The sequence below is a fragment of the Ischnura elegans genome, chromosome 13, assembly GCF_921293095.1.
Source record: "Ischnura elegans chromosome 13, ioIscEleg1.1, whole genome shotgun sequence".
Taxonomy (NCBI): Eukaryota; Metazoa; Arthropoda; class Insecta; order Odonata; family Coenagrionidae; genus Ischnura; species Ischnura elegans.
Genome location: NC_060258.1, coordinates 4,568,294 through 4,712,472, shown reverse-complemented (window position 1 = coordinate 4,712,472; position 144,179 = coordinate 4,568,294). Strand labels below are relative to the sequence as shown.

The window sequence follows — 144,179 nt, the reverse complement described above, 5'->3', positions numbered from 1 at the left end:
CTCACACGCCGCGAATGCAGCAAAATTCATCCCGCCTGTGCTGCTAGGAGGGCGTTCATCTTTGATTATACAAATCGGAAGATGGTAGAAGGTAAAAAAAGAATGCGTAGTGAGACGTCTTGTCCCTTATTTGGAACTCGTCGACGTTAAATCGATGTTACCAACTATTAGAGAAGTGATGAAATACTACTCCAGATTACAAAAACCCGTGATAAAAATGCCTACCATATCCTGAATGTTATGCACTACAGCCTTTCCTACGAAATTAGAGGTGTTGCGTTTTATAAGGATGACCACTCATGGCTGGAAAATGCTGGCCTGTTTGTTCATGCATTATTTTCCAATAAAATGTTTCACATCGAATATTTGACCCCTCAACGCTGTGATGCGCACCGACAACGCTTACTGATCCTCTTCATGAAAAAAGTTTTCTTCCTCAAATATTTTATTTTAAATTATAACAAATACAGTGTTTTTTGAAAGAATGTTTTTTTCTATACGGTTTCATCGTGATTTTATTTCTTCAATTTTTTTGTAATGTTTCGATGAAATTCTGTTTCATGCCGGCGATTTGACTAATTTCGTCCCAAAATTAAGGGCCTTTCTTCAACTTTACTACCTTGAAAACTGCCGCCTACACTGCTTGTGAGACGTCAAGAAGGGTCAGCTCCTCTAGCATGAGACACTATATCTTCCTCATTAGCTCACTGTCCTCGCTTTGTCCCTCTCTTGTGTGTCATCACCTCAAGGCCCTTGTGTGTTGGGTTCGCTTCGTTATTCCTTAAGCGAAGGGGCCACGTGGTTCGATCTGCATTTCTTCTTTCACCAACAGTAATCAACGAGAATTTCTTAACAGTCAGCATGTACTACGGGTTCTTCGAGATATTTTCTCTTCTGTAAGATTTACGACCGCTACTGGTCCGTCAGAGGAAGTCCAGGAAAAAGAATTGAAAGATTTTGAGGGATTAAGACCATTCTTTTATTGATCCCCAAGTAGATGTTGCTCTCTCTACATCCCGCGATCGACTCTCCGCTGCCAAGCTGCTTACTCTCTCAAGTCCACCTTAGGCGTCCCCACGTGATCGGCATTCACCTCTCCGATTCGTTGCCATCGCCGTGGCGTGTGAGGCTCGGAGGTCGCTGATGTTGCAGTACCTATTGGTGGGAGAGGAGCGACCGGAAACCAGAGGGATGTGCAGGTAAGGTGCAAGCAGAGGGAAAGAACGGAGAGAGCGTGCGATGCTTAGGCAGGTGCTTTCGAACATGACGAGCCAGCATCCGGTCTCTTACACTTCTCTCGATGGAGTTCGAAACCACGCTTTTCGGTCCTCCAAACCATTCCTGATGTGTGGTTCTCTTTCAGGCTGTGTTGTAATTCTCGTCGGGTTTACTTCCTCTGCGTGGTTATTTTTAAAATATGGACACAGAGGCCTTAACTGGCTTTGACTGACTTTGACTGAGCTTAACAGAGGACACAATGGCTTCAGAGGCCTTAAAATTTTACAATTTCCAACTCACATCGAACTATTGAAGAATTATTAGCAATTGATACAGAGGAGAGTGAAAGTTTGAAAAAATGATGAAGAAAGAAAGCTGAATGAACGAATCAATGAACGCTCTGAAATAGACCCACTACGACTGAAGCGTCTATTTACCAGTATATCAACGTTTTGATAGGATTAATGGCGTCACTCGCTAAGATGACTCATTACATGTTTTTTTCCCTTGGTTCTAACCTGGCATGGATTTGCAATAGAAAATACTAACCCTTGTTAAGTTTTGAAGGATCTAAGGTTTTCCCGGCGAATAGACTGGAGGAAGAGGTCTGGGGTTTCTAGCTGGGCCCTAGGGTTCCAAAAAAACCTATGACCCGGCTGGAAACCCGAGACTTACTCCTCAATGGTAAGTTTTGTTTGCATGAACATGCATGTATACTTTGCTAGCATGCGTAATATCTCTACGACCGTGTGGTGTACATGCGGCGGTCCTCTTGCATGCTGCATGTTGGCGATTGTACACCCCCTGCCAAACACCCTAGAGGTGACTCGCAGGGTATTATGTAGATGTAGAAGTTTTATATCCGCTAGGAGCTTTACTTTCAAATTGTAATCCTTGTGTTTATGCAATGAAAACAACATTGAGCCATTGAGGTTACACAAACATTAGGATACGTCTGTGAACATTTCATAGTAGGTAGTGGGTACTTCCATAAACATTGGTTGTCTTTTTTGCGAAAATTGTTCAACCTTGACCTCATGCAGTTACGCCTGAGATGAAACTACAATACATATGCTCCTAAAAATTATTAGCCCGGTCAAAATAAACATCGACCCTTGCATAAATTCCCAACAAGCTAAAAATTCACAGAAACGCTAGGAATAGTATTCTAATAAAATCCTGAAAAGAACCCATCGATCCCGTGTGTGCAAAGAATTTTATTCAAGGTCAAAGGTCACGAAAATGAGTTGTTTGCATTTTTTGGCCAAACAGTTAGTTTTTCAATAAAAACTGCTCAGATCAAAATTGTAGACCCGGTATATACGAAATTGTTTGTGTAATTTTTTCTTTAACATTTACCATTTATGATTGATTTTTTGTTGTGATTGTTTGATTTATGTAAATTATGAAAATACAAGAAATTTTAGTGAAAGTTTGTATTATCCGTGTTTTCCGATTATTCGTGTCACTCATCCTCATCATTAGCCCGGATAATCGGGAGTTGCTGCATAAAAAATAAATAAAAATAAGTGTGTAACTTTATCTTTCGATAAGGCGAGAACCGAATGACTTTATGAAAGGATTATTCGACAAGGTTATTTTTTTAGGCTTTTAGATTCCTGTGCAATTTCAAGGAAAAAATTCACCAAACTATAGACAATAGAAACACAATGCAAAATTATATTGTATAAGATGAGAAATTACATTTATAATGTGATGTAACCTTTCATAGCATTTTTATTAGCAATTGGAACCGTCCAATAATGTTCGGGGAGCGGAGAAAATACACTCGCAGCTAAATTTCGAATGGCTTTTTCTCGGAAATGGTAAATCTAAGAGAAGATATAAAAATTATAATTTTTCAGATAATTTCCTGATCTGAAATTAAAAAGGGGTGATTTCCTATTTTATTTTTTATTGCCTAAATCGAAATAGTACTCCTTGAGAACGTATTTAACGCTTTTAGCTTTTTAAATGACGATATCTATTTTTAGCGATCAAATGAAATGTGAAAATTTTCAAACCCGCGAGAACGCGACGGCCAAGTATGAATGCTGTGAAAAGCCCTTGAGACGTCATTCTGATTCCTGACGCCGCGGTGTGAGGCCATCTTGGTGTGAGGCAATAAGCACCGCTGTTAGCAGGTAGCGCTTGGCTAAAAGAAGGATTATAAATACTCTATCAATCGAAGGAAACTTTCCGACCATAGGCAATATTAATTTTAATTAATTGTTTCAATTAATTAATTAATTAAAATTTACATCAAAATATTTGCATCAAAATTTGATACAACTGACGCGCACCCTGTCCCACGGTCAAAATTTCATCCAATTGGCTTTTGGTCCTATCGTTTGTACAAATGGATAGGACAGGTTCTAAAGGGCCTTTGACAAAAAAGCATCGCCAAGCGCTGACACACAGGCCTCATAGGTTAAACCTATTTATCATCTGCACGAGCATTTTAATTAATAAATATATGAATTATGGACAAAAAATTAACTTTGTTGTATTCCACACAGTATGCATTGAACACCCAACCGGTTTCCACCTTTTCAGGTCATTATCATTATCGTAAACCTCTAGATAAAGACCTGAAAAGATCGAAACAAGCCGAGTTTTTTCATTAGTACTGCATGGAATACTAAAAGGTTGTTTTAAATTTATAATATCACCATACCACGAAGTGAATTCACTAAACATTGTTTCAAATATATATATATATGTTCGTGATCGTCTATTCCATCGCCTGGTGTGGCCCTAAAAGTAAATATGAGCAAAAATTGGTCTTTGTGCTAGGCGATGGAAGCTCTCAACTAGGAAATTCGTAATAATTAGTTGATCTGTAATAGAAAGGAAGCGATCTTTAGAATCGCAATAGAAGGAGGGATTTTTGGAAATAATAAAAGATTTACGTAAGGTATCGAGGCCAAATTTTACAGGTTATCTTTGTTGAAGGCATATATTGCGAGCGAGCAGCTGGAGAAATGACTAATATAGACCGACGATTAACCTGTGAAACACAGCAGCTGCCCATTTCTATCACTATTGTTATATGATGAGAATCTTATTTTAGCAACTGCTAGATAAGGAGAGAAAAATGTGATCTAAATGCACGTTTATTGTACTATCCATAACATCTTCTCAACCAAAATGACCATCATTTATTAATAACATTTTCGTCGCAAGAATAAACTGCCTCACGTTTGTATCCTGCCGTTTTATACTGCCCTCATCCTTTGCTGATAAGGGACATGAAAATATCCTCAATTATTGTCAATTCTATCGATAACATCGGCGACCAACTCCTTCTCCAACATGTTTAGCATGCTTACCCCAACGCTTTCATACCCCCTTTCCAGCAAAGGCTTAGTTCAGCATTCCTTCTGTTTTCCTTTTTTCGCCTCTTTTATGTTCAAGAGACCTGTTCAGACAATTTCCCCCCTAAAAAGGGCAAGAATCATTCACTTCCACAAGCTTCCAAATTTGTTTACATAAATATCGTCTTTAGTTTTCTTTATCGAAATGAGATGCATCGTGGGACACCCCAGTCCCGTAGTATCAAAATGTTTATGCTAATTTGACCGTGGGACACCGGATTTAGTTCGCACGGTGGCAAATACATTTTGAGGGAAAAGGGACGCTTGCCCCCTCTAGCGGGGCCGCCGGCATTGCCGAACATTGCACAACCACAATGTAAGTTTTTTTAAGATTGTTGTAAGTTGTATAATAAGATAGCATATTCGTATAATGAGGGTAAATACTCTCTTAAATTTTGCGTTTAACTTGTTTTTTATTACGATAAAGTGTACGTAACTAAAAATGTCACTTGCGCCCCCCCCCCTTGACTCTTGTCTGTATCTGTTACTATTTCCGCGATGGTCAGGTGTGATGATTAGCTCCAAGGTAACTCTAGCGGAGCTGAAGAAACGTATCCACTGGTTACCAATGAGGTAGTGAAAGCCTGAAGTAGCTCTGGTGCGAATTGACTGCATGACCAAAAGTTTATTCACCCTGCACGCGTCTTTTTAAGATTGTTTTAAGGCAAGACAAATCAAAAGCATCCAATAGGAAGATGACAAGGCAATTGCTACGCAATACCCATTGCTACGCAATAACCATTGCTACGCAATACCCATTGCTACTGTAATTGCCTTACAGATGGGAAAAAATCTGTCGATTCAATGGACAATTTCAATTGAATATGCCGCTATTAAAAATGGTTTTCTTTAAATGTTCAGCATGTTTAAAACGTTAAATTTGTGGTTCTTTTAATCATGACAAAGATTTTACTTTCAGTTGACCATTCAAGATTGTTAGGACTAATAAAAGATGCGGCTGTGGCAAATTTGTCCCGATAATCATAGCAAAATTGTTAGAGGCGATGTAGGAATTGGAAATACCTATAACTAATGATCTTATGACGCTGCTTCAAGAAATATTTCAATTGTCATGTCTATTTACATATATAACTTATTTAGAAATATGGATTCGTGAAATTTTAAGCATATCCTACCTTATAAATTTACTGTACTGGATGAATTTATTTGTAATTTTTTTTCCATTAACAGGGTGCAGTCCAAAAACGCTACTAATGCTTTGGAGCGCCAACAACAAGCTCCCAAGCAATCCGTTATTCACTACGGAGTGCTACGGCCCTATTTTTTGCTTTACCAGGGTAATGAGTTTTATTTGGAAGGGATATGCAGGAGTAGGTGTAAAAGATACATTTCAAAGCGTCTTGCTTTACTTCATGCAACCTCGATATTGCAAAATAAAATACATTTTTTGATATTCCAACACAATCATTAATATCCGATGACCATAATTGCCTCAATTTGCCATTAAAACAATCTATTCAATCTTGAAATCCCAGTTACACCACCCTCGTTCATTTATATAATTTTGACTCCAAGGAGAAATTCTCGTAGCCATCCCTCAGTCTATTGACCAGTGCTCCCGAGAACTTAGGTCTGTAGCATCTCGTAGCGCTCTTTGGACGTTACCAATAGCTTCACCACCGATTTATTCACTTACTGCCATTTTGCATTAGTATGAAGTGATATATTCATCTTTCTAAAAGTAATTAAGGCTTTGGAAATTTTCAACTTTTTTGTGAATGGTTTTATTAACTTATCATGAGCAGACACCAATATTTTTCCTTCATTGTCAATGAAATAATATTAACACCACTATATCACACACTACGAGAAATGATAGCTTAAGGGGGAGATGTACCTCCATGTGATAAATACCTGAAAAATTCGTAAATTTCAATCTTTGTATTGCACCAGATAATGTAACAACATTTAAAAATAAATAAGGCCAATTTTCTCCCCATATTAAATTTACAGGCGCCTACACAACCTATGTGTACCACCAATCCACTATAAGATGCGAACCCTCAACCATTAAAAATGAGTTCAATCCTTGGATTAGGAGGACATCCTTTTTAACTAAACCTATTTATGTGTTAAATCAAATTATTATTATTTCCAATCTCAATTCATACCTCAGGTTTACAAAATTGAAAAATATTGTCTCAGCTTTCATCAGCGATAGAATAATTTTTCTACAGAATCTGACGTACTAAAAATGATACTAATTTCTAGGCTAAAAAATTACTGACACTGAGCTTGCAAAATATTATTCTATCTGATGAATGATTTGCTAAATTGGATAAAACTTAACAACAATTAGCTGCACACATTAATAAATTCCAAGTTAAACGATATCACATTCAATATAATGCAATTTATTGAATGTGCTACGCTAGATATTGCATCCATCTACAGAGATAGGGCCATAAATATCAGAAGGAATAATTCATCGATGCATAGTTATTTTCATAGATACCTAATCACTATCCTGCATTAGCAATTGCAAATCATAAATTGCTATTAAAATGCAAAATGTGTAACTTTGGACATGACTATGAAGTCACTATAGAAATCCAGAAATTATAACATCACTTGAGATTATTTAATGAATAAAATATATTACACTCACATCACTTCGAACAATTTTACAAAATGTTAATGGTTAGTCTGGCTATGCCAACTGCTATTTTGTAACACAGGTATTACTATAAAGATCAATCTGTGAATATCTTTTTTTTAAATCCAATTATTAAGAGGACAACATAAAAATATCAAACACATGATATGAACAACAAAACTAACTTTTCTTCGCAAAACAAACAAAATGTCATTTGTACCACATTTCTGATACTTCCAGGTAGCAGAAGGAAGATATATATAGCTTAACAAAAGTTAATATTACAGAAGGAACTGATTGAGCAACATAATAAGGCTGAAAATGAAAAAAAAAAAATAAAGTAAAATTGTGCAGAATATGAAAAAATAAAGAAACCAAATGCATTCATTCAATGAAAGATTTGACAAATAAATAGCCATTATAAACAATAGACCCTGCAATTGCAATGACTCCCAAAGGATGATGGTATCACAAAGGCAAAAAAAAGAAACAGCAAAATTTAATGTATAAAGAATAGGAACCAAGTTAAACCATCAGATTTGCTCTACTCCTTAAAAACCACAGTAGCACTTGTGAGGTTTAGGATACATTTACTATTGCTCCTTAAATAGCAGAGCATCTCTTCCAGTAAACTGATTATTATTATGTCGAAAATTTATAAGTGCATGAATGAAGGTAATGCTCCTCTGTAACATCATTGAATATTTAAAAAGCAGACAGGAAATTAGATAAAAATGGACAATGTATACTAATGTAAAGGAATTAAATAAGATAAATTTTTAAATTACTTAACGAAGACATTTCTTAAGTGTCTTCCAACATAAAAAACATCTACATTTAAAGAACATCTACATCAAAACCTTGGTGAAAGTATGTATGAGGAATGCAGTATTAAATTCTGTGTCAAGGATTGCATTATAAACAAGGCCTTTGAAGTTAATATTTGACGAATACATTGCCCTACATAATATTATGCTCACAGCATCAGAGTTGCAAACTACACGGAAATGTCTTGCAAATGCATGGGCCAAGCAATGTCACAGAAATCAACCAACACAAATAAATATTCACTGAAGGGTTATACAAACATGAGTACATCAGGCAAAATATAATCTTGACAATTAGAAAAGAGCAGCATTTGTTGCAAATTGATTTGTGTGTATGATGGCTTTCAGCGACATAATGAGTAAGATTACATTGCTAAGCCAAATGGTGCATACCTTCCAAAAACACCTTGCGTACATGAGATGTAAAGTGAAATTTTATCAAAATATAAATGTCCCAAAACTAAGACTAGACTGATTAAAAGATATGTCTACATACAAGATTATAACAAATATGAAGACAATAAAAACAAGTGACTTTTAACATAAGATTGCTGTATCTTTTGCTGGAAACACAATACTAATTAACTACTGCTAACTGCTCAAAGACTGAGAGGTTAGATGAAAATGTTATTGATATACACAAAATTCTCTTTTCAGGACTGGCTTCATCATGTCCTCACCATGACCAAGTCATGTCCAAATATATCAGGCCAAATTCATCTCTGAAAGAAAAGAGTAGAAATTAAGTGATGCAAAAATGAAAAACTTACACAATCACAATCAAAATACAATGTTAATAATAGGTCCAAATTCGTAGTGAGATAAGATATTACCCCCTTACACAAAACTGAAATGGCAATAATAAAACCAAGACCCAGTCAGCACAGATTTGAACTTATCCTTAGAGAAATCAGATATTGTGGGGATAAGCTTATCCTCCATGTGTAATATCCCTTTTTTCCACGATTTCAAGCGTTTGGGGAGGGGATGTCATGGTACCATATTGCCAAAATTGGCCGCATAGCAGCGCTGTAGTCCTCCATTACCGTTAAAGCGGTTAAAGCCATTATAGTGGCTTCGTGTTTACATTTTTGGTGTTGTGTATAGTGGTGTTTGTGAGTAAAAATCGTTGATTATTTTGTGAATACAATAATAGTTAAAGTGATAATGCGACCTAAGCATCGTTTTTGTGTGCCTGAGTTCGATGTGGGCTACGCCGGTACGTACAGTTGTGGCGACACATCAAAACATCCCGGATTGTCGTGGATATTAATGAAGGAATCATCGACAGTGCTGTGATTTGTTAACAAATGCGAGGTATTAGTGATTGTAATTGCCAAATTCTAGGGTATAACGGTAATGGATTTCGAATTTGTGCTTTTAGAAACCATACGTAAGGTAATTCACCAGTCTCCTCTATAATGTGATGTAAGGAATTGAACAGTAAGATTTATGGTTTACCGCTGAAGGTGTAAACACTGCTCCGTGTTCTAGTGTATTGTACATCGTTTCAAGATGAATCATTCATTAAATATATCGTTTTTAGAGCAATAATTTTGTTTATATTCCACCTTCTTCTAATGGATTTTTTGGTATGTTCCTAAACTTGCGTGAATGTGTAACATAGTGAAAAAAACCTCATTGTGGAGACTAATGCGGTATTGGCTTTCGATGGTGAATGATTCAGTGCATTATATTTCATCGTGTATGTTATTATACAGTATTGTATTGCAGTATCCCATGTAGCATCAAATATCTCAGAGGAATCTCACGAGATATGATCTCATAGGCATACAGACCTCATAGACAGAGTGGTCATATATGCCTTGTGAGATGTCTCTGGCATATTTGATGCTATATGGGATACCATAATATAATAAAATACAATGATGAAAAATAATGCATTGAATCTTCCCTCATCGAAAGCCAATTTATGTTAATATGGTTATTACATTATTTTCACGTAGTTCTCATGAATCTCGCGTGGCAGCGCAGCGATCGTACGCGAAACAGCTGCCACCTATCGGCAATTATACGGCGTAAGGATAGGCATATCTCCAAAAATGCGGAAGTGCATCTCCGATTTATCCCAAAAAACCGCGTGGATTATTCATACTTTATCTCTGCTTTCAGATAGGTTTCGTCACGGCATATATGTATAATATCCTCGTATTTAGGGATAAGGCAAAATCTGTGCTAGTTGGGGAGTCGCACAATATCTTCAAACTAACCTCCGTACTAAAATAATCTTTTATTTTACGAGTCAAATATATGGGAAGACTTTCACAACTATTTGGAATTAACATGTGTATCACTAGATTGATGTTGCACGGATTCAATGCTCAAAAATCTTCCACTTCCTTAAATTATATTAACTTCAACTTCAATATATATCCATTACATTGGAGTTTTTGGTTTGAAGTCACCATTTAACACTTATGATATCTAAGAACATACAATTGCTACATATCATCTTATGACAAGAAATCTGCAACTCGGAATATGGAGTGGTAGAATGTTTTACTTAATTGCTATTTAACATGATAAAACTGCAATACTTTTATACCTTTTAAACAAACTTTAAAGTACACATAAAACACAGGACGAAATTGAATTATGTGCCACAGGTTCAAGGTCACCACCACATCCCAAACACCTCCAATAAAATATGAGGCATTCTTTCCATCATTCAATACAGTGGTGACATTTAAATTTAAGCGCAAATATGCTACATTTGGATATTAGTTTTTAATCTCTTTTACCCATAGCAATGAATAAAAAGACTCCAGAGTAATGTAACGGCATGTATTTACTCCATTTCTTAACATTGTTTATGTTAAAACAGGGAATAAAGGAAGGCAAACTGATAATTGAGGAAATAATTGGTGTTGATGGAATATACTGAAAGGGGAAGTATATGTATGAGAAATTGAAGTAGGACTCACCTTCACCTCGGCTAGCAATGTTGGCATCACATTGTTAGAATACAAAGGGAGGAGGATAGGGGCTTGCAGCTGCAGAATAGCTCTTCCTTCTGTGGATCCATAAAAAGTGATAATACGAGGGACAGCAGCTGCGAGGTAATTAACTCTCGCTAACTGTGTCCTCCGTCTCAATGCATCCCTGATTAGCCAATCTAATTCCTCACCCCTATTCCTCCCCTCCTCCTCTACCTCCTCCAGAGCCCTTATCCACTCATGCTCCCGTTTGGCATCTCCCTTGCTATAAGGCCTCCACTCGTTATCAAACACTAATTTCAGAGATAATTGTGAGAGGGCCCCGGCTAACCTAGCACTTACGTATTTCTCACCATCACCGGAACAATCCTTTGCACCCAAATATACAATCTCACTCTCAAAATCACAAAAGGAATACCATTGACTCCAGTTGCTTCCATCTAAATCTACAAGTTCCTCCTTCATCCGTCCAATGTACTCAGATTGCACATCCACCATCACCTTCACCCGATCATCCCCACTCAAAAACTTAATAATGCAAGCAGTACATTCATCACCATCATACAGTCTCTCATACAATCTACGCATCTCTTCAACTCCATCTCCATAAAATATCGTAGTCCTACGCAACATTCCGTCCACACACTCCTGCCTAGCTTTGGCTGGATCAGGTTGAGGGGTTTCCACGACAGACTCCCCTCCTAGTCCAAATTTAATTGATGTCACATCCCCTGCAGTTGACGTCATGGCCTCCCCCAGGCAACGCAGTTGTGTGTCACATCCACAAACTTGCGCCTTTAGTTCCTCCAAGGATGAGCTCAGCTGACACACAAGGGATTTCATCTCCTGTCTCAATGTGTCCACAGAGGACATCAGAGATTCAATATCAAACTCAGGGCTTGCCATGGGTGTGACATTGTCAGTGCTCCTACTCGAAGATGCTTTCAGGCGACGCATTGTCACTTGGTCCCTCCTGTGAACCAATGTTACCAACTTTAAAACCAGGGAACGGTCCACATCTTCAGGGAAACGTCGCACCATCTCCTCAGCAGAGGAAAGTGCATTCCATTGAGTGTCATCCACGAGGTCTGGATCAGCCCCTCTTGCCAGCAGCTCCTCGACCCAATCAGCCTTCCCAAGTGTCACTCCGACATGCAAGAGAGTTTTTTTCCACATGTATTGTACATCCACATCTTCCAGCATGTCCAGTAGCTCTTTATTCTGGAGAAATGAACCAGTCACTAGTCCTGCAATGAGCCTCTCCTCGACTAATTCCTCCCAGTTGCTAGCAGAAATGTTGTTCGCCATTATTTGAAACAATGAAGTAATTATTTAAGGGTTTGTTGGACTTCGCAGACAGGAATTTGCTGATAGAAAAGAGTTATGGTGGCAATAGTCAGCCAGGAGTAACACACTCAGTGTTGGCACGAAAGGATGAAATATAGACTGAAAGGAAACAGAATGAATATGAAATAATTAATTTAGCAGTTGTCAATAGCAGTGTTGGAACAATAAAACTTAACATTATTTTGACAAAAGAAACAACAAAAATACCTGTTCCTTACATAACCTAGAGTAATATATAAATTGGCATCACACACAATCATTGTTTCCAAGGCAAAATAAGAATTCTGCTAGAGACCAAAACATATTGGGCTATGAAAAAGACTTCCACAAAATTTTGAACATGCAAAAGAGAGGGAGTACCCAATACCTTCTCAAGATTAAGAGCCTTTCTATTGAATTTGGTATCACCGCGTATGCGGAGGCCTATCTATTCTACGGTGGTTTGATTCTCTTCCCGCCAAAAATTATCAATTAATCCAGTGTAAGTGAGGAACTGTTTACCATTCCAGTTCTTTCATCCAGCGAACAAGTCTGGCCATGCTGCATGCCCATCTATATCTTTACGTCACAATTGAGTTAATGCACGATTGTGACGCGGAATTGCATTCTGCAGGATAACATCTCTCCAAGATGCATTGCTCAAGTAACTTACGAGCAAGGTCTCAGAATGCCTCTTCTTTGAATATCGAGGAATTAAGCATAATTTAATCACGTATATTGAACATTTGATTCTAAAGCAATTTTGCATTGGGATTATACGTATGGGAGATTGAAGAAACAAGAAATTTTGACAAAGTATTTTTTGCACATGAATCCTAAAAGAAACATTCATACCAACTTCATTCTACAAACCTCTGGCTTTTCGGTACTCTGAACTTTGTTATCCCAAGAGTCTACTGAAACTGTTTCACCAACTGGGCATAGAATATTGAGGAAAGCATTGCAATACTGAACTGAAAACAGACTACTTATTTCTTGGAAGTGGCACAAAAAGTGCTTTCATTCTGCTGTGAGGAACTCTATAGGAGTGTTTCCTTAAAGGGGAGAAGAAGCATAGTCCGTGACACATCGCACATGCAGCTAAAGGTTTGGGGCCTTGAAGCTGGGTTGGGCGACGCGGAAATGGTAGTCAAAATTAACTCCACAGTCAACTACCCAAATGGTTATGCAATATAGTAGTTGAATTTCAAGAAATAAATAAGTGTGCAGGTATTCAATAGCCATGCCACATCCTATGAACCTAGTGTTAGGTATTGCAAAGTTTTAAGATCAGAAAAATGTTTAAAGTGTGTGTGTGCAGCTTCTAGTCATCCGTCACTGGGACTTGATCCATGGAACCTCCAATTTGTAGCATGATACTTCACCCACTACACTACCAGAACGATTGGGTTACAAGGTAGTTTCAATACCCGATATGTCGGCTGTGTCAACTGATGACCGGACAAGAGTAGATTCATTCTAGGTGAGACGAGGGCAAAGCATCGGAGAATATTGTGAAGAATTTGTAGCTGGATCTTTTGCACCTTGTCATGATGCGAAGGGCATGATTATTTCCTCGGTATACAGGATATATTGCTTTTAAAACTCCCGGTTGTATGAGAGCATTACGAGGGCAAAATTTTGGAAGACAAGTAGTTACTGAACTGGTCGCTCTCAGATGCCAAAGAGCTTTGCGTTAATTTTTTCCGCCACTGTACCTGGGTAGAGCAGTTCTCCTTCCAGTCATGGTATGGGCTGCATCGCACAGCAAGTTTCTTCAGAAACCATCCCTTATATAGGTAGCAAAACGTTAACGGCTAATTTTGAATTGACACCAAAAAAAATTTGAAAAGAAATTGAGTTTTTCTGAGAAGAGTGAGGTCATTTTCTTCCACATATTTCAGTAGGCTACTTACACCAATCTACTCTTGGATATGCCAGATGGAGGGATAAATGTTTTTCCAAGAAAACAATGTGCTTATGTGTTCCGAGGGAAGCCAGTGTTGTTCACAGGGCAGACCACCTTAATGTAACCTCACCAGAGAATCAAGATAAGAGGGTAATTACCCCGGTAGAGCAGTTCTCTTTCCAGCAATGGTATGGACTGCTTCCCACAAGATGTGTCTACGTAAAACATTCCTTTTTTGTACATTAAATTCACAAATTTTTAGGATATGCATTAATTAGCATTTATAGCGAAATTCATTTGTAATAAGCTTGTATACAAAGGTTGATAAAAAGTTGCTTTAATTTTGGCTCGCACCAAAGAACTGAGAGAATCATATTTTATTACATTACAAGGGCTTTTTTCATAGGAGTTAAATCGGATATTTCATCGAATTTCACCGCAAATGTATATTTTGAAAGTGGCTAACAGAGTAACGTATATCTTTAGCTGTAAATCAGTACAATATTGCTCATATAAATTTGCAAGTCAGTTTTAAAAATAACGATTAAACATCTAACATTAGGGTCTCCAAAATGTATTCTAGGTCATGATAAACTCGATTAATATGAACACTAGAGTTCCGTTTAAAATTTGGAATTGATCCACAGAACATCCAGAATGTAATTCTTCTAAATGCAACATGCACGTTTTTTTTACTTGCAAACAAATAAGTGACCATGAGCACCTTCTTTGAGAGAGACATCAAGTGCGGGAATGGGCCCAGATAGTCTCCACACGGACAATAAGAAAGGGTCGGACCTCTCGCACCTAGGGACCCTAATGGCACTTGACCGCAAAACCGTGAGAACATGGTCTCCACCCTTTTACGTGGAAAAATTCAAGCCGTGGAAACACGGCCTTCTTAAGGAAAGGGTTTAAGTTTAAAGCTGTGAAACTCTCCCTCCTAACAATTTTTTCGATTAAAAAGATGACATTTTTCATAAACTGTAATTTGGTAATTACAAGACAGAATATCATCAAAATCCATTCCTGGGAATGATATTTCCTAAAATTTTCCAAAGAGGGTCCCACTCCTGAGTCACCAGACCATCTTATCTTCCTTGAACACTCCTGTTAACTTCTTATCTCCCCCTAATATCCTATTTATTCATCCTGGAAATTTTCCATCCCTTCTTGTGATTGAATTTAGCGTATATGACCACATACACCTGAGTCCCACTGCCCGCACAGACAAACAGAAATTATTCAAACAGATAACATCACTGTAAAATTTCAGTTATCTGGTTAACAGGACATAAATTGTGATATTAATTCTTCAAGGTAGTGTCCTGACTCATGTAGACAATCTTTTTGAGTTTCCAAAAAGAGAATGCAGACGAGACACATATTGGAGTAGGCATCACATTTTAATTTAATTTTCAAGACAAAAAATACTAATTAAACAAAGTAGAAATGTGTTACTCACAAACATGCAGAATGCCAATGCAGAGTATTGAATAATACATTGCCTCAGGCGTAACTTTATGGAATAAAATCAGCATAAAAAGTAAAAAAACCTTGGTAATTCCAGATAAAAATCTTGGATTCCACATTTTTTACTTGTTATTCATCTACGTACTACCCTGCAAGCCATCTAAAAAATGTTTGGTAGGGGGTGTTATGACAACAGCCATTTGCACATAAAAAGGATATGCTCAAACAAAATTACAACTAGCATTTTATCAAGTTCTTAATGATTTGGGAGAAAAAGGAATATCCATACCTATCTGTTCAGCTAAATATCTCTCTTAATTTATCGCTTCTCTCAGACCTGCAAATGTAGAGGTCTAATACAATAAATTCCGGTTAATGGGTCCACCAGTTCCTTGAGGCAGCAGCTAAATTGGGCCAAATCTTGAAGAACAGAACCCAATGGCTGAATATCCTAGAGTTTTTCCCACTTAAATGGGACAGCATGCTGCTTTATTGGGCAAAGAGTTGGAAACTTTGACTATATTCATGATGAAATTAATTTTTCTACCGGAATAGTTTTTCACATTCTCCTCCTTTAATGTGGTCTTAATTCTCACAAGGAAACCTATAATTACCTTATTCTTAAAGCTCTTGCTGTTTTAATACCCGTTAGAGGATTTGGATTCTGTTTCCCAACCATGATGATGATAGAATGAGCCCAGGATGGCGAGAAAGAAGTAGCAACATCAGTGGTGAGGGTTTAAGAGCAGGTACGGGCTAATTTCTCAGGATTACAGGATGATGTTAAGTGGAGGAGACTGGTCGAGATGAACAATGTTGCATACGAAGAGCTTTTTGTCTGCAATATCTTGCACAAAATTCAACAGATTACCCAACTTTACAACTGAGCTATTGCCATTAGAAAAAGTTTTGAGAGCAGAGGAGTGGAAATTGAAGTAACTGCCCAATACTAGAGAATTTTTGTGCTGATGATATTTAAAACACAGATGAAACGGAACTGAATTACTGAACAAAACCAAATGGCTCTCTTAGTTGATGTTACGTAAGACTAACAGGCTTCAAAAAAGTGAAGGATCATAAGTTTAGTGTTTTTCAAATGGTTCGGGAACTGATTAACAACTTTCATGCTTTCATAATTTCTCCTTGTTGGGAAAAGTGCTTAACCTCGTTACTTTAAAGGGTTAAGAATTAGCAGTTAACCAGTACAGTACCAAGCCAATATCAATGTATGGGTGACTGCGAGCCTCTTTTTGCAATAGTTGACCAGTTAGGATAAAAAATTAGCACAAAAACAAAGAAAGGTTCCCTTCGTACTTGATTACTGTGCAAAAGCTCAAGTGATTAAAAAATATTCGGTTGGAATTCTGCCTCCAAAATCAATATCTTTAGCGCAACCGATGGAAAGGGGATAACTAAAAATTTCTCAACACTTTGCTGTGGGAAGTTAGTAGATTGTATTCTAGAATCTTGAGAAGATAACCTAACGTAGCCATCCACCATCTACGAAGTAAGTGCAAAAGCAAATATTCTGCAGGTGATAATGTTTCTGGCTAACAGCTGGCAATATGTCACCTGCCAAACATTCAAAAAAATTTTTATTGCAGTTTCAAACACTCCAACGCAGTTTACAACATTCTAGCAGAATCTGATAGTGAATTCAAATCGAAATGGTACCAAATAACAAGTCATGAAGAGTTTGATAATAAAGTCTGCAGTTTGAGCAAATAAAAATTGTGAAGTTGATATTGCTGAAACCATTCCATACAGGCAACAAGGTGAAGCTAAAGGTGAGAATAATGATGGAGATGAAATCGCACCTGAACGTAGCGGAGCTACATCTCAGAATGCAAGGTTTATTGAGGATAAAGGCCATATCTTGATTACATCGTCTTGTCTATGTAATTGTTTTTATTTAATAATTTAGTACATGGCATTCATACAGCATCGTCTGAGGTTGTGACAAACAGTTTAAACTAAATTTACATAATTCTCAAAAGTTTTAAATATTTCACTATGCTTGATATGCGGAGGAAGTTTTTGGATAATTTCGCGATAACTATGCCTACAATGTAAGCTTTTCGAATGTGTAATCAATACATCTGCCAGTTGAGAAAATTGGCTTAAAAGTTCACTGATATATGGCATGATTCGGTGGTTGAAGATATTTCTCCCAATTGGAAATATAGTCAGGCTTTCCTCTTTCATATTGTACCATTTATGGGCAGTCTAGCAGACATTTCTTGGCAAAATCACTTGAATTATGCAGATTCCACAAGTGGATGTTCCCCTTGCAGCAAATATTTTTGACTACTAGGTGTTCCTAGTTCATTCACTGCAGCACGAATTTTATCTTTCTTTAATATTGTGAAAAAAACCTAAATGAAGAGACACCAAACTGTCTCCTAACATCATTCTTTGAATCCTGCTACATTTTCACTCAACTATAATTTTAATTGTGGTGTTAAGGCTCCCGGATATCTAGACCAAAAACTACGCTGCAGACGTCTGGGCAGATTCCTTTGAGGCCTCTGTTATTCTATGCACATAACATTTGAATGCTTATTTATACTCAAAAAAAAGGATTGGATGTGGCATCCAATTTTTTATTGGGTAAGTGAAAGTTAGATGCAGTATCCACTGCAAAAGACACGGCAGCCAACGCGATTGGGTGTACTATCCAACTAAATTGGACGCTCGCAACTTGGTTGTAGGGTCCACGTGTTGGTCCCCACACCAATCTTGAAGAGATCGCTCATCCAACAGTTGGATCCCACAGCCAACTCGATGGTGAATATTGCTTCTACGCCAGAGCCATCTAGCGATAAAATCCCATACAGTTCTTAAGTGCACATGTTTAGCGTGCTTGACGTGCTTGGAGGTAAGTAAATGGTTTTTCTGTTAGCTCTAGCATTTGTGAAAATATAGCCATCCATTGGCATAATACTTTTTTATATTCTTAGAACACTTGAAGACGAGAAGATATATGGATAGCCAAACTAGGGATTTTCTTGATACTTTGCACCTGACCAGTCTCGCGGGAAAATTTACTGGTAAGCTTGCTAATTGTGCTTCCGTTACTATGCGCAACTCTTAATATATTTCGCCGTTAAAGGTTTTATCTTGTTGTTTGATGTTATCCTCATGTTGGGTATTGTGTTTTTAACCCTTGTTTTCTCGAAAATAATTCCGGTCAATTTTCAATGACTGCCATATAAATTATGCTTTTTGTTACTAGATAAATGAATACATTTTAGCTTGCATTTAGTACATGTGTAGCCAAATATCACTACTACTAAATGATATATCGGAATTCTCAATTAATTCATTAACGAAAATTTTCAAGCAGTTTTCCACAAAGTCAATATCCACTAAATGCGTGTCAACTCGAGGATCATCACCAGAAGCCAGACTCTCATGAAATATGTGACATAATGTGACTCAAAAAAGGATACAATGAGATAAAAATTTGCGGAAAAGTACTTGATAGTTATCATTTATGGGTTTCATTATCAATGATAATTTCATGCTAACTATAGCCTGAGTATTGCTACGCAAGGTGAAATGCAGACACTTGTATACTAATTATTCAAGGCCTGTACCCTAAATGCATACAATGTCATGCGTATGAACTGCAATTCAGAACTGTGTATCACGAAATTTAGAACTCAGGTCGATATAGACCTTTTCTGCCCGTATTCGAAGCTGTGTAACATATCACAGAATTTTATCTATAATTTTTCTCCTGATATACTTACTCTTGATGTTTACACGTGCAAAAAATAGATACTGATTTATGTGATGAATTAATGGCTTATGCTAAGAGTAGGAAGTTGCTGTCTTTTCATGTATAACCTAGGCAACTAACTGTAAAAGAGGAACCAATAAACGAAACACGTATTTAATGGTGTAGAGATTTTAAGTATGGTCAATAAGACTATTTTGCAAGAGTATTACCTTTCTTTGATCATCATTCATTCATTCAACGGCATTATTTCTTTGGTCTAAGAAATAATAAAAAATGGAATCTTAAATAAACTCTTTTTCCAGCATGAGTATTTTTAATGGCATAGTTATTTTTTTGCAGAAGAATACATTGACTACGCAAACCTAATGATGTTGACGAGAGAGGACGTTGAATGTCAAGTGCCTCCCATTAGGCCTTCAGAAAAATTAAATGAAAGGTGATAAAATACTTCATGTTCGGAAGCACGAAGGTAGAATCATTTTAAAAGGATATAGACTATCATTTATTATTTGAATTGACCTTAATGTATTTATTAATTTTGCGACTATTGAAAATCTTTTTCGTAACTAGGTCATTTGATATATGTACGTGACTATGTATCATCAAATTTCTATTGTGAGTGTGTAAAGCAACTGATTTTTTCTGCCCCTTGCCAAGATTTGCCACATGTCAAATTTGAATATGCTCGCGATACAGTGATGGCTACAGTAAAAATTATGTTTTCTAAGAAATTTTGAGGGACTACGATGTTTGTGTACACATACGTCTTCATTTTTGTTTAGCTTCTAACAAGTGTCCTAAGCAAAATATGCGTTACACGTGCTCATACGTTGCCTCCAGTATTACATTAATTAGATGTATTTAAAATATCTTGGGTAATTTTATGTGATAGACATCGGAAAATTAGTGAAACCTCCAGCTCTAATGTTTCTAGCATTCTAATCATTATTCAAAATTTATACCATGGAATTTGGACTACCACTTATTGAATTTGTACTTACATTTTGCAGAATTTTCATCTTCCTGATATCTATTCCCGATATATGGCTGTTGAACTGTGTATATGTCGAAACAGGGGTTGGAATGACCGAGTTTTTGGGATCTATTATGTTATGCACTTCTTCCTGAAGTTATAGGAGGTAAATATTCCACTTAAGAAAGAAAATGACTCTTTTGAATTACATAAACTAGAGGTGACATAAAACAGGTAGTCTTAGAATGCAAACAAAAATAACAGGTTACCTGAGAACAGAATCGGCACAACTTTTGCCTATTAAACCACACTTTCAAACAAACGAAAACGAGCACACACAATGTCAAACCATTTGAATGTACAAGAAGCACTGAAAAACTTCACCTTTGACACAGGAATCCAAAGCACGCACAGTTAATTCCTTGAAAATCGTATGTGAACTCATTTCACTCCGTTCTTCTCTAGAATCCTGCCGTTACTAGAAGGACGATTCAAGAGAGATACTCCACTATTGCCATGGTCCACAAACACTGATTCAGCTCAGGGACGAAATTGAGGTCAAAAAATGCATTTAAGTAAACAAGAGACGTCACGGGCCATCTCCTTGAGAGCCTAATATTAATGTGTGGTAAACTCACGAGACACTAATGGGTCTCATAGGTCCCATGCAGATATAAATGACCACGCCTGGAGTAATCACGTCTTAAGTAGTCACGCCTTGGTAATAGTTGCCATGATGAAATAGAAAATAAATTCCGGATAGTAAATGTAGAAAACTTTTAGGCACAGATGGAAGCAGTTAGAATATCTGCTCTCATATGAGCTCTTCGAAGCCACTTAAATCATGCCCAAGTGGAAGTGTCAGACAAAAGTCCCTTTGCCGTTAGGGGGAGTGCGTCACCGGAGAATAATGTAGATTTTTTAAGTTGATGATCATGAAATAAGTAAAAGTACGGCTAGAAGGTGAAGTGCACTTCTATGCCACTATACACTTCTATGTCTCGCCACTAAACACCTCATTTTTAGGAAATATCTTTTTAGCCCTTCTTTCTCGTTGTACAAATAGAAAAAATACAAAAACTCTGAGGTCTTTAACATCCTTGAGGAAGGCATAAATTGTATGCAAAGGTATGGAATTGAGGCTGAGGCAGAGGTTGGCAAGCATAGATTTTTTTGCCCTCTTTGGAATTCTTGAAGATAATTTGGGGTTAAATGACATATTGGGCTAGGTTACTACAGTTTAAAGCCAATTATTTCTGTCATTGATGTAAAAGTCAAAAGCAAGTCACACACACAGATTTGCAGGAGAGGAAGGAAAGTGTACGGAATATTGATAGTTATGATAATGATAATGTCTTGGCAGGATTGATAAATCTGGCATTGTAGAATGTTCTGTTTGGAAAAATGTGGAAAATTTTCAAGAGTACCTTTGGCATATGTATGTTTATTTTAATTTCTTTATAAAAAGTTTCTTCCATTTTTTAATAAAGGCGTATATTAAAATATCATTGTTCTCTTTTATTATTTAACCTACATACAATATTTAACTAGTGCCACTAGTAATAATAATATCCTCTAAATATTACCCATTCATTATACGCTACGGCAACAATTTCGCAAAGCTGCGGCATCCAGTATAGATGAGCGTAAGACCCAACGACGCTGGCTGTGGTATCCAACGAGTTGGTTGTCACAGCCATCTCTTACCCAGCCATTTAAAATGGCTGCCTCATCCAACTAAATGGATGGCGCCCCAGCATCCATTTAAATTGGGTGTGGGATCCAACTCTTGGATACCACAACCAATTTTTTCTTTCAGTGTACGAAAAAGAAACATCGTGATTTAAAAATATTGTCGTAATTTTTCATTTCTCGTTTTACATACTGCAAAATTGACCACGTAAAAACACTAAATTCGGCTAAATTGGCTGCCTGCTACGGTGTGCATGATGACAGAACCCAAAATTTTTTATGTTCTTTTTAAACGATTATAATTATCTTCATATTAATCCATACCATTTTAATATACTCTTCATAATGTCGACACTAAGTCAATCTATGCGAACCTTTGCACGCTATTTTTGCTTTCTCCATGGCAGCATCATTCTCCTGTTTACATCGCCCACAGCCACTGAGCGAGTCTCAGCTTGTGGGAGAAGGGGAAATGGAGGGGGACAATGATTGCACTGAGTCTGTTGCCTTCAGTTCGCTGGCAACCCCCAGCCGCGGAGTAGAATGTTATGCTATTGCTCTTTGCTGCGTGAGGGTCGCTTTTGTATGTGAGATACGTGCTTCGGAGCCGAATTTAACTCTAGTTCAACAACACTCTCAGGGACAGGAATTGATTCACAGTAGACGCGCAGAATGCCACATACTCTTTAACAGTACACGACCTTATTGCTAGAATACTCCTATACCATGATGATTTTTTCTGTGAATCTTTTGTTTCAATATAATTACAAAAAGACATCAATACAACCAAGATCCATTTCTCACATAACTTGCGTGGAGATGTACTTTGTACATTTACTATCAGTAATGCCAGTTTATTCACAGCGGGGAGGATTGCTACAAATGACCCTGTTCAGTTTATATCTGCTTCAGTACTGCATTGTACCCTGATACATCACTTCATTTCGAGAGTAAAAGTTTCCTCTCATCAGTGCAATCTTCCTTGCCATAACTTTATACGAAAAATAAGATCAATTATATTAATTCTGCTAAAAATGAAACATTAGCTTTAGATTTATGAGTATCCCATGTTTACTTTTAAGAAATTCATAACTTTCAATGCCTAAAATTATGTGCAAAATGTAATTCTTGATAGTTCGTATCACGTCATAGATTACACATCGCGTTTTCACCCCTGTTTTCTATTACAGAAATTTTCAATTTTTTGCAATTGAAGTTTTCTCTCAAGTGAAAGTCAATAACTCATGGACAACTTGTACTGAGCATGATGCATGGCAATGTTTGCTTGAGTCATAAAAAAACTTATGCTAATTGTACGGTGCATGCATTTGTCAATTGCCAGGAAAATATTAAGGAAATCAGTCTCTTTCAACCCACACTTACGCTCTACGGTCCCTTAAGTAGAATTTTTCTACATCTGACGTCTTTTTTGGCTATTTGAACAATTGAGACGGAAACTTAGATAAGTAAGTTATAATGCATAAGATATGGCAGCATAATCAAATTCGTAATTCCTACATACAAGGTAATGGTCAAATTTTTCAGTGGAATGAGTGTCATTTTTTGGAAACTAAAAAATAGATAAAATATTTTAGGATTAAATCTGTCTCTCATCATATTAATCTTAAACAGAATATCATATCGCACACTATGTCATTGAATCAGGGATCCATAATTTTTTAAAGAGGCAACAGAATGCACCAATAAGGAAAAGATTCCGCACTCACGACATCGCTATCCCCGCAACACCGCATATTTTCATATTTTGCTGCATAAAAATGCGATTATTCGATTCTCATCTTCCCACTGTCCTATTCGTCTCTCGTCTATCCTTAGACCCTTGGATTTACTACAATTTCGCTCGTAGTGTCATCATTATCAAGTAAGTCTTATGAACCGAAAAAAATGGGCATTAGTTTCAAATAATGTTACATTTTCTTGGGTATCGAGTGAAGGACCTCTGGTTAAATTAGAATGAAATCACCATGACCAATGCTTATTTCTTTTATCCAAATAATCTTATATTTCCCTTGGATTGGAACTACCCAAATAATTTTATTATCTGGGATAGAAGTCATTGGAATGTGTACATGCTTGCACTGGACGCTTCCTCAGAAATGATACAAGTTCAAATCATGCAAGTGCTAAAACAGAGTAGCTATTATGGGCGTATCTTGAACCGCTTGTTTACATCACAGGGCCTTAGGTCGTAGGCGGCAGAAGACTGACTTGATTTTTGTGTGTAAATTGATGTTGCCACTTAGTTTTCCACCTCTGGCAGCACTTCCTCACTCTAGAATTTTATTCATACACTTATTATTAATAAAACATGTGCACCGTCTCGTACACAGTTTTGTATTCACCTGCGAAGCCAATATTTGCAGTAAATATGCCGCAAAAAGCATCTTCTTTAACGCTATATTTTCTTACTCATGTCTCAAAATGAAAGCTTTGGTAGAATAAGTTATCGTCTCCAGAATCTCCAGAAGAACATAGGACCATATTCACCATTAAATTAACTTTTTATGCGTACATAGATTATGTGAACATTCACGCTCATTCTTACATTAGCAACAACGTCAACCAACGAAAAACCGCCTGTAAATAGCCAAAATGATTGAGTCCGTCTAGCATCGTTACCTATTAATTAATCTGTAGCATATTATAAAAGCAAAATAGTAAAAAGAATTATAAAATTAATTTTTGCGATAGATATGCTTCATTAGTTTTCACATAAAAAACTTCTGCCGGGAGTTGCATTTGAAAAGGGATTTGGGACAAATGGCACAATAAAATGCATAAACCAAAATGCAAAACAAAAGAAAATACGTTGTACCAAAAAAAATTGTTAAAAAGCCCTCAAAAAACCATTTAAAAAAAATACATGTCCCTTTATAAACTTACTGCAACCTCAGTACAAAATGACGGTAATATACTTCCAATATAACAGGATTTGAAGAAAAATATGGCCGATCCATTCGTCAGAAGGAAATCTTAACAATGTGTGCTTGTCCTGTGACTTAAGAAGGGGCCTCAATGCAGAGAGCGGGCTTATTTAATCTTTCATGCCTTATGAACAATGGAGGTTTAGAGATTGCCAATTAACGATACTGCAAGTCAATGTGAAAATAATTGCATTTCTCTCAACTGCCTATCGTGGGAAAGATATATAGACATTAAGGATGAGTCTGTATTATAACTTTTTGGTTCTCGGTTCCTCTGCTCGGCACTAGGCTTTCCCTCCATTAGATTTCCTCCACAGCCCAGCCACTGTTTCACCAACAAATCTTGATCCTAACAACAGAACATCCTTCCACTCACCATGCCTCCCTTATGACCTGCCTTCTAGCATCATTCAAAGACTTCCATCCCAACGACACTCCCTTCACAGCTGACCCTAGGTGCCGAGGCCCAATTTTGTGAAAACGTTTGCGATAGCTAAACAAATAAGACCTTGTAAAAAGCTTGATTAGGCTGCTGGAAAGCAGGATACTGGAAGGGTAGGAGGGGAACCAGGCTAGGGTCAGTGAGTGAGTGTGAGGATAGGCAAAGGTGTTTATTTGTTGAGAAGACAGACTTGAGATTACAAATACATGGAGACACTGTGGGAGCAATGGCTAGGGCGAGCATGATCAAATTCCGTGGAAATTTGCTTGTAAGTAATTATATACGTCCTCTAATTCGCATTGTCGGGCACAATTAAAGAGTTTCATTTAAAATCAATAAATTTATATGAAAATAAAAAAAAACCACAAAGCAACTTAATGAAACAAATGCGAATTTTTTATAGTGACTTCAAAAATTAGAAGAGAGAAAAAAATATTGAAGACATTGGGACTCACACCCAGGACACCTACAACAGATTAAAGGAGTAGCACCCTAGACTGCACCACAACGGCCATAGTTGAGAGGTAGTAATTACTCAAGGGATGTCGTGCTTCACAAAATCTTTACAAGTGAATATCTCTCGAACAAGGGCCTATGCGGAAGAAAGCCATGACACTTTTTCTACCTTACCTATATAGTTTCAGGAAATAACATCTGCATCCAGTTCTCGAACATCACTTCGGTGATGTCTTCTTGTTAGTGATAGGACTACTCCTTGTGGAATTGAAAATGGCGGATTTCATTTGAAAAAGATTTTCGAAATGGAGCTCCACAGCCTAAAATAAAATACTTATCTTACTTGGATGCAAAAACTACCATACTCATGTAATGCAAAACTCTTTATTCAATGCCTTTTAAAACTTAGAATTCTCAATCGAAAGTGATGAAAAAATACTTCTCAGATAACAAGATTTGAAGAAAATTGTGGTGAATGACAATTTGTCACATGCAACTCACATGACATCCGCTCATCCCGTGCTTCAGGAAGGGGCCTTTGTACCCACAGAGAGCGGACTTATCTAATCTTTAGTGCTTTAAAAGAAATTGAACTGTAGGGATCATCAATTTATGATACTGCATCATTGCTTTGGCAAATATAATCGCAATTCTCTCAACTGACTTTCATGGATAGGAAAGATAGATATCACTTTTTCTTCAAATCGTTTGCAAGATTGAGATATGGGTTCAGGTGATGAAGACTGTTAGGTTCATAATGGGTGGCTTGGCGGGCCGCTAGTTAATCAGTCTGTCACTTGGTGGCATTGGAGTGCACAGTTGTATTGCCCCGGGGCCACGTGCCACTCACTCATTCGGCAGCCAGCATACCCCACAGTTGAAGAGTCAATATGTATCCATGAGTATCTGATATATATTCTTACATCAGGCTTGAGTTGTTATGGTATAACATACAATCCCGTGTCCCAACAAAGACTAATGTGCAGAAATCTAACCTGAACACACTGATGCCCTCATAAGAACTGACTAATGATGGACTCAGATCTAAAAGATCTAGATCGCCCACAATTTGCCTATAACATGACTATATCTCAATGAAAAGAGTACCGGAAATTTCGATTGAAGCCGAGTTTTCGAATAGCTAATTAGAAAAGCATCGTTATTCACATTTGCTAATTTTCTATAACTAATACACAAATCGCACTAGATATAATCATGCAATTGACAGACATGCACCTGACACGTAGTATAATTGAAAATGCGTAAAATTAAGGCGTTTAAATAGGAAGAGGCCTTCATACACACAGAGAGCAGGCTTACCTTAACTTTTGTGCCATAAAAAATGACGGTAAAGTGATTTCCAACTTTTGTTACCGCAAGTCATTGTTTGGGCAAAAATAATTTCAATGCTCTCAACTGGATATAATAGATAAAAAGGATAGATATCGTTTTCTTACTCCTTTTCTTAGGGTTGTTAGCGATCGTTTGAGAGATTATTGAGATATAGGATCAAGAGGAGAAGATGAAGGTAATGAATTCTGAGCTGAATATTGGCATGCCTCCCAGTTACCCCCGCGGAAGATGTGGTGGGGATTATTTAAAGGTGTTTTATACTTTGGAGTAATTCTTATTTTTTTCTTTGAGTAAGCAAATTTAAACCAAAATTTTAGTGTCATCAAAAGAGGACTAATGTATTCAGAGATTTTGCCTCTTGTGTTCACTAACTTTACAATAAATAGCGCAAGGAATGCCTTTAAAATTCCACAATGCTTAAAACATCTTAGCCAATATTAGAGAAGAGCATATTATTGAAAATCAGAAGCATTTTTTGCTCTAAAAACACTTGTAATGCAATAAGTTGACTGTGGACTCACACTATGATGGGGTTGTCAATGCTTGAGATGAGATTTCTCTGCTTTCCATGCTGGAAGTTTGCAAGTCCCACTCCTATCATTTTTCGCAGATTATGTAATGGAATTCCAATGCTTCAACACATTTTAATATTTTCATTTATTCTTTCGAAAGCACTATTTTGGCAAGGAAACATCATTACTCACCATCTATGAGTGATAGTAATGCCTGTTTGCCACATCATTTAATCCTTGTAGCATTACCAAACCTTTACCAAGGATCTCCTTGAAGATCTGCTGTATATACTTCCATAAAAAAACAGCCTTTATTAACCTATTAAAGCTCACAAGCAACTTAAGTTGCATCAAGGAAAAAAAATTCTCCTTCCCTCCTGGAAGCTCGCAATTATGCAGGAAAATGACCTTTTTAAGGGTTGTTTCTTCTTTTAAAAAGGTTATTTTTAAAAAGCATCCAGGCAAAGAGATAATGGTGCTTTGCTACGCAGACCCTTTTAAGGTCCGTCGCCACCAGTTGTGCTTCTGACTCTTCGCTACTCAGGAGTATACACCATCTGCCCAGCAGAAAGCATATTGAATTCGAATACTGCAAAATGGTAAGTAAATATGTAATTCCCTTCGAGTATATTATATCAAGATTTGGCTGGATAATAATTTTTTCATTGATGGTCAATCTTTTGATGCACCTAAAGTTGCTCATGAGCACATAGTAGTACTAATTTTTGCGCTTTCCTTAGAATTTGTCTCCTTTGCCTTGAAAGATTGAATACCAGTTTAAGTTCTTCCAACGCAATCAACAAGCAGAAAAAAGGGATTTATCATTACTAAAATGACTTCACCCAATGTTGAGACATAACATGCTTTTAACGTCTATGACATTTACGAACAAACTCTTTTGTAATTAACATTTGTAGGTACCGTGTGATTTGCAGTGAGGGCTGTTTTTGCTGAGACTGATCGTCTATTGAGACATTCTTTTAATAAGTAAGTTTATTTAACATGTTATTTATATCATATTCATTTTAATGATTTTCCATATAAATATAAACTAATATGATGTATTTTCAGGTCTCCATAGCCTCTAACCGTAAATGAAATGATATATTATATATATATATTGTGACGGGTGGTCACGATATTTTTTCTTTTCGTCCCATGTCAGCGCGCCTCACGCGGCTACGATCTTCCCCGTGGAAGATTACGTGGATCGGGCGAAGTGACTCTGACCTTTATGTAGTATAAGACGGTAAAATACCATGGTTTTAGTTCCCATTCAATTGTACCCATAGGATGTAAGGCGATCACGCCACTTGTGCAGTGACGTGATTGGCTAAAATTCAAAGTGAGTGACGTGTGTCAGCTTTCCGTAACGGAAAAACCGGGAATAGCGAGGTTACGTGGTAGGAGGAGAAGTGGGGATGAAGGCAGTTGGTGAACGGACACGGTACTGGTCTGTTGGTGGAGAGGGAGACAAGCCTGTCTCGAGGTACCAGCAGAGAGAGAGCACATAATTGGGAGCTGGCAGTCAATGCTCAGCTGTGAGAGGGAAGGAGACCCAAGAAAGGCAACGGCTGTGATTGCAGAGGTGTGTGACGGAGAGCGACCGGGGGAAGTGGAGCAGTTTCTGATTCCGGAGCACGGATAAAGGTGCTGGCCCAGGCGTTTGAGAAGGCGACATCTGTGCCGAAAGTGAGGCCGTCGCTGCGCTTGTGGGCCGTTTTCATCCGGAGCAGCCAAAAAGCTCCCCGAATCGCTGGCGACGGAGTCGTCGGGAACCACAGACTGCCATGCCCATAAGTATCAATCTCCAGTAATTATTCCCGTATTATCACATTCCCAAGTGCTTCAAGCAGTACCAAGAGGGTAAAGATTACCACTCTAAAGTCCGTCTACTTCATCCAAATACCGGTGATTCATGTAAAGACCAATCAAGTCACTTTCGCAAGAGTTCATGCGAGACTGCAAAAAGTCAATAACTGCACCGAGTTTTTAAATAGTTAATTGAACAGAAAAGGACTATTGATTGCACGTCTTACGCCCGTAAATAAGGGCAATTTAATGTATCATAATTTCCCGTCTTTCCAGGAGGCAGACGAGGAACATGTAATGGCTTTTCAATTCTTATTTCTTTGTGTCATCAAGGGTATTTCATCTTTTTGCTTGTGTTCATTCATCCATCATTAGTTTGTAGATTAGGCTTAGTATTGTTCAAGGGTGATTTTTCATCAGTGCGTTGATGGTTTTTCGTTGTTTTCGCCAAAGTCTCAACAATAAATGGTGATTTTTGTGCATAATGTAAAAGGTCAGTGTTCATTCGTCGGATCCTCAAACCCTTGTCCGTGCGTGAGTCAAACAACCAGTGTCCGCATTGTCATATTGTCCACCCGTATTAACAATTATTTAATCCTGGGAGTTTGGAACGTCCTTGCTTCTACCGGCAAAGCTAGTTCGTGGGCCGCGGTTTTGGGTGGCGCCCTAATAAACGATCTAAGATCGTATTCTTCTGCAATATTTTTCCCAAAATCACATTCTACCGAAACCAGATTTCGGAGTGGCGAGCTGTCGGGGAAGGAAAGAAGGAGGGGGTAACACTCGGGGGCGTGAGGGCTGAGACGGGTCGACGGGCTGGCAGGGAAACGGGCCTGTTCCGTCACAATATATATATATATATATATATATATATAACAGAAAAACTAAAAATAAAATAAAAGTGAGGGACTTACGGGGAAAGGTTGTTTTTACAAATTTTCGATGGGACGCAGCCCATCTTTCTCAAGTGAGAAGAGGAGGGAAAGTGAGGAAAGGGCATAAGGTAGGGTGCAAGGCAGAGGGCAAATATGGAGGGAGGAAAAACTGTGGACGGGGATTGGTTGTTCTTTCTAATGGGCGCGGTTGATTCCTTGACCAGAAAACGCACGGAAAGCCCATATGCATGCCTGTTCCAAGTCCTTCAGCTCTAGGGGGGTAGTAGACGGGGGGAGGGAGGCTAATATTCCCACTTTATAGCATTGGTCAAACAGAGCTTTGTGGGAGGAAGCATGAACGGCGACTGGAAGGGAAGCAGAAACAGAAGAAACGCTATTGCATGAAGAGCGATGCCCGTTCATACGTATGCACAGGGGAGTGGTGGATAAGCCGATATAAAAAGCGGGGAATTTCTGGCACAACAGTATATACACAATGTTTTTTGTTGTGCAAGAAATGTCCGACACAGAGGGGAGAGGGAAGGCAAGGAATTGATCGGGAAGGGGTTCGGTGATGAGGATGTGACAAGTTTTGCATCTTGCACGGTTGCAGGGCGAGGGCTGTGGTTTAATATAGGTACTTTGTTTGGGAAGTGGTTTGGTTGTTTTTAAGATGCTGGCCAGATTTGGTGGTCTTTTAAAAACGAGTGAAGGGCATCACGGGAAAAATCTGGAAGTGGTCGTGTTGTCTGAGAGGATGGGGAAAAGGTCTTTTAGGGTCCTACGCAGTACGTCCACGCCCGGAAAAAAGGTCGCACAGAGAGAAAGAAACTGCGAAGAATTGTCCCCGCCTAGTTTTTTCGGGACATGATTTTTTTCGGATCTTATTCCAGAGGAGGGGTTCCGGGTAACCCCTTCTCCTGAGAGCATGGTGTAAATTTGAAAGGAATCTATTAAGGAAGTCTGGATTATTACATATTCTGTGACCACGGATGGAAAGAGAAAAAGGGAGGGAGCGTTTTGTATGTGTCGGATGACAGCTATTGTAATGTAGGTATTGCTGTTTGTTTGTGTTTTTAATATGTACAGATGTGTGAAATTTATTTTTTGTGAGAAAGATGTCCACATCAAGGAATGTGACATGAGTGGAGGAGGAATATGAAGTAAAATTTACAGATGAAAATGAATTGAGGCAGGAGATGAGAGTGATTAGGGATTCCATGCCATGTGGCCACAAAAAAAAGATATCATCTATGTATCGGACCCAAAGGTTTGCATAGGACGGACTGAACCGGCTCCCCATAGCGCACCCCTTAGACTGTGTGTAGTGATTGTTATTGAACGAGAATGAATTGTGATTCAATATTATCTCGGAGAGGTTGACGAGAAACTTTGTGCTCGGAATCTGTGGAGTAGAGCACTGCTCAAGGAAGTGTTCCAGAGCGGAGAGCCCTTCTGTGTGCGGTATGGAGGTGTAAAGAGATGTGACGTCGATGGTCGCCATTATGACGTCTTTGTCTCCAGGAAGGGTGGTCGAGTGAAGGCGTTGGAGGAAGTGATACGTGTCTTTAATGTATGAGGGAAGAGAGTGCACTATGGGTTGGAGGTAATGGTCAACAAAAACCGGAATGGTCAACAAAAGTGGAAATTCGTTCTGTGGGAGATTGAATGGAAGAAACTATCGGACGGCCGGGATTATTAGCTTTGTGTATTTTAGGTAGTATGTAAAAATGAGGGCTTCGGGGGTTGGAAGGTGATAGTAATGCGATGTCCGAAGCCCTCATTTTGCCCTCATTTTTACATACTGCGTCCCATCGAAAATTTGTAAAAACAACCTTTCCCCGTAAGTCCCTCACTATTATTTTATTTTTCGTTTTTCTGTCAATTTCTAAGTTTTTTTGTGTGCCCACCCCAGGGCAAGAAGTTCTTTTACATTATTTATATATATATATATATATAAATCCCACTATCATTTTGGCACCCGTTAATAAGCAAGTTGCATTCAATCTGGCGTCCGAGTTTAATTTGGCGGCCGTATACCGGACGCCGGATTACAAACAAGTAAAAATCGCCGGAGTCGACTAAATACATCATGTAGACCCTATTTCGGAAAATTAATATGGACGCCAATTTGTTAGCAATATGTGCAAATTTCGTATATTATTAGTTCGGCATAATTCCGGGCCGAGCGGCGCTGACCGCAGTGAATACCGTGCCCCCGAATATCTCCGCACAGTCTTAGCAGCAAGTGGCGTCCACTGCTTGGCAACACCGCTCTACCTGGTTCTGCCATGAATTTCTCTTGCCCAAGCCTCCCCGAGGAGTTTTGATCCTTCTGCGGACTGCGCGGTAGCCAAGTGCGCGTCATCCCGCGCTACCGCTCCAGTTTTTACTTGGTCCGAAGTCAGTTAAAAGGACTTGCGCTCTGGAAACTTCAATAATAACAATGCTGCTATCATGGTATTTTAATTGGCACTAAAATAATTCTTTGGGGTGATTTGAGTAATATAAATAAGGATTAGTGTATCAGGGAAGCCGTCTTTTCAGTATTATCATTTTGTGCAAAAAATCAAGAGAAATAATGAATGCGACTGATTTTACTCTCCCCTAAAAGTACAATTGGATACCTATGTTCTTAATCATATAACCACTCGCATATTTTCTTGATTACAATAAAATAAAAGAAGGCCTAATAGCAGAGGGAGGAGGCAGGGCGGGAGAGACTCACAATCTGAAGGTCCCCGCATGTCGTATGAATCGAAAAACTAATGCTATATTTGTGGGAACGCAAAATAAGAGCGATTCTCAGACGAAGGGAAGGCAGAAAGCTTGAAAAAAATAAATGAAAGTCAAAGAGCAAAGGAAGGGGACAGGGGAGGAGTGACTCATGATTTTGAGGTTCCCGTATGTCGTATGCATCAAAAAAGCAACGCTATATTCGTGGGAACGTGAAATATGAGCGCTTCCCAGACGAAATGAAAGCAGGACGATTGAAAAAAAATAAAGCCAAAAAGCGAGGGAAGGTGGCAAAGGAGGTGTGACTCGGGATCTCAAATCCCTTTTTATCTCGTTGGAAGGGGGCAGAGCGGGAGGACGTAGGAGAAAATGTGGGTTCGTGGACGGGGTTCCCCTAGACTGGTACAAAATATTTATTTTATTTTATGCAATGATTTTGAGGTTTATTGGGTAATTCATGTCCATTTTGTACAAGTACCTACGCAAATTTACTCACGTGTTTTGAAAGAAAAGCAAATTGGGTGAATATCAATTTAAAAATTAATGAGATACGAGATCACATTTAACACATCGATCTTAAAAAAACATTAGTGATTCATTTTATTTATATGTCAGCGTCAGTAACATGGTCGGATTATGTAGCAATTCCATACGGCGCACCTACAGTTTTCTCTACCACTCTACAGGTTTATTCCTTAACTTACGTAGAAAAACCCACGAAACTTGAAATTACAATCCATTAATCATAGAAACTTGTACCACTGTTATTTTTGCTCCTGATACTTGTTCCGTAGGAAGAATGATCTCGCCAAAACGTCAGATTTTCTCTCTTAGCATATGTATTTCGATATAAAATACTTGGCGAGAATTAAAAACATTCGCTTTTCTCGTTATAAAAAATGGTAGTAGATCTACAAGCCAAAGTAATTCCGGGGTGACTGTGGACCGAAGTGCTTTCTTCGTGAAGCATTGGTTCTTAGTCCTTTTAAAAACTCATTCTTTGGAATAGTTAAACATTTCTTCCCACGGCTCCGCAACCCTTTGGCCAAGACTAACTCATCATATACATCAGAGAACGAAATTTATTCAGCTGGAAATAGAAATATATTTTTAAAAATAAGAGCCTCATTCCCTGAAGATCTCATTCGCATTTGATGATGCATCTTATTTTATTATAAGAAAATGGATAATTTGGAAAATCAAGCTGGTTTTTTCTAGAGCATGGTACCCCAAAGGTACTATTAATCTCACTTATAGCGGATTCAATTTATTGTCGAATTTAATGAATTTATCGTGTACAAAAAGAACAAATTATCAACATTTCACTCGTAATAATGAAAGTACTCTCAAAGATGGAACTTAAATTAGTTTTTAATTGGTTTAAGATTCCAAAGGTATACTTCTACATAGGCCTGAAAAATTCGGAAAGAATAATTTTACTATGCACGTACGGTAAATTTGATTCATTTATTTCATTTTCCCGCAGAATGTCAGTTGCAACATTCATAGGAAACATAAGCAAATAATATCAAGTAGACCTCACTATTCACCATCAGGTATTACCACCAAACTTAAAAATAATGTATTTTTTAACGCGTCGTGATTTTAATTATAATCATTGTTGAAAAATTCATACAAAATAAGATAAAGGGATAAGTTAAACAATGGATTTAACTGGGAGAAAATTGGATAAAATTGTCACTTTAATCCTGCTAATAGTTCAAGTTTTAAAAATTCTTAGTGACCAGGTTCTACGATTGAAGTTTCGATGGCATTTAAAACGCTTGTTTTGTACTCCTAGCCGGCCAACCGAACTAATTTATCTCGTCACCTTAACAGAATGACAATAGTTAATTCAGATCATCAATTAAGCGTGCAGCTAGTGGAAATGAGTTTTTAGAAAGTAATACGGTTTGAGACGTAATTTTTCCCGTCATAGGTTATCGGGCGATTGACTTCCAGGTAAAGGGTCTACGCTCAAGCCTTCAAGGTCATTGGTATTCACTGGGGAGAAATGGAGCGGTGCCCTTCATCCGTATGAATAGCATCAAAACATAGAGGGGTCCGCTAGTGAGTCTCAAACACAATGGGTTCATTCCCTTCCAGCAGTCATAGGCCCTCTGCGTCTCAGGAATACAGCGCAGCAGTAGAAGGTGATTTTGATAGAGCCATACGGAGTAAAAACCAAGAGAACAATTGCAAAAAAATAGGATTGCAGGTAAAAAATCAAGAAGTTATCAAGGAAAACCATAAACCTAGAAGATAAATTGAAAGAGGTAAATTGCTTTGAAAATGGAGAGCGTGAAAGCGATATTGCGCGGAAGGTTAAACTCGCGATGTCTTATTCTGAATAAGGAAATTGAAACACTAGCGACCTCAGCCGCACCCACGTCAACCAAGCAGTCAACACATACGAAAAGTTCATTCTGAATCTGTACGAAAAGGCGAGGGTGGTAATTGCTCCGAGACAGTGGCGGTGACTCCATGGGGCCTGAGGGGGCCCGAGCCCCCCCAAAAATTCGTTACAAATGTGAGGAAAAAATGTGTCAGGCTAGTCAATTTTCCTCGGAGTGTCCAGATATCAAGATTCGAGTGATCAGGGCTCTAAGTTTATCGTATGCCTCTTCTAAAATGCTTAGAAAACTTAAGAGTTCACTACTAATAAAATTTACCGGGGCAAGGTCCTCGGTTCGCGCTCCCGCAATATTTTCTGTAAATCGGCATCCCTGCTCCTAGACATTTAGTGAAAACTCAGGTTGGTTTCAGTGTTTTACACGGCAAGCAGGTATTTTCAGTGCGGCGATATCAGGTGAATCTGCGAGTGATGATTGCGGAGTCGCCGGAACATTTTCTGATGAACTCCAAGCTGTGATTGAAAGTGGCTCATTTCTCCATCAACTAGTTTTTAGTGCTGACGAGACGATATTGTTCCGGAAACGAATGCAATCTCATTCATACATTTTCAGGGAAGGAAAACTGGGTCAGATTTCAAGCCATTTAAAGACTATTTCACGTAGCTGCTAATTCCTAAGGGGACTTCAAATTAAAGCCAGTTATGATTTTCATTCACAAACTCCGCGAGCAATGAAATGGTATTCAAATTACCAATAGCCTGTTATTTGGATGAGCAAAAAAGGGGCATGGATGACACAGTAATTGTTTTAAGGTTGTCAGCGAGACAACAGGTCGTCGCTATGAAATATCTCCACACTAGAATTCCACAGCAGCCGAAAATCACAAAATAGCTGCAAATGAGGTAAGGCATTTTTTTCAAGGATCAAATAATAAGTAGGTGTGCCAACCTGATAAACTTAAAAATGCCATAAATACGCAGATAATCTACACATGCCCCAGTCACCCCTAGTTTTTATCACTACATTTTTTGCGTTTCGTCACTTTCTTCTTTTCTTGCATAGGAGGCCATCTGCATGTGGCAAATAAATTTTTAGTACTATACATAGTAAAGTTAAAAAGTCGTTTAATGTAATGAAAGAGCAATTTCAAAAAGCGCTGGATACTGTCGAATGCATTAAAAAATCAGTAGCAAGACCCCTATAGGAGTAGCAAAATCCAGTTAGAGCTAGTAAAAAGTAAATAAACTTAGTAAAATACTACTAGTGAAAGGCGTTAATTCACTCTAGCTTAAGAGGAATATAAATAAAAACTTGTTTTTTCACAGAAAAGCATTATTTTTACACATTCTACTTAACCCCTCAAGCGCGGCGGGCATTTAATTAAATCCCATCTCAGCGGCCGGATGAGATTTAAATGACTTCACCTTTTTGGCATACTATCATTCAATAATTTATATCCTTCATAATATACGATCAGTATCGCTGAAAATTTTAGTAAACTCGCGTAATATATAACGCTACTACATAATAATTTTTCGAGTGATTAGAAAGAATATTTATTGTTTTATGTATCTCCTTATATGAACTAATGAAGAAATTTTCAATTTCGAAAGATTTTAATTTGGTTTCGAATAAGCTACGAGATGTATAACATTCAATGCATTAAAAAATACAATTACATGATGTAATTTAGTTATTTTGGGTTGAAAATGTCATAACAGATTGGATAATTTCGATAGGATTACCCGTTTCGCCTACTTGAAATTTACCACTCCACCCACTTCTCTGACTTTGTTCCATTATTACCGTATCATTTCATTTAGGTATTCACTTGCTAATGTTTCAAACGTCAATATGTGAATATTCAAGTGATTTACCTTAGAAAATCTGCTTTGTGTGACATGATTTGAAGCAATCCAAACATATCCCTCTGCACATTTTTCACACCAGTACACGCAGTCTCTTCATTTCCCATAGTAGGCACAAACTGCACACCTCCTTTGAGACTTTGATTTCTTCCCAGCTGCAGGAATTACCTTTAGGAAATGTATTTCTGTGAGTCTTGGTACTATATTGTGCAATGAGTGACGGCCATGTCCAAACAGTTCGTATGACGTTGGATATTTCAAAAATATTACATCGACCAATGGCACGCGAAATGATAAGTCAAATTTTTATACGTGTTTTTCCTATGATCAACATATGAATTTAGGATTTCCGCATTCAACAGTCTCCTAAATAACTTCATACACCACTTGTAATGGCGTTTTCTTTCCATTAGTTTCGAATGCAATAACAGGTCCTTGAAATTCACGCAACCAATGAATTTACTATAACCTAACACACAAACAGACTTCCGAGTCTCTTTTTTGCCTTTCAATACTATTCCCATTTCGTAGGATCCCCAATTGTAAAAAAATACCACTCACAGGAAGTACACCCGATGAGAATTTCAACATACTGCCTGAAAGAACACCACACAGCATGAATGACTCTAGTGGACTGAAGCTCGTGGTTATTAAGCTCCCTCAAGAGACGAGAAAATATCTCGAAGGGGCCCTGGTATATGCTGACTGTTTAGATGGAATCTTATCTTCGTTGATTACTGTCCAGAAAAAAATATAAAAAAACAAATGCAGAGCGAAGCACATGGCCCCTTTGCCTAGGACGCTAAGGACTAACGAGAGAAGGCATTCGGTTCAGAAGATACCGTATCTCAAGCTAAAGTAGCTGACTCTTGTTGACGTCTCTCAAGCAGAATAGGCGGAAGTTTTCATGATAGAGCAGTTGAAGGAAGGCATTGAGTTTTTTGACTGAAGTCGTCAACACGCTGGTTTAAAACGGAATTATATCGAAGCATTTTAAAAACATTTTGAAGGCATAAAGCCGTTATGGATATTTTATTGGAGAGGAAAAACATTTCTTCAAATGATAAAGTAATTAGTTTTAATTTAACATGTAATGTCTGGCGGAGAAAAAATATTATATACAGTAGGTCAGGAAGCATACTGGGTACGCATGACGGCGGCATACGAAATTTAAAGGGCGCGTACTGGGAACGCATGACGGCGTTGAGGGGTTAATGGATAATCATGAAGGCAATATCGCAAAACAAAATCAAAGGCACCATGCTCAAAATACGAAAGCACTTTCATAAGATAGAATCAGGATATTCGTTTACACGTGAATAGAATCGCTTTAAATATTGTCGCCACATCAACGTTCTTTGGGTACGACTGGGACATATCCCAACGCCCAGGATATGACAAAGCCTATTTTTAGGAAGGGAGCAAACGTGGTAAAATGCCGTCGACGCTGATATGCCAATGCACGCAGCCAATGGAATAGCTATCCGTGCACATGAAATTATTGGAATCAGCTAGCAAAATGAGTGATATGTGAAAATTGTTCTAATTTAAATGTAATTGGATATTGAAGGCCGTTTTAGAGGAGGTACCTCCTCGCGAATCCAATGAATAATTATAAGAACGGGACATCTACGAGCCGCGACATACCTTTTTTTGATAAACACTTAAACCTTGCTAATCGGGGATGGAGTTCATTCTAGCCTATATGCTAGGGAATATGCATTGTTCAAGATAGTGAAGCCATTATTTTTCTAGGGGTATAATCGACCTATCAGAAGGATGCCATCAACATTTTCTTTCTTTCACTTACTCTAATGACACTCCAAAAATTGAAATTCAATACTCAATATTAACACAGGTAATAATACATCGGAGACCAAATGAAAAACGAGCACCTCCAAATTTAAAACTATGCCTAATTAAATATACTCCTTCACGCATTCCAAAACCAAAGAATTAACTGCATTACTTCCCTAGAGGGGAAATGACGGAACACTCCCACTATATAATTTTCATCCAAGAGAGAGGTATGACATTGTCAGAGAATGCGAAAGAGTTAGCAAAAAACAACAAAGGAAAAGAAGGGAAAACCTCTGGAGACTAAAGTCGCATTGATGAAGGATAATCTGAGAGAGGGGGTGACAACATCTGGAAGAATTGATCGACAGTAAAACTTTGATTTTACGCAGTTGGAGGGACCGAAATATGGGCACTGTGTAAAATCAAAGTGTGTAAAATCAAGAGTTGGTAATGAGGAGAAGTATAGTTTTCAGGATAACTCATGCTCATTATTTTTAGAACCCTTAGTCATACACTTTTGTATAGTTCTGATTTGAGCCAGAACCGGATCCAGAAAAAGTCTCATATGTGTGCCTTTACGGTAAAAGAGCATGAAATCCTTTTCAGTCGTATCAGATATATGTTTCCTGGATTCGATTACTCATTTGGGGGCAAGAAAATGAAGCCTTATAATCTTATTTACTCACAAGCAACACCACAGATGACATGTTACCTTGAGAAAAACAACATTGCATTCTTGAACAATGTTTCCCATGGTTGAATAACATGCTAGAATTGCTAGCATTTCTGGCACTAAGATTACTTCTGTTACCCAGGAGAAATGTCGCAATGGTGATACTAAATGCTAGTAGAGCAGAGGAGCTAATTTTTGAAAATATTCTCATTAAAAGCAGTTTTCAGGAAATCCGTTTAACAACCTGCAGACAAACAAAGATTGGAGATTGAAGAAATGAGATACCTGAGGATAGTCATCCAAATTAACCCCATTAACAGGGAGCAAAATTTTGCTAATACATCACAAAGGCTTTACTCCCTGTGGGCCTGGGTTCAAGTCCTGGCAGTAGCAGAAACTTATCAGAGATGGCACCTTCATCTTCGACCTGAAGACGCTGGCAGCAGTGCCGGCGAAACTGTTGTCATCACCAACAAACCTACGCAGTTGCACCAGAAACATGGAGAAATTGTTATCAGAAATGGCCCTTTCCCTACTTAAGAGTAATGTGAAGGACACTTCCAGTGCACCACTCTGTCCAGCAGGGACGTTAAGCCCTTTAAGGCCTATCATTACAACCTGGCTAATGCCAATATAGGGTTTCTATCCCCTCAGCCCTTACTTCATGGCACTAATGACCCCAGCTATCAGTATCCTCCTTCCAAATAGCATACCAAAGATAATACGGAGCACATAGGACCCGGGATATTCGGAAAATCAGATTTTTCCGGTGTTTAGATCACTTTTTTAAAGTGAGCAACTGCCATGAAAATTTAGCATATAGGGTATAGCTTCTCTGTCGCCATTCTTCCGCGAATTCACCACCGGGACCTTCGGCTCACAAGCCGTGTGACTCATCTTAACGTAATATTTTGCTTCCCCATGTCTGATAACAACACCGGACACTTTTTGTATTTCGATATAATGGCAGTAATCCATTCCTGAGTTTAAAGGGACTGCCTTATCACTCACGTCTTGATTTGACTTCAATGATTGCATGACGATTGATGGCGCGAGTTATTCTCCAAGGGCATTAACTCCCGTTCCATTAAAAATAAACGCTTGCCACCTAGTGGAGTTAAGCTAATAGCTATTAAAGTTCCAACCCTGTTTCATTTAAACCTACTGAAAATGAGATACAAGTTGAATCAGCTCTAATGAGCGTGCCGCGCAATCAACTTTCCCTCGCCTCCATTTGTCCCGCAGATGTGGGGTTAGCCTGCGGAATGAGACAACATATGCTTTTACCATCGTGTTGAATCACCATCGACTTACATCCATACTAGAAGTACGACTATATTTTTTTGGATCACCTTGGAAGCCAAAATGTTGGCACGGGAGGATTTGATTCGATCGAGCATCAGTTTAAATGGAATTACTACATTATTGAGTGTACTTTTGCGAAGTTCGTTCAAAATATTCCGTGGTTTCTCACGATAATTTAAGTCTACAGTAAAACTTCGATTTTACGCACTTTGATTTTACATCAAGTCTCGTTGTTATGCAGTGACACTCAAGTCCGGCCGGAAAGCATAGGGAATTCCAATGGTGAAACTTTGATTTTACATCTTTCCTTGATTTTACGCAGTTTTTTCGATTTTGCGCAGCATAAACCCAGCCCCAAAGAGGCCGCTAATCTTGATTTTACGCAGTTGTCCTCGACTTGTTTTGAAAATTCCGACTGGAGCAATATGAAGTTAGGTTATTTATTCGTCTCAATGAGTTGCAAAAATGAATACAGGAATGGTTGAAATGGCGTTGCACTGTGTGCGTGAAACTAAAAATACTGGGAATCTAAGAATTGCTTCCCCGTGCGCCCTCTCAGTAATATTTCAAGCTCCTTTACGAACTCGAATATCGCTCTTAGTTCAAATTTGCGGTAGAGGGATATCGAAACCTAAAGCATACGGCAATCGACGTTTATGCGTAACTACTTTTGATTAAAACAGATGATCGCCAGAGATATTAACATTATCACCTTTCGTTTATTGTTCGGCTTATTGATCGATGCTGTTTTTAACATGTTCATTGTAATTACAGTAGATGGTCGTTAATCCGGAATTATGAGCTACGGAATATCCCTAACGGAAGGTTTTGTAGAATTTTGCCAACGCTATGTTTTCCGTTGCCCCAGCGAAATATAATGGCGAAATGAGTCACTAAAAATCCTCCCGTGCCAAAATTTTGGCTTCCAAGGCAATCCAAAAAAGATAGTCGAACTTCTAGTATGCAGGTAAGTCAATGGTGAGTCAACAAGATGGTAAAAGCAACATGCGTTGACTCATTCCGCTGGATAACCCCACATCTGCGGGACGAATGGAGGCGAGGGAAAGTTGCTTGCGTGGCGCACTTATCAGAACTGACTCAACTTGTATCTCATTGTCAGTGGGTTTTAATGAAACATGATCGGAACTTTATATGTATTAGCTTAACTCCGCTAGGTGGCAAGCATTTATTTTTAACTGAATGGGAGTTAATGCCCTCGGAGAATAACTCGCGTCGTCAATTGTCATGTAATCATTAAAGTCAAATTCAAGACGTGAGTAATATGGCAGTCCCTTTAAACTCAGGAATGGCTTAGCACCATTAAATCGAAATACAAAAAATGTCCGGTGTTGTTATCGGATATGGGGAAGCAAAAGATTACGTGAAGATGAGTCACACGGCTTGTAAGTCGAAGGTCCCGGCGCTGAATTCGTGGAAGAATGCCGACAGAGAAGCTATACCGGGTAGATTTAATCTACTAATGCTAAAATTTCATTGGAATATGCTTTTTTAATGGGTAAAAATTACAAAGAGGGAAAATTGTTCCGGAATCTTAATCATTTTTTTTATTCGTAACTGGCAGCATGACGGTAGTTGCGCAGTTATTTAAATGGCTCACTTAAAAAATGTGATCCAAACACCGGAAAAATCTAAATTACAGAATATCCCAGGTCCTGAGTGCTCCGTATTACCTATGGTATGCTATTTGGAAGGAGGTAACCGACAGCTGGGGTCATTAGCACCATAAAGTAAGGGCTGGGGGGATAGGAACCCTATGTTGGCATTAAACAGGTTGTAATGATAGGCTCTAAAGGGACCAGGACTTAACGACCCATCTGCTGGACAGAGCGGTGCACTGGAAGTGCCCTCCACATTACACTCAAGTAGGGATATCTGATAAGTTTCTGCTATTGCCAGGACTTGAACCCAGGTCCACAGGTTCTAAAGCCTTTGTGATATATTAGCGAAATTTTGCTACCTGTTAATGGGGTTAATTTGGATGAATATCCTCAGATATCTCATTTCTTCAATCTCCAATATTTGTTTGTCTGCAGGTGGTTAAAGGAATATCCTGAAAACTGCTTTTAATGAGAATATTTTTGAAAATTACCTTCTCTGCGACCACTTAGTATCACCATTGGAAAATTTCTCCTGGGTAAAAGAAGTAATCTTAGTGCCAGGAATGCTGGCAATTCAACCATTTTGTTCAACCGTGGGAAGCATTGTTCAGGAATGCAACAATGTTTCTCTTAAGGTAACACGTCATGAGTGGTGTTGTTTGTGAGTAAATATGATTATAAGGCTTCATTTTATTGCCTTCAAATGAGTAATTGATTCCGGAAAACATATATCTGATGCAATTGAAAAGGATTTCATGCTCATTTACCATATTACCACATACCAAAGGATTTCAGTACCATAAAACCCCACATATGAGGCTTTTTCTGGTTCCGGTTCTGGCTTTAACCAGAACTATATGAACAAAAAGGTATGACTAAGCCTTCTAAAAATGAGCTAGTGTTATCCTGAGAACTATACTCCTCCTCAATACCAACTCTTGATTTTTACACACACTGATTTTACACAGTGCCCATATTTCGGTCCCTCCAACTGCATAAATCAAAGTTTTACTGCATTATAACTGGAGCGGAGGAAGGTACTGGGGCTATTATGGATGAAGATACTGACGAATCATGCTGAAGTGACTGGGGATCCAAGGCATCTACCACGACGTGTTTTGGATGCAGAGGGACAGATTCATTCGAGGGAAACGCAGCCTGCAGAATCACAGTCAGAGCAACCAAGTGTCTTCCAATAGTTTCCCAGGTTCCATATGGGAGAAAGATGTAAAATGAGGAGGCAGAAAACTCTACAAGCTTGGAATGAATGACAGAGGGGTATATCACTTTGCAGAAGCCAGGCGTGAACCGGTGATGACCTGGACTTTAATAGAATAGGCTATTTCAGAACACATCTCCAGGATTTGAATTCCCTGCCGGCGCTTCATGGGTTGCATATTTCAAGAGACACCTAATCATACAATGTAAAATAACAACATACATGTCAGCAAGCAATCAAGTGTTGGCTGAAGAAATATTGCAATCAGCAAAGACCTTTCAAGAGCAAACAAAAAGCTGTGTCTCCAAGTATAATAGGTATTTCATAATTGAAATTGATCAGACCGGGTGTCCGTAAGGAGGGATATAAAGGGAACGCTGTCCAGAAAGGAGAAAATTGTCCGGGAGGCACTTCAGGGAGTGACCTAAGTAACAAACTCATATACAGTACAGTATGCTATTGCAGCCTCAGGAAAACTGTTTCCTTAAGTTTTTATTGTCCATGCAAGAACCTGGAGGTGATTTTAGTCCATGAGTGTGTGAAGAAACTGGAGAGTGACTTTTTAAATGTTTTTTGTGTACATTCTGAATCCGGAAAACTTACCAGAAGGTTGCATTTCAAGTTTTATAAAATATGTTCTCAAGCCATACGTTTACAACAATACATTTTTATTGCATATTGATTCCTAGGGGACAAACAAAAAGTTTTATTTATAGTGAACTATTAATCGATGAGGAATGAGAACCGATAAGCAGCAAAAAAATTATAACACTGAAGTGCACATCTGTATGCCAACCATGCGATGCATATTTTTACACACAAGTAAGGCTGTTTATTGCACCAATCCAGAACTCCATCTTTCTCCTTCAAGAGAAAAGAGAGACTTCCTCACGTGAGGATATGATAAAAATCTATACAACCGTGCTTTATGCATTGTCCTCACCAGCATACAATTATATGCATGGTATGCCTCAAAGTTAGTACAGAATGGAATTATTATTAAAACCTGGAGGAAAAAAAGGTTTCCCTAAAGACTTAAAGAAACACAAATGCTAGTGCTCAGGTAGCAGTTTTATATAATGACCATGTTCCTTTTAAATTTGTGCTTTTCGTTTTTTATGACAATTCTCATTCAAATGCCTTGAATGAATTTAAGGGGCTAAATAATAACTGAATGATGAAAAGTTGAAGAAGGCAGGGCCTTTTTCAGTAGTATTTAATTTTATACTATGGTGCATTATATTATGGAAGTATGTACTCCAATTAATGACCTTTCATGCAGCAACCATTACTCGTGGGCATAAGGTCTGATAAAAGGAAGAGAAAACCAAATAATATTGCTGCAGGAAAAAGCAAAGAAAGTGGAGAAAGTGGGAGTCTGTGGAGGCCATGGAAAAAGAAAAGGGACTAGCTGACAAGCAAAACTAAATACAGGACCATCAAATGAACATAGACGTCAACCAGTGGGGGCTATGAAACATTTTGAGTTGGACAAGTAGCAAAGTGCGGGTAATTGAAAGTTCACATGTATCGACAATTCGTTCCCTAGCGTTTACAGCTTGTTTGAAAGCTCTAGGCACATAAATATGAGGAAAGAAGGACTCTCACAAAGAGAGAAGATTAAGTTTGAGGGAGGAAAGCATACTTCACCTATTGGTCGGAATAGGGAATAATGGTTGGCCGGGTAGCCGAAAATGGCTATTTGGAAACTAAAAATTCCAACAAAGCATAAAGACAATAAAACTTAGTCTTTTAACATCGAACTCAATATCTCCAGTCTATCCAATCCGCTTCAATAGGTTCTTGGAAACAAAATACAAGGGGAAAAGTTATTAAGCAACATAAATAAAGTTAAAAGGGCATTTCCAAACAATTCCCAAGTTAAATAGACCACTGGACAGAAACAAATGTAAAAACAGCAATAGCAATGATTATAACTTGGAATGCTCAACCTTGATCATATAGGTAGATGGGTAAAAATCTTCCCTCAGGAGGAACCCGAGAAATTTTCTAACACAGAATGTATGTTCTAAATATTTGGTTTGGAAATGAGTTCCCTATACTTTGATGCGAGCTACACAACGTTATCACTCCCGCTTGGATAAATCTTGGTGACGGGGTGAGTAATTCAAAGATAGGGTTAACAAGTGACATGAATGTTCATTTAATTCATAAAAATGCAAAACATCTGTAATCAACATATCTGAAGATGGAATATAATACAAAAAAAGATAAAGTGGCAGACTAGAAAAATATTACCATCTCAAACCCTGGCCTTTCAAAACAAAAACGCGAAATGCCACCACTAGGCCAAATCGACCTTAAAGGCAAATTTTTTCTTTTAATTCAACGTAACCATATTTTTCATGCTTTTTTCTCTCAAACCAGGGCATATATGGACAAAACCCTTGAACTAACCCTTCAACAGTATTCCTTTCAAATAAAAAAGTTTTCATCTTCTTTCTTGACGACACTTACAAAGAGTATCCCTGTCAGTTACTAAGCTACTTAACTGCCTGTCACCAGCCCCATCATCATTGTGAACAAATTGCAACTACGCAATAGTCTTTAAATCACTCTATATGGCAAAAAATGCTTTAATATACCTAATTATGACATTTAAACAACGCATGGTGGATTTTTTCCATTATTAATTCAATGAACTTGGCAAAGAGAAAGAACAGAAATCATTCTCAAACCGAAACATTCATCAGGCCACCTCAATACACTCTAGCATTTCGATTGCCAAAAATTAAAGCAAACACGAAGCTAAGACTTAATCTTCTAATGAAACTCAAGGCAAAACAATAAGTGCAATTAACCAGTGCCATACACTGCAACACAAAAACCATATTCATAATAAATTGATAATGATACTCACATGGAGATTGTAATTGCGGAGGTAAAATAATCAACAGTCAACTATTTATACTAAACCACTTTCAAATGTAGAACTCATTTCTATTACTTTCACCTCCCACATGAATTCAAAACTATCTATATTGGAGGACACAAAAAATCCACATCACATTTGTCACAAGAGCTTCCATTAGTCCATCAAACTTCTGAATGAACATTATATAGATGGGAGAAATTTTCCACCCAGCTAATCAACTTGCAGTCATAAGCACCATTATTCTTATAAACATTATCGCAACCTTACATTGGACTTCCATCTTGCCACTGCGATTAGTCAAAGCCACAATGTGATGGTGGCATTTAAATAATCTAGACTTTGGATGAATTTTTCTCCCATTATTAATGCAATGAATTTGGCCAAGAGAGAGTTAGAATAGAAGCCATCCACACTAAAAAATTAAGAAGTCAACATTATTATTCTTTAACATTTTCCCCAACGAACATAATAGGCACCGATCTGGTAAGACTTACTATTTAAATAAAAACCAAGACAAATAATGAGTGCTAATAAACAGTTCCATACCTTATAACACAAAAACCATACTCATAATAAATTGATAATGATACTCACTTGGAGATTGTGGAGGTTCAGTCCAGGGAAGCTAAGTTTGTGCAGAATGGGATGGCTAGATCTTCACAGCTCAATCACCAGGACAGAATCCTGAAAAGGAAAGAAAGCAACCGTGTATTCATACAACAGAGTATCACAAATAAACACGTTGGCAGTACCTTTCCTCACCATACAAAAACAGTTCATACAGCTTCAACTGTGTAACATGTTGTCATCCTATGGCGAGACAAATTGGAAAGTTAAGATGAAATCTAGATAGCAATGTTATCAGGGCAGACAAATAGTCATTGCAGTAATAATTCTAAGGAATAACGTTAGGATTATTACGGAAAAAATTTTCATTTCAGCGATTCCATCCTAATGAAAAATGGGTAACACCACAGGCAACAATTAATACCTTATTTTGAATCTACACAGAACACTTACAGCAAATCACTGACTGACCAATATTGACAAATATATTTAAAACATTTTCATATTATCACAGAAGAGTTTAATATGCCCACAAAATATGATAGCTGATTGATGGTACACATGAACCCTACTCTTGACTTCCAATATTTCATTATGATACGAAAACTTTCACCCCATCAAGAGGTCATCATAGCACATGGTACATGAAAACTAAAGTACTGACATAAAACTAGCAAAAATCATTAAAATCCTCAATAAAAAACAAACAGAAATGAAGACACGACTAAATAGCACAACGGCAAATTATAATATACTGTATTTGAATGAATATAGTCCCACCTTTTTTTTCCAAAAATACCCATGGTAAAAATAATGAGGGGACTATTTTCAAACCTTTATTTTTCTTTTTTTTCCCTATAACTCAAGCCTCAAAACTAGGGGGGGGGACTATATTCAATGAAATACTGTAAGTAGGACTATTAAATACCATTATTACCTTCCAACATTAACTATGCTGAAGTTCTGCAAACCACAAGATAATACATTATGGGAAAAAATGATGGCCATGGTATATATAAAATATAAATCTTAGTAAAAAAACGAAGATCTAAGCAGACATAAAAGGAATCACTTCCAAAAAAATGCTTTTTATATAACCGCTAACAAACAGGAAAGCTGATAATAAATTGCCATGGATCAAACTTCATAGGCTATCCTATTGTATGAAACCAACAGTTGTCTATGAATGCAGACGATCACAATACCTCCACTACAAAACAGTTAAATACTCACCTTAGTATTAAAAAAAACTGAGAAAATATTTTTTTGTACTTATAACAACAGATTTTTAACTCACATATGAGACTAAATGACATAATTAGACTCTGAACACGCTTCCTTACACACAAATAAAACCACAAGCCCTCGAAAATCTAACAAGTATTCTGATATATTAAATGTCATATCTCAATAGTCAAAATTTCGGCACACCACATACATTTAAGTATTTAAGGAACAGAATTTTATCGCACTAATAATCCATTAGTAATGGAATTTTAATATGATCCCTTGTAGAGTTGCTATCTTTGGCTTCAATAATACTGAAATTTTTTATTTCTACATAACTAACCTAAGAATTAAGAAATGATTGATAACTTTAAAAACAAAATAATTGGATTAAAGACTAAATATTGACAATCACATAAAACTTAGTCAATTCAATAACATCCAATTGATGGATATTGCGATATTGCATTACAATGATCACGAACATAAATTACATCTGTTCAAACTAAGCATACAGTTCTTGCCTCAACTTTTGCATTTATGAACAATGGAATCATTTTCATATTTTTCATGTTCCTACCATAAAAAACACTGTAGCAATCTCTCTTGCCTCCACCCATGCATTTATTTTAACCATTTTCCCCTATAGCCATTATTACAATATAAAAATTAAATCAAAATGTAAGCAAACAATTTGGCATATGAACTCCAAGCCAGAATTCCAACCATCATTTAAAAGCGGGGTAAAGAATACCTATCTATTCAATTACTTACAAAATAAATAACATATGATGTAAATAATTTAACCTCAATCACTGTCAAAATTTTAATAAACGTCTACCACTTTCACATCCAACAAATGAATTTAATTGTAACTGGTTCGGTAGTGACAAACTATCTGCATCGAACTTCTTACATGTGGCTTCGAATGATGCATCACACTATTTAATGGCCGATCTACAGATGAGAGAAATTTCCAATGAGATCCTCAACTGCCTGTCACAAGCATCATAATACAAGAGAACACAATTGCAACAATATACTAACTTCCAACCTCCCACCCTGATAAGTGACAGCATTTATATGCTGTTTAAATGTGTATAATTAAATTGGATTTCAACTGCATTTATTTGCATTAATAAATCAGTTAACTTCACCAAGAGAGAGAAAAGAGAAGCAATTTACACCAAAACATTCACAAGGCAACATCAACATACTGCAACATTTCCCCCATCAAACGTTAAGGGCACCACGTAGGTAAGATGTTCTACTTCTACAAAGGAACTAAGACGAAAAAATCAACCAATTCCATGCACTGAGACACAAAAAACAAAATCATAAGAAATTGATAAGGATACACACTTGGAGATTGTGGAGGTTCAGCTCAAGGCAGCTAAGTTAAAGCAGGATGGTATGGCTAGATATCCACAGCTCAGTCACCACGAGAGAATCCTGAAGAGGAAAGAAGGTCACCATATATTAATAAAATGGTGTATCAAAAAACATTCACAAAGGCAGTATCTCTCCTCATATCAATTTCAGATACGTCTAAGTAATGTGCTCTCGTCCAATGGTGGGACAAATTGTTACGTTGAAATAAACCATAGAGTACAATTTCATCTAGGCAAAAAAAGGTTTGGATCATCATGTAACGAATTTAACTTGTGTGCAGCTATGATCATAAATTGGTTATTTACACCGCTGGAAAGAGATAATGCCATTTTTCGAATCTAAGCAGACTCTAGAGTTTATTACGGCCCAATATCGGAGACAAAATTTAAACCATTTCCTTAATATAACAGAGGAGACAAAATTTTAAGCATTTTCATATTATCACAGAGGAGACAAAATTTCCAGCATAAAATAATAGCAGATTGATGATACACACGACTGCCTACTCATGAAGTCCTATAATTTCATCATGATACGAAAACTTTTACCCCATCAACAAATCATTGTAGCACACGGTATATTAAAACTAGAATACTGTCTTAATACGGGCGAAAATCGATTGAAATAGTTCGTAAAAACAGGCTGGAATGATGACACGACTAAATAGAAACAGTGTAACAAACGTAATACAATCGTAAAATATAAAAATCCAGACCTCCAGCGTTAATTACGCCTAGGTCCTGAAAACCAAAAGATTACGGACGAAACACGGTTCACCAAGAGATAAAATTGTACCGAGGAAAATTGTAACAATCATAAAATCACTCCCTTCCCAAATACAAACATAAAATAACCGCGATTCATTTGTTGGAAACCATGAAGTTGAACAGCTGTCAAATATTAACTAGTATAGCATTCATAAGTACGAAGCTAGAGTTGCTCGCAGCTCAGAAAAATCAAACCTTCCAACTGCCTACGAAACATCAACTGAACACGTTGGAACTACAACAGACAGATCCTTACCACATCAAATTACTTCACCAATTACGATCATATTCGTCAATGAAGGTCAATAACAGAAGCACTCTAGAAGAAGAATAATAAGCCGAAACAAAACATCTAATCAATGGCAAGAATACGTTTGTTCACGACTCCTAGAAGCCTTTAAGTTCAGGCACAAGCAAATAACAGAAACACTCATTACATGGGTCATACAAACGAGAAATCCACAAGGAATTCTTTGTCCCATTACTTATTTCACATGCCTCGAAGTAATGTGGTGACTACTTAACGGCAGCTACATAAAAAAACAGATTTAAATCTCGTAACTATTCCCAGCAAGACATTTTACAAACAATGAATAAATTCCTATAGGAGTTATGGTTGATTAACGCATTGAATTACGCACTACTAATTTCAAGAATTATTCATAACTATGAGACGACTACAAATTTTAAATGCAACAACCCTTGATATCGTAGGAAAAGTAGTACAAATAGAACCGTCAGGCAATGTTTATCCTCCAAAATATTATGTCGAACTTCTTAGATATTATGAGACTAACGTAAACCATTTTCATTATTTCATCATTGAAATACGAATGAATAGCTGATAATACATCATCACGAATAAAAATATAAGGGTTATACTAGCGTACGAAACAAATAGTTGCCTTGAGTATGATAAAGTTCACAATAATTCCATGAGAAAAGAACAAAATATGCACCTTAGTGTTAACGTCATACACACGAGACCAAATCTTAATAACAATTGCCTACATTTGGAACATGGCCCACACTATTCACGATTCCTAGACTCCGGTCAAGTTTTATGTAGTATTGCTCTGCGTAATTCCTGAAAATTTCTAATTTGTACTCTAGGAAAAACATCGCAATCATAGCTCTCGACGAAGACTAGAAACAAGCTCGATTGACAAAATAAGGTGACGCCGTGTTGATAAACAAATGAAACTACGTGTATAGACACAGATGTGGTTTCCTTCAGTGATACATCACCACATAGAAATTAAACAGAGGCAGGAATGTATTACTAAAATGCCGGCGAATAGCTAACACCAACATAAATCGGCACCGACAAGTAACAAGACATGCGTTTTTCATTTCCATTGAATTCTATGTAAGCACCATATCCACTACTACGTACTTACGGCTACCCACTATTGAAAATTAACCAATTCACTTTTGAAATTCATAAACGCATACCTCAGGCCTTCGCCATTACTCTGTATAACTAAATATAACATAAATCATGACCATTCAAATCGTTAATGAAATAATCGCGACGTATTTCCAGTGATAGTGAAACGACAAAAGGAGTGATCAAGCCGAAGACATTATAGTTGAGTATCACCCGACATAACTGATCTATCTGGCTTAAACGAGAAGCACACGCTCTATATTTCGTAAACTGAGGCCCTTGCAAACTACGTATTCTAACACAAGACAGAATTCAACAGTGAAAGCAAGCACGCAGTAAATGCACACGAAGCCATAACACAATCAAACATAAATCAAAAAAGAGATAAATTAGCAAACAAAAAGATCTTCTCCCATTGCGGACAAAAAATCATTTGGAGCAAGTACCCGGGCAGAGCACAATCATTCTAACTCTCCTGGAGCAAGAGTAGTGGCGCCAAAAACTTAGTTATACGACGTCTGATTAAAACTTCACTCCATCAAAACAGTAACATACATATGATTACTTGAACTTACTCAGGTTGGAATGCACACTCCCACAAGCCCTGATTGCGATGGAAGATGAAGAGCCCAGCGAGAGGAATGCTATTAAAACTTCAGAAGAAGACGGCTCTTTCGAAGATGACAACGCGAGCGATGAGCAGGAAATGAGCTAATTTTGGCGCTAGCGCGCTAGTCAGGACAAGTTTCAAGAAGATTCCACTAGATAGCGGGCGAATTCAAATTTCCCCCACCTCGGCTTAGCTCACCCTCCCACAGACCTACGACTTCGCTTCTGCCCCCCCTCAGAAAGAAATCTTGGATCCACCCCTGGCCATGGACGTCACCATTATTTCAGATGGGAGTTCAATCAATTTATGTTCGAAGTCCACACACTTCCAAAAATAGAGCAGTAATTAGTGTCATCGCAATATTAACGAAAGGATTTTTTTTAGTTAAAATCTTTTCATACAGTTCCCAGCGCCATATACGTGAACTAAATCACCAAATTCGAAGTCTATCCCCACCCCTTCTTCATGAATACCTCCCCACTCCTCTGTCGAAACCAAGTCCCTCTCCGTCTTCGTTGGGATGACTCACAAGCATGTCAGTCAGGGTCACGAGCATCTCCCCACCCCAACCCCTTCCACGCCATCCCCACTCCATTGGATCGGAGCGTGGGAACGGCGACGACGCAGTTTCTCACAAAAGCGGTCTGTTTGCTGCAAGCGGGGCCAGCAAACGCGAACCACTCCTTCTCCTTACATTCTTGCCTCCCCTCTCACAATCTTAGTTCTTCTCTAAAGGCCGTTTTACACGGTACACGGAATTGCGCAGGTTAGAGCTGCATTAATTTCTAAAATGGCGTGGAATTGTGCGAATGCATGACCGAAATTAGAACAGGGGCTATTTTGCCTTCTCGCATCCACGCATTCTCGCATGTGTTCTAGCAATTCACCGCTTTACACGACGCAATTTTGATTGCGCCTTCACACGTACGTCAGCGTGTACCGTGTAAAACGGCCTTAAGATTTGGGCTTAATGAATCAAATCAATTGGGTGATTCGGTTCACTGATTCCATCACATCTTTATTGTGATTCTCATTTATTCGTTAGAATGCATAACTCGTCAATCACGACAACGACTTCCTTGGTGGATGACGGAAGAATAAGCATTAACAAGGAAGCAAAGCTTCTTGGCAATGGAGAATAACCTGATTATAGAAAGATCGCACTTGGAATACGTCACTTAAGTGTGGTACTCGTACGAGGTGGGACTGCGAGACGAAATCAACGCATCACAGTGGAGTGCGACCAAATTCGAGATGAGTTGATATAAAGAAATTGCAGTGTTTCCGATATCTCAAACGAGTTAGGAAGGGGATCTCTTCACGATCGTAGTGTGGACCATAAGCCAAATTTACATCGCAAATTTAAAGACAATTTTTTCTAAGACGACGCGAAAATTCCTTCGCTTTCGGTCAAATTAATGAATACTGGATTATGAGACGAAAATAAAGGAAACACTTCTAAACGTAGATATCTAAAATACCATTATTTCTCGTAATAAAAGGTGTGGAATTGGTGACTTTAATAATACAATTAATTGCGTCAATCTCGAGGAAAACTCATTGCGTGTTCATATTTGTTCTATTGTTCCAAGCTGAATTTACTTACAGGAAAAATCGCGAGAGTGATGTTAGGGATCTGATATCTTGGAAGGTTACAACAACATGGCAATAAAACTTCAGGAAAAGAATTGAGTCAACAATTCGGTCGTTTGAAAATATATCTGGATGAAATCAAGATAGGATTAGAGTTTTCTTTAGCAAATGTTCAAAATGACATTGACATGTCGATATCAATTTCTGAAACTTTATATGTAAAGTATAAAATGGGTCACGGCTCTCTTCCACATAGGCCCGGGTTCGAGAGATGTTCACATGTAAAGATTTCTCGCATCATGACTTCGCACGTGTGATCCCTCCCAGTGGCGCCCACTCCATGGGGCCTGACGGGGCCCGAGCCCCCACAAAAATTCGTTACAGATGTGAGGAAAAATGTGTCAGGCTTGTCAATTTTCCCCGGAATGTCCAGATATCGGCATTCCAGTTATCAGAGTTCTAATATTGATCATATGACTTCTAAAATGCTTAAAAAACATCAAACTCACTACTTATAAAATTAACCGGGGCAAGGTCCCCGGTTTGGCACCCGGCAATATTTTTTTTGAGTCGGCACCACTGATCCCTCCGTACCAAATGCCACATGGTATTCGAGTGGATAAAGGCTCTTCATTCCCGTGCCTTGATTCGTGGGACACAGATTAGTCTCATTGCAAAGCAATATTCTTTCTCTCTAATAGTTTTTGAATTCGTTGTTGCAACTCATCCACACTCGTTTAATTTAATTACTAAGGATTTTTCTTAATTTCACACGGCGGGATCCAGGATTTTGTTACGGGGGGCACAAGGATAACCCGTATCACAAAACGAACGCAATGATAACGGAACCATATTAAAAATCTTGCATATTTTTTTCACGGTCTTGGGGGGGAGTAGTCGCCCCCTTCCTCCCCCCTAGATCCTACCTTTTCACAGTAGTTTTGGGATTTTAAATGGGACTCCGAATCGCGCCTTGCCACGCGAGTTTGAGGACTTGTATATTAACTAACAAGTGAATTTCATGGTTTTGTGCCCATCCTCGTCCCAGCCATTGCTGCCCATGGCAGTTGCTTGGCAGAGAAAAAAACTCAAGGGGGAGGTGTAAGAGATATCTTGAGCAATTGCCTCCTTTAATAGTAAAAACAAATAATTAAGTCACTTATGAAGTCTAAGAAAGTTTTATTTAAACTGACCATACACATACACAAGACAATGCCATAATATGATAATAAAAAGTTACATTGGTGATTCAGCAATGTTAGGCAATGCGGGTGGCCCCACTAGAGGGGGTTGCGCGCCCCCTATAAGTGCAAGGGGTGGTTCCACACGAGGCAAGCAGCACTCATCCTAGCTTTGAAATGAAACGCAGTCTTTCGCCAGACACAGGCCAAACACACTGGACAGTGATGAGCGCTCTGAGCAGAAACTGGGATAGTATTCAGGACACGAACATGCTATTATGCAAACAATAAAACTACTAGTTAGCAATGTTTAAACGAAGGGTTAGGAATTATTAATTCCTTGGTAGGACCCTGCTAATGAAATTGGAAATGAGTTAACGACCACGTCTTTATTTACATAAAATCTGGTACTACTCAATCTGTGATAAACACCCTTTAATGATTTTCTGTGGTCTTCACACGGCCTATTTACTTTACAGCGTTCAGGAGTTCGCTTTCAAAAACTATGAATTACCTCCGATTTTAAATTTCTGTCTATTTAGTAAATCCTTGATAGCATATCTTTCTATCCTAAATTCTATCCTAATCTGATTTCTTGACCAGCATATTCTTTTGCTTGACTAAGATGATATTCCTCCATTATTCATTAACCTCTTTATTTTATTTTGGTTTCGTATGCCAATTCACTTCCCTGTTTCCAAGCAACTGCGATGATAAGCAAATGATAGCGGCGTAGCAAGAGAAGGGGCCTTGACCCCCCCAAATATTAAAACCCAATGACTTCCCTTCGTAAAGGAAAACAAAACATCGAAAAATCTTTCATTTACAAACAAATTATATGACTGAAGAAGTTTCATTCGATAATTAAATGTGTAAAGATTTTTTTTAATACCATCTACCCGCTACACTCATTATAAAAAAAATTTCCACCCTGGTTTTGGACCCCCCGAACGAAATTCCCGGTTGCCCCACTGGCGTATTTTGATTCATCATCAGTTCTCTCTCCGGAGTATTGTCTCGCAAACATTTTTCTTTGCTCGACAAAAAGAGTATTCGTCCAATGTTCATCCACCGCTTTTTTTGTTTCGTGTGTAAATTCTCTCCGTAGTTTCAATGTTACGGCGATGACAAGAAAATGGCCGATACAGGGAATAAATAGATACATCAGCTCTCTTCGTAGTATTATTGTTAGTGGTACAAAAGAAGGAGGGGATGGAGACGAGGTGTAGAGTAGAACAAGTTCTTTCTATGCTTTTTCTAGTTTATTCGCCCGTTATGACGTGCAAGTGTGAGATTACTCTTATCTCTCTGACCACACTTCCCTATCAATCACGGCGACGCACATAAAGTGAACGCTATCAACATTGTCCCTTGCAGAGTATAATGTTTTTTTGACCACCAGCCGAATGTCTTTTGTCCAGTAAAGCAGCGGAAAATCAATTCGAAGACTCGATGCCGAAATAAAATCTATTCTACGATAAATAATGTCACTGGTAGGTATGTTGAAAACAGTAATGTATGAGTAACAAATTCACCTCAAAATACTTAAATAAAAATTTGAGATTTGAGGATCTCATATCCATTTACTGAAAAGCGTACATATAATGTAACAAAATTTCCTCATCTCAGGTTATCACGTTTGGTTATAATCATTAGTTGCACGAAGGTGGGAACGCTTCCACCAATGTGCTGCATTGGTATTTTACTCGTTGTCTTAGAATTAAAACAAAGATGTATATAATCCATCGATTTGAGTTCAAAGTACTCATATTTACCAAGCACAAGATAATTGGAGGTACAAGCTATTTACTTCTACTTCCTATGTCCCCGCTTTTCCGTAATATTTCAAGGAGTAAATGCCATAATTTTATATTCTGTATCTGGTGCCCTCAAGTGAGTACAAAGCATTTGAGTGGGAGGATCGCTCCCTAAGGTTGCGGATTGAGACGCGATCGGGCGATAAGGGTCTGCCTCCGAATACCCGCCCCCCTCCGCCATGATGGCCACCCTCAGTCCACATTAACCAGATATAACCCTAGCATTTAGGATGATAGCATTTAGGAGAGGCAGCATTCCTACGCTTTATCTCAATAGAGTTCTTGATGAGTCAAATCTCGCGTCTGCACTCATCACGGCTGGCCAGTGGTCGTCACTGCCACGATGAAGTTCTTCGTTTTGGAATCGGCCTTGTAAGTGGAGCGGTTATATAAACTGGAAGTCTAAAGTCTTGGTTATCCGACACATTAACACGCAATAGTAAATGTCGGTACGTATGACATTCAGAATGAACGCCAAAATGGGTCATGTTATGCCCAACATGTGCGAATGCATGAACTGAAAATATAACCTATTCTAATATGATTCATAAATTCCTACATGCTTCGGTCCACGGTAATCGTTCGTGCATGATCCATAATTTTTTTAATCTCCGAAGTAAACATGTCTTCATTTTTCGTGTATACAAATGCGTCTTCAGTTTTCTTGAATAGCTCATATTATTCAATAATAATTTGTATTCTCAATGCACACCGCATTTTCCAAAAAGTGTTTCCTTTACTTTTGTTATAATTAGCTCTATTCAGTAAATATTAAAACTACGTGTTATATTGTGCTGCTAAGTTTATTGGCGGATATAGGTAAATGCCAATATAATTATGAGAGAGTAGAATGTATTCATTTATTTATAATGAGAAGTCTTGAAATTTAATTTCTCTCAGAAGAAGCTCACAGCAGAGGTTATAGGGGGTATATCACGGGAGAATGATATCAATTAATGTAAATAGATGCGGAGAAAGACGGAGAGCTATTAATAATAAAATAAAAATAGATGTTCATCGATCCCATTTCGGTGAAAAAAATTAAATCCATAATATGAAATATTGGGAGGCTATATTCAGTTCCGGATCAACGGGGGGTAAGGGGGAAGGTCCCCCCATTTGGTCAAAACACACATTTGAAGTTATTACTTTGTATAGAAGTATTTTTTTATATTTTCCTTCATATTTACCGACTTTAAGGAATTGAAATGCAAATTAGCTCTAAATTACTTAGTAGGACATACTACTTGGTAGAAAAATGTTCACTCGCTGTTGGTATTCTACAATCGAGTGATAGATACAGAGATGTTACAGGCAGTGGCGCCGACCTCATGGGGCCTGAGGGGGCCCGAGCCCCCTCAAAAATTCTTCAAGGGTGTGAGGAAAAATGTTTCAGGCTTGTGAATTTTTCCCGGAGTGTCCAGATATCGTGATTTGAGTTATCAGGGTTCAAATTTTGATCATATGACTCTTCTAAAATGCTTAAAAATCTTAAAGCTCCTTACCAAACTTACAGAAATTCCCGGGGCAAGATCCCCGGTTTGCCCCCCCCCCCCCAATATTTTTCCTAAGTTGGCATCCCCGGTTGTAGGGGGCCTGTACCCCTTGGGTATCCAATTTACACCTGATAGAATCGTAATCTCCACCCCCCCTTGCCCCCATCCTTGATCCGCCACTGACTGTAATCAAAGGATTATAATTGCTGAGCAGAGCATAAAGTTATGCGCGCATTACTATAGTCTGGGCATGAGAATAAACTTGAAATAAAATTGGTATTATTGAATGATAAAATGCGAGAGAGGATTTTAATCAGCAAGCCATGAAGAATTTCTACTAAAAGATTCTTACAAGAAGAGGTCACATATCTTGCCCCGCCTTTTTACGACATCAATTTTCCAACGCAACATTATTAGGTAAACACGGATGGAAACCCCTGTCAGAACGTTGATTGAAAATATACTCATACTCTTCCATAAATTCAGGAGAATATGCCATATCTTATGAACGCTAACATACTACGGTAGGTACATCAGATCATATAAATAAAATAAGAGAGATATACTGTAGAAAAGCCAGATTCAGAATGTCTTTTTTTTCCACCATAAATAAGGGAATATAACGGTAGCATAAGAACTCACAAACAGATTTGATGACATTTAGTTTACTCTACTAACTTATTTATACCTTTAATTTTGTTATTATTTCCAACAGCATGTGGTTACATAATTTGTAGCATTATGCGTCATGTTTTATGTACCATGTGGTGTGCATGTGGGAATCCAATTGAATTCTGGTTATTAATCATCCCCTGCCAAACACCCTAGAGGTAGCTCGCAGGTATTATGTAGATGTAGATTTATTGTAGCTTATTAAGATACGTATAACTTAATGAGTGTTTCTGAATTTTTTCTTATATTATTTCCATCAGTATGTTTTGTTTGTTACAGCTTTTTCGGCATATAACCGTAATGAGATACATCGCAAATGTTCCCTTTGCATGAATGTGTCATTGAAATTTGTTAGTGTCCGTGACGCTATTTGGACTGTGTGGTGTGCATGAGGGAATACTATTTCATTCCGCATGCTGTTGATTGATCACCCCCTGCCAAACACTCCAACAGCCCTATGCAGTGGCGCCGACTCCATGGGACCTGAGGGGGCCCGAGCCCCCTTCAAAAATTCGTTATTGGTGTGAGGATAAAATGTGTCAGGCTTGTCGATTTTCCCCGGAGTGTCCAGTTATCGTGATTTGAGTTATCAGGGTTCTAATATTGTTCATATGACTCATCTAAAATGCTTAAAAAACTTAGAACTCACTACTAATAAAATTTCCCGGGGCAATATCCCCGGATTGGGCCCCCACAATATTTTTTCTAAGTCGGCACCCCTGGCCCTATGTCTGCTTGTTCGACCCTATAGACGCAGTTTAGCCAATGGGGCCAATGCCCTTCCTCGGCTGCTTAGGTCGACCCTATCCCATCCCCTCCAGGACGTCATTCAATGCTATTTGCAGTGTTTTTTTTTTAAATATTTGTTGCTTATCTTATAAATCTTAAGTTGGGAATGAATTCTTCTTTTTTCGCTCATCAGATGGAAATTCTAATCGGAGTTCTGGTGTTAACTGATAACCATTCAGTTTTATATTAGCCGATATGGAATATAAATATGCTAAATCCGTAAATATGAATGCTACAACTTCGTTTCGCAGTTCTTCGCTTCTTGCTCAGAAAAACAGAGGGAATTCACTTTATACGTTTTAAAATCTATGGTAACAACAAATTTATGATCATATAAAACATGGCTGTTTCAGTCAGTTGATCATGGACTCACGCCGTGAAGAAGTCTTGTAATCCTTCTTTAACTTTCTCCTTCAGCGGCCGGGGAAAGGTATATGCGTCCCGCTGCGTTGGGTCCTTGCCTTGGGACGGCTGCGAACTTCTGCCTCTCGTCCATGTAAGAGAGCTTCCTACATGGGAGGGATAAATATTTTCAAGGGACTCATATCGTGAAAGAATTTACCTCAACGAGGTTCCGGCGCGAAAGATTTTAATTAATATTTATCGTCGTTTTTATTGGTTTTCCATTGTTATATTATATTCTTCCAAGGCGCCGACTCCATGGGACCATAGTAGGCCGGAGCCCCCTCGAAAAATTCGTTATGCGTTGAGAAAAAAATGTGTCAGGCTTGTCGATTTTCCCCAGAGTGTCCAGAGATCGAGATTTGAGTTATCAGGGTTCTTATGTTGATCATGTGACTCTTCTTAAATTCTTAAAAGACTTAAAACTCACTACTTTTAAAATTTCCCGGGGCAAGATCCCCGGTTTGGGTCCTCCAATATTTTTTGTAGATCAACATCCCTGTATTCTTCCTTATTTTGTAATGTAAGTACGTATTTTATAACTTTGTACATTCTATTTTTTTGTTTTTCCGCTAAACTATGTTTTTCACATAGTACATCAGTATTAAGCATTTTAAAATAGTTGATTTTTAAAAACTTTACGAACAAAAGAGGGAAGATTATATATAAATGAGTAATTTGATGCGGAAGTGTCCATATTGCTGGAATTGATGGCTAACAATTCCAAATGTCTGTAATTAACCCACCACTGCTTGCTCCGAAGCTGACTTGAAACGCTTATGGGCGGAGAGGTTAATTTCACCTTCTTCATAATGTAATAACGGAAAAAAACCTTTATCCGCCTCCCCTTCCGGATGGCCGGCCAAAAACTCGAGAAAGAAACATTTAATTTGTGGTCGCGAGTGTGTGATTGAATTGACTCCAGATTCAAAATGAAGAAGCTTATTTAAAGATCATGGTGTTCGTAACTTGGTCATAATTCAGCAAAATAGACTTCTTTTTCTCTACTCACATACAAAGAAATGGGTTAAGAAATACTCCGCAGTTATGTTATCAATTCACTTTAAATATTAAATTAAATTAATATAAAATACTACCTAACGGAAGTAAAAAGTAAGTGAACAAATATCTTGGCCTGTTTACAAGGTACAAAGGTCTGTTTACAAGATGGATTTAAAGTACGAGTTTGGTGAATTTGTTTGCGTGAATGATTTTTGTGGACTGGAACAAGGGCGTACCCAGGTTCATAACTGAGGCAGGGGGGGCAGGTCAAGTTTTGACATTTGAAAAAATAGTTTTATTTTAGTTGCATTTCTTATACCATTCATATTATTTTTCGCGGGTTTAAAGAGAACTCGTTGAACACTTTCATTTAAATTCAGTACTGATTTTCCTGAAAGACTTTTGAGGTTTTTGCTCCCCCACCTCCTTCCCTCGCTGAGTTCGCCCATGGACTGGAATGCAACATGTACTAATGCATTAATCATGCAGCAAAAGATTCCATTTCCTATTCATGCATTCGCACAAAAGGATATCACATGATCACATGGTTTAATTTTGGCGTTCATTCTTGCTTTCATACATACAGGCATTAGATCAATCGTGTTAATGTATCGCGTAACCTATAGACTTCAAATTGAGAATTTCCGTGCCACCTACGAGGCCGATTGTAGAACGAAGAACTTCATCGTGGCAGGGACGACCATTGGCCAGCCGTGATGAGTGCAGACGCGAGATTTGACTCATCAAGAACTCCATTGAGATAAAGCGTAGGGATGCTGCGTCTCCTAATTGCTATCATCCCAATCGCTTCGCTCTTATCTGGTTAGTGTGGACTGAGGGTGGCCATCATGGCGGAGGGGGCCGCGTAATCAGAAGCAGACCCCCATTAACATCCATATCGCCCGATCGCGTCTCAATCCGCAAACTCAGGGAGCGATCTTGTAATGCAATTCTTCGAAATCACTTGAGGGCACCAGATACATAATATTAGAGTAGGATATTTTTTCCTTGAATTTATATAAAAAGTGCAGAAAAATAAAGCAAAGAGCTTGCACTTCCAGGTCTCACTAGTAAGGAAAATAGGCTTCCGACTCCGTCGCACAGAAATGGGAGTCTTCCCACCCTTATCAAACTAATCATACTAGCCGAAGATCATAACCCGAGTTGAGAGAATATTTTTTCATAGACTGCGCTCTTCATTAAATGGATATGAGAATCTCAAATCTCATATTTAGGTTAACCCATTAACGGCCAAGGGTAATATTCGGTAGAAATATTTGAATTTATCATCATATTTAGTCTTAATAGATACTAGAAAAGAAATTTTGAAAAATTTGGGGCTCTAAAAAATTTATTTATACCAAAAAAATAATGGTGCGTTTTCGCACCTTTGGCGGAATGTGGGTACTTCGGTTAACATACCGTGAAAAACTAAAATCTTTTTCTTTTCCACCTTTTTAATTTATAAACACATATAAACGCATAATTTAGTATTTAAGATCATTAAGTAACCGTTCATACTCTAACAAATCCCATTTATAAATGAAAATTGTTTGAATATAAGGGCACATTACATTTTACCCAAAAATATACATTGTGCCTATTACATTACCTACACCTTTCCTTGTTACCTTTTTCTCGATAATATGACCTACATTAACTTCTTTAGTGTCTGCTAGTAAGGAATTAAGAGAAGGTTTGTCTTTTTTTCGGATTTGATGGTCCTTCTGCATGTATTTCTTAGTGATTGCCATAACTGAATCGGTCACCTTTGATTGACGTTAGCGCGTCATATGATCTTTGAGAAATCAATTGGAGACATTTTGAGCCAACTGGCCCTCCTATAGAATTTCAATGAATTAGTTAACACACTTTCCAGTAAATTGGTAAACAATGTCCACCACCACTTTTTCCCTCTGATTTTGATTCTATAATTCGCGTCTGCATTATCGTGATGGATAATCCACCAGTGGGATTATTGGAATGGCAAAAGCTGGGGAATAGTTATGCCTTTTCTTTCAAATGGTAAATTGGCTATTTGTTGCTGGCCACAATTGCAACAGAGGTTTCATTCCGTTTGACCGCGAACAATTCAGATTCCTCGTCAAAAGCATGATCAATTTTCGGAGGTTTTTTCCAAAAGCTTTAGTCTTCAAGCGGGCACTTTCCAGTTACCCGAGTGGTTCAAGTTGCAAATTGGAACAAGGAGCATGTATAAGAGAAGTTTTCAATAAATAACCGATGCCGAGTAATATCGGGAATTATTTTCAAGAGATGTGAAACAACGATAGCTCCTAATCCTACCTTCACTCCATTAGAGTTTGATTGATTTAGCCCCTGCATACGAAGACAAATTGGATGAGGTAAAGAGCAAAGGCACCCTAATTTGAACCCTAATCAAACCGGTTTATTTTGTATCAGCATTTTCGCTGAGTGGCGTCCTAAATACGGAACCGTTTGCTCATCCATAGGAGGGCTATGAGAAAAAATTCTAAACTGCAAAAAATTAGCATTCAGCATAGTAAATATTGGTCTCAGCTTTGCATATTTGTCCGTTTTGTCGAGAGAAAAGGTGGATATTTTCCTTTATCTCTTTCTACTCATAGTTTGATGAACTAATTCAACCCATTTATCTTTATAATATCTTTAGACAAGTCCTGCTGCAGGAGCACATGATACCTAGAGAGAATCAAAATCTCAAGACACTTCTCAAGTCTACAATACTAATTGTAACTGATGCCTACTGCTATAAGTAATATATATTCCTTTTTTTGAAAAATATACCATTCCCTCCCAAACCTCGTCATCAAGAAATCGGAGGAAAATGTCAGATGGAGACATACCTCCAAATTCACGTCTTATTTTTTCGTCATACTCCTTCTCTTTTGATATTGGACGACACAACAACTTAGCATCAATATCCTTTTTCCATTTTGGAAAATTAGTGCCTTTTATCAGATGACTGGATATCTTTTTTGGTTCTCTGATGGCTTTCCTTCTTCTTCTTGCGCACTCAGCCGGTGCTCCACTATGCCATCGCCTCGATGCGTTTGCAATGTTACCGCGATGTCATTGTTAATCGGCTTCGCAGTTCAAATGTTACAATCGACGTCTTCTTCATCAGTCAAGTTCTTAACGTCTGGCGGTATTTAGACAACATCCGTGGCGTCATTCACAGAATCCAGGGTTTCCTCTAAAGTGGTCAGGATATATTGGGTGGACATACACCATCTTTTATTATCCACCTACAGTAGTCTCGGAAAATTTGATGAAATTAAAAAGATAATTTTTTTCACTCCTACGTCGCCTGAAACGTTGATATTGAAGATGTAGAATCACCCATTTACACCCGTCATACCTAACGAATGCGAACAGACCAATGAGACTAACTTCTTGAAGCTTTCTTCTAGTGTTTGAAGGTAAAATCCATTGAACTATACATAGCAGTGATCCGTTTTTGAATGACCAGCGCTGTTTGAGAAACAGTACATTACACACAGTTGAAAACCGATAGGTCTCGTGGCGGGGAATCGAGCTGCTCATTAGTACACAACTGCTAAAAGAAGCCAAATTTTAGAAGACGACAGCTGTGAGACCAATAAGATAAGAAAGTACATTTTATGATATTTACAACCCAGCAGGGATAAAATTGATTCACCGAACACTTACAGGGCGGCGTACAATATTAGTGACCAAGGTTTGCTACATTTGTCTCTCGGTACGGTGCCTCAGTCCTAATCCGCCATACCCCATAACGCCAAAGGTGCGAAAACGCACCATTATATACAAGTGTCAAAATTGAACATCTCTAAATATATTATTTAGTTTAAAAAAATCTGAGTAATTAAGCATTATTAGTACACTTATAATACTAGTATTAGGATTCATAAATATTCTTAGTGCACTCGTAAATAAATATTAAGTAGAGATAGCCCTCGATGAGCTAGAAATTTAGTAAACTTGAAAAATTATAACTAAATAATCACGTCAAAATTATTAAAGAAAATGGATTTAAAAATAAGTTTACCATCTAAAGGCTAATTTACCATGGAAAAACTATTAAATAACGGTGTAAATATTTTTTCACGAACTAATAAAAAAATGGTGCGTTTTCGCACCTTTGGCCGTAAATGGGTTAAACCAGAGGAGTATTTTGCGGAGAATGTGTTATTCATACGGTATTGACTATTACAATTAGCAACATTTGAGTAACATTTTTATCGTAAATAAATTAAAATTTCTTCATTAAAACGACATATTCCTTGTAAGTGCTACAGTATACAGTTCACGACAACTATAATATGCGTCATTGTATCTTCATTGCTCCTGTGTCTATTGTTTAGATGTTTATGTCTCCTCTCGATGCTGTACTTACCCGTTTAAAGGCAATGTGGGACATACATATATTTTAATATCCCATTAATTCACTTTCTTCCTTGGGATGGAAAAAATAGCCATAGATTCAATACATTTGCTATTTCAACATGCATAGGCGGATCTAGGGGTGGGAATACACGGGGGCATGTGCCCCCCCTGACACTTAAAAATATGCAAGTTTTTTAATAAGTTCCCATTAACATTGCGTTCCTTTTGTATTACGAGGTATTCCTTTGACCCCCCCTGACAAAAAATCCTGGATAAGGCCTTGCCTGTCCCCCCCCCCCCCGAAAAATCCTCGTTCTGCCCCTGAAAACATGCGTAAAGTCAGAAATTCAGCGAATCGATATACCACCGTCTCCATAGACAAAATACGTTCAATTAGCGATCACGGAAAGAATTTGCTCCGCAACGGAGAATCGAGTAAGCGTCTTCTTTCAGTGTCTTTTTTAACCAAATTAACCATATTTTACGGACGGCAACATGCTACGGAGGATCAGATGACATAAATAAAATAAGAGAGATAGACTGTAGAACAGACAGGTTCAGAATGTCTTTTTTCCCACGATCAATAAGAGATTATAACGGCAGCGATAGAATTCATAAATATATTGTATGGATTGTAGTGTAGCCTACTGAATTACAAGGGTGCAAATATAAATTAAGACTGGGGGTACAACTAATACCAAGATGTGTAGTGGGAGGGAATACTCACCAGGATAAGCGGTAAGTGCGAGGTTAATGAGTTGCGGAATTTTAAAGATAAATGGTTCAAAATGGTGTAATTTATTGCTTTCTGAGGGATATTTTATTCATCTATGTAAAACATAATGCATGTTTCTTAATTTTATTATTATTTCTAACAGCATATGGTAGTATGATTTGTTAGTGACGCTTTTTGCATCGTGTGGTGTGCATGTGGGAGTCCAAATGCATGCCGCATGCTGGTGATTGATCACCCCCTATCAAACACCCTTGAGGTGGCTCGCACGCTATTATGTAAATGTAGATGTAGATGAGAGAAACTATGAAAGCATTGGAAAGGCCTTGCTCTCCTCTTCACCTCCCCTCCATTCATTCCTTCTTTTGTCCTGTCAACAACTACACAATTGAGAGAAGTTGTGGATAAAAATACAGGGGCCATCTGCCATAATCGCAACTACATGGAATCTACGAAGGAGAATAATATTATCTATCCATTCATATAACCTTGCATGGATTCTTATGGCAATACATAACCGTTTGCTAGTTTTGTCTTTGCATGAATGAGCACGACTTTATTTCTAATAAGCATAATATTTCCACGACCGTACAGTGTGTATGTGGCGGTCCTCTTCCAAGCTGCTCGATCACCCCCTGCAAAACACCTTAGACGTGACTTGCAAGGTATTACCTACATAGTACCTTGCGAGGCACCTCTAGGGTGCTTGGCAGGGGGTGAAAAATCACCAACATGCAGCATGCAAGAAGAAGGTATTATGAAGTTGTAGATGAAGTAATGAAAGAAAAAAAGTTTGATGAACATCGGACGAATATCCTCTTCGTCAGGTGAAAGCTAATGTTTGTGAAATTATACTAGAAAGTAGAATAGAAGAGGATTTGAGATAGAAATGTAAACCCATATAGATTTATTACATCCATAGAGATTTCAAATTAGCAGACATATATAGGTTTTTATTGTAAAGATCTGAACGTCGTAAAGTAATTAATCCATGGTTAAAGTCACAAAATCATCGAATGGTAATTACGTTAGGCAAAATAACATCTGATTTAATTTTTATCAGGAAGTGATCGACTTCAGTCTCAAATATCATTAGAAGGCTACCACCAACGAATTAAGAATTACCAAATTTCCGTATAAATATTGCACCGACCAAAAGTTTTCTTTGCGTGGCAATACGTTCGCGTCCTGAGCACCCTTCCAGCACCAATAGCAAGTGAATGAATTTTTTTATGAATCAGCATGTATATTCTTCTGGTATGCGTAATATTTCTATGACCGTGCGGTGTGCATGTGGCGGTCCTCTTGCATGCTGCATGTTGGTGATTGGTCACCCCCTGCCAAACACCCTATAGGTGGCTGTTAGGGTATTATGTAAGTAGATGTAGATGCCTTGCATATGCGTATTATCAGTTTAAATTAAACTTTCTTAAACTTTGCAAGTGACTTAATTATTTTTCATCCCGACAAAAGTGAGGTAGCTCAAGATGTCTTTGAAGAAGAAAAGATGGATACAGAATGTATTTGGTTCTGTATGAGGTTAGCGATAAGACTCAACAATAGGTTAGTTGCCTTGCAGTGGCATCAGATTTTCTCTCTATCTTCAGGGGATCTTCTGAATCTGAATAATATAAACTGAAAGAATTGCAGTGATGGAATTTAGAACGGACCGATTAAGATTCTAATTTTTTTTCGTTCTATGGAAGACTATAACGGAAGCGATAGGCCTTTCTAACAGCTTATTTGCCTTTAAGTGCATTCAGATAATCCCCTGAAAATGAATAGAAAGTCGTCTTTCGAAACGTCTACATCTACATGATAAAATTCGAGTGATAGAGTTTAGAACAGATATATTTCGATTGTCATTTTTTATCATTCCATGAAAGACTATAGCGGCAGCGATAAGATTTACTAACAGCTTAGTTGCCTTGCAGTGTGTTCAGATAATTCCATGAATATGAAGAGACAGTCGTCTTTTGAACAGACGCTGATACAGATGGGGGGGGGGAAATACAGATGGGGGGAACAGCGCAGGGGGCGCGCGCCCCCCTTTGCGAGGTCGCTCACATTGCCGAACATTGTTGAATCACAGTTGTAACTTTTTTGTATCGTAAGATATTGACTTCTATACGTGTATAATGAGTTTAAATAAAACTTTATTCAATTTCGCACGTGGCTTGATTAATTTTTTATTACGATATAAGTAAAGGTAGCTCAAGATATCTTTTGCGCCCCCCCTTCATTTTTTTCTATATCCGCCACTGCTTTCGAACCATCTACATGGACATAATACCCTGCGAACCACCCCTTAGGTGTTTGGCAAGGGGTGGCTAATCACCAATATGCAGCATTTCCACATGCACACCACAAGGTCATAAAAATTTACGTATAGGTATAAAGAAATTTTACTTCCACATTCGTACAAAGGCAAAACTTGCAGACTGCTCGTGGAGGCAATCTGGAAAATAAACCTAGAATACACGTAACGTGCTGCGAGAGATACAAAGAAAATTCAGAAATATGCATTTCATAATGCATCGTATGAATCTCCGCGCATGCATCCGCGTTGAGTTGTCCACGCGGAGCAACTCTGAAAAAATTTCCAACGAACGCGATAAAAAATTTCGTTTTTACCGCGCTCCGGCCTCATCAGTACAAGGAACCATGACTCATTTCCTTATATAGGAATTCAGGTTCATAAAATTTTGTACGGTCATAGGAAATCACAATATACTTGCGAGCACTCGCGGTTTATGACCCTGAAGATCTCGGTTCGACTCTGAAAAAATCCCCTACCCACGCGACAAAAATTTCGTTTTTACAGCATTCAGGCTGCATAGGTGTAAGGAACCATGTTTTATTTCCTTATTTAGGAAGTCAAGTTCATGAAATTCTCCACGAGCATAGGTAATCACAATGCAATTGCGAACACAGGCAGTAATTGATCATGAATACCTCCGTTCGACATTGAAAAAATTTCCAACACACTCGAAAAACATTTCGTTGTTACAGCGTTCCGGCGTTGAGTTGTCCACGCGGAGGAACGCCCGGAAGCCGAGACTTATATGAAGAAACGCGGCGGAAAAGTCAGATCAAAGTGAATGCATCAGATAGTGGAGTACACTGCATCTAAACTAACCTATAAGTAAGTCCGACCGCAAGTGCTTCTGTAGGAAAAGAAATGAGGCGGTTCTCAACAAAAATTCCAACAGCTGAACATGCATTATACATCCGGCGGTGAAGGTATTTTAACCGGCACACTTATAGAGAGTTTTGATTTTAGGAGTACGCCGTTACGACCCAACTACAGCACTGCATTCATTTGTTTAATTACAACTTGGGAATTCCTTTCTTTCCCATTATTTTCATATCTATCAGATAGTGGAGAACACTTCTTCTAAACTAACATATAAGTGTCGCTTAGATGAATATAAAAAATTTATTTTATGATATATATGTTACTCAAATGTTGCTACGAGTCAGTACCGTTTGAATAACATATTCTCCGCAAAATATTCCTCTGGTTTAACCAAAATATGAGATTCTCATATCCATTCACTGAAGAGCGCAGTCTATGAAAAAAAATTTCCTCAACTCGGGTTATGATCTTTGGCTGTAATGATTAGTTTGATGAAGGTGGAAACACTCTCATGTGTGTGCAACTGAGTCGAAAGCCTATTTTCCTAACAACCAACCTAAGCAATCAACGCGAAGATAAATTCGTTTTTACAGCACTCCGGCTGCATAGGCATAGGAACCATGTCTCATATTCTTATTGGAAGCCAGGTTCCTGAAATTTTCCACGATCATAGGGAATCATAATATGCCTGCGAGTATGGGCGGATATTTAACCCTGGAAACGTAAGTAAGGGCCGTATCCAGAAACCATGCTTCAGCTTGTAGCGGCGCGCACCGCTGAATGCTGTATCCAGAAACCTCACTACTCCAAAACGCTCCAAATGGGTGGGGGCAGTGTTGCCACATTTATTTTGGGCTGGATTGATGACGTAGACGAATTTAGCGACATTTTGAGTCCCTACTATGCGGGCTTTGAGAGGAACTAAGGGCGACAATTGAATAACGAATATCACAACGCGACTTTGTTTGTAAGCAAAATGGAAACGGGTTGGAAGAAGAATCTCGGCGTAGAAGAAGAGTTTGATTTTAAAACTAATTATTGATAGGAAAGTTGTATTGGAGTGCAAGAAAACCAATGCTGTGAGTCTTTCTTTAAAGTCTATGGCATGGAAGAAGGTGGAGGTTGAATTTTAATCGGCACGATGGCGTAACGAAGGTAAGCACATTATTAGGCCGTGATTTGTGAAATTTCAGCGGAGAATCTTTTGTCTAGTTCTTAAAATCTGAATGGAAATTATTGATATAATTTCTCTTTTTTAGTGGTGTTCGTGGAAATAAGATGTCTTAGGAGATGCGGTATCTCACACGGAATTTATTCTCGGTTCCATGGGATTTTCTTGGTTCTTCAAGTTTCTTCTGTGAATCTGGTTCCGTTCATTATGTGAAAAGTGTCCCTTTAAATCGGCAAAGTTATCATTGAGAACCAGCTGGTACATGCTGATAAATCTTCGTGTTCAGAAATCTCGCGACGTGTACCAAGTGTCTCGACTAGTGTCGATCGCCGGTGATTGCCGGCTGGCCTCGGCGGCTCTGCCGCCGGGGAAAGCCGGCCGATGCCCCAGACCCCGCACCCCGAAAATGCACCAATCTGGGCGGAAAAGAGTAACCTCATCAAGTTTTGTTCAGGACACCCTAGTTTCGGTGCTGACTTTATTGATGATTTTTTAAATAAAATGTTTCATCTGTTACAATTATTGTTGACAATGCGAAATGAAAGGAAAGTGAGCATTTTTTTAAAATAGTGCCGTTATTAAGTTGTACGGGTCGTCGCTGCCGATGTTTCGCTCTAATTACCGACTTCTTGTGTCCGCAATGTATGTGTAATTTGATTTGTGAAGTTGCAGTTAGTGTATTCGCTCCCGATTTTCTTCGTGTGAACATTTCCTGGACAATTTATTTGCAATTTGTGTTAATTAGATTTGTGAAGTAACAGTACGTGTCGTGTTGATGTTGATTTTCTTCGTGAGTACTTTATTTTGGACAAGTGTTCTTGTAAAGTGTGATCATTTTATTTGTTGAATTGAAAGTGAGTTTTACGACGTTAATAAATACAAGTTTGTGAACTCAGTAATTCTTGTGGTGGTATTTATTGCTGAATAATCCTTGGTGTCACTTGCGCAATTCGTCATTGTGGTTGACAAATATACTCGTACAACTGTCGATTGCATTGGTATAGTTGGATATTTTAGACTTTGAGGTAATATAATAGATACATGTATTGTATTGCAACGTCCAAAGATTTACGCGACATTCATTATGAGATGAATATCATGTGCTATTGTAAACGGACTGAGAAGCAATATGCCATTTCCATCGACCCTTCCCTTAAACTTTAACTCATCATTTTTGTGACGGCATAAATCATTATAGGTAAGTTTTCACGTAATTGAACATGGTTTTCAATGGCTCGGAACTGAAATTATTCAAACTAGCAGTAACTGAGAATGGACGTAGCTGACTGGAAGACGACTTTGTCGCTTTGAGTATTTTACGCAAATTTTGGATATCAGAGACACAAAGCTGGTGATTGCAACTTTAGGGCCGTATCCAGAAACCATGCTTCAGCTTGTAGCGGCGCGCACCGCTGAATGCTGTATCCAGAAACCTCACTACTCCAAAACGCTCCAAATGGGTGGGGGCAGTGTTGCCACATTTATTTTGGGCTGGATTGATGACGTAGACGAATTTAGCGACATTTTGAGTCCCTACTATGCGGGCTTTGAGAGGAACTAAGGGCGACAATTGAATAACGAATATCACAACGCGACTTTGTTTGTAAGCAAAATGGAAACGGGTTGGAAGAAGAATCTCGGCGTAGAAGAAGAGTTTGATTTTAAAACTAATTATTGATAGGAAAGTTGTATTGGAGTGCAAGAAAACCAATGCTGTGAGTCTTTCTTTAAAGTCTATGGCATGGAAGAAGGTGGAGGTTGAATTTTAATCGGCACGATGGCGTAACGAAGGTAAGCACATTATTAGGCCGTGATTTGTGAAATTTCAGCGGAGAATCTTTTGTCTAGTTCTTAAAATCTGAATGGAAATTATTGATATAATTTCTCTTTTTTAGTGGTGTTCGTGGAAATAAGATGTCTTAGGAGATGCGGTATCTCACACGGAATTTATTCTCGGTTCCATGGGATTTTCTTGGTTCTTCAAGTTTCTTCTGTGAATCTGGTTCCGTTCATTATGTGAAAAGTGTCCCTTTAAATCGGCAAAGTTATCATTGAGAACCAGCTGGTACATGCTGATAAATCTTCGTGTTCAGAAATCTCGCGACGTGTACCAAGTGTCTCGACTAGTGTCGATCGCCGGTGATTGCCGGCTGGCCTCGGCGGCTCTGCCGCCGGGGAAAGCCGGCCGATGCCCCAGACCCCGCACCCCGAAAATGCACCAATCTGGGCGGAAAAGAGTAACCTCATCAAGTTTTGTTCAGGACACCCTAGTTTCGGTGCTGACTTTATTGATGATTTTTTAAATAAAATGTTTCATCTGTTACAATTATTGTTGACAATGCGAAATGAAAGGAAAGTGAGCATTTTTTTAAAATAGTGCCGTTATTAAGTTGTACGGGTCGTCGCTGCCGATGTTTCGCTCTAATTACCGACTTCTTGTGTCCGCAATGTATGTGTAATTTGATTTGTGAAGTTACAGTTAGTGTATTCGCTCCCGATTTTCTTCGTGTGAACATTTCCTGGACAATTTTATTTGCAATTTGTGTTAATTAGATTTGTGAAGTAACAGTACGTGTCGTGTTGATGTTGATTTTCTTCGTGAGTACTTTTTTTTGGACAAGTGTTCTTGTAAAGTGTGATCATTTTATTTGTTGAATTGAAAGTGAGTTTTACGACGTTAATAACTACAAGTTTGTGAACTCAGTAATTCTTGTGGTGGTATTTATTGCTGAATAATCCTTGGTGTCACTTGCGCAATTCGTCATTGTGGTTGACAAATATACTCGTACAACTGTCGATTGCATTGGTATAGTTGGATATTTTAGACTTTGAGGTAATATAATAGATACATGTATTGTATTGCAACGTCCGAAGATTTACGTGACATTCATTATGAGATGAATATCATGTGCTATTGTAAACGGACTGAGAAGCAATATGCCATTTCCATCGACCCTTCCCTTAAACTTTAACTCGTCATTTTTGTGACGGCATAAATCAAAGTTTTCACGTAATTGAACATGGTTTTCAATGGCTCGGAACTGAAATTATTCAAACTAGCAGTAACTGAGAATGGACGTAGCTGACTGGAAGACGACTTTGTCGCTTTGAGTATTTTACGCAAATTTTGGATATCAGAGACACAAAGCTGGTGATTGCAACTTTATTTGGGCACTTATATATATATATAATATTAATGGTTTTTCTAGGAAAGCCACGGTCTATACCAAAGTTAATAGCTATTAGAATGGCAAAGTCGACGAGGTTTCAGCATAGTTGCGTTGACAATGGTTATTTTTCGTAAAAAAAGTATTTCAAAAGCATCAAGGCGAGACATTCTTGTGTCCCTAATTTATTTGTATTTAATTATAAATGGTTTTCAAGGCATGACAGGGCCCGTTTAGAAGTTAATTGCAAATAAAACGGTGAATCCTAAGAGGTTTCATCACGGTATTGTTGACAGTATTTATTGGTAGTTAAATTAGGTAAAATATTTACTCATTAGGATAAAATATGGTTATTGAAGCATTCTTACTATCTTTTTAAGTAATAATAAATAATTATCATGAGCTTATAGCCCTTTAAACATCAATAATTATTAATAATAAATGCGAGACGATAAGCAGACGAAACCCGGCGGCCATATTACTTGTAGCGAGTAGTGTGCCATGGACCTCACTAGACTTTTGCAGCGGTGCCCGTAGCGGTGCTCGGCCGCTACAGCGGCTACGTCATCATCTGATGACGTATCTAGCAGTAGTGAGGTTTCTGGATACGGGCCTTATTTGGGCACTTATATATATATATATAATATTAATGGTTTTCAAGGAAAGCCACGGTCTATACCAAAGTTAATAGCTATTAGAATGGCAAAGTCGACGAGGTTTCAGCATAGTTGCGTTGACAATGGTTATTTTTCGTAAAAAGGTATTTCAAAAGCATCAAGGCGAGACATTCTTGTCCCTAATTTATTTGTATTTAATTATAAATGGTTTTCAAGGCATGACAGGGTCCGTTTAGAAGTTAATTGCAAATAAAACGGTGAATCCTAAGAGGTTTCATCACGGTATTGTTGACAGTATTTATTGGTAGTTAAATTAGGTAAAATATTTACTCATTAGGATAAAATATGGTTATTGAAGCATTCTTACTATCTTTTTAAGTAATAATAAATAATTATCATGAGCTTATAGCCCTTTAAACATCAATAATTATTAATAATAAATGCGAGACGATAAGCAGACGAAACCCGGCGGCCATATTACTTGTAGCGAGTAGTGTGCCATGGACCTCACTAGACTTTTGCAGCGGTGCCCGTAGCGGTGCTCGGCCGCTACAGCGGCTACGTCATCATCTGATGACGTATCTAGCAGTAGTGAGGTTTCTGGATACGGGCCTAAGACTCTGATAAAATCCCCAACCCACGCGACAAAAAAATTCGTACCACAGCGCACTGGGTGCATAGGTATAAAGAACCATGTCTCACTTCCTTTAATAGGAAGTCAGGTACATGAAATTTTATGCGGTCATAGCAAATTACAATATACTTGCGAACATGGGTGAATTTTGACCCTGAAGACCTCGGTTCGATTTTTCAAAAATCCCCAACCCACACGACAAAAATTTTGTTTTTACAGCGCACCGGGTGCATAGGTATAGGGAACCATGTCTCATTTCCGTATTTGTGAAATCAAGTTTATGAAATTTTCCGCGATCATAGGGAATTATAATTTTCTTGCAAGCACGGGCGGTTTTTGACCCTGACGGCCTCGGATGAACTCTGAAGAAATTCCTACCTACGCGACAAAAAAATTCGTTTTTACAGCGCTCCGGCTGAATATGTGTAAGGAACCATGTTTCATTTCCTTATTTAGGAAATCAAGTTCATGAAATTCTCCACGAGTATAGTTAATGACAATGTACTTTCGAAAACCGGCAGTATTTGATCATGAAGACCTCAGTTCGACACTGAAATAATTTCCAACACACTCGAAAAAAATTTCGTTTTTACAGCGTTCCGGCTGCATAGGTATAAGGAACCATGTCTCACTTCCTTATTTAAGAAGTATATTCATGAAAGTTTCCCCGATCATAGTGAATCATAATACATTTGCGAAAACGGGCGGGTTTTGTCCCTGGAGGCCTTGGTTCAACTTTGAAAAAATTTCCAACGAACGCGATAAAAAATTTCGTTTTTACAGCGCTCCGGCCTCATCAGTATAAGGAACCATGACTCATTTCCTTATTTAGGAAGTCAGGTTCATTAAATTTTGTTCGGTCATAGGAAATCACAACATACTTGCGAACACTTGCGGTTTTTGACCATGAAAATATCGGTTCGACACTGAGAAAATCCCCAACCCACGCGACAAAAATTTCGTTTTTACAGCATTCAGGCTGCATAGGTATACCTCAAATACTTATTTAGGTAAATGAAAGTTTTCCATGATCATAAAGAATCATAATATACTTGCGAAAACGGGCGCTTTTTGACCCTGATAACCTTGGTTCGACTCTGAAAAAATTTCCAACCAACTCGAAAAAAAATGGTTTTTATAGCGCTCCATTGGTATAAGAAAACCATACCTTATTTCCTTATTCAGAGAAGTCATGTGCATGACATTTTTCCACGATCATTGGGAATCATTATATATATGATTTTACACTTTCCCAGCAAACAACTTTAGAAAAATCTTCTCGGGATACCGCGCGGGTTAGAATATTTAAAAGCGCCGACGTTTCGGGTACCGACTCGCTACCCATTCTCTCCTAAATCATTACATACTTGAAAAAACAGGAGGTTTTTGACCCTAAGGACCTTGGTTCGACTATGAAAAAATCCTCAACCCACGCGACCAAATATTTCGCACTTCAACGCACCGGGTGCATAGGTGTAAGGAACCATGTCTGATTTCCTTATTTAGGAAGTCAGGTTCATGAAATTTTCCACGATCATAGAAAATCATAATGTACTTGCAAAATTGGGAGCATTTTGACCCTGAGGACTTTGGTTCGAATCTGAAAAATTCACAACCCACGCGACAAAAATTTCGTTTTTACATCGCTCCGGCTGCATAGATATAAAGAATCATGTTTCATTTCCTTATTTAGAAAGTCATGGCCATGAAATTTTCCACGATCATAAGTAATCATGATATAGTTTCAAAAACTGCCGGTTTTTGACACTGAAGACGTCCGTTGGACACTGAAAAATTTCCCACACACTCGAAAAAAAAATCGTTTTTACAGCGCTTCGGCTGCATAGGTGTAAGTAACCTCATTTCCTTATTTATTGAGTCAGTTCCATGGAAATTTCTACGATCATAAGGATTTATAATTAACTTGCGAGTAGGGGCGGTTTTTGACCCTGAAGACCTCGCTTCGATTCTGAAAACAATCCCCAACCCTAGCAACAAAATATTTCGCACTACAGTGCAACGGGTGCATACATATAAGGAACAATGTCTTATTTCCTTATTTAGGAAGTCAGGCTCATGAAATTTTCCAAAATCATTGGGAATTATAATATGGTTGCGAAAACGGGCGGCTTTTGACCTTGTGGACCTTAAATCGACTCTGAAGAAATTCCCAACCCACGCATAAATAATTTCGTTTTTCCATTGCTCCGGCTGCATACGTATAAGGAACCATGCTTCATTTCATTATTTAGGAAGCCTGGTTCTTGATATTTTCCACGATCATAGAATTATAGTATACCTGCATGCACGGGCGGTTTTTGACCCTGAGAACCTCGGTACGACTCTGAAATAATTTCCAACCCACGCGACAAAAAAATTCGTTTTTACAGCGCTCCGGCTCCATTGGTATAAGGAACCATAACTCATTTCCTCATTAAGCGAAGTCATGTACAACAACTTGTTCCACTATCATAGGGAATCATTGCATACTTTCGAAAACGGGAGGTTTTTCACCCTGATTACCTTGGATCGACTCTGAAAAAATTACCAACCCACGCAACAAAAAATTTCGTTTTTACAGCGCTCCGGCTTCATTGGTATACGGAACCATGTCTTATTTTCTTATTTAAAAAGTTAATTTCGTGGAAATTTCCATAATTCGCGTCGTAACAAATCATCATAAATCTGGCAGCCCTGCGCTGTACTCGATTGATTTCAGCCATTTAGTCTACCTCGTAAGGGTCCCACACGCTAGCAGTTAATTCCAAGTGAGGCCTCACTAGAGTCAGGTAGCTTATTTCTCTCACCTTTTTTGGGCATTTACCGAGAATTCCACAATTGAAAAAACAATCTTATGATATTAAAATGTCACAATTATGTTTCTGCAATGTTAGGCAATGTAGGGGGGGCCCGCTAGAGGGGGAAAGGGCACCCCCCGTGCACCACATATATACGTACGTGTTGAATCTACAACAGGCAAGCAGTACTCGTAATGACTTTAATCAGAAACAAACTCTCCCGCCAGACACGTTCCAAACACAGAGGACAGCGAGATGAGGATCAGATTAGAAAGCAGGAAGGGTGCTCAGGATGCGAACGAATTGCCACGCAAAGAAAACTTTTGGTCGGTGCAATATTTATACGGTAATTTGGTAATTCTTAATTCGTTGGTGGTAGCCTTCTAATGATATTTGAAACTGAAGTCGATCACTTCCTGATAAAAATTAAATCAGATGTTATTTTGCTTATCGTAAATACTATTGAATGATTTTGGTGACGTTAACCATGGTTTAAATAATTAACGACGTTCAGATCTATATAATGAAATCCTATAATTTACCTCCAATTTGTTATTTCTGTGGATGTAATAAATCTTTATGGGTTTACATTTCTATCCCTAATCCTCTTCTAATCTACTTTCTTGTATAGTTTCACAAATATTATCTTTTTCCTGAAAAAGAGGATATTCGTTCAATGTTCATAAACCTTTTTTTTCTTTCTTTACCTCATCTACAACTCCATAATACCCTCCAAGTCACCTCTTAAGTGTTTTGCAGGGGGTGACCGAGCAGCTTGTAAGAGGACCGTCACATACACACTGTACGCTCTTGGAATTATTATGCTTATTAGAAATAAAGTCGTTCTCATTCATGCAAAGACAAAGCCAGCCAATGGTTATATAAGAATGCTATAAGAATCCATGCAAGGTTATATGAATGGATAGATTTTAATAATCCCCTTCGTAGATTCCATGTAATTGCGATGATGGCAGATGGCCGCTATATTCCGACCCACAACTTCTCTCAATTGTATTGTTGTTGACAGGACAAAGGAAGGAATGAATGGAGGGGAGGTGAAGAGGAGAAAAAGGCCTTTTCAATGCTTTCATAGTTTCTCTCATCTACATCTACACTTACATAATAGCGTGCGAGCCACCACTAGGGGGTTTGGCAGGGGGTGATCAATCACCAGCATGCAGCATGCAATTAGACTCCCACATGCACACCACACGGTACAAAAAGCGTAACGTGTACTGAAAAATTATACTACCATATGCTGTTAGAAATAATAATAAAAGAAAGAAATATGCATTATGTTTTACATAAACGAATAAAATATCCCTCAGAAACCAGTAAATTTCACCATTTTGAACCATTTATTTTTAAAATTCCGCAACTCATTAACCTTACCGCTTATCCTGGTGAGTATTCCATGCGACTACACACGTTGGTATTAGTTGCACCCCCAGCCTTAATTTCTAGATGCGCCCATGTAAGTCAGTAGGCTATACTACAATCCATACAATGTATTTATGAATTCTATCGCTGCCGTTATAATCTCTTATTGATCGTGGAAAAGAAGACATTATGCACCTGTCTGTTCTGCAATCTATCTCTCTTATTTCACTTATATCATCTGATCTTCCGTAGCATATTGCCGTCCGTAAAATATGGGTAACCCCGTTAGAAAATACACTGAAATAAGACGCTGACTACCTTCTCCGTTTGGGAGCAAATTCTTTTCGTGATCGCCAATTGAACGTCTTTTGTCTATGGAGACGGAGGTATATCAATTCGCTGATTTCCTTACTTTACGCATATTGTCAGGGGTGGATCAACGATTTTTCTGGGGAGGACAAGCAAGGCCGTATCCAGGATTTTTTTCCGGGGGGGGGAGGCACAGGGATACCTCGTAATACAAAAGGAACGCAATGGTAATGGGACCGTATTAAAAATCTTGCATATTTTTAAGTGTCCGGGGGGGGCACATGCCCCCGTGTATTCCCACCCCTAGATCTGCCTGTGCATGTTGAAATAGCAAATGTATTGAATCTATCGCTATTTTTTCCTTCCCAAATAAGTTAGTGAATTAATGGGATATAAAAAGATATATGTGTCCCACATTCTCTTTAAACGGGTAAGTACAGCAACAAGAGGAGACATAAACATCTAAACAATAGACACAGGAGCAATGAAGATACAATGACGCATATTGTTGTTGTCGTGAACTGTATTATGCAGCTCTTAAAAGGAATATGTCGTTTTAATGAAAACATTTTAATTTATTTACGATAAAAATGTTGCTAATTGTAATAGTCAATACCGTATGAATAACATATTCTCCGCAAAATACTCCTCTGGTTTCACCTAAATATGAGATTTGAAATTCTCATGTCCATTTACTGAAGAGCGCAGTCTATGAAAAAATATTCACTCCACTCTGGTTATGATCTTTGGTTAGTATTATTAGTTTGATGAGGGTGGGAACACTCTCATTTCAGTGCGACTGAGTCGGAATACTATTTTCCTAACTAGAGAGAACTGGAAGTGCAAACTCTTTGCTTCTTTTGTCCGCGCTTTTTATATAAATTCAAGGAACAAATATCCCACTCTAATATTCTGCATCTGGTGCCGTCAAGTGAGTACAAAGCATTGAATTAGAAGATCGCTCCCTGAGTTTGGGGATTGAGACGCGATCGGGCGATAAGGATGTTAATGGGGGTCTGCTTCCGATTACGCGGCCCCCTCCGCCATGATGGCCACCCCCAGTCCACATTAACCAGATAAGAGCGAAGCCATTGGGATGATAGCATTTAGGAGACGCAGCATCCCTACGCTTTATCTCAATGGAGTTCTTGATGAGTCAAATCTCGCGTCTGCGCTCATCACGGCTGGCCAGTGGTCGTCCCTGACACGAAGAAGTTCTTCGTTTTAGAATCGGCCTCTTAGGTGAAGCTGAAATTCTCATTATGAAGTCTATAGGTTACGCGATATATTTACACGATTTATTTAATGCCTATGAGTATGAAAGGGAGAATGAACGCCAAAATAAACTGTGTGATCATGTGATATCATGTTTTGCGAATGCATGAATAGGATATGGAATCTGTTGCTGCTTGATTAATGCATTCGTACATGTTGCATTCCAGTCCACGGGCGTACTCAGCGTGGGGAAGGGGGGGAGCCATAATCTCAACAGTCATTAAGGAAAATCAGTACTGAATTTAAAGGAAAGTGTTCAACAAAATTTCTTCAAGCCCACGAAAAAAGGTATGCATTAGTATAACATATGTAACCAAAATAAAACTATTTTTTCAAATGTCACAACTTGGCTTGCCTCCCCCTATACTATTGCTTGCCCCCCCCTAGGTATGATCCTGGGTAGGCCTTTGTTCCAGTCCACAATAATCATTCACGCAAACAAATTCACCAAACTAGTACATTAAATCCATCTTGTAAACAGTCCTTTGTATCATGTAAACAGGCCAATATATTTTTTCACTAACTTTTTACTTCCGTTTGGCAGTCCTTTAAATTATTTCAATTTAATATTTAAAGTGAATTGATAACATAACTGCGGAGTATTTCTTAACCCATTTGTTTATATGTGAGTAGAGAAAAAGAAGTCGATTTCGCTGAATTATGACCAAGTTACGAACACCATGCTCTTTTAATAAGCTTCTTGATTGTGAACTGGAGTCAGTTCTTTCACACACTCGCGACCACAATTTAAAAGTTTTTTTTTCGAGTTTGTGGCCGGCCATCCGGAAGGGGAGTAGAGAAATGGGTTACATTTCCGTTATTACATTATAAAGAAAGTGAAATTAACCTCTCCGACCATAATCGTTTCAAGTGCAGATTCGTAGTAACCAGTTGTGGGTTAATTACAGACATTTTGATTTTGTTAGCCATCAATTCCAGCAACATGGACAATTCCAAAGTAAATAACTCATCAATGAGTCTTCCCTCTATCTTTTGTTCTTAAAGATTTTAATAAGCATCTATTTTAAAATGCTCAATGTTGAGGTTCTACGTGAAAATTATAGTTTAACGGAAAAACAAAAAAAATATACACTATTATTAAATACACAATTTCATCACAAAAAGAGGAAGAATAAAGGGATGCCAACTTAAGAAAAATATTGTGGGGGCCCAAACCGGGGATCTTGCCCCGGGAAATTTCATTAGTAGTGAGTTTGATGTTTTTTGAGCAATTTATAAGAGCCCTATGATCAACATTAGAACCCTGATGACTCGAATCTCGATATCTGGACACATTCCGGGGAAAATCGACAAGCCTTACACATTTTTTCCTCACTCCCATAACGAATTTTTTGAGTGGTCTCGGGCCTACTATGACCCCATGGAGTCGGCGCCTTGGAAAACTATAATGTAAAAATGGAAAACCAATAAAAAAACAATAAATATTAATTATTACTTTCGCTCCTACCGGCTTCTTGAGGTAAACTCTTCCACGGTACGATTCCATTGAAAATATTTATCCCTCCCCTACAGGCCCTATTTCTCGGCTCTATTCCCCGTCATTGCGGTTATTTGGAAATTACGTAGGGAATTCACACGAAATACAAAGAAATAAAGCGGTGGATGAACATTGGACGAATACCCTCTTTGCCGACCAAAAGAAAATCTTTGTGAGACAATACTCGGGAGAGAGAACTGATGATGAGTCCAAATACGCCAGTGGGGTGGCCAGGAATTTCGTTCGGGGGGTCCAAAACCAGGGGGGGGGGGGTTTAAAAAGGGTGTAGCTGGTAGATGGCTTTAAACAAAACTTGACACATTTAAATATCGAATGAAACTTCTTCAGTCAAATAAATCTTTCGTAAATGAATGATTTTTCGATATTTTGTTTTCCTTTATAAAGCGAAGTGATTGGGTTTTTATATTTGGGGGGGTCCAGACGCCCCCATTCCACGCTACGCCGCTATCATTTGCTTATCATCGCAGTTGCTTGGAAACAGCGAAGTGCGTTGGCATACGAAACCAAAAGAAAATAAAGTCGTTGAAGAATAATGGACGAATATCATCTTAGTCAAGAAAAAGAATATGTTGGTGACGAAAGCAGATTCGGATAGGATTTAGGATAGAAACAAATGGTATCAAGGATTTACTAAATAGACGGAAATTTCAAATCGGAGGTAATTTATAGCTTTTGAAAGTAAATTCCTGAACGTTGTAAAGTAAATAAGCCATGTGAAGACCACAGAAAATCATTAAAGGGTATTTATTACAGATTAAATAATAAAAGATTTTATTTAAATAAGGAATTGGTCGTTATTTCAGTTCCAATTTCATTAGCAGGTTCCTACCAAGGAATTAATAATTCCTTACCCTTCGTTTAAATATTGCTAACTAGTAGTTTTATTGTTTGCATAATAGCATGTTCGTGTCCTGAATACTATCCCAGTTTCTGCTCAGAGCGCTCCTCACTGTCCTGTGTGTTTGTCCTGTGTCTGGCGAAAGACTGCGTTTCATTTTAAAACTAGGATGAGTGCTGCTTGCCTCGTGTGGAACCACCCCGTGCACTTATCGGGGGCGCGTCCACCTCTATCGGGGCCGCCCGCATTGCCTAACATTGCTGAATCACCAATGTAACTTTTTATTATCATATGATGGCATTGTCTCTGCATGAGTATGGTCAGTTTAAATAAAACTTTCTTAGACTTCATAAGTGACTTAATTATTTGTCTTTACTACAAAAGTGACAATAGCTCAAGATATCTTTTGAACCTCCCCCTTGAGTTTTTTTCTCTATAAGCAACTGCCATGGGCTGCTGTGGCTGGGGCTAGGATGGGCACAAAACCCGGAAATTCACTTGTTAGTTATTGTACAAGTCCTCAAACTCGCACGGCAAGGCGCGATTCGGAGTCCCATTTAAAATCCCAAAACTACTGTGAAAAGGTAGGATATAGGGGGGAGGAAGGGGTCGACTGCTCCCCCCCAGACCCTGGAAAAAATATGCAAGATTTTTAATATGGTCCCGTAATCATTGCGTTCGTTTTGTGATACGGGTTATCCTTGTGCCCCCGATAACGAAACCCTTGATGCCACCGTGTGAAATAAAAAAAATACTAAGTAATTAAATTAAACGAATGTGGATGAGTTGCAACAACGATTTCGAAAACTATTAGAGAGAAAGAATATTGGTTTCCAATGAGACTAATCTGTGTCCCACGAATCAAGGCACGGGAATGAGGAGCCTTTATCTACTCGAATACCATATGGTATTTGAGAGGGAGGGATCAGGGGTGCAGACTTACAAAAAATATTTGGGGGTGCCAAACCGGGGACCTTGCCCCGGTAAATTTTATAAGTAGTGAGTTTGATGTTTTTTGAGCAATTTATAAGAGCCATATGATCAACATTGGAACCCTGATAACTGGAAGGCCGATATCTGAACACTCCGGGAAAATTGACCAGCCTGACACTTTTTTCCTCACATCTGTAACGAATTTTTGTGGGGGCTCGGGCCCCGTCAGGCCCCATGGAGTGGGCGCCACTGGGAGGGATCACACGTGCGAAGTCATGATGCGAGAAATCTTTACATGTGAACATCTCTCGAACCCGGGCCTATGTGGAAGAGAGCCGTGACCCATTTTATACTTTACTATATGGTTCAGAAATTGATATGGACATGTCAATGTCATTTTGAACATTTGCTCAAGAAAACTCTAATCCTCTCTTGATTTCATCCACATACATTTTCAAACGACCGAATTGTTGACTCAATTCTTTTCCTGAAGTTTTATTGCCATATTGTTGTAACCTTCCAAGATATCAGATCCCTAACATCACTCTCGCGATTTCTCCTGTAAGTAAATTTAGCTTGGAACAATAGAACAAATATGAACACGCAATGAGTTTTCCTCGTGATTGACGCAATTAATTGCATGTTTGAAGTCACCACTGCTACTACTTTTATTACAAGATATAATTGCATTTTAGATTTCTCAGTTTGGAAGTGTTTCCTATATTTTTGTCTCATTGTCCAGTAATCATTAATTTGACCGCATAGGAAGGAATTGACACGTTGTCTTAGAAAAAATTAAGTATTAAATTTGCGATGTAAATTTAGCTTATGGTCCACACTACGATCGTGAAGAGATCCCCTTCCTAACTCGTTTGAGATATCGGAAACACTGCAATTTCTTTATATCAACTCATCTCGAATTTGGTCGCACTCCACTGTGATGCGTTGATTTCGTCTCGCAGTCCCACCTCGTACGAGTACCACACTTAAGTGACGTATTCCAAGTGCGATCTTTCTATAATCAGGTTATTCTCCATTGCCATGAAGCTTTGCTTCCTTGTTAATGCTTATTCTTCGGAAATCCACCAAGGAAGTCGTTGCCGTGATTGATGAGTTATGCATTCTAAAAAATAAATGAGAATCACAAGAAAGATGTGATGGAATCAGTGAACCGCAAAACTTATTAATGGGAAATCAACATGGATTCAGGAAAAGCAGATCGTGCGAAACTCAGTTAGCGCTTTTCGCCCACGATATTTTAGTCTCCGGGGAAGACAACATTCCAGTAGACGCGATTTTTCTTGATTTCAAAAAGGCATTTGATAAAGTACCCCACGGAAAGTTAATAATAAAACTGAAATCTTATGGTCTAGACGAAGATGTCATTTCCTGGATTAGAGAATTTTTGAGCGACCGCGTCCAAAGAGTAGTATTAGACGGTGCAGTCTCCAATGAGGTTAGAGTGACTTCTGGCGTTCCTCAGGGTAGTGTCATTGGCCCACTCCTATTCCTTCTTTATATAAACGACATTGGCGAAGTAGTGCAGAGTAAGTTACGATTATTTGCAGACGACGCTGTAGTTTACAGAGAAATCCGTTCCAGCAAAGATATAGATGAACTAACGAATGACCTTGCTGCTATCCAAGCTTGGTGCGATGCTTGGCAGTTAGAATTAAATTTGGAAAAATGCGTCGTAATGAATTTCTGGAAGAAGAATAACTCCCTACAGCGTAACTATGTCATTCGGGGCCCGCAGTTAAAGGCAGTTGAATCCGTGAAATATCTAGGGGTTAGACTCAATAATGATCTATCGTGGAATAAACATATTCGAGAAATAACCGGTCAAGCTAATCGTAAAATGGGTTTTGTTAAAAGAATATTAGGAAAGTGCGACGACAAAGTGAGAGAAATTAGCTACTTTTCCCTCGTTAGACCACATTTGGAATACGCTGCCAGTGTTTGGGACCCTCATGAAAAAGGCTTAATAACAGAGTTAGAACGCGTGCAAAGAAGAGCTGCCAGGTATGTGAAAGGTCGTTACGATAGTGTAACTGACCTCTTACATAAACTCGGATGGGAATCTCTGTCGGACCGTAGATTGAAAAATAGACTAAACCTTTTAGATAAATTCAAGAGCAGTGTCTTTTCTGACGAAGTTAACCATATCTTGCGGACGCCAACGTACTACGGAAGATCAGATCATATAAATAAAATAAGAGAGATAGATTGCAGAACAGACAGATTCCGAATGTCATTTTTTCCACGATCAATAAGAGATTATAACGGCAGCAATGGAGCGCGTAAATAGATTGCATGACTTGTAGTGTAGCCTACTAACCTATGTAAAACTTACTGCATGTTTCTGAATTTCTATTCTATATTCTATTTCTAACAGCATATAGTAGTATAGTTTGTTATTATACGGGACGTTTCTTGGACGGTGTGGTGTGCATGTGGGAGTCCAAATGCATGCTGCATGCTGGTGATTGATCACTAGAGATGGGCAAAGTCATTCTTTTCAAAGATTCGATCTTTATGATTCAAGTCACTTGGGTGATTCCATCAACTGATTCAATCATTTCGATCATCAATCATTTTGATTGACTTGATGGAACTGACTCAAATCCCTGATTGAATCTTGAATTCAATCAGGGATTTGCGTCAGTTCCAATCCAATGAAACCGGTTAGCCAATCAACACCGATCATTGATTGACGGTGACCTATCGATTGAAATGAATCACATAGTTTTAGCAAATTATGATCGAGATGTGACAGAAATTGATTGCAATTAACGTACCACAGAGACTGCAGTCAACAGATAATTTGAAATTATTAATAACCTGTGGTTGAGTGGTGGTAGCGAATTGGTACTGCAGATACGCAGAATTTTTTTTGAATTTATATTTCCCGGGAAGGTTTACGAATTTTGAGGTAATTAATTTTATGAAAAAAATGCGTACATGCTTTTGTAATAGCATGTCAGAAGGAAAAGAACTGCGATTTTGTATTTTGAACACCAAATCCAGTTCATCCTTTCTCATTTATTTTTGATTTCGCTCTTCAATTACTAATACCACAAAGTATAAGATATACATCATGTAGGTGTATCATATATATTACTGTACTCATTGTCATAGAAAGTTACATGCATAAACTATCTATTATATGTCCTTACATTTAAATCTCATTTCAAAGGACCATGGAGAAGCGAAAGCGAAGCTTGCTGTGGACATCGTTCACTGACATGGGATCAGGAAAGGCAAAATGTGGGTTATGTGGTCAAGTAATGTCTTTCCTAGGAGGTGCTACTAGTAATTTAAGAAGGCACCTTAAATTTAAGCATCCAGGGTCCCAATTAAGTCGCCAAGATATCCCTCCTGAGATCAACAGAGAGGAACTTATAGATATCTCAGCCCTTCGTAATTCACAAGATTCTTCCTCCTCTGTACCTCCGTGCCCTGACGTTACACCTGACCAAGCTCCGGGTGTCATTCCAATGGTGTTGAGAGCTGCTACTAATCAGCCACGAATTACCAATTATATAAATAAACCGATTTCCCAGCAGAGACATAAACAGTTAGACCATCAACTCATAAAAATGATAGCAAAAGAATACCATCCTCTGTCACTAGTGGAGGATAAAGAATTTAAAAATTTTGTATACCTATTGAACCCTAATTATAAGTTGCCCAGCAGGAAAACTGTATCTTCCACCCTTGTGCCACAGCTGTATCTAAGCACTAAGGAAATGGTACTGAATACATTACGATCAGTTCATTCAGTGTCAATTACAACTGATGCCTGGACCTCAATCAACAATGACAGCTTTCTCGCTGTGACAGTCCATTTTCAGGTCGGCTGTGACCTGAAGTCCTACTTATTAGATTGTTTTGAACTAACAGGAAAGCACACGAGTGAAAATTTGGCTGCTGAAATAATAAGAATAGCCACGGAGTGGGAAGTAGTTGGAAAAATATCTGTGGTAGTGAGTGACAACGCAGCAAATATAAAGGCTGCTATTAAAAAGTGTCATTGGAGACACATACCTTGCTTTGCCCACACCATCAATTTAATTGTTAAAGCAGGTGTGCAGGAAATTTCTGCACTACAAATTAAGGTGAAGCAGATAGTTGAATTTTTTAAGCGTAGGCCAGATGCTACTGCTAAGTTAAGAGCTCTCCAGAAGCAATCTGGGGTGAGCGAATTAAAATTAAAACAGGAGGTCCCCACAAGGTGGAACTCAACCTATGATATGTTCCAAAGAATGATTGCACTTAGGTAACCTGTGCTGTCCACAATGGCCTTGTTCACTACAGACATTGAACCAGTGACTGAGGAAGAGTGGTTTGTACTCACAAAAGCCTGTGAGCTATTAAGGCTTTTCTATGAAGTGACAGTAGAATTAAGTAGTGAAAACAAAGTGACAATATCAAAAGTTATACTAGTGAGTAAAGCTCTGCAAAAGCATGTAGAGAGAATAAATAGTGAGGCAAACTTGCCTGAAGGCATAAAAAAAATGGCAACAAAAATATCTGATCAAATGAAAATAAGATTTGCAGAAATAGAGGCAAACCCTATCCTCTCAGAAAGCACGCTTCTGGATCCACGATTCAAGAAACATGGATTCACAAATGAGGTTGCATTGAAAAATACAACAAGAGCAATTCAACAGAGGCTGTCCACGCTGCAAGCTTGCTCTAACGCCCCAGAAGAGCCTCGATTGAATTCCACCTCCTCTGTGGAACCATCAACTTCTTCCATATGGGAGGATTTTGACAACACAATGGAAGAATTTTTTCTTACTCGAAACAGCACTGCAGCTGGAATAATTGAATTTGAGAAATACATGCGAGAAGATATCATTAAGAGAACAGAAAATCCTCTGGCATGGTGGGTGGACCGCAAAACTTTATATCCACATCTTTTTGATATAATGTATAGTCGGCTTGCCATACCAGCCACTTCTGTACCGTGTGAAAGAATATTTTCTAAAAGCGGGCAGATTCTTTCAGAAAAGCGAAACAGATTATCCTCAAAGAGGGTATCAGAAATCATGTTCCTCAACGCCAATTTGCAATGATTTTGTGCCTCTACCTAATATTGCTAGATTTGTTATTTTTAATATGTAATATGCCAGGGAAGAACATATATGTCATATTGCAGATGTTATTACTGAAGGGATGACATGCACTTTTACTTTTATAGCCTTATTATTTTTGCAAGATGCATTCCTTATTTTTTTATAATAAAGTGCAATTTATATTTATTTGGCACATGCAGAAGGAATAAACTAGTCATGAGCAACATTTTTGATTTTGTTATTTAATATACGATATTGCTAATTCCTTTGTGACTGTAAAGCCCTTCAGTCATACATCAGAGAGTTGGGACACTCTGTGATAATACCTTATTCTATGATTTATTCTAATTAGAAGGTATGCGAGTAATTTACCACCATTAAAGTCGCATAAATACTGCAAAATCAACTTTTGCGTTCTTGATTGAGATGTTCTTATAAGGCTATATCATTACCCACCCTAAATATGCAGCCAACTGTACTTTTGTACCTTCAATTTCAATTATGTAAACATAACATTCACATGTAACATTTTTTGAGATTATCGCCTTGTTTACACCCTCATAATAATGAGTTATACAAGTTGATTTTGAGGATTAAAATACGATGCAAATGAAAAACTGAATCTTAACATCCATGGAGTTCTAGAAAAACTTAACAGAATACCTTTATGGTACCATAAAGGTATTCTGTTATATACGTATATTTGTGCACGTGCATATTTCCAAAAAATAATAATTTCTTTGAAAATTGGTTGATTTTCAACAAAGTCGCTGCTACCACAGCGCGGAGCTTACAACTGTAGGAAATTGGGTGAAAAAAGCGATCATCTGGAATTATTCGGGATAAACACAACCAATTTTATAAAAGCACAACGGTAGACCTATTCACACAAGAAATACTCAGGATCGATCACTGAATTGCACTGAATAAGCAGGAAGTCTGGCTGATTGATGATTGACTTACACCTAATAAACCGGAAGTCGGACTGATTGATGATTGATGATCGACTTTTTTGCGCAATGAATCATGAGTCATTTGATTCAGTTGGTGATTCAATCATTTTGAACGAATCGATCACGAACGACCCATCACTATTGATCACCCCCTGCCAAACACCCTAGAGGTGGCTCGCAGGGTAATTTGTAGATGTAGATGTAGATGAACCGAATCACCCAATTGATTTGATTCATTAAGCCCAAATCTTAAGGCCGTTTTACACGGTACACGGAATTGCGCAGTCCGACGTACGTGTGAAGGCGCAATCAAAATTGCGTCGTGTAAAGCGGTGAATTGCTAGAACACATGCGAGAATGCGTGGATGCGAGACGGCAAAATAGCCCCTGTTTTAATTTCGTTCATGCGTTCGCGCAATTCCACGCCATTTTAGAAATTAATGCAGCTCTAACCTGCGCAATTCCGTGTACCGTGTGAAACGGCCTTTAGAGAAGAACTAAGATTGTGAGAGGGGAGGCAAGAATGTAAGGAGAAGGAGTGGTTCGCGTTTGCTGGCCCCGCTTGCAGCAAAGAGACCGCTTTTGTGAGAAACTGCGTCGTCGCCGTTCCCACGCTCCGATCCAATGGAGTGGGGATGGCGTGGAAGGGTGGGAAGATGCTCGTGACCCTGACTGAGTCATCCCAACGAAGACGGAGAGGGACTTGGTTTCGACAGAGGAGGGGGGAGGTATTCATGAAGAAGGGGTGGGGATAGGCTTCGAATTTGGTGAATTAGTTCACGTATTAGGCGCTGGGAACTGTATGAAAAGATTTTAACTATCTAAAAAAAATTTCTTTCGTTAATTTTGCGATGCCACTAATTACTGCTCTATTTTTGGAAGTGTGTGGACTTCGAACATAAATTGATTGAACTCCCATCTGAAATAATGGTGACGTCCATGGCCAGGGGTGGATCCAAGATTTCTTTCTGAGGGGGGGCAGAAGCGAAGTCGTAGGCCTGTGGGAGGGTGAGCTAAGCCGAGGTGGGGGAAATTTGAATTCGCCCGCTATCTAGTGGAATCTTCTTGAAACTTGTCCTGACTAGCGCGCTAGCGCCAAAATTAGCTCATTTCCTGCTAATCGCTCGCGTTGTCATCTTCGAAAGAGCCGTCTTCTTCTGAAGTTTTAATAGCATTCCTCTTGCTGGGCTCTTCATCTTCCATCGCAATCAGGGCTTCTGGGAGTGTGCATTCCAACCTGAGTAAGTTCAAGTAATCATATGTATGTTACTGTTTTGATGGAGTGAAGTTTTAATCAGAGGTCATATAACTAAGTTTTTGGCGCCACTACTCCTGCTCCAGGAGAGTTAGAATGATTGTGCTCTGCCCGGGTACTTGCTCCAAATGATTTTTTGTCCGCAATGGGAGAAGTTGCTTTTTGTTTGCTAAATTATCTCTTTTTTCATTTATGTTTGATTGTGTTATGGCTTCGTGTGCATTTACTGCGTACTTGATTACACCTTTGAATTCTATCCTGTGCATGAGTACTTACATAGCAAGGGCCTGAGTCTACGAAATGTATAACGTGTGCTTCTGTTTTTTTAAAGCCAGATGGATCAGGTACTGTCGTTTGATACATAACTCACAATTTCTTCGGCTAGATCATTCGTTTTGTAGTTTCCTAATCATTGGAAATACGCCACAATTATTTTATTAACTATTTGAATGTTCATGATTCATGTGATATTTATTTGTACATAGGCCTGAGTTCTGCGTTAATGAATATCAGAAGTGAAATGGTTAATTTTCAATAGTGGGTAGCCGTAAGTACTAAATGGTGGATATGGTGCTTAAATATAATTCAAAGGCTCGAAATGAATAACGCATGTCACTATTACTTTTCGGTGTCGATTTATGTTGGTGTTAGCTATTCGCCGGCTTTTTTGTAATACTTTTATGCCTTGGTTTAATTTCTATGTAGTGTTGTACCAGCGAGGGAAAACATCCGCGTCTATGTATGTAGTTGCATTTGTTTATCAACACGGCGTCACGGCGCCAAATTTTGTCAATCGAGCTTGTTTCTACTCTTCAGTGAGAGCGATGATTGCGATGTTTTTGCTAGAGTACTAATTAAAAATTTCCTAGAGTGCAAATTAGTATTTTAGGAATGACGCAGAACACTACTAATTAACACTTTACCGGAGTCTTGGGAACCTTCCTTAATACTGTGTGCCATGTTCCGAGTGTAGGAAATTGTTATAAGATTTGGTCATGTGGGTATGGCGTTAATACTGAGGTGCGTATTTTGCTCTTTTCTCGTGCAATTATTGTGATCTCTAGCATACTCAAGACAACTATTTGTTTCGTACGCTAATATAACCCTTAAATTTTTGTTCGTGATGATGTATTATCAGCTATTCATTCGTATTTCAATGACGAAATAATGAAAATTGTTTCCGTTAGTCTCATAATATCTAAGAAGTTTGATATAATATTTAGCAGGATAAACATCCTCGATTCTATATGTACTACTTTTCCTGCAACATCAAAGGATTGTTGCATTTAAAATTTGTCGTCGTCTTATAAGGTTCTCCTTACAAAGTGCATTAACAGGTACGGGTTAATGTTAGTACCTAATGAATAATTCTTGAAATTGGTATTGCGTAATTCAATGCGTTAATCAACCATAACTCATACAGGAGTTTATTAATTGTTTGTAAAATGTCTTGCTGGGAATAGTTACGAAATTTTAATCTATTTTTTGTGTGTAGTTGCCCGTAAGTAGTCACAAAGTTAGTTCGAGATATGCGAAATAAGTAATGGGACAAAGAATTCCTTGTAGATTGCTCGTTTGTGTAACCCATGTAAGGAGTGTTTCTGTTATTTGCTTGTGCATGAACTTAAAGGCTTCCAGGAGTGGTGAACAAACATATTCTTGCCATTGATTAGATATTTTGTGTTGAGTCATTAATCTTCTCCCTGAGGGCTACTATTATTGGCCTTCAATGACGAATATTATCGTATTTGGTGGGTTGTTTTGATGTGGTAAGGATCTGTCTGCTGTAGTTCCAACGTATTCAGTTGATGTTTCTCAGTTCAGTCTAGTTAATATTTGACAGCTGTTCAACTTTATGGTTTCCAACAAATGGAATGCGGATATTTTATGTTTGTATTTGGAAAGGAAGTGCATTTATGATTGTTACTGTTTCCCTCAGTACATTTTATCTCTTGGTGGACCATATTTCTTCCATAATATATAATCTTTTGGTTTTCAACACCTAGGCGTAATTAATTCTGGAAGTCTAGATTTTTATATTTCATGATTTTATTACGTTTGTTATACTTATGCCACTGGTGCTATTTAGTTGTGCCATCATTTCAGCCTATTTTTGCCAACTGTTTCAATCGATTTTCTCCAGTATGAAGACAGTATTGTAGTTTTAATGTACCGTGTGCTACAATAATTTATTGATGGGGTAAAAGTTTTAGTATCATAATGAAATTATATGACTTTATAAGTAGGTAATCGTGTGTATCATCAATCTGCTATTATTTCATGTTGGCAATTTTGTCTCCTCTGTGATAATATGGAAACGCTTTAAATTTTGTCTTCCATATTGTGCCGTAATTAACTTAGATTCGAAAAATGGCATTATCTCTTTCCAACGGCGTGAGTATAACCCGTTTTTGATCATAGCTGCACACAAGTTAAATTCGTTCCATAATGATCCAAACCTTCTTGTGCCTTGATGAAATTGTACTTTATGGTTTAATTCAACGTTACAATTTGTCCTACCATTGGACGAGAGCACATTACTCAGACGTATCTGCAGCCTTTGTGAATGTTTTTTGATACACCATTTCATTAATATACGGTGGCCTTCCTTCCTTTTAAGGATTCTGTCCTGGTGATTGAGCTGTGGCTATCTAGCCATTCCATTCTGCTTTAACTTAGCTTCCCTGAACTGAACCTCTACAATCTCCAAGTGGGTATCCTTATCAATTTCTTATGAATTTGTTTTTTTTTGTGTCACAGTGTATGCAATAGGTTGATTTTTTCGCCTTAGTTTCTATGTAGAAATAGAACATCTTACCTACTTGGCGCCCTTAACGTTTGATGGGGGAAATGTTGCAGTATGTTGATGTTGCCTTGTGAATGTTTTGGTGTCAATTGCTTCTTTTTTTCTCTCTTGGTTATGTTAACTGATTTATTAATGAGAATAAATGCGTCCAAAATCTAATTTTATTATACACATCTAAAAAAATGTTATTGCTGTCACTTATCAGGTTGGCAGGTTGGAAGTTGGTTTCAATTGTGTTCTCTCGTATTATGTGGCTTGTGACAGACAGTTGAGGATCTCATTGGAAATTTTTCTCATCTGTATATCAGCCATTCAAGAGTGTGATGCAACATTTGAAGCCACTTGTAAGAAGTTTGATGTAGATAATTTGTCGCAAACAAACCAGTTACAATTAAATTCATTTGTGGGATGTGAAAACGGTAGACGTTTATAAAAATTTTCACAGTGGTTGAGGATATATGATATACATCAGTTGTTATTTATTATGTATGTAATTGAATTGATACTCTTTACCTCACTTTTAATTGATGGTTGGAATTCAGGCTTGGAGTTCAAATGCATAATTGTTTGCTAACATTTTGATTTAATTTTTATATTGTAATAATGGCTATGGATGAAAATGGTTTAAATAAATGCACACATGGAGGTAAGAAAGAATGGTAAAATGTCTTTTATGGGAGGGACATTAAAAATATGAAAATAATTCCATTTTTCATAAATGCTGAAGTTGAGGCAAGAACTGTATATGTACTTAGTTTGAACAGATTTAATTTATGTTTGTGATCATTGTAGTGCAATATGGCAATTTCCATCAATTAGATGTTATTGAATTAACTAAACCCTATATGATTGTCAATATTTGGTCTTTAATCCGATTATTTCGATTTTAGAGATATCTCTCATTTCTTAAATTTTTTGGTTATTAATGTGGAAAGCAGAAATTTCAGTATTATTGAAGCCAAAGATATCAGTCATTCTATACTCTACAAGGGTTCATATTAAAATTCCATTACTAATGGATTATTAGTGCTATAAAATTCTGTTCCCTAAATACTTAAATGTAAGTGCTGTGCTGCAATTTTCAATATTGAGATATGACATTTAATATATCAGAATACTTGTTAGATTTTCAGGGGCTTGTGGTTTAATTTGTGTGTAAGGAAGCGTGTACAAAGTCTAAGTATGTCATTTAGTGTTATATGTGAGTTAAAAATCTGTTTTGATAAGTATAAAAAAATATTTTCTCAGTTTTCTTTTGGAAAATACTAAGGTGAGTGTTTAACTGTTTTGTAGTGGAATTAATGTGATCTTCTGCATGCACTGACAACTGTTTGTTTCGTACAATAGGATAACCTATAAAGTTTGATCCATGGCAATTTATTATCAGCCGTTCCTGTGTGTTAGCGGTTTTATAAAAAGCATTTTTTTGGGTAGTGATTCCTTTTATGTCTACTTTGATCTTCGTCCTGTGCTGAGATTTATATTTTATATATGCCATGGCCATCATTTTTGCCCGAAATGTATTATCTTGTGGTTTGCCGAACTTCAGCATACATAGTTAACGTTGGAAGGTAATAATGATATTTAATAGTCCTTCTTACTCTATTTCTCTGAATATAGTCACCCCCCCTAATTTTGAGGCTTGAGTTTCAGGAAAAAATGAAAAGAATTGGTTTGAATATAGTCCCCCCTTCACTTTTACCATGGGTATTTTTGGAAAAAAAAGGTGGGACTTCATTCATTCAAATACAGTATATTATACTTTGCCGTTGTGCTATTTAGTCATGTCTTCATTTGTTTGTTTTTAATTGAGGATTTTAATGATTTTGGCTAGTTTTATGTCAGTACTTTGGTTTACATGTAACATGTGCTATGATGACTTCTTGATGGGGCGAAAGTTTTCGTATTATAATGAAGTATTGGAAGTCACGAGTAGGTTGTCATGTGTACCATCAATCAGCTATCATTTTATGTTGGCATATTAGACTTCTGTGATAACATGAAAATGTTTTAAATAGATATGCCAATATTGCTCAGTGATTTGCTGTAAGTGTTCTGTGTAGATTCAAAATTAGGTATTGTCTATTGCCTGTGGTGTTAGCCATTTATGATTAGGGTGGATTTGCTGAGATCAAATTTGTTACTCAATAATCCAAACGTTTTTGCTTTGAATTATTACTGCAATGACCATTTGTCTGCCAATGTGACATTGTTGTCTAGATTTCATCTTACCTTACCTTACTTTTCTCACCCTAGGATGTCAACATATTACACAGTTGTAGCTGTATGTACTGCTTTTGTATGGTCAGGAAAGGTAATGCCCATGTATTTGTTTTAATATACTGCGTTTTATTAGTACAAGGTTGCTTTCTATTCTTTTCAGGATTCTGTCGTGGTGATTGAGCTGTGGTTTTCTAGCCATCCCATCCTGCTTTAACCTTGCTTCCCAGGACTGAACCTCCACAATCTCCAAGTTAGTATCATTATCAATTTATTATGAGTATGGTTTTTGTGTTATAAGGTATGGAACTGTTTATCAGCACTCATTATACGTCTTTGTTTTTATTTAAATAGTAAGTATTACTAGATCGGTGCCTATTATGTTCATCGGGGTAAATGTTAGAGAATAATAATTTTGATATGTTGATTTTTTAATGTGGATGGCTTCTTTTCTCACTCTTTCTTGGCCAAATTCATTGGAATAACAATGGAAAATATGCATCCAAAATCTAGTATATTTAAATACCCCAATGGCATTGGAGCTTTGACTAATCACAGTGGCAGGTTGGAATTCTAATGTAATGTTGCGATATTGTTTATAAGAATAATGGTGCGTGTTACAGGCAGTTGATTAGCTCAGTGGGAAATTTCTCCCATCTATATAATGTTCATTGAGAAGTTTGATGGACTAATGGAAGCTCTTGTGACGAGTGTGATGTGGATTTTTGTGTCCTCCTATATAGATAGTTTTGAATTCATGTGGGAGGTGAAAGTAATAGAAATGAGTTTTACATTTGAAAGTGGTTTTGTATAAATAGTTGGCTGATGATTATTTTACCTTCATAATTACAATCTCCATGTGAGTATCGTTATCAATTTATTATGAATATGGTTTTTGTGTTGCAGTGTATGGCACTGTCTAATTGCACTTATAGTATTGCCTTGGTTTTTATTTAAATATTAAGTCTTACCTACGTGTTGGCTTGATTTTTGGCATTGGAAATGCATGAGTGCGTTGATGTTGACTGATGAACGTTTTAGTTTGTGAATGGCCTCGTTCCTTCTCTTTTTCAAGTTCATTGAATTAGCAATGGTAAAAAATGCATTGTGCATTGTTTAAATGTCATAATTATATTATAGCTTTTCTTTACCACAAAGAGTGGTTTGAAGTCTATTGCGTAGTTCCTTATTTTCACAAGGATAATGGGGCGGGAGTGGCTGACAGGGATACTATTCACAAGTGATGTCAAGAGAGAAGATAAAACCTTTTTATTTGAAAGTAGATACTTAGATAGCAATACTGTTGAAGAGTGTTGACTATTTATGCCTGGGGTAGAGAGTAATAAGCATTTAAAAAATGAAAAATATGGTCACGTTGAATTTAAATAAAGAATTTTGCTTTCAAGGTCGATTTGGCCAAGTGGTAGAATATCACGTTTAAATTTTGAAAGACCAGGGTTAAAGACTCAGAAACAGCAATCTTTACAATGTTTTTCTAGTCTCCCATTTTCTCCATTGTTTGTAATGTGTACCATCTTCTTCAGATATGTTGATTTCAGGCGCTTTACTTTTTTTTACTAAATTGACATTCATGTAACATGTTAACCCTTGCTTCGAATTGTTCACTACGTTGCCAAGATTTATCCAAGTGGGAGTGATAACATTGTGTAGGTGGCATCAAAGTATAGGGAACTCATTTCCAAAGCAAATATTTTAAACATACATCCTGTCTGAGGAAAGTTTCTCCGGTTCCTCCTGAAGGAAGATTTTTACGCATCTACCCATATGATCAAGTATGAGCATTGCAAGTGCTAAACGTTCCTATTGCTCTTCTTGCATTTGTTTCTGTCTAGTAGTCTATTTAACTTGGCAATTGTTTGGAAATGCCCTTTGAACTTTATTTATGTTGCTTAATAACTTTTGCCCCATGTATTTTGTTGCCAAGAACCTATTCAAGTGGATTGGATAGAACGGAGACATTGAGTCCGAAGTTAAAAGGCTAAGATTTTGTGTGTAATAGGATTTTGGAAAGGAAGAAAGAAATGTTGTTCTCAACGCTTGAATAATATAAGAGCTAGATAAATAGATTTAAGTTCTTTTAAAACGAAGTAGCCTGGACGGTAGGTTGGGGTTCTGTCTTTATGCTTGGTTGGAATTTTTGTCTCCAAAAAGCTATTTTCGGCTACCCTGACAACCATTATTCCCTCTTCCAATTAGTAATAGTCGAGGTACGCTTTCCTCCCTCAAACTTACTCTGCTCTCTTTCTGAGTCCTTCTTTCCACATAGCTAGGTTCCAAGAGCTTTCAAACAAGCTGTGTAATCTGGGGAATGAATTGTCGATGCATGAGAACTTTCAATTGTCTGTACTATGCTACTCGGCCAACTTAAATTGATTCATAGGCCACACTGGTTGAGGTATTTGCCCATTTGATGATCCTGTTTTTCCTGTGGCTTCTCAGCTCCTCCCTTTTCTTTTCCATGGCCTCTTCAGACTCCCACTTTCCTCCACTTCCTTTGCTTTTTCCTGCAGCAATATTATTTAGTTTTCTCGTCCTTTAATCAGACTTTATGCCCGCGAGAAATTGTTGTGGCATAAAAGGCCATTAATTGGAGGAAATACCTCCATAATATATTGCACCATTAAATTGAATAATACTGAAAAAAGTTCTGCCTTCTAAATTTTTTCATTTTTCATTTATTATGTAGCCCCTTCACAGGAATTTGGATGAGAATAGTCATGAAATACGAAAAGCACATAATTGAAAAGCAACATGGTCATTATATAAAACTGCTACCTGAGTCGTAGCATTTGTGTTTCTTTAAGTCTTTAGGGAAACCTATTTCCCTCCTGGTTTTAAAAATTATTCTATTCTCTACTAACTTTGAGGCATACACTTCATGTAATTGTATGCTAGTGAGGACAATGCATTATGCACGGTTGTAGCGATTTTTATTCCATCATCACATTAGGAAATCTCTCTTTTCTCTTGAAGGAGGAAGATGGAGTTCTAAATTCGTGCAATAATCAGCCTTACTTGCGTGTAAAAATATGCATCGCACGGTTGGTATACGGGTTTGCACTTCAGTGTTATAATTTTTTTCCTGCTTATCGGTTCTCATTTCTCATCGATTAATAGTTCATCGTAAATAAAACTTTTTGTTTGTCCCCCAGGAATCAATATGCAATAAAAACGTATTGTTGCAAACGTATGGCTTGAGAACATATTTTACAAAACTTGAAAAAGAACCTCGTAAGTTTTCCAGATTTAGAATGCACAACAGATACATTTAAAAATTCACTCTCCAGTTTCTTCAAACACTCATGGACTGAAATCACCTCCAGGTTCTGGCATGGACAGTAAAAACTTAAGGAATCAGTTTTCTTGGGACTGCAATAGCATACTGCGCTGTATATGAGTTTGTTACTTAGGTTTGGTACTGTCTCTGAAGAGCCTCCCCAACAATTTTCTCCTTTCTGGAGAGCTTTCCCTTTTTATTCTCGTCTACGTATACCCGGTCTTATTAATTTTAATTATGAAATACCTTCCTTCACTCTGTCTTTGAACCCTCCGGAAAACCCGGAAAGTAGGGAGCACAACTACTCTAGGAGTCCGAGATAATGCAGAGTCGCAGGGTTGAAAAAGGTTCAGCAAGACCCTTCCTAATGAATGCCCTCCAAAAATGGCTTGTACCATGAGAATGAAGAATTTCTTGGGGCTCAGTACAGCAGTGATGCTAAGACGAAAACTCTGCCGTCTCGAAAGGGTTTAACAACAGGGTACAAAGTAGAGGGTATCAAACTAATTTTAACAGCCTGCATAATCGAAAAAGTTCATTTTCCAAAGAAATCTATTATAAATTCAAGATTTTTCAATATTTTGTTTCCTTTTATGAAGGAAAGTAATTGATTTTATATTTTGGGGGGGTCGGGACCCCCTGGACTTCCCCGTCTCGCTATGCCACTGGTCAGTGGTTTATCCAAAGATTTTTCCTATTTTCATTTCCAAACCAAAGGGTAACAGTTTAGGTCCTGAGCATGTAAAGATGTTTAAAAAAACTCTGAAAGCCTATAAAAATGATTTTCAATTCATAAAGATATTAAAATGTTTACAAAAATCTAAAAAGCATTCCTTTGATAGTATGTACCCCGTATAAACTTGAAGAATTACTTCGTTTAATAGCAGGAATTAGATAATGCATTTGGATCTGAAAATATTCGGCTCCGAAAACAAGGATCTGATCCGGATCTGCAAAAAATGCAGCATCCGTCCATCCCTATATCAAACTTTAATCCATTCTATTTACTTTATATATCTTATTTTCCTTCAAATTTTACTTTGTGGCATGAGATTAAGTGTCTAAATATATTTCATATATAAAATGATGTTTCCTGGAGTTTAGGTCAATAAATTAAAACCCCAGCAGCAGAGAAAGTTGTCTCAACGTTGTTGCAACGTTGAGACAACGTTCAAATGTTACATTGTAATGTTAACGTTGACGCAACGTTTTGACAACGTTTCATGGCAACGTTACTCGGCAACATTGTGGACAACGTTTTTATATGCCTTTTAGATTTTCCATTCCTCAATCAAAGGTTTAATCGTTTCTATAGTCCATGAATCGCATTTTAAACAGCATTTTTGGGGATGCACCGACTTTCGTTATTCGATTCCACTTAGAATATTTTCAACAAAGGCGCCAAAAAACTAAGTCTGAAAATTATCTATAGGCAAGGAACGCATAAAAAATTGCCCATAACCAGCGGGTAAACGTTTCCAAAGTTCATGAATCGCTTATTAAACATCATTTTTCGATATGTTTCGACTTTGGTCATTCATCTCCACTTAAAATATTTTCAGCGACTACTAATAAGTCCAAAAATCATCTGGGTAAAGAGCGCAAAAAAAAAAAACAAAAATTAAGTTTAGCTTTGGGATTTGATTCTTAAATGTTTCTGTCTTATTTGGGAGGGGCCCGGGCTTACCCTGGCCCACCCCTTGAGCCGCCAATGGCCCTATAGGGTGATCGCTATGTGTCTCGATAAATTTAGTTCACATGTCGAGTACAGGGTTACTATCGACAATATAAGGTGCTAAAAATGTGTTCTTTCATCCATTGAGGATGTTAAATATTTTCTCTAGGAATATTCTTTTTGAGTCGCAAGAAACAGGTTTAAAAAAATATTTGGCTGTTGTTGGCAGGACTCAAAACTCCTAAGTTTTATCCATCATGCCCTATCCCAAACCTCTTATTTAGTTTCGTTGAATCCTCCTGTCCTTACGTAGGCTATCATTTTCAGTCTTCCATTGTATTTTCTTCGTTCAAACTCTCTAAAGTGCTGTATTTAACATGCCTTTCATAAATGATCATAGCCTATTTAACTCTAAAAGTGTACACGAATTAGTTTCTCTTTCCCTTATGCATTTGAAATAACAAAAATTTCCCGCCCCGATCGATATGTTACAAGCGATATCAAGGTCTCGACTATGTCCGACGCTTTCGATCCTTCAGCCCGTATCGATCTATCTTGCGATTGTTATTTACTCTCTCCATTGACCTTTGTGTTATGGTGTGTTGAAGTTCTGCAATCTGTCTGTTTACTCCTCATCTGCTGATATTGACCTCTGCCTGCTTTTGATTTCGATTTTTGGACATCTCTTTCTTACGAGATTACAAATATTTTCGACCTTCGCCCGCCTGGAACACGATTTGTATCTTTTTCTACCACCCTATACTGACCCACGCCTGACTGGACCACGACTTCGGTTTCATTTATATGCCTGGCTGCCGATATAATTGACCATTGCTCGCACGGACTTTCTTCTGTTGGAAGCGCAGAGTTTCTTTGGTGAGTAGATTGTTAATTTGTAATGATAATTTATATTTTACAGCATGAAAACACCCTTTGTTTTTATCGAAAGTGCACATAAAAATGTCCCGACTGAAGGTGTAGCAAAGGAAAGAGAGGATAATCATTAGCCTTTAATAAGGCAAATGGAATCAGTCTAGCGTTGGTCCTAAAACAACTTACTGTCCGCAGATCTTGTATCGGACGGTTAATCATGCGGAATCTCTTCGGTTCATTGTGTCCATGCGAACCTTCAAAAAGCATCCTATCTTTTCCTCATTGGCATCTTAATTTTTGGATACGTTTATTGTGCAGCTCAAAGATAGCCTGCAGCGTCATTTACTATACGTGCACAGCTGTTTTCATGCACTTTCTTGGGTTAATAATTGTGTAGAAAGAGACATATTTACTTTGCTATTTGCCATTAAATTAGTTTGGAAGCAATTGTGATCTCACTACATCTTCTGTGAAGATTTTAATTGTACTTCTTGTTTTTACCGCGCTAGATTGAAGAAATTGTTAGCAATGGCTTCAAAAAGGAAGAGCTTTAGTGAGTTGTCCAAAAGAGCTCAGAATAAATGTGCCAGAGAAGATTTGGATACGTTTTTAAGAGAAGTTGAAGCGGAGGCAGAAGTTCAACCTGGCATGAATGTGGTGACGTCTCATTCTGACCAGCCGTGTGTCAATGAATCAACACTGAAAGTCGGTGAATTTAGTTCGTGCAGTTCAGACACACTGAATGCTTCTTTTTCAGACATTCTTGCAAGTGATTCAGTCGGATCACCTTCATGTGCTTATTCTGGAGATAACGATGCCTGTACGAACAAGGAATTCGATCCAGTTGGTTTTAAGTCTTCTTTGGGTGATTGGGCAGTTAATAACAATATTCCCAACTCTGCCTTATCAAGTCTTCTTCTTCTCTTGAAGCAAGTCCCAGATTTGTCTTCTTTGCCATCTGACCCAAGAACTTTGCTGAAAACTGATGTGTCTTTGAAAGTAAGAGATATGCCCCCAGGAAAGTACCACCACTTTGGTTTAAAAAATGGCCTGCTGAGAGCTGTGCAAGGAATGAGGAAAATTGATAACCCCATGAAAGTGTTAGTTGGTGTTGACGGCTTGCCTCTTTCTAAGAGCACCAGAAGTAATTTCTGGTTATTGCTAGGTCGCTTACTTTCTGTTAAGTATTCAGGTGTTTTCATGATTGGCGTTTACCATGGGAATGAGAAACCTGTCAGTGTCAATGCCTTCCTGGAAGAATTTGTTAACGAAGCCAAACACCTGGTAACAACAGGTTTGGAGGTACCAGAGGTAGGAGTGATCCCTGTTGAAATTTCGGGAATATGCTGTGATGCCCCTGCAAAAGCATTTGTTTTGCAGGTGAAGGCCCACTCTGGGTACTCCTCATGTACAAGGTGCACAATTAGGGGCGAGTACAAAAATAATAGAGTATGTTTTCCGGGTACTCTTCAGACTGTGGCAAGAAGGACCCATGAAGGATTTCTACGGCAGGAGGACGAAGATTACCATTCGGGAGTTTCTGTCCTTCAAGATATTCCCGATTTGGATTTAGTGTATTCTATTCCAATAGATTATATGCACCTGGTATGCCATGGTGTAATGAAACGTTTGCTACAAATATGGATTGGTGGAAAAATACCTAACAGATTCTCATCATCAGTGGTCAAGAACATTTCATTGAAGCTAGAGGCCCTGGCTAAATGCATCCCGAAAGAGTTTGCACGCAAGCCTAGAAATCTTAATGACGTGGCACGATGGAAGGCAACAGAATTCCGTCAATTCTTGTTATACACTGGTCCAGTGGTATTGTGCTCCAGGGATATATCTCCTGATATATTAACCAATTTTATGAGTCTGCATGTTGCTCTTTCAATTCTGCTCCAGAATTCTAGTGAGAATTTACTCAATTATGCTCAAAGCCTTTTGGAGCACTTCGTTTCTACGTATGGAGTATTGTATGGAGAGGACCAAATGTCTCATAATGTCCATAATTTATTGCACATCAGAGATGACTATGTCAGGTATGGCCCTTTGGACAACTGTAGTGCATTTTCGTTTGAGAGCTTTATGCAGAAAGTGTTAAGGATGGTAAGATCTCCATGGAGGCCATTGGAACAGATTGCTCGTAGATACAGTGAGACTAGAATGCACGGGACAAACAGTGCAGAGCATGTTAGAGCAAGTGATATACCAGTGTGTAAAATGCAGCACACTAATGGACCCTTACTGGATGATTTCCACTGTAGCACCCAGTACAAGCAAGTGACTTTTCATGATATGATTCTCAAGGTATCTGAGCCAGATAATGTTTGTGGGTCACAGAATGGATCCATTATTGCTATAGAAAACATTGTAATGGATAAGAATTCTCAGTGTGTGATTATCGGTCGGGAGTTCAAAGATAGGGGTGACTTCTATACTGTGCCTTGCAAAAGTTCTGTGCTTGGGGTGTACACCGTAGGAAGGCTATCCCAGATGAAGGTATGGCCTCTGAAAACCATTAATAGGAAATATGTTTGCTTGAAGAGCACTTCTAAGAAGACTGTCTTCCCTTTGCTGCATACAGTGTATTGAGTTTTGAATGTGAGTTAATTTCAAGTAGGTCTATGAGATAAGACAAATCACAATGACCTTATGATTGCAATTTACTATTTGGTACTGCATTTGGCATTAATTGTATCAAATAATATAGGTACAATTATTTCCAGGTTATCATGTGGTGTGTTGTGCACTTCACCGAGGAAGACAGTGTAGAGGTGGTGCCCTCATCCTGGTACCAGAGTGGGATGTGTAGGTGGCCTTCCATTAAGGGCCTTGAAAAAATAAGGAAGATGGTTGAGAGGGAGGAGCTACCTCAAAATGGATGGCAGGAATGTAAGGCTCGATTGATGGGGGGAAAATATTATGGTAAGTACAGCCTCCCTGGTGCTTTTTCATATATATGTACTCTGTACTTGTGTCTTCTATTCAGTGTCGATTTTCAATAAGTCAAATCGCAGCTCAACCTTTTAAAGAATCAGGATATCCATGATTAACAAGGAGAAAGTTCTTACGATTATGTGGCCTAAACTTCTAATCATTTTCCCTTTATTCCTTATGGTGTATCCTCTAAATGTAATTATCTGGATATTCTTCAAAGATTACAGAAACATCTTCATTATTACCAGAATATGATAAACTTTGTAGGGATAATTTAAAATGTTCCTTACATGAAGCTAGTCGTAAAAGTTTCTAGGCAACACTGAGTTCATATTATAATGTAACCAATTGTTTAGAGAGTCAAATCAAAGTTTTTTTTGCAGACTCACTGAAGGCAGCAAGGGAGAAATGTGTGCTGGCAGAGGCTACATCTGACCTCAACTCAGATGTAGAAATGGGGCGAGGTAAAAGGAAAAGGGTTCTTATTCCCATTTCCTCTGAGAGTGAGGATGAGGAGAACACTCCCCTTAATCATCAGAAGGTGCTTCCTGATCCTCCTCGCTTTAATGAGGTAGACTCATGCTGCAGGAAGGAGCGTGCACGCAGCGTTAGTGGTGGCACAGATGAGCAGTCCACTTCTGAGACTCCAAGGGGGAAGAGAAATTTGACAAGTAAGTACTATGTTCGCCCTTTTCAAGTAAAAGCAGGGTTGATTGATTTAAATTAGTTTGATTTAAATCACGATTTAGATCATGAAGGAGTCAAGAAAAGGAAGCTGTAAGTGTATAATTTTGATGTTGATAACTGCATTATGATAACTGCATAATATAGCACATTTGATACTTCCAATGGCAATTTTATATAATGCTGGCGTAATATGTAATTTCATACCATTCGCATTTCGTTCTCCCCCCTGATTGACAAAATGTCGTATTAGAGTATGTTGCCTCTTATTGTTTCTGCAAACGATCATTCTCCAATATGTTGCCCAAATAGTTAGTTTTTGCAAATAATTGAATTTTTGATGAATGGGGAATCATAAAAATCTCATCAATAAAATCCATACCATTGACGAAGCCTATACCATTTACTAATCTGTATTGGTTCTCTTGGCTAATAAAACTATTATTATTATTATTATTATTTAAATAAAAAAAATCAACAAAAATGTTTTTTTTATCAACCCTGAGTAAAAATGTAATTCTGCTTATGTCTCTAAATATGATTGTATTCATTATGTTATTTTTTATGGCTTTGTATTTTTCAGAGTTTGAGGAAGAAGTTCTCAGGGGGTTATCATTCCTGAAAAGGACTGTGAAGGATGTCGAGGAAAGATTGAAGGCTGTGGAGGAATGCCAGCGACAGTTGAGTGCAGATTTGAAGAATGGACGTGTGGTGCCCTCTACCTCCACTTCCAGGGAAACAATGGAAACATTGAATGGATTCCCGTTGGAGTCTATGGAGGAGCTGAATGAGATGGAGATGAAGCTGATGGATTCTTCATACAAAGTGGCACTGGTACATGCATATGCAATATAGCAATAGAAAATTTGTATGTTTAATGAATGTGCTATCCAATTTAAGTCTGAGGCCTGTGATTCAATTGTAGTCTTAATCTTGCTATTTCTTTATGCTGTTGATGGCTGTTCCAAGTTGTAAACTTTAGGTACTTCCTCTAAAGATTCATCTATTTTTTATTAAAGTCATTATTTCTGTTAATTCTAGATTGAAGAATTATCCCTGATAGGCGGAAGTTCGGCCAAGGATTTCCTGGTCCGGGTAATGAAGACCCTCATTAGTGACTCCCTGGCTGGTGAATTCAGCTGGCTTGGCTTTAAGAAGAAGAGGCCTTTTTCTCAGCTGAAGCTGAAGGAAGTTATAAATGGTATTTATTTCACCTACTTCATTATGTGTTTGATAAGTTAGCTGACTCCCTATCAACCACACATCACAGGTCTCCTGTTTTGCATATCTAAGATGTCCTAGTAGTTTTTTTACATTTATGCTTATAACGTACTACCGTACCGTGGAAACCATAAAATCCAGACTGTGATGGGAAGACTGGTAACTGATAACGTGTTCATTAACCCTGGCAAAAAAATCAGACACTTCAACTCCCTGCCACCCTCTCCATTTCCATTTCTCTCCATTTTGCTTCAGTCACAATCTTTAGCCGAACCTGAATTTTGCTAATGATAGGTGAAGACATGAGAGATGTCATTATCGCACTTCCATTGCTGCATTTGTTGCGTTTGTAACATTTTTAGTTAAATTGTAGCTGATGATTGTTACATGATCAATATATCTGCCTAAAAAGCCTAATATACAGACCGTGAATTTGACGACATTTAGACCGTGAAAACCTGAAAAAAGTTGTGAATTTTATAATTTAAATAGAGTGGGGACCCTGTGGGAGTAGTCTATCTCATATCTTGGTATCTTGGTCACTCCTGAATGCAAAACAAATTTCAGATTTGTGTCACATTGCTAATTGTACCATGCTATGAGTGACAAAGGTTGTTTCATGATCTTGTGTGGTCACATTAGAACTCTAGAATCACTCAAACTATAAATTCCTCGGTGAAAACCTCCTCTGAATTGAATACATTCTCAATTATCTCAGTAACTTTACTTAACATTTTACAAGAATTTTGAATTTCAATTATTCATTTTTGTCATCTGGAACCTAGAAGTTTCTCATTCCTTATGACTTACATTTATTTCTGAAATATAATCAAGAAATACATTTTACTGAACTCTGAAGGTGGTGACCTTAATGATGTATCCACATCTCTATGTTAAGTATTGATTCTTTGTTATCCTTACTAGGTGCTGTGAGGATTTCTAAGTGGGGAGAGGAAAGCCAAGTGGCCATTGCCAATCATGTGCAGGAGTGGTTGAAGCATGGCAAATTCCGCCACGAAAGAAAATCAAAGAAGGATGCTTTAGAAAAACAATTGTAAAAAATGTTAGAATAAATTTCTATTTGTTATAATATTTCTTGTTTCACTGCATAAATAATTATCCTCTCCTGCCTCTTCAATTAATTAATGAGCGAAGAGATGTTAATTAAATAAGACTTGAGTCATTGCCCTTTAAAATGGCTGCTTTTCACATAGAGCATCATGATAAGCCCTGCATATGATGCCCAGTATAACAGTCTGTTATTCTGGGCATGTTTTCTAAGAGTAATAACTGCAATTTCAGTTAGGTCATTAATATTTGTTTATTGCTTGATTGAATTTTAAACTAATATATCATTTGTTGCCCCCAGCAGCAGAGAAGGTTGTCTCAACGTTGTAGCAACGTTACAATGAGGAAACATACAAGTTGTCACAACGTTTCTTAAAATTGTCACAACGTTGCACAACGTTGTGTCAACGTTGTCTCAACGTTAAAGTTCCCAGGAAACAACGTTGTGACAACATTGTCTCAACGTTTTCACAACGTTCTGACAATGTTGTCTTACCGTTGTCTCAACGTTGTCACAACGTTCTGACAATATTGTCTTACCGTTGTCACAACGTTCTGACAATGTTGTCACAACGTTGTTTCCTGGGAACTTCAACGTTGAGACAACGTTGAAACAACGTTGTGCAACGTTGTGACAATTTTAAGAAACGTTGTGACAACTTGTATGTTTCCTCATTGTAACGTTGCTACAACGTTGAGACAACCTTCTCTGCTGCTGGGGAAGTTAGCAGCCAACGTTTCGTTTTATTTTAAAATCATCTCCAGGGCTATGTTAGAAAAAAAAATGTGAAACAATATAAAATGCAGAGAATTAGGCAATATACAATATATATACATAAAAAAGGAGCAATCGGGTTTTTTTTAATAAACAATATTATTTATAGAAATATATATATAAACATATATATATGAACAGAATGCATTATACAAAACATTTTGACATACCTCTACACTTTGAATACATTTATTGATATTTGGTTTCTACGGTATTGCCACAACCTAGGTTACCATTAATTTTGATGTATTAAATAAAAATAAATTTTGCTGAGGTTATCGATGTCTGTTTTTTTATTACAACAATTTTTTTGTTTTTGAAATATAAACCATTTCCTTAAAAAGCCTTTTTTTCAATATAATTTCATGATCCAAAATTTCGGCGTTCTCAAAATCAAAAATATGGCCATTGTTTATTTTTCACATTTTTTTTCTAACATAGCCCTGAAGATGTTTTTAAAATAAAACGAAACGTTGGCTGCTAACTTTTAATTTATTGACCTATACTCCAGGAAACATCATTTTATATATTAAAATAAGGTCAAGAAAAAGGAGAAAAAATAATAATAATAATAATAAATATATTTCTATAATTGTTTCTACTACTTGATCCCCATTTTAATAGTTATGTTGCCTTCTTTATGTAAAGGATGCTTCCAAAGGCATTTGAGTTTATTTTCGGGGAGTTAGGAGAATGTTCTCGTAGTGGTAGTGCTTGCTTTGTATTCATTTAAATCAGTTAAATTAATATCCTACCTGTGAATGCCAGTGTCTTCTTATAATTGGGATTATGAGCAATATGCAACATTTAATGTACCAAAATTGTATGATTGATACTCAAACCAAAACAAATGCAATGATAACCATATAAATCTTGTTCATTTTCAAAGAATCTGATGAGGCACGCGAACCTATCCCCTCCCCCAAATCTGCATTTGTTCTGTATTGTCTGAGCATTGTGTAACTATTAAATTTTACTCTTCAATTGATGACAGAATACTTTATTCGTATTTTTAGGAAAAAATATTCAACATGTACTGTGTGAAAGATAAAAAAGTTGTGTTCCAATATAATACATATGAAGCCGCCTCTAATGTGTGTATAGACTTCTTTTTTACTAAAGAAACTGGAAGAGATCGTGTACGAGAGTATACATGATTTTAGCGTTTCACTCACAAGGGGAGACCACGAAAGTTGCTCCCCCTTTTTCAATGCCGTATTTTTTATGGCCTTCGGAATGGTGAACACATCCCTGAACTAGTAGTGGTTCCGTTGAATGGGCCTTAGTTTGGCTGTAATTAATTAATTTTCATGCGGTACTTTTCACAAGCCGCGTATAGTTTCATGATATCGCCCCTTCATCAGGAGGGTCAGGTGGGGTAGTGGTTAGCATTTATGGCTACCACCCGGGGGACCAGGGTTCAAGGCTCCGTGATGGCTTTATATTTTCTTGTCTCCATTGCGATCGCACGGCGTCAACTTTTTCATTAATTTTAATTGTGACAAGCATAGACATGAGACTATTTTTTTATCACCATAATGACGTTTAGGTATTTAAGCAGTGTCATTTCAAACACGGAGATACGACGACTACACTAGCAAGGGTTGGTGTGCGCCAAATTGTTAATTTCTTCATTGCTTATACGGATCAACTTCCACATTAAAAATGGAAACCACTCTTGCAAGAGCACATGGCATTATAGGCTCGCGGCGACCAACAACATGCATACAGACATAATTAATAAGAAAACAAAACGAATATAAAATGCCATATCTCTCGAACACTTGTAATTCACTTTACTCCAAAGGGAGTTTACTTACACAGTACCTATGTGCTAAAAGAACCATTCCGAAATATAATTTCCATTAATAAATAGGATGAAATAAAAGTTTATGACCCTGGACCAGACGTGGTGGCGTATAAAATACGTCAATCTTCGAAAGCCAAGGATTTCAACATCGTATGTACATTCTGGGCTAGAATGGTCTCGTGTATCCCTACAATATACTTTGACTGTCTATATTGCGAGTTTTCAAAGTTCGAGGTATTGTAGCTAATTTTTTTTAGATCAGCAAGAGGAACCCGTCACACGTGGCGTATAAATTACGCCGGGCGACCGGCCGTACACCACCTCTGTACCTTTATATCTGTATCACCTACAAATGTACAAGATTTTTCTAATTTCTACAAATAAAGATTAATTTTAACAAAAATCGAGTATTATCATATATGCACATAACATGGGAAAAGTACGCCATTCGCCCGGTTGTGAATAAATAACAGTCGCGCCCGCTAGAGGGTTAAAAGCAACAATTACATCAAATGTGTCTTGTGCTCACCACTTCCCAAAATCTTCCGTAGCCCTTCCAATATAATAACAAGATATGCACCAACAAATGTCATTTCTTCCAAAAAAAAGCCACTGCTTTAGCCCCCCGTTAATCTTTCGTTATGTTTTTGAGTAGAAAGTGTAGTCGTCGTATCTCCGTGTTTGAAATGACACTGCTTAAATACCTAAACGACATTATGGTGATAAAAAATAGTCTCATGTCTATGCTTGTCGCAATTAAAATTAATGAAAAAGTTGACGCCGTGTGATCACAATAGAGACAAGAAAATATAAAGCCATCACGGAGCCTTGAACCCTGGTCCCCCGGGTGGTAGCCATAAACGCTAACCACTACCCCACCTGACCCTCCTGATGAAAGGACAATATCATGAAACTATACGCGGCTTGTGAAAAGTACCGCATGAAAATTAATTAATTACAGCCAAACTAAGGCCCATTCAACGGAACCACTACTAGTTCAGGGATGTGTTCACCATTCCGAAGGCCATAAAAAATACGGCATTGAAAAAGGCGGAGCAACTTTCGTGGTCTACCCTTGTCAGTCGTTGCCGCTCATGGAAATGAACAAAGCAGTCACTGCATTGCATTCAAAGCATTCTATTCTTATTCTACTGGTTCAGTTATTAGTAGCACACCGTCTCCGCTTGGGCTTGGATTTTCTTTGTTGGTTGTGCCCGTCGATCCTAACAGGGGCACTGGGAAAAAGATAGGCCGCTGTCAGTTGAATGCCAATGATACCAAATGTCAATGATCTTTGAAACATGAATCCATTACAAATCAATTTCTTTATCCATTCCAGTCGCACTTCTGGTAAATTGAGCACGTCCTTGATATTTTAGGGGATCCTTGTATCCAGCTGTGATTAAACTACTGGCCATCGGAACTCAAGCTGAGTTATGTTTTTTCAGGATTTCCGCACCAGCATCCATTCGTTGGGCATCATTGCCTCTAGAATCCAAGTAAAAATGAGCCACAACCTTTTTGTCGCCCTCTTTCCCAATTCCTTTTTCATAGGCTTCCACATTCCTGAGTTTTACGAAGTAGCTATCTGAGCTCTTGATGCACCACACTTTCTAGCCAAACGTAATTGGCCTCCCCTGCATGAATTTCGAACAGCCATGTCTTCCAAAAGAGAACATTAACGACTCATTGAAACTCGAGGGCTGCTTTTCTCTGAAATATCCGCCGAATCTTTCTTTTGCCATGCCCCTAAAAGGGCGCATTTTCCAAATCTTATCTGACTTATCCATATCGGTGTAATCACCGCAATGAATAAGCCTACGAAGTTGTAGAACGAAGTTATGTTACGTCTCATTGTGTAATAAACAAGATTATTTCTGGCGTTCAGTGCTGCCTCAAAATAGTGCCTTTTACTGGGAGCCGTTTTATGCCAACTTATAAAAAGAATTTCTACAAATATTTTCAGTACCTCATGTGTTATATTTGGGTCATAACAGTTGCAGAATTTTACACACCTATTCAACTCTAACACTTAGTGCGTAAGGACATTTTCATCAAAGAACACTTCAAATAATCTGGTTGGGGATGCTTCGTGAAACAGTGAGTTGGTAATCAGAATTACGAGAAATTCTTTCGTACTTAACGACCTCTTCATCATCAAAAACGCGTCCTTCCTCCCTATTTTTATACCTTTTGGGTGCTTTACGGCTCAGCTTCATTACACTTTTGAAAATTCTCAGACATTTCTTGAGATAAACTCAGCTGATTGTCCACCTTTTCGAACACCAACTTCAAATTCGAGCGAAATTGGCGTCCACTCGTTATTCAATTTTCCTCAGTCAGAAAGACTATTCATCCTCTCTTTGCAGCAGCACACCCTACATTATGGCTGCTATTATGGATAAGCGTTGCAAAAAATAGCATACGCTATTCTGCGGGTCATTATAGCAACGACCCCGTATTATGAATGAAGCGTAGTAATAATTTTGTTCGGAATAGCAGCATGCTATTTCTTGCGCGAGCTATTTGGAAGCTCCGCCTCTTCCCGTATGAAAAACTTTCTGAACAGTTTGCGTAACCAATGAGGGAGAAGATATTTTATATATTTTTCTGTATTTTACGGAATATTGACTTGAAATTATAAATAATTGCTTTATTTACATTTAAAAATTATATTAAACCTTGGAAATATATAATACGCTTTGAAAATCTCATTTAAGAAATCAGCTGTTTGTTGTGGTTGTGATAATTTCCCAATGGCTTCAGACAGGTGGGTTAGGTCATAATTTCGTTGTTATAATGATGATTTATCAGACATAAATATTCAATGATTTACCTATATCCGATCGGTCCTTTACCGTGAGATATATGCTATGCGAAATAATCATTGAAAGCTAAATATGTTTGATTTTCTTCGTAAATGTGTTAGGCTTCGAAGTCTGTTTGTTGCATATCAGAATTAATATGTATCAACTTTTATTGTATTGCTCGTGACGATATCGTTTTACTGTATGAACTAGAAGCTTTCGTTTCTAATGTTATCTATATATTATATGACTCCCTAATTTCAGTGTTCATTCTCTGTTTAGGAAATGAAGTAGGTGGCAACGTCACAGCTGTGCTTTCATGTATTATGATGGAATAGTATCGATATTTCAGCTGCATATTTGGAAAAAGCAGAGGGAGGTGATGGTGAATTTGAGGATGGATGGAACAGCTGTGAAAAAGTGAATCTAGCAATAGTGAATCGTGTGGAAAGTGCTGTTGTGTCAGTTATCATTGTTTTCGTATCAGCTGATTTTATTATGTGCTCACTGAAATTTTTGATAGACCCTGAACTGTGCCGATAAACTGAAACTTAATTGTGTGAATAACATACTTGTCTATAGAGGAAACAATTTGTATTCAATTCCACATGATATATATTGCATTAATGATGTAGTGCATGGATATTCCATTAAACGTTTGTGGTGAATCATATTTGTTCGGAAACTTTATTGGTGTTCGGAGAAATCCTTTGTTTTCAAGCAAGTAATTCAAGTCGACTGCCCGTGTTTATAATTTAGTAAATTTTTAGTTTTAATTGTAGAAGGCAGCGAATAGTGGGGAAAACAATTTCGACTCGTTGCATGTATTTGTATATACTGTCCAATTGAGGAAATGAACGGCTGATCAAAGTATATGGTATTATTATGGTAATATATGGTTTTCATTGAAAGCTATAACTATTAATATATTTGGCGAGTTAGTGTGTTAACACAAGCTTGAAATTTTTCAAGAATCGACCTGATAGCCTACATTGAGGATATTTTTAGTAGCAAGTCAAGTGATGAAATAAAATTATGAATTGTAAATATGAATAAAACACGTATAATTTGGGCTAATGGTAGTAATTCTTTGCATTAATTGTTATTGTTTTCGTACTGTCGATGAAGCAAGCTTGTGCTTCATATATTAAGCTCGAATGTTAATTCCTAACCAAATCACTTAACTAGTTAAATATTCATCACTTATGCTACTATTATTTAATTAAAATAAAGCTGATATCATTTTATTTTTGGCTATTATTCCATTTTTCAATGCTTGATTAGGTTACTTTAACCTCAGAAAAACAATTCGACATCGCAATGCGCACGTTTTCTGGTTGCAATACCGAATTGCTCGGCATCGAAGACCGCGTAATATTATAGCAAGCCTACCGGTTGCAATTCGCCGTTCATAATAGTAAATAGCAACGGGCCTATGCTATTCTGAGAATTACGTCTTCCGGTGTAGTAAAAACACGAATTGCAACCGTTCGTAATACCAAATAGCATAGGCGTTGCAATACGCTATATTAAAGCAACATCGGTTGCAATAACGAAGAATAGCATGATGCTATTCCATCCATAATAGCAGCCTATAAGCAGTATGTGTAAGTTATTTCGATTTTACTAGCACATGAAATTGTGCAAAGTATCTTGAGATATGTTAGACAAAAATTAGGATTAGCCTGCTCTTGTCAAAGTGATGCCTGTCACGTGGTCGTCTCTTGCTGCCAGCCGTGATTGAATTTTCCCCTTAGCAAAAGCCCCCTTATTCCTCATCATACCCCCTACCTAATTGAGTACACGGATACTCTTCCTATTTACGTTTTTCTAAATAGGATTCAGGTATTCAATCATGCCTCCCACTCCTTGAGCCCTCGTGAGGGTACGAGATTCTGAAAAAATTTGGACAATTTAGGGGCTTATGTACTTGGATGACGTCCTTATAATAAAAAATTAACTTATGTACACATTTTATTTGCGTTATAATATTTACATAACGCAAAAGTTTTAATATAAATGATGAAAAATAAATAACTGTAAAATAAAGAACTGTTAGAAAACGAAAACAACAGAAATATTCATATTTACGCTTTCCGCCAAGGCACGGTAGTGCAAGCGCCTAGTGGTACCATATGGTACCACTAAAATGTTTTGCATCATAACTTCCCAAATATTAGGCTCACATAAAGACACTATACTTAATATGAAATGTACATGTTATAACAATAATAATTACATAAAAACATCTTCGTATTGTGATTACATAATACGCAAGTAAGGAAAATCGAAATGCTTGCACTAAAAATTCAGTTTTTCTCGGATAGCTGAAAATCCTCAATTTTCAAACGGCTGTAAGTACTAATTTAAGTATACCGGGACTAGCCACGGTGATAACTTTTACGGAAGTCACCCGCAATGCACAATTGTGCGAAAAATCCACAGAGAAAAAATCATTCGCCTTGACCGAGGGATCCGGGTTCGAATCCCGGTCAAGGCGAATGATTTTTTCTCTGTGGATTTTTCGCACGGCTGTAAGTACGTTAAATTCAGCTTTAAAAAAGCAAATGTTTCGGGGAAATGTAAATCAAAACATTGTCATTATGATTAAGCTCTCAATAACCAACATTCATTAAAATAAGTGACACAAAAGTTACGTTTAGCATTGCGCTACCGGCTGGTACCATATGGTACCGCTAGGCGTTAACGGGTTAAGTACTTACTTCTGAACATTAATTCTATTTAACTAAAAGATGGTAGCACTTTTCCATAATATTTCAATGCGCTGTAATTGACGACGTTTTGCTTCACAGAGCCATAATCTGGTACTGGTCTTGTACATGAAATATTGTGGAAAATTGTTACCTTTAATTTAAATATGTTGAACTTCCTTCAAATAGCATCTACATCTTTTGAATTTCCTCTATTGTTCGTATTTTTTCCGTTTTTATCTTTATCGGCGGCCTATTTGCCAATGTTTTCATGTCACCTCATATATTTTCGTGTATATCTTCGCTATTTTATTTATAACCTCACTTGTTTCATTTTTTAGGTTTTTTTAAGGTTAGTATACGATCAGTACTCCCGCTTGGTTGCTGGTAGAAAACTCTCCCCAACTTGATTTAGGGTAGCTATATCTATTTTTGTCTCCAGCGAAATTGCTAATTTCTTGAAGAAATTATGGTTGTGAGTGATTTCATTAAAAAAAATGCCACTCTTATGAGTCTTACGAGTCACATTTATGCTAATTATTATGTTCCCACACTGCTATGGCCAATTTTTATGCTAATAATTTCACATTCATTCTGTTTCTTTGCAGTCAATATTTCATCCTTGAGTAGCAACACTGAGACAGCCTTTTTATTCTCACTGAACATCGCCACCTCGCCTGGTTCCCATTGACACCTCCCCGTCTGCTAAATCTGACACCCACCCAATTAAATTATTTCCTTTTTTTGAAATAATGACAGGCAACATTTGTGCTAGAGGCTCAGAGCTATTTGTTGAGGAGAGGCTTTTAAATGGATTGTTTATTGGTTCATTGCTCCAGCATAAAGAGCTACTGGACATGCTGGAAGATGTAGATGTTTGTTATCCACGGCAAAGAACACTCTTGCATGTTGGGGTGGGACTCGGTAAGGCTGATTGGGTGCAGGAGTTATTGGCGAGAGGGGCCGACACAGAGATTACAGATGACCGTCAACAGAATGCATTGTCATCAGCTGAGGAGATGGTGCGGCAGTTCCCTGATGATGTAGAACGCTCAAAAGTGCTGAATTTGGTGGCGTTGGTTCACAGGAGAGACCAAGTTATTTTGCGTCGTCTGGGAGCATCTTCGAGTAGAAGCACTGATCATGTAACACCCGTGGCTGGCCCAGAATGTGATGTTGCATCTCTCAAGTCCTCTGTGGACTCATTGAGGCGAGAGATGAAATCTCTTGTGCGACAGCTGAGCTCATCTTTGGAAGAACTGAAGGCACAGGTGTGTGGCCGAGACACACTGTTGCATTGTCTGGAAGAGGCCGTGACGTCAACAGCAGAGAATGTGACATCAATCAATTTTGGACTCAGTGGGGAGGCATCTTTAAGTCAACCTACATCCGATCCGGCCAGAGCAAGGCAGGAGTGTGTGGATGCCATGATGCGAAAGACTAGGATAGTGCATGGAAATGGAGTTGATGGAATGCGTATATTGTATGAGAGACTGTATGATGGAGATGAAATCACTGCGTGTATTATTAAATATTTGTGTGGGAATGATCGGGTGAAAGTCATGGTTGACTTTGAATCTGAGAGAATTGGAAGGATGAAGGGGAAGGTTGTGTATTTGGATGGGATTCAGTGGGATGGGAGTCAATGGTGTTCCTTTTGTGATTTTGAGAGTGAGACTGTGTATTTGGGTGCAATGGATTGTTCTGGTGTTAGGGAGAAATTTGTATGTTCTAGGTTAGCTTGGGCCCTCTCACAATTATCCCTGAAATTAGTTTTTGATAATGAGGGGAGGCCGTATAGCAAGGGAGATGTGGAACGCGAGAGTGACTGGATGAGGGCTCTAGAGGAGTTGGAGGAGAGGAAGAAGAGGGGAGAGGGATTTCATTTGAGTATCAATTTTGCATTGAATCAGATGTTGCAGTTGGCAAGGATTAATTACCTCGCTGCTGCTGTCCCTCTTATTATTACTGAATGTGGATCCACAGAAGAAAGAGCTATTCTGCAGCATGATTACCATATCCTTTCTCTGTATTCTGACAGTGTGGTTGGAACACTTTTAGCCAGTGCAAAGGTGGGTTTATATCTATTACTTACGCTTTTTTCTTTACATTATGGTCTTCATTAAAACATTGAAATCATTATTTGAAGCTGTATTAGCAAATAAATCGATAATTAATACAAATAAATATAAACAAAGGTTTGAATAATTGAAAAGGTTAGTCCATAATTTTATTTTCCAAGATTTCCCAAAAGTGGGCCACTCATTGGAAATAAGTTTGACATGAAGGGGTGAAATGAAACTTCCGGTACATTGAATTCTCAATCCTTAGATGTCCCTCCCAAGTGTTCTATGAGTATTTTGATGTAATGGTGGAGAGGTGTTGTAATTTTAACATATGTATTTAATATCAATGAAGTTCAGTTGAAAATTCTACCTGTCCAATTTCAGAGTTGCAGATTTCTATTGAAAAGCTAACGTGTTTTTTTAGCTGTAATATGCTTACAGTTGCCATAAGTTTAAGATGGTGAATATTCAAAACCATATAACTCTAATCTTTTGAAGTTTAAAGTTAATATAATGCAAGGAAGTTGAAGATTGTCTATATGCATGTCCATGATATATCAATCTAGTAATGCACAAGTAAATTCCAAACAGTAGTGAAAGTCTTCCAATATTTTTTACTTAAAAAATAAAATATGGTTATAATTATATCCATTGCATTTTTTTAAATAGGGGTAATATTTTATCTCATTATGAACATTCACCTTATGATAAAATTGAATTTTGGTTGTAATTGCATACTTTTTTCATGTAGGCCTCCATTAATTTATATTTTTTTTCAGAGATGAATTTGGCCTCGCATACTTGGAGATTGTGATGGAGCCGGTTGTTGAGAGGAAAATTCTGTTTAAATTCATTCATTTTCATAGAGCTTCACATGTTTTTGTTGGGTTAACTTAAACACTACTGTTTCGTGCAATCATTACAATGTTTACACTCAGTCATTTTCGTTGATTTCATGTTAGGTACATGGCACTTTTTTATTAGGTTTATAAACACATTGTGAGTTGCATGTTGATATAATTTTTGGAAACATAATTTAATGAGTCTTTTCTTAGTTATGCTGCAGGGATATTTGTATTTTTGATAATATTTCTATTTACATCCCATGTACCCTATAAGTATATGGAAGCAACATACCATTTTGGCTTAGCAATGTAATCTCACAATTTATTAAGCTGAAATCCATCGTGCACACAAATCTATTTGGAACATATGCTGCTCTCTTCTTATTGTTGGAATTATATTTTGCAGGATTCACTTATGTTTTTTTAACCCTTTAGTGAACATTGGTTTGTTTTGGTTCATTGCTCTGGCCTTGTTTGACCCGTGCACTTGAAAGACATTTCCCTAGATTTTGCAACGGTAATGATGTGGTCATAATATTTTGCAGTGCAGTATATTTGTCAAGTAGTACTTATTTCAAAGATATGGTGTATAATTCAAATTTGATGTAGAATTTAATTTTACAACCTTAAGTCATACTTAAACAGAGGTGTAGATGAGATTTTTGTTTCAATTTTTTTGGGTAATGTTGGAAGACAATTAAGAAATGTCATAATTAAGTAATGTAAAATAGTTCTTAGATTAATTTTCCTATACGTTTGTGGCCTTAGTTCATTTTTATGCTATTTGGTTCTAAAGTTTTCCACGGTGCTAGAGAAGATCATTGCCTTCATTCATGCACACATACATTTTCAGCATTCACATATCTTTTGTATAGTATTCAGTTGGCTGGAAAAAGTAGGCATTTGCTTATTTATAAGCAACAGTAAATGTCTCCTAATTCTCACGATTGCAGGCTTGGTTTTCAAGGAGTAAAGTGAATATAATGGTTAAACACTTAACCCGTTCTCTGCATATGAAATGTAGCTTTTTCTGTTTTATGCCTTTTTGATGCAGTCATTCTTTGGGATTAATTATAATTGTGGGGCCTATTGTTTAAAATGAATATTTGTTCATCAGTTCTCTCACTAGATACTAGATTTGAGTTATTTATTATTTTTTAGGATTTTCGTTTTTTCTGATTTTTTTTAATTTTTGGCATTAGTATTTCTTAGTCATTCCTTTCTGTAATTTTGTGTGAAACAATATCAATCTTCACTCTGCAGCCTGGGGGTAATAGAAATGTGGTGCCATTTATGTATATTTGTTTCCTAAAGAACATATATATTTGTTGGTAGTATGTGCTTATGGACATTTACTTTGTGCTCATAATAATTGATTTTTGTAATATTTTTCTGGATTGATAATAATTATACCTTTGGTACACCATGTCAGTTGTTACAGCCAGATAAACCATCAAGAGTTTGTAACTTTTTTCAATTATATATGAGTAGAATATAATCATTTCATTATCTCATCTGAAATATATTATTTAAATCTTATTTGAGATATATTACTGTAGTCTTATTATATCTGGATTGTTAAAAAATATTTTATTATCATGTCTGATGGCACACATTTTACATGGTAATTGATTTATGATTATTGCTTGTAATTGATAATCTAGGATAATTAATGCATATCAATGAGAAAAAATATGCATCTCTGAATAATTCCCTTTTGTATCTGTTGGCTTATCCCTGAAGAGGAACGGCAAGATATCCTCACTTAAGGTATTGCCTGTTCTTATTTATTTTGCATTATTTTTCTTCACATTTATTTTTCTTTTTAAAAATGTTTGATACTATAAGGAACTATGTATTTATTTGTTCCAATAATGAATTCAATTATCATGCAGGTGTAAATGTATGCATTTTTTTGTAATTAAATTATTTTCTTTCGTGGTACCGTACTATATTCTGTTACAATGCAATTTAAGGCACAATTTGTGGAAAAGAATTTCATTGAATATGATCTGATTACACAAGGAATTTTTTAATTTGTGCAGCAAACTGTTGTTAAACTTTATCCAATATTGCATATCATCATGCTCCATTTAGATTGAATAAATTTGGTATGGCTAAAAGTGTCAGTGATTTCTTTTGGTTTGAAATGAGTATCCCATGTAGCACATCAAATTCTATTATGATTTTTTTCTAACGAAATGCAGGTGGTCTTCCTGATGTTCTTTTCCTATTTGCCATGATGCTTTTTAGTGCTGTGCTCCTCAGTCGACTCCATCCTTAAAATTTGTATTCTAATCGCTAATCAAAGCTAGTAACTACTCTATTTTTCAATTTTGTATTCATAAGATATAAATCCATTTTAACCCTTTCACTGCTGTGGACGTACCTAGTACGTCCGCACGGCAGACTGCTGTGGACATACTTCTTCTTCCTCCCTGCCATGCGGTCAGCACTTTCGCCGAAGCACTTCGAAGGGTCGCTAATCCGCGACCCTATACTGGACCAGCTCACCCACGCAGGACCGTCTCCTCGACCCTACGAGCAGGCAGCCTACCTCCCGAAAAGTGACCTCTCCGACTGCAAGTTGAAAATCAATCACTCAATCCGATCATCGAAGAATGATTGTTTTCATTGCACTCCTTCCGATCAAGCGGTCAAGTACGTCTTTGAACCGTGTTTCTGCGATGAAAAATAACGATTTTGTTAACTTTGCTAAAATGGTCATTTTTCCGGTTGTCTACAGCCACGTTTCTAGACAAGTTACAAAAATCGTTATTTTTCATCGTAGAAACACGGTTCAAAGACATGCTTGATTCCTTGATTGGCAGGAGTGCGATGAAAACAATAATTTTTCGATGATTGGATTGATTGATAGAATTTCAAAATGAAGTCAGAGCGGTCGCTTTTCGGGAGGTAGGCCCCCCGCTGGTAGGGTCGATGAGACGGTCCAGCGTGGGTGAGCTGGTCAAGGATAGGGTCGTGGATTAGCGACCCCTCGGAGAGTGTACCACGCCCATCCTGGAACTGCTCCATGGGCCCATGAAATGCATTTTAACATTTTCGCCGCATGTGAGGAGAAGGTTTTCGGAGATTGAACAGCAGCGAAAGGGTTAAATGAATATATTCGGAAATCAGAATGGCAAAATCAAATCCCAGCATCCACTTCTTCGCCTTGGGAAGCAGCTGAGGCATAGGGATGCATAATCCACAAATGATATATCATTAACCTCTCATTACTGCCATATGTACCCAGTGGGCCACCTCTTAGTTCAATTTGCCACCGTTAAGCGTACTCAATACGCGTCCTGAACTTCTGTATCTATGAATTTATCTCTTTCGAGTAAAGTATTTTAACTTAAAACTAGGGATGGTCGGATCGGATACCTCGGATCCAAATATCCGCGGATACTGACCTTCATCGGATCCAAAGACGCGGATGACATCGGATCTGGATCCGAAATTTTGAATAATAGCTTCAGTGCCCGTAAGGGTGGATATAGATTCTATTCACGATTATATCTTCGAATGCGCTGTCGCATTCGATTTTTGTCCTACACATGAACCGTTTTGTTTGAAAGCTCTCGCAGAGGTTCCGTTGGAGAATTTCAGTCATGGAAAATAAAAAAGGCAAAATACGACTGGCACATAGTGTGACTCTTCCCAAGAGGTTGAGCAATCATCGGGGTATCTCAGCGACAGGAATTTGAAAATGCATTTTAATCCGAAAATATGAAATCCGAAAGATCCAGCTCCGAAAATCAAGGACCAGATTCGAATCCGATAAAAATCCTGGATCCGTCCATCCCTAAAAAACTGATTACTTCGTTTATTTTCAAGGAATGTTTTTTTCTTTCTAATAAAATCTCATCATTATTTTTATGTGTTCAGGTTTTTTGAAAAATTTTGATGAAATTCTGTTTTAAGCCGGTGAAATTACCAAGTTGGTCTTCAAAATCACTGCCTGAATCTTCTGAACGTCAAAAAGGGTCAGCTTCTTGAGTTTGAGGTACAATATCTTCCTTAGATGTTCAAAGCCTTATCTGTCTTTTCCACGCTTCATAACCTAGAGCCAGCCCCACGTGAGTTTGGTCCACATCATTAGTTCACTCAAAGGGGCCATGAGCTTCGCTCAGCATCATTTTTCTTCTATCTTGGTCAGCAATCAACAAAGATGAACAATCTAAACAATCACCATATACCAGGACTCCTTCGACGTATTTTCTTGCCTGTTGAAGGGTTCCAATAATATGCATTTCAGTAGGAAAGAGCGGTGCACCTTGAACCTACGTGTACCTAGAAATTACGATGTTCTCAGCAATATGCTGTTGGTAAAAGAGATCATCTGAGCAGCACAACATAACCTCGCCGCAAGAGGTGTCTGATAGTTATGTTTGTCTGACAAGTAACACTAGTTATTTTTTTAAATTAAAGGACGAATTACATCCTCAAAAAGTATTTATGCTTCACGATTAATGTATTCTATTACAATGGTTCCCAGTAAGCAGTGAAACATAAATTATGTCTTAATGCCACTCTTTTTGGTTATGAGAGCATGTGTTTAATTGGATCTTCAGTATATAAATTGTTGTCAATCAGTTTTTGCAGAAAGGTGCAACGGTGCACCTCGGTCGGAGATTTAGTCTGCACGGGGTACGCTCAGAATTCCTTCCTGAAGACTCCCATAAACTCCCACAGTAGCACTCACAATTTCACTCCAACTACTTTTTCTGGCCTAAAATCAATTTACTCATCAAAGAAATCATCCACACAGCACTCGTAAAAATTTACAAATCTCTTATAAATTTTCTGCATTGGAGTTCGTTGTGGAAATGATCGTTATATATTTTGAACAAAATCTCTTACTAAGCTCTAAGTTCGTTCAAAATCCCTTTTCGTGGGTCCACGTTTTTCCCTTGTATCTCCTGTATTTTTTCCAGCAGTACTCTCCATGAGAAAATCAACACCTAAAATCTCATGTTCGCAAAGGCTACACAACAGCCTACACGCGAGGAAAATTTCATTTTTAATTCAAGGGAAAACTCGACCGATTTAGTATCTCTCCTCATCTCAAAACTATTTCTAAAAACGGAAATAAATGACGCCAAAGTGCCAAATGAATAATTGTTGTTTCTGTGGTCGTTAGGAATTATTGAGTACCGGAACCACAAGATTTTTAGTTATCCAAACTCATGAACTTCCTTGCGAGATCACTACAAATCACAAAAAAGTATAACCAATAGAGTACTTGTCAATAATTGGTGGGCATCGACGAAAAGCGTGTAACTGAAGAGATCCGAACAGTTTCGACCGAAATTTTTAAGAGTTAAAAAAGAGAATTAATCCATAGGGACCTCGGTCTTCCCCAGTATAACTTGGAGGGATATGGTTGGACCACATAGTAAGAAATGTGAGATATTTGAATTTTGTGCGGATTTACATTCTAGCGTCGGACCTGCAATCAAAAACCCATCCAAGTGGAAGTACATGGAGGGTAAAAACCACATCTGTTAACACAAAAATGACCTGAGGTGGTCAATTAACCGTTCACGATTTTATTTCGCGCACCATTTTGTTATTTTCCGACCGATAACGCTGAGATTTTTGACTTGTGAAATTTCGGAACACAAAACCTGAAAATGAAGTATTTTGAGTGGAAAAAATTCAAGTCCAGATTAATGGCGGCTTTTACCTAGAATGACCGTGAGCGGTCAATTGGTCGTTTTTGTATTTAATACCGTAATTAGCTGTCTTTGCCGATCCTTGGTGTCAGTTTCATCAAATATCATAGCGTGCACTTTAACACACACGAGTGGTACTCAAGTTTGATTCTCATTTCCTTACGTATGATTTTACAGTTTATGTGAAGGAGAGACACAAGCAATACCATAGTATGCGTCGTCGTAAAGAGTCACCACTAACCAAGCCTAATAGGCTTACTATGGGTAGTGATAAATAATCATTTAGCTGAAATTCCTCGTTGCGTTCGTGCCGCCTGTCACATAAACGATTATGGATACTTCCAACCACCTCCCCGTCAACTTGTTCGCTTCCACTCCGCCTTGCTTCCCCGAAATCGCTGCTTCTTCTGATGGTTTACTGAAATATTCCTCCGTTCTGCACGTTCCATAGATATTGTCAACAACGCTCTAAATGAACGTGTTTGAATATATTTCTGGATCGACCGGTTCCCCCTATGCCACTCTCATTGTCCCTTTGCGCTTGGTCTCCAGAATACAGCTTACTGAGAGGTTTCAGTTTAGTCACAGACTCAGAGGAACGATAAAATGAAATGCATAACGCCATATTCCGAAGGATTCTTTTCTACCTCCTCGAGATTCAAATACGCGTCTCAATCTACAACTTAGGTCACATTATCTAAGCGCTGCCTCTTTCACTGTCTCGTAGTCTACCATGGCGTTCTTGATTCGATGAAGTTTCGAGTTTTTACCGCATTTTTTATCAGTGCGACGACAGGGCGTGTTTAGAAGCGTCGATATGGGCATTTTGCATCTCCTTTGTACCACTTAATATGACCCAAAAAATCCGACGTTTTCTTATTTGCATGGGCAAAAGTTAATGCTAATCGATGTTCCAGGGACTTTGTTTCATTTTAAAACTGACGAATGTTTCCAAAATAAATGTTTGAACGCCGTGAACGTAATCAGGATATTTGAAAACGTGCTAAGAGAGCAAAGAAATACATACCTTGAGTCCAAATGTGTAGCGACTCATTTTAATTCTGCCTTTTTTATTTTCTCTCTGATAAATGTTCCTAACTGAGAAAACTTCAGCAAATAACGTGTTCTGAAATGCTATTTGAGTTTTAAAACACATGACATCATTTTTTAATTATGCAAGTTATTGAAATTCTTATTTTTCAGAATTTGTTTTGATGTAATTGATATTTGTTTGTAAAGTAAACGATAAATCTAACCGTAAAACTATTTAGAACATGAAAAAGTAACCAGGAAAATTCTTTCCTCACTACGTAAATATGAAATGAAAACGAATGAGAGAGCGCAAGAAAAGGGCGAACGGTCAATTGACCGCTGGAGGTCATTCTATGTATGAGGCTTGCCCCGGTCATTCTAGTGTTAACACGTGTGTTTTACTTGCAGTCAAACTGCTTCTAGTGTAGCAATCAAGTAAATTTGGGTGGTTCACCATTGGGAAATAGCAGAATGTCCCGACTGAGGACCACTTCCCACTTCCCTTGGGTGCAGCAGGTGTTCAAGTAACGGGGCTCCTGCCACTTTGGATCGGAAGAAATGAAAGTCAATGGTGGGTTGTCTCAATAGTAGTGCAAGCAGCCTGTCGTCTTTACATCAAAAGATTACCAAAACGCGTTTGAAGTCGTGCATGCATGCGACAAAAGAAAATTTTATCTTCCTCCTCTCCCTGCGTCACAAATGCGCTTACCATCGAGAAACAAAATTATTTTACTCTTACATTTAGTAAGTTTGGATAGTGATAAAATAGAAAATAATACATAAAATGTTAAAGTTGTTTTTGTAGGTGAATGAACGATCTACGGCTCTTGAACAGTTGAAAAAGAACTAATTCCCCAAGGCCGTACTCTTTTTTGGGCAGTGGGGAGTGGGTATTAAGTTTTTCTGAAGTGGGGGTTGGGAAGTGTGTGTGTGTGTGAATGAGACCTTCGCGGAAATTTGTTCCTTAGAGCAAATCTGTATGGTGGGTGTGTGAGCTACGCGATTGTTTGTTTTATAGTGTTTTAGCTTGATTTCCGTGTTTTACTCCCCCCCCCCCCCCCGTCAGATTTTATCTTCGCAGCCCCTCCCCACTTTGCCCACCAATGAGTACGGCCTTAGGGAGTTTGTTCTCCTTCAATTTAACTTCTTACTTTTTTAATCCTTTTGAATGAAATACAGGAAGACACATTTGACCGCGTGACTACACTCCGTTGATGCTCGCGCGTTGACGCTCGTGAGTACGGCGGATACTCGCAGAAATTGCTGTTATTCGGCTACTTGCAAAAACTTGCAGCTGCTTTTTTTAACTTTTGTCTATTTAATATTGTGCTTTCTTGTAACCAAATCGACGCGCAAATCGACGTCACTATTTTATAACTCAACATTTATGCGATTTTTTCCGAAAACATTTAGTCCTCATCACTCACTCCTGCAACAGTCATTAACATCGCTAAAAGGTTGATATCTAGAATTTATGATAGTATATTGCCTTTATGAATATAACACGAAGTTGTTTTTTTCCAAAATAATGGTGGAATAAGGTAAAAAATTAAATATAAAACACGTAATTTTCGAACAAAAAACAGAAAAAGCACGTTTCCGTTAAAATAAAATAAAATAGACGCAAAACAACTAAGTAAACAATTTTTATTCATAAAAAAGTAAATATGAAGTGTGGTGCCCCAGACATTTTACAACATAACTCTCATAGTAAAAAAGGCTTTTAAAAAAGTACAAAAATTCATCTCTTTCTACATTTTTCCGGATCAGCACCTCTATGCGGCGTTCTCTCGCACCATTTGGATTTCCCGTCGTGTTTTGCATTCCTCTCCCTTCTACTCCCTGTTGAGGCCCACCTACCCCGTCGTTACCCTGTGTCAATTCCCGACCCTTCCTATACCACCGACACTCGCTAATCCCTCAATGGGACACCGAAACTCTCTAACTTATTCTTGCTCTCTCCAATTTTTTCCTTTCCATTTTCGTTTGATTTTTGCCTGCCCTTTCTTAACCTCGCCCTCTTTTATGAGATCTCCGCCCTCCCCTATTCATGAATATTAATATTTTGTCCAAACCTGAACACGGATAATATTTCATTGCTTTATTTAACGGTGCCCATTAACTTTCACAATGTGGCTCAGTATCAAGTCTTCCGAGAAAACACCATTGGCGATATTGAATCTCAATTTTGCCTATGTTCTAGTTCCGCTCTGCGAAAGGCTGTAGTTCTTCGTCAAAGGAATCTTTGTTTCGCAAAGTGTTACCATGCTGAATACAAAAACCACTCCAACCTCCATTCGATATTCGAACATATCTCCTATAACAATTTCGTCATAATCCGTGGTGGTCGAGAAATTACTTTCGTGTCGCTATTAACTTGATAGCCCATTCTCTTCGTTTAAGAATATATATTTATAGCGACCAAGGCCCCCTGAAAATTCCCTCCCTCTTCTGCCTGGCTTTCAGACTTCGATTTTTAAAGTACACTAGACCGTTTCAACACTTGTTTACAGCTGTATGTTGTAAAACTGTTTAAGTGATAATGGGAAATCCAAGCAGAAGAGAAGATCGATGGATTCGTGGAGGACGCAGCTCGCCAAGCGTGAAAGAACCCCTCTTATAGGACCATGCCACAAGGTCCCGATTCCGCATGCTGATAGGAGAGAGACTATTAGACTATTCTCTCGGTCCGAGGTGAAGATCGTCTTCTCACAGCCGGAGGCGATGGAGACGGACGGAGAGTTAGGAAGAGGGGAGGGAGTGAAGTAAGGGGGAGAAGAAAGGGAAATAGAACGACCTTGAACGATGGATCTCTCGCCTCTTGCTCGCAACTCCGGGCCCATTTATCGGCTCTTTCAGAATTTAAACAGTCAATACGATTCCCTCCTATGACGTTAGCCCTCTAGTATACTTACTTTATACTTTCATCTCTCTTAATCAAACTCCCAAGACTCCACGAACAGTTCAGCACTCAAGAAACAATTTTCAAAATATTTACGAGTTATTTTCAATTAACATCTATTTAAAGTAGAGGTATTCAAAATAAGAATTATTACAGAAAACAAGGATGATAACTAATGATCCCATAGGAAACATTACCAAACTAAGTACCAGCTGTATAATTTTTCTAAAATCACCCATGTCAGTCGCGCCATCCATCCACCACGAGCGCCCGAGCAAAAGAGAGGGCTTGCATACTCCACGACGTGTCAGGGTGGAGGGGAGGAATTTTGAAAAGGAGTGGAGGGGTAATCGAGCGATGTTTATATCAGCTGCGCATTTGCCCCTGTTGACTAGCAGCTCCGCCAAGCATTAGTCATCCTATCAGGGGTAGGAGGGGGGAACAGCGTGCAGGCCGGAATTTTTTCCTTAGTCTTTTGGGTTGGAGACATCACTCGAATCAGAGGGAAATTCATTGGAAAACATGGAGGGGAGAGAGATAGTGGGCTGAGGTGTTGAGGGGAGAGAGAGTAGAGATAGGACTATGGTAATACTTCTCACTCCAAACTCCATATTGGTGCCTCGGCACCCATTTCCCCATTAATAACCAAGGAGTAGGTATTCCTCCGCAGTAGTCCTATATATGTCTTGCTCTCCACGTATGGCTGGATTCGGGGCTGTTTTCCGGGTGCTGGGTTTCCGGATGCAGTATTTTCGGAGGCCGAATTTTCCTGAGACAAGAGTCTCCGAGCCGTTGAGTCGAAGGGCCTTTGTGCGAAAATCCTCTGCGCGAAAAACCTAAGCGCGAAAATTCCTCAGTTCTGCGGATAAGTTCCGAAGAATTTCGGAGAAATTTCTGGGGGATACCAGAAATTTAGGGGAGGGGTACACAGAAAAAATGCCATACAAATTAAAAAAATTACTACCATTAAAAATAGCAGTTAAAGATAGAAGAATAATTTATTGATCCTTGACAATATAGTAGAGAAAATTTACTTGAACATTAAGACATTAGGTCACAGACCTAATTCAATATTACAGTATTATTTGAACATTATAAGGCAATTCTTCGATTTCAAACATGCAGCTATCATAGTTATGAGAATTATTTATCTTGACGACTAATGAACACTCATTAATTAGACTACTAAGATATGACACTGTACAAAAAATCACAGAAAACCTGAATCTAATGAGAGAAAGTCTCTTCACAATCAATGCAACAATAAGGCTTCTTTCCTATGTACACGCTTGTGTAAGACAAGCTTTCGTTTGGTATTATAAGATTGTTGACATTCACCGCAGGAATAACGTTTCTCCTTCGTGTGAGTCCGAATGTGACGGGCAAGGTTGCTCTTACCAGAGAAAGACTTTTCACATTCACTGCAGGAATAACGTATCTCCTTTGTATGAATCTTCATGTGACGGAGAAGGTTGCTCCTTACAGAGAAAGACTTTTCACATTCGTAACATGAAAAAGGTTTCTCCTTCGTATGAGTCCGAATGTGACAGACAAGGCTATTCTTTTGAGAGAAAGACTTTTCACATTCACCGCAGGAATAAGGTTTCTCCTTCGTATGAATCCTCATGTGACAGACAAGGCTGCTCCTATCAGAGAAAGACTTTTCACATTCACCGCAGGAATACGGTTTTTCCTTCGTATGAATCCTCATGTGACAGACAAGGTTGCTCCTATCAGAGAAAGACTTTTCACACTCATTACATGAAAAAGGTTTCTCCTTCGTATGAGTCCGAATGTGACAGACAAGGCTATTCTTTTGAGAGAAAGACTTTTCACATTCACCGCAGGAATAAGGTTTCTCCTTCGTATGAATCCTCATGTGACAGACAAGGTTGCTCCTATCAGAGAAAAACTTTTCACATTCACCGCAGAAATACGGTTTTTCCTTCGTATGAATCCTCATGTGACAGACAAGGTTGTTCCTATCAGAAAAAGACTTTTCACACTCATTACATGAAAAAGGTTTCTCCTTCGTATGAGTCCGAATGTGATAGACAAGGCTATTCTTATGAGAGAAAGACTTTTCACATTCACCGCAGGAATAAGGTTTCTCCTTCGTATGAATCCTCATGTGACGGACTAAGTCACTCTTTTGAGAGAAAAACTTTTCACATTCACCGCAGTAATTAGGTGTCTTTGTTGTGTGCGAACTATCAGTGCACGATTTCCCATCAACAAAGAAGCTTTTCCTTACTTCCCTAACATTTTTTTTCTCCCTTGTTTCTCCAAAGTTTTCCTTAAGAAGCCCATTTCCTTTTTGTCTCACCCCTTGTCTTTTACATAGAAGCTTATTTAAACTCTCTGAGGAGGTGGGCTTATAAGAACTATTAGATTCTCCTCCAGAAAAAAGAGATTTGAGGGCCAAATGTTTTCCGATTGACATATTTGTAACTATATCCAAACTGCCAGAACCAAAATGAATCTTCAGGTGCTCGGTGAGATCATGTTTGGCATTGAATGCATCTCCACAGTTGAAACAATGATAGTATTTGTCCTTTGTTTTGGCACGGTTCCCAGGATTTTTGACCACACTAGTACTTATCTCTTTTTTTTCTCGCATGACTGCCTTGGGGCCACTCTTTTCACTATCAGTGACGCTGAAAACCTTTGTGGTGTCTGGATTCTCACAACTACTTGTTTCCCCAGCAACAGTCATTGTTGCTCTATTTCCTCTGATTTTAGACACATGCTTCGATTTTGAATGAAGCTGTCCATCATTAGGAATTGAACACGAAGTTATTTTATCCGCTAAATGGGTACCACATACATCAATGTCTTTATCCATCACCTTCCATGCTTTCCTTAAATTTGACGCTCCAATTTTTGGTTCAAGGAGAGCAAAACAAGATGAGGCTCTTTTAGGAGCTGGGAGATCTAGAAAAAAATTCCACATTTTAATTAAGTAAAGTCAGACATGTAATCTATGATTTGTTGGCTAAATTTATAATAGCCATTAGACAGATATCAAAGTAGCCACTTCTACCAATGTTACAGTTAAATGCTACGCCCATAACAAGGGTGTGAGTAATTTTCTTTGTTGGTTTCCAAACGTTTTTTCACAAATTGATTGGCGCTGCTGCTGAGAAAAATTCAGCAAGTTATTACATGCTAACCTCAAATATCTACTGCAAAAAACACCCCAGTGCACCATATTATGCAAAAAAGTAACCATTAAGTCAATTTACAAATGGCATGACATACACAATGTTAAAATGAAACATTAACATTATCATTAATCAAAAATATGTACTTCCCAGCAGGACAAGAGTTAAAATATACAGAATACAAACGGACAGGAACTGCAGGTGCCAGAAGGAAATTTAAGCCCACAAACAAGTGACTGCAAGCTTAAGAAATCATTGAGGGGAAGATAGATGGACAAAAAAGCGGTATATTATACGATTTTACCTTCAAGGATAATACAAATTAAAAAAACGAAATATTTGAGGTGCATAACCAAGGACAACAATTGAAGATAAATTTCTCCGCAGGGCAGTCCCTTCAATTTCTAATGAAACTTAAGTAAACACTGTACCTTGCAATATTGATAAAGTTCTTTCAAATGTAAAGGCCTAGGGTATTATTGATCTCATACCTAGGTTAACACTAAGGCCGTTTTCCAATCCACATAGTATGCACTCATTCCCTCGTTCCCTTTCTCCCTTGAACCCTGCTCCCTTACAAATGCTCTACTGGCGCCATACGGTGTGAACAGAAATAATGCGAACTATTGGCAGTAACGAAATGTGAAGCGCAGGGTCGGGTTAGGACATCTTGTGTTTCATTTAAGAATTAATTTCACCCTACTACTCGGTTTGTTTACGTTTGTAATTAATACTGCTTAGTATTTTGACTTTTCTGGACCGATTGGACGCTCTCTCTTAACATAATAAACAAAAAATTACTGAAAACTCCAGTTCAAGAGTTCCGAGTTTTCCATTGCTGCCATTTTGACGTCCACTTCCTACGAGGGGAAGGTAGTGAGGGAGCGTCCGCGCTCCCTTGCTCACTTACCCTTCGTTCCCTTGCGCCCTCGCCGATTGGATCCACCCTTGCTGTCGTCACATCCGTAAGTTGACGATCGAAAAGTGCACGGAGGGTGAATAATTGCGAATTGGAAAACGGCGTAAGGATGGTCAGTTGGGATGCCTCATATCCAAGTATCCATTGATATCGCTCTTCATTAGATACATCATATCCGAATTTGCAGATGGCATCGGATCTGGATTCAAAGTTTTAAATTATAGCTTCAGTGCATGCACGCCCCATCACAGTAGAGTGGAAAGAGTTCTGATTCTCTTTGAATCTGCCCTCACAGTGCCGCCCCTATCTCTTTCTGCAAGTCTTTGTTTGAAAGCATGGATGAGTCAGGATGTATTGGTTTCCGTCAGAACAGACCAGTTATGCATAATCTTAAAATGACAAAAAGCTTGTCGTGATTGAACAATGCTTCCACCATTTTGATAAAAGGCTTTGCATGCAAACAGGAATTTAATCAGCAAACTGTACAATTCGTAACGCATTCAAACCAAATTACTTCCCAGCTCCATCCTAGGGCGACCTAAAATCGTTTGTTTTCACTGGCAGGGTTGAATTCAGCACAAATTAGGTATGGCCAGCAATCACCCTAAATGCCGGATTCATAAGTTAGTCTGTAGGAATATGTTTTGCATTTCCTCACTGTCGATTTATAGACTTAATTTGAAAAAGATAAAAATATCAATGATTCTTGATTACCCGGTGCTCGACAAGTATCCAATTTCTAAATCCCTAACTCTTCCCTTACAGTAAATCAATTAGTTTCAGAAAGGACCACAATTCAAGATATTACTTTAATTTTGAATATGAACTGAATCAATTTTCATTAAAGCCAAGGTATTTAACATGTAAAGCAATGTACAAAATGGAAGTATTGTATCCCTATGAAAAAATATACCTAGCAGTTATAAGTTAAATTACATCCGAATCATTCAAACTTCTCATATCAACTGTCAATGAGGGTGATGCCTTGTACTTCATTGTACCACCTTCAAAAATTTGGATGAAACTATAGCCTTGAAATCTTAGCTACGAAGAATAAGAAAGCACGGGCTGGTTGTTTACGGTCATTACTCTGCAGAACTATAACTTCTGGACACAAGACATTAAAATTATATCATTTTTAGCCAAATCAGTTTTTTTCCATGTTCACTTCTTCCATGAATAGTTGTTTGGCGTAATAAAGCACAGTTGCCATGAGCACAAAAAAGTGAATTGGATGGGGTGTGTATCAAAGCCGAATTTTCCCATTATTTTAAAACTTAAACAAACCATTTGTGCTCATTTCAAAAAGTTCCATGTCAACTTTGTCGATGGATGACACAATTGACAAGGGAGCTGGAATCTCATGCTTAGTATGCTTCACAAGTGATTTCTTAGTACTAATTTTCTATTGACCTATATTAAAGGTAAAATTATTACGTAAAGTTTCGGGGGTGTTCCCACATGAATGGGCATGACTGCAAATATTGCTTTCTACCACTGAAACATGAAGAAAGTTCTAATAGACAATTGCCGACCTGATTAAATTAACCAGATTAGCTATTAATATAAACTAAAGAAAGTATAGAAGGATGACAAATTCAGATGCTACATCCTTCACAAGTGGAGTGTCTGAAAACCTAGAGTCAGAATAGGGTGGTTTTCTATTATTTTTATTGCCTGAATCGAAAGATTATTACTCCTGGAGTACGTATTTCATGCTTTTAGATTTTTAAATGACGATATGTATTTTTCGCGATTAAATGAAAAGTGAAATATTTCAAGCGCGCAAAAACGCGACGCGTAAGTAGGAACGCATTTCTGGTTCCCCTCCCGCCTTGTGAGGTGACCTTAATCGAGGCTCTGAGCGCTGATAGAATGCTAGCGGGTAGCTAAGTAACTTGCTGGCTGGTAGCGCTTGGTTTAAAAAAGGTTTATTAATACCTTATCAAACGAAGAAAACTTTCCGACCTTAGCCAGTTTTAAAAGGTGATTATTAAGATATGTTTCCCTGAGCTCTGTGCCTCATGCATGCATTGGTAACCTCAGACGATGTATAACTCCTATCCTCTCGTGTAGAAACTTGGTCCCTGTGACGTCCCGTGGAGTGGAATCGCATGGGCGCCAATCTGGCCTTTTTCAAATGAGGAAAAAAATTTACCCTTACCATTCGTCTAAACCGGTATTTCAAAAACCAAATAATTTGTGTATTATGAATACACTGATGGTGGGTAACGAATCGGAATCAATGCCTTTCGTTTTCTTTGATGAAGGAAACTACCCTATTCAACCATATTTTGTTGTTATAGTCCATGGCGAGTTGTCCTCAAATCAGTCCCCATATGGGGTTACATGTACAACCAATATTTCAAACTACAAATCCAGTTAAAAATTTGCAGGTCATATGCATTCATGTATAAAAGCTACTCTGCAAAGGGTGAGCATTAGTCTAGTGCTTAAGCTGTCCAGTTGTCACCAAGAGGACCCGGCATCAAGCCATGCATAAAAATAAAATTTTCAGCAAAATTTATAGAAATATTGACGAATAACATGCTTCCGAGGAATAGAACGTAGAATGAAAGCACAAAAAATTTCATGCAAGAAACGCAAAATTTGATTGAATTCTGAAATCCAGTTTTGGGACATTTGCCTAGTCAGAATTAGTTACACATGTTTTCTGTGAAGTCATTTTCAAGCACTTAAGAGGACTTACCCAATGCCTCCGTCATAGACTCCATGGCCATTGTCTGTTTCTGAATCAGCTCTCCATTCTCCATAGAAGTAGGCTGAAAGTAAGCATCAAAATATGAATGGACAGGGAATTGGAACTATCTTAACAGGTGATTAAATACAACTACTTCTTAAACCATATAAACGCACATATTAGCTTATATTTTCCATGTGACCAAGAAGTAAATCAATAATATTTATGATAAAATATGAATTCTCTACGGATGACAGCAAATGTAAATAAATCTCATTTTCCATCCTTTCAAAACGATAAAAAATCATAAACAGCAGTGGATACGTAATCCAATTGACTGTGATCTACGCCCATTACATTCCATTGAATGCCTTCTGTATCGACTTCCATATAAAAAATTGAATTTATTTATTTATACATGCATTTATCCTGTGAATTGAGCACTCTCAGAAATGAAATTAGCTGTAATGACATACCTTGTGACTCTAAAAAACACATTGTCTACATATTGATATAATTTTATACTTTTTTTAGGAGGACATATAATAGAGAACTGAAGTTTTTCAAAATTACACATACAAATTTCGGCTATGAAATGGGACAAAAGTGACCCCATAGCAACGCTATCTAATTGTTTGTAATGCCTGCCAATGAAGAAAAAACTGTTTTGATCTTTGCACAAGTACAGGAGTTCACAAAGTTCACTTGTCACTGGATATGGTGTATCTGCCTTGATGAGGGTGATTTTCACTAAATGCACTACTTCCATTCTTGGGATATTCGGCAACAGATTCACTATGTCAAATGAAACTAATACGCAACTATGTTGTAACAGTTGTTGTGAGAACAGGCTTGCAAGTTCATCGTCACAATAATTCACCATAAAGAAATAGACAAGTTTTAATTTCTTCCACTCCCACGATAAAGGATTTCCACCAAGTTTCAGCGCTATAATCAATTATATTAATATTACACTTCTTTAATTCAGTACCATCATCAGATATCATTTACAAGTCCCACTATTTTACTTAATAAAATATAAGCTAAATACAATGCATGCATAAAACAATAAAAAGTAACAATGAACTTGTCTTGTGATGTGAATCCACCTGAACTCAATTAGGCTGAAGTAACTTAAACCACACAAATGAGTATCATTTTATACTTGAACTCATGTCTCAGAGGAGTATAAATGATGCTTTGAGGTGAAAGATTCTTCACTTTTGCTGCCATATGAAAGGGTCTGTTGCTGTGCACTGCTGTGCAATTGCAGAACATGAATACATCCTCACCATATCGAGTTAGTTACCCATGCACTTGGGCAAAGGAGATGAGCGTTTACAAGAAGTATTCTTTGAGTATAAGCAGAAGAAGAAGATGTATGAAAATAGATACAAATCATAAGAAGTTTAATAGTGTGCATAGGACAATGTTGGCAAGTTTGAATCGATTAAACTTCTTAAAAACCTGTGTAGGAAGTATGTGTGTATCTAGTTCAACCATTAACAATACTTGAAATTCAGGATGTCTCCCAAGCATCTCTATCATCACTAAATAATAATGAATTATGTAAATTTCATCCATATCTCAGCAGCTTTATTCTCCTCCCAGTATCATTTTATGAGCAGAGCATAAGAAGTTTAATAGTATGCTTAGGACAATGTTGGCAAGTTTGAATCGATTGGTCTACTTCAAAACCTGTGTAGAAAGTATATAAAAAGTTCAGTCATTTACACACGGGCTCCTTGAGTCCTGTGGGCGAACTTGAGCCCAAAAACTGAAAAATGATGTTTGGTTCTCTGCGAGCTCTCAAATTCAGCAAAGAAATTCAGTTCAGTGCTTTGCTGGAAGGTGTAGGCAGAAGGTAGACAATAGATTGAGTCTAGGAGGGTTGGAAAGTCACCATCGAGAGCAGTACTGGTTAATTTACTTACACACCACTTTCTTTTTTATACCACTCAGTAAACTTTCATCAGTAAAAACATCAGGAATAGCACAAAACTGGATATGATTGCATATATTTCATTTGAGTAAAAAAAATTTACTTTGTTTTTCCATGTATACTTTATTAAGACGCGACCATGGTTTTGACGCACTGCGTCACCATCTGGCGATGAGTACAATGAAGATTCTCCTTATATATAAACCAGGGTAGTGGGGAGGAGGGTAATCAAGAGGTAGGAGGAGGTTGGGAGGGAGGCGGGTTAGGTTTTCCCTGGTTGTTAAGTCAAGGGGATTTGAGAGGATGGGGAGGTAGGAAGGGTCGATGCACCCAAGCTGACTAAATGCAGTGAAAGGTGGGCAAGGAGTGAGAGGTAGGGGAGAGTGGGAAGAATGCAAAGGACATTAACGGATCACAAACTGAGGGCTCATTTTGTAAAAATCTTTTTTTTCATAATGAGTAAATTCCATAAAGTAACGCCTCAGACCATCAACATTAATTTCATATGAGGTCTGTTGCCGAAGGAAATTGAGGCCTTTTTGTGACCTAAGTAACTCATTTTTTTACAGTATGTTGTTAAGCACAATTTGTAAACATTATCCAAAAACTTAGGTGTCATGAGCACGTGGGCACAGAGTAGGGATATATCTACTCAGAGCCGTGGGCTCAAGTAATTTATTACCTCTTTTAATGTTCTTTAGTGTATGAGGGGTTTCCACTCCAGTTCCCCACAAAGATTGTGTCACATTTTAAATGTTTAAGGACTGGGACACCAATTACCCACTTCTTATTCTTAAGAAACAATATGGGAAGAAGTTGGTTATTGGAGACAATCTTACTCCACACCTCATTATCAATGTAATCCAATTCTGTGATAAACCCTTCGTTTTTCTTCCCCCTAATTCATCCCAACTCACTCCAGCACTGGATATGGTGTTTTTATGGCACTCAAATGAAGCAGAGGGCATTATTCACCGTTGGAAATATTTACTTCTGGTAAAATGATCGGTTCTCCCATAGAATCAGTCCTCAATGCTGTTGCAGACAGTTTTAGATGAAATTGGAAAGCAACCTATAGGCAGTCTGAAAGAAAGTTAGATTAGTGCTTATAGAAGACAATCAGATTACAAGGCATTTGCCAATTCAAGAAAAATCCAAAGCCAATGGAGACTTGTCTATGATTAGGAATGCATTTCTTCAAGGACGGCAAGATAAGAGATGAGAGTTTGTGACACAACCTACTACATGGAAGAAATACTCATATGTCACCTAGATAGAGTATAAGAGATAAGGTTAACTGCATGGAGCCCATGATCTATGTTTGGAGGTGGACCAAAGTCAATGATATCTTGCCATAAGAGCCCCCAGATATTTTGAAAAATTGCAGGCTCAAATTCTTGTAATTTCAACAAATGTTCTTAATACTAACCTGCTGCATGACTTTCCCCAGGCCTTTGAGCATATTCGAAATGATGATATAACAATTATCACCACTTTCAGATTAATCTAAATGTGATAGGCAATGTTAATTTTTCTTCTTAATCAATAACATTAGAAACTGATCAAAAATAGCTGCTCTCAACAATCAAATCAAATATACTCCTGAAATACATAGATGCAAATGGCACAAAGATTTTATTTGTGTTTTTGACCGTGTTCCACCAATTTTAAAAGTCTGGAAAAAAAATTCGAAATATATTTTACAATGTGGGTAACAACATATATATTTTCGGCATGTCTATTTTTTCCTAAATTTTTACATTTAATTTTGAAAATTTCAAACTTACACAAAAGTTTAGTTTTCTGTCAAAAAAATTGAAAAAAATCAGGATGGTAGAATGTATGTATTTGTATTTACATTTTAAAATCAAGACAATGATTTAAAAAAAATAAAAACTAGAGATATGGTTAAAAAACCAAAAATAGTGTTTCCATTTTTTTGGGGTTATTATCCATTTTTAAGGCCTGAAACTTTGGAAAAACATAATTTTGGATTCATTGTAAGTGCATATTTTTATTTTTCGAAATTTCAGGGTGCAGTTTTCACCATCTTAACCGGCTATACCCTTTGAGGAAATAGTAGCAGGGCCCCTTAGCAAATACAAAGAAGCATATTTTCTTTTGCTGGAATCTAGTAATTGCCATACACAAATCTAATTGTGTTTGAAAAATATGTTTATAGGCTTGCTGGAAGTAATGTTTCAAGTGATTTATAGAAATTGAAATTTATAAAATTATGTTTTTTATAATAATTTATTTATGAAATTTATGTTTTGAATCCTGCAGGATGATTAGAAATTATTCCCTACAATAACAGTCACCCCACTTGAACCCAAACTCCCCTCAAATGGTAGTTATTAAGGGTATTACAGTTTGGGATCGAGTAATTCAATATTAAGGTTAACTCAAGCCCAATTTAAGAAAAACATTCAAATATTTACTTTGTAAAAAATTATATGTTTAAGCATAGATTCATTTTAAACCATAATTTAAATACGGTGCAACCTCGATATAACGACACCCCACGGTGCACTAATAAACACTCGCTATAGCGAATTTTCGCTTTACCGGAGGTGGAGCAAATAATAGCCAATATACCTGTTGCGAACAGATATACAGGAACAGGAGTGGTGCGGCGACAGATAAACATCTATCCGATAAACATAAGCATAAATCCAGACGAAACGCGACGTTTTTTGCATCACTAAATTTCCTTACTCAAACAACGACTAAATATTCAAACAATTTATAAGCGCCGCACTGAATAAAAATCATGGAAAGCATTGTTTCGTCAATCATTATGCTAATGCACAACCGACGAAGTCATTTTTCTATGCACTTAATTAGTTCATTTACGTGATCATTCTATTATTTTGGTATTTTCCACTGAAAATTCAAAAATTAACTGACAAAACAGTATCGCAGTTATTTAATGCCTCAAAGGTTTCCATTGGTGTATGTTTATTGTTCCTGTACGTTAAGCGGCAGGGAAGTGAAATAACGCATTACATTTGTTTCTACCGGTGGAAGGTTGTGTAACGTTCCCGCCTTGGAAGACTTTTTCTATCAGATAATGTAATTTCTTCATCATCTACGGTAAAAAGTTCGCTAAGCTTGAAAAATGACGTGATTAAAATTACCGTTGTTGAAAAAAAGTTTCTTTTTGAGTGTTACGCTCGCGACGTATTTGAAATGATACACCGAGTTTACCACGGCACTGCAAACGAGAGTTAGTTGTTCTGTAAGTTCTTCCAGCGGCCACCAGGGGATGCTCGGCTACCCACGTGACAAAAGAGAGCGCCAGTACGACTCCGACCAATGACCCGAATAGTTCACCCTTGTAAATCCGCAACGGAGAATAAATACGTCCATCCGGACAATTCATGCTGAGTATCATTGCTTCGTACATCCTACATCATCGCTTAGGCGCACTACCTACCTTTAGAGACATTGCAAGAAACACCTCATACTGCAAGGGTTTTGTCGGGGAGTTGTATGTAAAAAAAGTTCCGTTTCGTCTATGTTATATGACGCGGGGAATACTTCTAAAGAAACTTATGATCGGAGTCCTCTCTTCCACGACTTCAGGTTTACACCGCAGGCATCACCAGCAATTGTGAGGGGAGATAACGCTTTGGTGCTCCGCATTAGTATAATCAACCTTCCGCACTCTTAAATTCTCGATTCGCAATCTATCCCTAAAATACTCCGCTTCAGGCTTGGGCGTAGCCCCTTTCTCAGAAGTTCCCGCACATTTGAATGGGCAAAACCACCCGAACAAAGCTCCTTATAACTCTTCATCGTCTGCATTCCTTGGGCGCTTTTGTTTTTTTTTATTTTGCAGAGCGAATAGGAAGATAAATTAATTTCGACACTCTCATATTACTCCTTTATTTTTATTTTCTCGCTTAGACGTGTTTGGTGTTTTTTTGGCCATGGTGACTGCCATCAAATGCTTTCTATTCACGCCACTCACGGACGTGCGGGTATGCTGCCGACTGCTTTCTGCCGCCCGAGGAACAAAAGAAGATTAAGCATTCGCAAATGCTAATGCCACAATATTTTCACCAAAATTAACTACTTATTTATCGAACGACAGTTTACCACATAAGTTTGAGACTGAGCACTCCATTAACTTCTTTTCTAACAGATCGCTAGCAATTACAGAGGTTAAGGAGTCGTGATGAAAGTCTTCCGGCGGTGAAACCCTCGCTATGGCGAGAGCCAACACCAAAAGGGTCTCGTAAAAACGAATTTTTTAACACGCTTATTGTAGGGTCAATTGACGGTGCATAGGTTATCTCTCGCTATAGCGGGAGTGTTGCTATAGCCCGTACTCGTTTTAACGAGGTTCCACATATAAATGAGTATTTCAAAGACAGCAATGCCACAACACCACGAATCACATGAGGACATGACGTGGGGGGAAGACAGGGGAGTGGGAGGATTCATTTGGAGGGATGTGGTCCTGTACCGTGGGTTGGGGAGGAGGGGGAGGGGAAGAAAAGGGGGGAAGGGGAGGGTCCCGTTGTGGGAGGGCTCTTTGCTGATGGCTTGCTGGTGTTAACGAAAGAACGAGAGCTTACTATAAACATAGATTATAAGTTCAACAAAAAATTTAATGCAATAAAAAAATCAACAAGGAAAAATACACAAAAAACATGAAATTATTGCCCAATTATCTTTCTTTAGGCACACTACTAGCAAGTGAAAAGAAATCAAAATCAATCAAATTTACCCAAAACAAATGACGTGTGAAAATAATTTAAAAATGAAACAAGAATCTTTACTTCTACTGAATCTCTGGTGTGAATACAAAAACAAATGAGGTGACCAAAGCAACATCAATCCAAAAACTATCCAATAATACATTCTATCCAGGATACTAAAATATACTCAGTCACGGGGACAAAAAGAGGACCAAAAGAATAAAAAAATACAAAGGAAAATATTTGTAGGGCAACAGGAACTCTTCACCGTTAGTTCATCTATTCTTGATTGGGGAATACAAGGGAATTCTTCGTGAATCTTTTTACCTTGGATGGGGGGGGGCGTAATGCGGGATAACAGTTTTACTTATTGACTCTTGGTCATGGATGCGTATGACATCCTTGGCTGCTTCTTGTCAGGGATGCTGCATCTTCATTCACCGTGGGCTGAGAGAAATGTAAGTATGGGCATTGTGGGCTGACTTTATTCCTCTTGGTGCAGGAAATCTACCCTTGTATTCTCCTGTTTCCTCTTCTTCACCACACTTCTTCATCTATCTTCCACCATTCTCTTCTCTCTCTACTTCGCCTCCACGTGACAGGCAAGACGACTTCAGCTCACCAGCATAGTCTTCGGCCGCATTATGAAGCTGCGGTCAATGTGTCTTCTTGAGATTCACATCCTAGAGGTGGGTATTATTCTGGGGTTGGAGCATGTGGGGGAAACACAGGAGGAAGTGTGTTTTCTTAGAATCCTCAACATGGGGGTTAACCAAAGCATGTTCTCATTTTGTAGAGGGAAGGGGTGCGGATTCCGTCATTCTCCATTCCCTGCTCACAGGTGTTGTTTGGAGGGAGGGGATGGGGAAAAATGTGGACCTTTCACTGGTCACGTATAAATCACCAAAGTCGGGAAGGCCCAGAATCGTAGGGGGAAGGGGGAAACACTTTACACTCCATTCAGGTTCCATTGCACACACATACACACACTCACATGATATTGCATCACCTCCCCTTCCCTCGTGCGCAACAATTTTAAATTACCCATGAACAGTGCCAAGTGGCATTGGTTTAAATATATTCGGCCATTTTTGATAATACTAACAAATGCTTCAATATCTGGACTCAAGAAGCCAATGTTAACAGTATTTAAAATTGAAGATTTCTCCCAAACATCACTTCCTTCCAATATTTTAATTGAATTTGAATTTCATACATACCTCAGTGGCATCAGTCTCTTTGGGAGATTCTTTCTCAGCCAAAACTGGCATAGAGTCCA

General features: G+C 38.0%; 5 protein-coding genes and 1 long non-coding RNA gene across 12 annotated transcripts; 4 read left to right on the top strand and 2 right to left on the bottom strand.

Moving 5' to 3' along the window:
- Window positions 1-7,193: 7,193 nt before the first annotated feature.
- Window positions 7,194-12,436, bottom strand: LOC124170351. Its single transcript, XM_046549075.1, has 2 exons — window positions 10,985-12,436; window positions 7,194-8,761 (listed from the first exon to the last, which is right to left on the bottom strand). Exons 1-2 carry the CDS (start codon window positions 12,302-12,304, stop codon window positions 8,756-8,758), a joined length of 1,326 nt encoding a protein of 441 aa, XP_046405031.1. The 5' UTR covers window positions 12,305-12,436; the 3' UTR covers window positions 7,194-8,755.
- A 34,637-nt stretch (window positions 12,437-47,073) lies between these two features.
- On the bottom strand, window positions 47,074-53,112 carry LOC124170214. The gene is made up of 4 exons (XR_006867373.1): window positions 52,898-53,112; window positions 50,136-50,225; window positions 47,574-47,663; window positions 47,074-47,391 (listed from the first exon to the last, which is right to left on the bottom strand). It is a non-coding gene; the product is annotated as an uncharacterized LOC124170214 (long non-coding RNA).
- Window positions 53,113-87,626: 34,514 nt separating this feature from the next.
- Window positions 87,627-89,045, top strand: LOC124170396 (E3 SUMO-protein ligase ZBED1-like). Its single transcript, XM_046549116.1, has one exon. It carries the CDS (start codon window positions 87,963-87,965, stop codon window positions 89,043-89,045), a length of 1,083 nt encoding a protein of 360 aa, XP_046405072.1. The 5' UTR covers window positions 87,627-87,962.
- Window positions 89,046-89,060: 15 nt separating this feature from the next.
- On the top strand, window positions 89,061-89,843 carry LOC124170395 (zinc finger BED domain-containing protein 4-like). Its single transcript, XM_046549115.1, has one exon. The coding sequence runs from the start codon at window positions 89,061-89,063 to the stop codon at window positions 89,841-89,843; it is 783 nt and encodes a 260-aa protein (XP_046405071.1).
- Window positions 89,844-92,008: 2,165 nt separating this feature from the next.
- LOC124170222 lies at window positions 92,009-121,953 on the top strand. Of its 3 annotated transcripts, XM_046548928.1 has the most exons (4): window positions 94,671-94,761; window positions 97,241-97,330; window positions 117,548-119,011; window positions 119,785-121,953. In XM_046548928.1, exons 3-4 carry the CDS (start codon window positions 117,692-117,694, stop codon window positions 119,788-119,790), a joined length of 1,326 nt encoding a protein of 441 aa, XP_046404884.1. In that variant the 5' UTR covers window positions 94,671-94,761; window positions 97,241-97,330; window positions 117,548-117,691; the 3' UTR covers window positions 119,791-121,953. The 3 variants fall into 3 exon arrangements, with proteins under 3 accessions (XP_046404883.1, XP_046404884.1, XP_046404882.1); XM_046548927.1 differs by lacking the exons at window positions 94,671-94,761; window positions 119,785-121,953 and adding an exon at window positions 92,009-92,037 and having other exon boundaries at window positions 117,548-119,596; XM_046548926.1 differs by lacking the exon at window positions 119,785-121,953 and having other exon boundaries at window positions 117,548-119,596.
- LOC124170221 lies at window positions 101,532-108,860 on the top strand. 5 transcript variants are annotated; one of them, XM_046548923.1, is made up of 6 exons: window positions 101,532-102,926; window positions 105,653-105,851; window positions 106,247-106,534; window positions 107,131-107,381; window positions 107,589-107,748; window positions 108,693-108,860. In XM_046548923.1, the coding sequence occupies exons 2-6, from the start codon at window positions 105,659-105,661 to the stop codon at window positions 108,824-108,826; spliced, it is 1,026 nt and encodes a 341-aa protein (XP_046404879.1). In that variant the 5' UTR covers window positions 101,532-102,926; window positions 105,653-105,658; the 3' UTR covers window positions 108,827-108,860. The 5 variants fall into 5 exon arrangements, with proteins under 5 accessions (XP_046404879.1, XP_046404881.1, XP_046404878.1 ...); XM_046548924.1 differs by lacking the exon at window positions 101,532-102,926 and adding an exon at window positions 105,436-105,527; XM_046548925.1 differs by lacking the exon at window positions 105,653-105,851.
- Window positions 121,954-144,179: the final 22,226 nt, after the last annotated feature.

Excerpts from the sequence above, each read along its gene's own strand:
- LOC124170221 (XM_046548921.1), top strand. The coding sequence starts at position 103,452 with ATGGCTTCAAAAAGGAAGAGCTTTAGTGAGTTGTCCAAAAGAGCTCAG.
- LOC124170351 (XM_046549075.1), bottom strand. The coding sequence starts at position 12,304 with ATGGCGAACAACATTTCTGCTAGCAACTGGGAGGAATTAGTCGAGGAG.
- LOC124170222 (XM_046548927.1), top strand. The coding sequence starts at position 117,692 with ATGACAGGCAACATTTGTGCTAGAGGCTCAGAGCTATTTGTTGAGGAG.
- LOC124170395 (XM_046549115.1), top strand. The coding sequence starts at position 89,061 with ATGGCCTTGTTCACTACAGACATTGAACCAGTGACTGAGGAAGAGTGG.
- LOC124170396 (XM_046549116.1), top strand. The coding sequence starts at position 87,963 with ATGGAGAAGCGAAAGCGAAGCTTGCTGTGGACATCGTTCACTGACATG.